This window comes from Mustela nivalis (assembly GCF_964662115.1).
Source record: "Mustela nivalis genome assembly, chromosome: 4".
Lineage (NCBI taxonomy): Eukaryota > Metazoa > Chordata > Mammalia > Carnivora > Mustelidae > Mustela > Mustela nivalis.
The window spans coordinates 27,224,689-27,368,867 of NC_139023.1; the positions used below are offsets into that span (position 1 = coordinate 27,224,689).

The window sequence follows — 144,179 nt, forward strand, 5'->3', positions numbered from 1 at the left end:
GGGGGGTTATGGACATTGGGGAGGGTATGTGCTTTGGTGAGTGCTGTGAAGTGTGTAAACCTGGTGATTCACAGACCTGTACCCCTGGGGATAAAAATATATGTTTATAAAAAATTAAAAATTATAAAAAAAATACTGTTAAAGCCTTCTCTCACTGCAGATGTTACCTCTAAGAACATATGACCACTGACACGAAACAGTCATTTCACAGGATAGGTACGAAGACATTGGTGGTGCAAGCACCATGTTCAGGGAAAATGGTCTTTCCTCATTCCATCCACGTTTTCATAGGGGCTGCGTGGCTTTTAATTAACCCCGATCATCTGACCACAGTCAACTTAGTCCAGAAATGAGCACCTGACTGTGTAGAGGAATCCTACTCCTAGAAGTTTTGTTCTCAGAATCAGAGCTCTATTTTTGAACAGGCATGCTTGGGGTGGGGTGCAGAAATCTGTTTTAACAGCCAATCAAGTGATCCTGACGATTGATAACTCTAATCTAGACCATCTCAATTCTTTATTTGGTTGTGCCTATTATTTCTTAAGAGGTATTTTGTTTTAAAACGGGAACTGTATTCAACCCATACTGTCAGTTCAGTCTGCTAGACTGTTGTGGCGGGGGAGGGGGCGGTGTGTGTGGCAAGTGTCAATAACATATATATGAATAACTGTGATAATACTGGTTTGGTGAAGTTTTGGAATTGTTATCTGTAGACTCCTTCTCAAACTCCTCCCCCAGCAAAATCCATCTAAATGATGGCAGTGACCTTGGAGTCAAGATAAAGTTATGGTGTCAACCATGAATATGATCCCAATTTCATAAGAAGAAAAAACAAATTGACAACCTCCTTAAATTTAAGTGGTTGATTACCTATGGAATTAAGTGCTTTGTCTTCTTTTATAATGTCATTGTATTTCTCTAGTTTTATACAGTAAACATAATCTTTCACAAGAAAACCAACCATTATAAAGATATAAACAATACATATGACAGATTTTTTAAAATAACATTTAGGAATATCTGCACTCAGGAATAGAGATATGTGGGTCAAGCTTTCAACATCAGTTAATGTACACCTCTGTTCAAAAGCAAACTCATGTGAAATATTTTTCTCATCCTGAACAGAAGACTTTCTGCCCTTTCACTTAGCATTATGTTACACCAGCACTTAAATACTTATTTCTGGATGGTGGGATTGCAGGATCCCAAGGTGAAATGTGGGGTCATTTATATTAATATTTTCAGTTTTTGAATCAATGAGTCTCTACTAGTTTCAAAATCAAAGGCTTTTTTTTTTTTTCAAAGAGAAAACATTATGTTTAGCCCAGTTTAAAGAATTGGCTTGAAATTGGCATGCAGTTAACATGGTTTTAATAAGGTCCATGACTGAAATGTTCCATTTTCAGACTAGGAACCAGAGGACCACTTAGTCCACTCAGACTTATATTAAGGATCATTAAAAATATATTAGGGATTCCTAACTTTGGCTTCATGCTCATGTGAACACTCTGTTCACTACCTGTCTCGAAGTTGGTTTCTCTACTATTTATTCTGCTTTTGTAACTCAAAGCTAAACTTTGATATAGCAAATATCTCACAAGAACCTCCATATATGGGTTTTCCAATGTACTGGGTATATAAGAAATTTAAGAAAACTTTTCATTCACTGATTTACAAATACTCAGATAATTTTAAATAGCTCTTAGAAGTTTTTGGGTTGGTTTGAGGGAAAATTCAAACATGGTATCCTTTCTCTATGCTGCATTAAATGAGACTAATTGTAACATAAGAGACAGTAAAAACTTTCAAAAGGAATGTGGGGAACTAATTAAACAGAGTATAATTCTGGATTTTCCCCATTTATCTCTGAGAGAAAAATGCACAATTAACTAAGTAAATGTATTTGGTTTGAAAATGTATTAATTTTCCCTTCTGGAAACTCATAAATAATGGCTTTTTGCTTGTTTTACATATGCTGGCTTTTTAGAAGTAGGTATCAATTCATAGCCAGTGACAAAGTTCCAAGAACATACCAGTTTTGAATAAACTATAAGTATACTCCAAATAATTCAAATATGAAATAACTAGGACAAGGAGAATATAACAGGATATATTCCAACTCATGAAGATCAAGTTTGAAAGGGCAATACGACTTGGGTCTGTGTGTTTAAAAAAAAAAAAAAAAAATCAACTGAGAAATTTACTGAAACCAACCGTAGGCAACTTGGGGTGGGGAATCTTACCATATCCAGAAATTCATAAAACACTTGAAAAAACCAATATAAATTTAATAATAAACATTATGGTCAGGCTGTTTTATTAAGGAGGCAACCACACATACAAGTTCAGCTATAGAAATGTTTGCAAATCAAACTTCATGTGATCTGAAAAAGGACCATGCGTAATGTCAAAAATGGATGTCTGTACATTCAATAAAAATTTAAACATACATAGTCTAGACCATTCTAGAGTCATACAAATATCTGGGGACACATGTTTCTAATTTCCTTTCAAAAAAACTCTTATAAAAGTGATGTACTGAGATAATTTTAAAAAGTATCTGACAATTATGAATGGTCCCCAGTTTTACAAAATGTGATTTCCAGGGCATGAAAACTGAAAAAAGTTAACTCTTCAGAGAGTGTTTCATATTATACAAACAAGTTCTGTAGAAAAATGATCCAGCAAATGCTCGAGTTAAGAATATTTATATTTTTTTTCCAATTTTTTACACTTTTATTAACACACTTACAAAAAAATAACATTCAAACACTGAAAAAATTAAATAACTTTGGAAGCAGAGCTCAGAGCTCTCTGCTTACATATAAGTGACAATTCTGGGCTGTTGGCACAGAAAAATAATCAACATTCATAAAACCCTTACTACTATATATCAAACATAAGTTAAAATCATAGGCACTAGTTTATCAAATCCACATTTCTTCTGTAAGACTAACCACAGCGAATCCTTAGATATTCCCAAACAGAAAAATTGGCAATACACAAAGTCCTTCTAGTAAAAAGGCAATTTTTCTCTTTAGGAACCTAAAAGCCAATAGTCTGTGGTAGTACAACAGCAGGTAAAATAATGTTTTACCCAACTCAGATCCAAATACGTTTTTAATAAGTGATGAAGTATTTTAATAAAAAAAAAATAGACATTTTTTTTTTTCTGATGCAGCCATTTAAAAACAAAGTTAAATAACCTGAATACTCCTTTTGAAACAGATAATCTAACTTAATGTAATGGGTGTTTCAAATAGAGTTAAAATTCCTTGTAATTATTAGATTGCAGCATATTTTTCTTTTGCAATGTTGCACTGAAACTGAGACCTATTTTGTGTACATATGGTTTTAAAAAGAGACAGTGGCAAGTTCTTTCTTTTACTTAGATTTTTACATGAGATACCCCCCACCCAAAGCAGATGCTTTCTTTATCTTCCTCTGAAAAGCAACATTTTTTAGTTCATCATCATGTGGAATTCTGGCGCCACCCTTCCCTGACCCACACCCATCACCCTCCAATTCAAGGATAAAACTTCTTCCTTGCATCATACACCAAATACATTAGCACTGGCAGTTTAAATCTCCAGCTGCGTGTGCTAACTGAATGACTCCCTAACGGTCAAGCTAATAAAAAATCCCATGGTGTCATGGCAGAATGGGGGTCTTGGTTTTAAAAATTTTATCATTCTCTCAACCTATCAACCTTAATGCTATCCCGAATATCAAGTCTCTCTTTTGTCTCTCAATTTCTGCCAACTTACAGAATGTCTTTTACTAACAAGAAATGAACTTATGTTCACATCTCTAAAATCCCTTCGGTAACCTGATTGCCAGTATTTCAGAGCCATTCAAATTAAGTATTTTAAAACAGACCTCACCATGAAAAAGGAGAAGCCTGCTGAAGAAAGTTTGTCTCGTAATTGTCTAATAAAACCGAAATAAGTGATTTCCAGAATACACAAGGGGCCACTAGAGAGCAAGTATTTAACAGGTTAGAGTCATACGGAGTGGGTTTCATTGGTTACCAAAAATGTAAAAATTAACGTAAGGCAGAATCCAAGTCAAAAGGGACAGTATTCTCCAAGGAGGTTGTATACAGTTACCTAGTTTGAAGTGGATCAAGTGAAGTAGGATCCAGCCGGCTGTATCTTCCTACCACGTAACAGACCGTTGTGTCAGTGAACAGTAACAATACAACGGTCATTACCAGAGATTTTGTAAGTGAAGTGCATAGATTTCCCCCTTCTCTCTCTCATGGTATGGTTTTGTTCGAGGCTGTGAGCACGGAGGCGGTGTTAGTTAGATCAAGGATGAAGACACACACTACTTGCTCTTTCGTATCATGGAGACCTGCTAATGAAAACACGATCTCTTAGTTCTATAACAGATATGACAGCATGTGAAGACGTTGGCTTCAACAGCAAAGGCTATCTTTCCTGAGCCAGGAGCTATAAAGTTTAGAAAGATTGTACAACTGTTATTAAGCCCTTTTGGCAATCAAAACAAACAGGCAGAAGTCCGATGTGTCAATGCAACATGGCGGATGCACGGTGGAACGTTCTCTGGTGCTGGTGGTACGGGAGCTACATCCAAAACTTAAGACCAAACAAAATGACAATTTTTTCTGGTGAATCTGCAAAAATAATTTATAGAATTCTCACAAATTTAGGTATCATGTTTGAAATCTCTAGCCTAGATTTCTTCCCACCCCCATCTTCCCTTCCATCTCAATTTAGTTTCTTGGAGTACTAGTGAAACACTAGTGAAACATTTTAGATAATTAGTCAGAATATTAGTTCTCATTAACACAAATATTTATTGATGCTATTTATACAGTAAATTAGGTTGAATGCGAAGTTTTGGAGAGCTTGAATTCACCATTTTCTTGTGCACAAAGGTATTCTCTCATTTACAAATGGGCATTTCTCTTTGGCATCCGTTAGTTTTTTGCCCAGATATTGGCCTCTGTCAAATATTAAAAAATCAACTTAGTTTCTATTAAACAAAACTAAATGTGATTCCATGGAGAGTGATTGTATGATTACCAAACACATCTGATGTTAAATGTCATTAAAGTGCTGCTTGATCATCTCCGTCAGTTTGTGCTAATTAAGACAGAGAGGGCTGGGATTTATAAACCCCATGAGTCTTATCTGAACAGTCTGCATATAAAAGTTGTCTTTTAGCCTGGTGAAGGGGTATCCATGAAGCTGTGGACCTCTGCATTCTCATCTTTGCTGGTCAGTAACAGCCATCTTTCCAACTGTCATCTTTCATGCTACCATAGGTTTTAGGAGCTGGCAAGGATCTGAAATAAAGCAATTTAATAAAGTGATTTGTAAGGCTTTATGAAACGTTACCATACTATCTCCCACAGATATTTTTTTGCAGGTGGCATCCCGATCCAATGAAGGCTGCTTCAGGGGACTACTGAGATCAAAGCTCTAAACAGCCTATCAACACAACGGTCCCACACTTGGCATTTCCAACTTCCCAGATGACGTCTCTAACTGGGCCTCTGGTGACTTCACTAACATCTTTTTGTTAACACAGCCATTATAGTTAACATAGCCACTAACAGAAAGGAAAAGCCTGTCTCATCTCTTCCAACAGCATGGATCACCAACATTTTAATTAACTACTTAGTTGGAGGGGGGCAGAGTGATGAATGTGACAACAGACTCAGTGTCACCATCCCTAGAGAGGTAAAATGATTTAAGTGCTTAAATGGACTTTTAAGTCAGACATATTTAGAACTGAAAGCCTTTAGTTGTATAACCTTGGTCAAATTACTTAATGTCATTAAATTTCAATATTCTTCTCTGAAACAGGGAAGTAATAACAGGGGTAATAACAGTTTAATATTTATGTTATTGTCATGCCTAATGTTACTGTAAAAATTCAGTAAGGTACAAGTTATTTAGCACAGTGCACAGCAAAAAGCTGTTGTACTCTACTGCTGAATTCGGAAATGTAATAAATCTATCTTAGAATAAAAGATATAGGTGATTCAGTTTAAATTCTTACAAGATGAAAGCCATTTTTTCCCATGAAAATAAGTATTTCAAGTTTAATTATAGTTGGACTCCTAAGTGTACTGATGGTGGTAATCACATTCCTGAAAGGCACATACTACGATTACACAGATGCATGGTTCCCAGCCTGGCTGGCCTCAGAATCACCTGAAGATGCAACAGACAAAAAAAAAATTACCCACAGATTTCGGCCCTCATACCAGATCTACTCTCTGGGCATAAAACTTGGGTCTCTGCATTTATAACTCCACAGAAGATTCTGATTTGCAACAAAGTTGGAAAACCACCCTCTTGGGTTATACTCAGATTTGCTAGCTAGAAGTTTTATCTTAAATCTCATGCTAGGTTCTAACAAGTCTTTATCTTTACTGAATAACATACTCAAAATGAATAAATATCACAACCAAACTGAGTGATTCTAATAGTTTTTTCTAGGAGTTCTCGTAGATGCCTAATCACATTAGGCATCAGGGTGAATTTTAGCTGACCAAAGTGGAGTGATTCTCTAGTATCTTAAGTGACAATTTCTTTAAAACAGCAAAGTAACATTTTATTCCAAGTCTACTAGGACTCTCTAGGTTTGCTATCACATGCACTGATGAGCATAATTCTAAACTACCCACTCTGCTGTCTGTCACTTACCTGCGAACAGGCTGTGCAAGTTTGCTGCGAGGCACTGGTATACCCCCAGCAGAAGGGGCACTGGGTCTGGGTAAGCCACTTCTCATCGCGGTTGTCCCTGCAGGTCTGGTTAGAGTAGTGCTGTTGATATTGTTGGGAGGATTTGCTGGGACTGTGTTCGGAACCATGGGAGGTCCAGGTGAGGAGGTGGTCTGTGTGAGCTGTGTTGTTTCTTGGCTCCCAGGAGAACCAGAGCCAGGGTTACTAAATGCTTTTACTGGTTGCCGGAGAGCCAAAGGAGATGGTGCTGCAGGGGAGCGGAATTTGCCTGGAGAAGGTACTGCAGAATGGCAAAGAAAAATCAATGTTTTTAGTAGAAACTAAGTGTAAGTGAACCAGTGCTTTACATTATACTTGATGACTAGGCCACAGTACATCTGTATTCACAAAAACTCGCTCTACAGAAATGCAAGAAGTAAAGAATATTTCTGGGCTGACAAAACAAAACAAGAGAACTGGTAAATCCTAATTAACCGAATCCTTATTCAGAGGACTGCAACTATACTTCATGACAGTATTTTAACTCTGCCCCGCTAGGAATCCACAATACCAGAAGAGAAAAGGCACTGCAGGGTTCTATTTCACTGCAGCAGCTAACCTGGGCCATATTCTAGAAATGAAAAAATGGCTATGACATGTTGACTAGAATTTGAAACATACTCTCCCTTCAAAAAGATCATTCATGTAAACATGTTATCAAATATCTGGTGGCTATATTTCAAAGTCCTATGTCACCTTTAGTGTAACTTAAAACTTAGAAATAAAACATTAAAAACAAAACAGAAAAGCTTCTACTATTGTGTTTCACCAAGCAGAGAAGTTATAATTCTAAGGGCATATCAAGATGTGTTTGAAGACACAGGATAAAGATGGTACATTCTTCAAGAATGTCAATTCTAGAAGTTAACACAATTTTAAGTTAAAACAAATACTGATACATGAAAGAATAAAACATAAAATTTGCATTAATTTTTAAGCCAAAATAGGACTATAAATAAGTTTTATTATCATGGTTGTATCTTAACGTTTTAAGTTCAGATCTCCTAGGGGACACATTCATCGTTCCCTGTTTATTTGGTTTAGCTAAGTCACCTCTAAAAGGACATCAATTTTAGTTTCTTCAAATGTCCACGAATGGCTACACACCATATAAATAAAATTTTACCTTGACTTGCTTATCTAACAAAGAATTTGGGAGGTGAAAAGGATGGAGATGGGGAAGGGGAGAGTTGGATAAAAGGCAGAATCAGGTCACCCTATTCTCACTCAACACCCATTAGTTTGGGGATGTTATGACTGAAGGGAAAACCTTAGTCTTAAGACTCCAGAAGTAGGATTATACCACACAACTCCATCTTCCTCACTTCTACTCATCTGTCTAAATGGTATAGGTAACAGTAAGGTCTACCACAGTAGCAGGTAGGAAAGGAAAAAATGGATGAGTCTGGTCACTATTTTCTACTGCTGAGAGAAAGTAGAGAGGATACACTTTAGCTTCAAAAGTCCCAAATGGGAAATTCCTCTCTTACCTTCCTTACAGTAAGATTTTTTTTTATACATAGCCTCCTTCCTTCCCAACTGATCTTTCCTGCCAAATTTCAGCATCTCTGTACTTAAAATATATTAGGCCCCCAGTAGTTGACAGACTCAAATGATCTCTGCTTGGCTCCAAAAACCCTAGAGCCATGATTCCCAAACTTGACTGTGCATCAGAATCCCGAGGCACTTTTAAAAAAAGAACGCAGAAACCCAGGCACCACCTCCAGAAAATCCAGTCTAGAATGAAACTCAGATATTTATTATTAAAACCACCACAAGAGTTTCAAGCCATGATGGCAAAACTGGGAAGAGGGGTTACCTTCCTACTTGTAAACACCTATACAACTGGACAGAATATACAGAACAGTTTTCAAATATTGGACAACAGGCAGCACAGAACTGTAATTCCCGAGAAAAGGAAAGTAAATGTGATGAGCTCTGTGAGCACACCGGCTTTTCTGAGGGGAAGGACATGCTTTTTGGAATGTAGAGCAAGAAGGATCCTGAGCAGATGAAAGTTATCTTGCTGAGCTGAGAAGACAAAAGTTGGAATTTGAGGAGCAGAATACCTCTGCTGCGGGAGCTGCTCCAGAAGACCTCCAAAACTCAGCTGAGGAGTCTGCTTGAATCTTTGGATAAATACTGTGCTGCACATATACCAAGTGAAGTTCCAGGAGACTGAGCAAAGGAAGACTGAAACACTGTAAACTAAACAAAGCCTATTACTTGAAAATAAACATATAGTAAGTTAAATTGGCAAAAAAAAAAAAAAAAAAAGTAGATGAAAAATAAGCCAACAATAAAAATAAAATGTAATGTTAAAAGGTACTTAGTTATTCCAGAATAAAAGAGGAGGGAGAAAAAACAACAACAAAAAACAAAGATCTGAAGGGACAGAGAGAAAACAAACTGAACTTGCAAACCAACCATATTGATAACAGCATTGAGTATGAACAGCAATCACTCCAATGAAAAGGTAATGACTGTTGGTACCCACAAGAGAAAGAGCAACATGCTATCTAAAAGAAACACATTCTAGAGAATACTTTCCAAGATGGCAGAGGAGTAGGAGACCTTAGTTTTGTCTGGTCCCAGTAATTCAGCTAGATAAGTTACCAAAGCATTCCGAACCCCTGAGAACTCAACCGGAGATGTAAGAAAAGAATTGCTGCAATTCTACAAATAGAAAAGTGGCCACTTTCTGCAAGAATGACAAGATGGAAAAACTCCCTGAAAAATGAGAAGAAGAGGCAGTACTAACTGCCAGGGGCCTAATCAGTATGGGCATAAATAAGATGTCAGAACTAGAGTTCAGAATAATAATTATAAAGATACTAGCTGGGCTTGAAAAAAGCATAGAAGACACTAAAGAATCCCTTTTTGGAGAAATAAAAGAACTAAAATCTAATCAAGTCAAAATAAAAAAGGCTATTAATGAGATATGATTAAAAATGGAGGCCCTAACTGCTAGGATAAATAGGCAGAAGAAAAAATTAGTGATAGAGAAGAAAATATGATGGAAAAAAGAAGCTGAGAAAAAGAGAGATAAACAACTACTGGATCATGAGGGGAGAATTCAAGAGATAAGCGATATCATAAAGCAAAACATTATTAGAATAATTGGGATCCCAGAAAAAGAGGAAAGAGAGAGAGGGGAGCAGAAGGTATACTGAAGCAAATTATACAGAGAACTTTCCTAATCTGGGGAAGGAAATGGGCATCCAAATCCAGGAGGGACAGACAACCCCTCAAAATCAGTTAAAACAGGACAACAAAACAACATTTAATAGTGAAACTTGCAAATCTCAGAGACAAAGAGAAATACTCAAAGCAGCCTTGGACAAGAGGTCCATAACCACCTACAAAGATAGAAACATGAGACTGACAGCAGACCTATCCACAGAGACCTGGAGGCCAGAGGGACTGGCATGATATATTTAGTGGCTAAAAAATAAAAATATGCAGCCAAGAATACTTTATCCAGCAAGGATGTTGTTCGAAATAGGAGTGATAAGCTTCCAGGACAAACAGAAAATAAAAGAATTTGTGATCACCAAACCAGCCCTACAAGAAATATTAAGAGGGGTCCTTTAAGCAAAGAGAGAGCCCAAAAGTAACACAGACCAGAAAGGAATGGAGACAATATAAAGAAACAGTCACTTTACAGGTAATACAATGGCACTAAATTCACATCTTTTAATAGTTACTCTGAAGGTAAATGGGCTAAATGCCCCAATCAAAAGACACAGGGTATCAGACTGGATAAAAATGCTCATCAATATGCTGTCTGTAAGGGCGCCTGGGTGGCTCAGTGGGTTAAGCTGCTGCCTTCGGCTCAGGTCATGATCTCAGGGTCCTGGGATTGAGTCCCGCATCGGGCTCTCTGCTCAGCGGGGAACCTGCTTCTTCCTCTCTCTCTCTGCCTGCCTCTCTGCCTACTTGTAATCTCTCTCTGTCAAATAAATAAATAAATCTTAAAAAAAAAAATATGCTGTCTGTAAGAGACTTATTTTAGACCAAAAGACACCTCCAGATTGAAAGTAAGGGTGTGGTAAGACATTATTATGCTAATAATCATCAAAAGAAAGCGTGGGTAGCAATCTTTATTTCTGACAAATTAGATTTTAAACCAAAGACTGTAGGTAAGAGATGAGGAAGGACACTATATTATACTTAAAGGGTCTATCCAACAAGAAGATCTAACAATTATAAATATTTATTCCTCTACCATGCGTCAGCCAATTATATAAACCAATTAATAGCAAAATTTAAGAAACACATCAATAATAATATAGTAATAGTAGGGGACTTTAACACCCCACTCACTGCAATGGATAGATCATGTAAGCAGATCAGCAAGGAAACAAGGGCTTTGAATAACAACACTGACCAGATGGGCTTCACAAATACATTCAGACCATTCCATCTTAAAGAACAGAATACACATTCTTCTAGAGTGCACGTGGAATATTCTCCAGAACTGATCACGCATTTGGTCACAAATCAGGTCTCAACTGGCAACAGAAAAGTGGGATCATTCCCTGCCTATTTTCCGAAAACAATGCTTTGAAAATGTAACTCAATCACAAGAAGATATTTGGAAAGAACTCAAATACATGGAGGCTAAAAGCATCCCACTAAAGAATAAGTGGGTCAACCAGAAAACTGATGAATTAAAAAATTTGTTGGAAACAAATGAAAATAAAACTGTTTAAAACTTTTGGGATGCAGCAAAGGCGGTCCAAAGAGGGAAGTATATATAGCATTACAAGCCTTTCTCAAGAAACAAGAAAGGTCTCAGATACACAACCTAACCATACATCTTAAGGAGCTAGAGAAAGAACAGCAAATAAAGCATAAACCTGACAGAAGAAGAGAATTAATAAAGATCAGAGCAGAAATCAATGAAACAGAAACCAAAAGAACAGTAGAACAGATGAATGAAACTAGGAGCTGGTTCTCTGAAAGAATGAGATTGGTAAGCCTCTGGCCAGACTTATCAAAAAGAAAAATGACCCAAATAAATAAAATCATGAATGAGGAACGATCACAATCAACACCAAAGAAATACAATTTTAAGAACATGTTATGAACAACTATATGCCAACAAATTAGCGAATCTGGAAAAATGGATTCATTCTTAGAGATGTACAAACTACCAAAACTGAAAAAGGAAGAAACAGAAAGCCTGAACAGACCCATAACCAGCAAGGAATCTGAAGCCAACAAACAGGAGTCTGGGGCCAGATGGCTTCCCAGGAGAATTCTACCAAACATTTAATAAAGAATTAATACCCATTTTTCTGAAGCTACTTCAAAAAGCAAAATGGAAGGAAAACTTCCAAATTCTTTCCATGAGTTGGTCCCAACATTATGTTAGTCCCCAAACCAGACAAAGACCCCACCAAAAGGAAGAATTACAGACCAATATCCCTGATGGACATGGATGCAAAAATTGTCACCAAGACCCTGGCCAATAGGGGGATGCTTGTGGGGCTAAGTCCGTTAAGTGGCTGCTTTCTGTTTGGGTCATGGTCCTGAGATTGAGTCCTACACTGGGCTCCCTGCTCAGTGGGGAGTCTGCTTCTCCCACCCCCCCCACCCCACCCCTGCCCCCTTGTCCACTCATGTGCATGAGTGCACACTTTCTCAGGTAAATAAGTAAAATCTTTAAAAAAAAGTACTAGCCAGGGCACCTGAGTGGCTCAGTGGGTTAAAGCCTCTGCCTTCACTCAGGTCATGATCCCGGGGTCCTGGGACGGAGCTCCGCGTTGGACTCTCTGCTCGGCGGGGAGCCTGTTTCCCCCTCTCTGTCTCTGCCTGCCTCTCTGCCTACTTATGATCTCTGTCAAATAAATAAATAAAATCTTAAAAAATTAAAAAAAAATACTAGCCAACAGGATCCAACAGTACATTAAAAAGATTATTCACCATGGCTAAGTGAGATTTATTCCTGGGCTGCAGGGGTGGTTCAACATCGGCAAATCAATGTGATATACTACATTAATACTACACTACATTAATAAAAGAAAGGGCAGGATGCCTGGGTGGCTCAGTTGGTTAAGCATCTGCTTTCGGCTCAGGTCATGATCCTGGGATGCTGGGATTAAGCCCAGAGTTGGGTCCCCTACTCAGTGCTTCTCCCTCTCCCTCTGCCCCTCCCCTGTTTGTGCTTGCTCCCTTGCTCTGTCTCTAATAAATAAAGCTTTAAAAAAATAAAAATAAAAATAAAATATAAGAGAAAGAACCATATGATCCTCTCAAGAGATGCAGAAAACATCTGACAAAGCACAGCATCCTTTCTTGATTAAAAGTCTTCATAGTGTAGGAACAGAAGGAACATACCTCAGCATCATAAAAGCCATATACAAAAAGCCCACAGTGAATATCATTCCCAATTGGGAAAACCGAGAGCTTTTCCTCTAAGGTCAGGAACATGGCAAGGATATCCACTATCACCACTGCTGTTCAACATAATACTAGAAGTCCTAGCCTCAGCAATCAGACCAATCAATCAATAGATAGATAGATAGATAGATAGATAGATAGATAAATAAATAAATAAATGACATCCGAATCCACACTCTTTGCAGACGACATGATACTCTGTGTGGAAAACCCGAAAGGCTCCATCTCAAAATTGCCAGACCTCATACAGCAATTCAGCAAAGTACAGGATATAAAATCAAGCACAAGTATCAGTTGCATTTCTATACACTAACAATGAGACAGAAGAGAAATTAAGGAGTGGACCCCATTTACAACTGCACCAAAACCATAAGATATCTAAGAATAAAACTAACCACAGAGTCAAAGTATCTATATTTAGAAAACTACAGAACACTCATGAAAGAAATGGAAGGAGACAGAAAGAAATGGAAAAACATTCCATGCTCATGGATTGGAAGAACAAGTCTTATTAAAATGTTTGCTACTTAGAGCAATCTATACATTCAATGCAATCCCTATCAAAATACCATCAACTTTTTTCTCAGAGTTGGATATGGATGGAATTAGAGGGTATGATGCGAAGTGAAATAAATCAATCAGAGAAAGACAATTATCACCATATCTCACTGATATGTGGAATTTAAGAAACAAAACAGAGTATTATAGGGGAAGGAAGGAAAAAAGGAAACAAGATGAAACAGGAGAAGGAAACAAACCATAAGCCACTTCTTCTTTTTTCTTTTTTAAAGATTTTATTTATTTATTTGACAGAGATCACAAGTAGGCAGAGAGGCAGACAGAGAGAGAAGAAAGGAAGTAGGCTGCCTGATGAGCAGAAAGCCCGATGCGGGGCTGGGATCATGACCTGAGCCAAAGGCAGAGGCTTTAACCCACTGAGCCACCCAGGCGCCCCTCATAAGCCACTCTTAACAACAGGAAACAATCTGAAGATTGCTGGAGGGGAAGGTGGTGGGGGGATGGGGTAACTGGGTGATGGACACTAAGGAGGGCGCGTGATGTAATAGAGCACTGGATATATGACTGATGAATCACTGACCTCTACCTTTGAAATTGATAATACACTATATGTTAATAAATTGAATTTAAATAAAAATACGGAAGGAAGGAATAGGTTTTAGACATAAAAACATAGGTTTTAGACATTTTAGACATAAAAACATAGGATAAAAGTAAAAGAACAGAAAAAGCTACACAAGACCGAACATGAAAAAGCTGGAATGTCTAAAATAACAAGAGAAAAAAAAGATTACCATGAGAAATAGAGTTCAATGTTAAAGGGGTTGAGTCAGAAGAGAACATAACATATACCCGAAAACAGATGTATGAAACACGTGAAACAAACTGACATAACTGAAAGCTGGGGGAAAGTCTATAATTAGATATTTCAATACTACTCCACTCTCAGTAACTGATAAAACAAGTAGGTAGAAAATCAGAAAGGACATAGAAGACAAATACCACCACCAATCAAATTAGCCTGACATTTAAAGAACACTCTACTCAACCGATCACAATTCAAACTTTCATTAGTGGGTGAATGACTAAAACTGTGATATATCCATACAATAAAATATTACTCTGCAATAAAAAGGGAGTAAACTGCTGATATAATAAGAATGACTCTAAAAATAATGCTGAGTTAATTAAGTGCCAGAAACAAAACAGCACATATTGAAGGACTCCATTTATATAAAGTTCCAGAAAAGGCAAATCTAATTTATGGAAACAAAGCAGATCAGATATTTGCTTGAAGTTGGAAGAACTGACAGGGAAGAAATACGAGAAAACTTTTGGGGATGATGGAAATGTTCTATGACTTTACTATATTGGTGGTTATATGAACGTGTGTGTGTGTTTAAAGATTTATTTATTTATCTGAGAGAGAGAGAGAGAGTGCGCGCACATGGGTGCACAGTGGGGAAGGAGAGGTAGAGAGAAACTCCAAGCCAGCTCCGGAGCATGGAGCCTGAGGGAATGCGGGATCTCAAGACTGAGATCACAACCTGAGCTGAAACCAAGAGTTAGTTGCCCAACTGACTGTGCCACCCAGGCATCCCACGAATGTGAAGTTTTGCTGAAATTCAAAATGTGTTTTTAAAATTCCACCTGAATACAGCTGACTTTAAGAAAACTTCATAAGGGATTCTACAGGAGAGCCAAGGCTGAGAATAATGACTCGTGAATAATTCATGTCCTGGTTCCCCAACAACTGTTGCAGTCTCCTCTGTAGAAAACTGAAGATGTCCACAGGGTCTGAGTACTCCTGAATTGCAAATTCCATGATTTTCATGAAGATTTTTTAACTCTTACATAATCCATATTGCCCTTTCTACAGGTGACTATAAATATATTTTCTCAACTCCATTCTCCAAACTTAGCCTTATCTCCCTTGCCAGATCAGTCTCTACCCAAGCTGTTCCAGCGGTTTCCTGGAGGCTTACTGGGTAACTAAGGCTCCCAGGCTCTAATTTATCTAGCCACTACTTGAGGGTGTGGCCTGGACCTCATCCTTCTAGTACCAACTCCAAAAAGGCCATCGTCAGTCCTAGCTTTTCCCATGGTTGGTAGTCTTTCAGCTAGGATTTGGTTTTTGCAGGAATGCAGGTTTCTGATAGGAGCAAGAACAGTACAGTTCAGAGGATCATAAGCTTCAAAGAGTATTCTGGAAAAGTCTGGGGAGTTGAGGAAAGATGGCAATGAGGTGAGATTAAGAGATGCACTAAAACACTGTGACTGACAATCTGCTAGATGAGGGATGACCAGAGTCCTAGGCCTCCTTCTTATGGTGACTGATGTAAAGCCCATGGTGAAATTAGGCACTTACACTAATGAGACTAAGAGTGCTTCATTTCTACATGACAACCTTACACATATGGGAATATGTCTATAATGCTCTGAATGTCTTACACAAACCTTACCTTGAAAACAAGCTTTGTGCAAAGCATCTTTTCCTCTGGAATAACTTTGAACAGTTTTTTGAACTGATACTACTAATACCAGGGAAATGATTGTCTCTCAAAATTTTTATTTTTATTTTATTTTTTAAAAAAGATTTTCCTATTTATTCATTTGATAGAGACACAGCAAGAAAGGGAATACAAGCAGAGGGAGTGGGAGAGGGAGAAGCAGGCTCCCCACCAAGCAGGGAGCCGCATCCGGGGCTCGATCCCAGGACCCTGGGATCACGACCTCAGCTGAAGGCAGATGCTTAACAACTGAGCCACCCAGGCGCCCTCTCTCAAAATTTTTAAAAAATGTGAATCTCAGACTTTCACTTGGGAAAATGGGATAGATGCATTTTTCTCTATTTCTTTCACTTAAGTATAATTTAAAACCCTAGGCATGATATTTAAAATAGACATAAAATTCTGATGTGGAGTGGAAAAAGAAGACTGCCTAGGGACCTTGAGACCTAAGGGATGACGTAATCATGAATTACTAGGGTTTTCTTCTTTCTACATACACCCCAAATTGGAGCAGAAGAAACTGGCAACCTGGAAAAGCCATTAGGTGTGACAGAGGAAAAAGTCTGCTCTCTCTAGCCAAAGGGCTAGGAAAGAGAGCTTTTAGATATCACTATTCTACTCCAGCCAAACACTACAGAGAAACTGTAGCCTTACTCTCACCCATCAGCAAGGGCTGGTGGGGTGTCCAGACTACTATTCTTGTGAGGTTTAACAAGGTGCCCCATATATTCTCCAGGAAGGGGTCAGAGAACAAGGTAATCAGATGTTCTTTCCGCTCCTCATGGGTTAGTGTCAGAGGAGGTCCAGTATAGAGTCAGGACCTTGAGGATTGCTCAGTGGTAACACGCCCACCTCCACCACAGTGTGAATGGAGACCAAGTGCGGAGCCAGAACGACTACCTCCACCCACCTGTCCCCTCCGCCTTGGGTGCCAGCAAAGACTGAGTAGAAAACCCAGGTTTCTATTTCCACCTAGTAGTAATAAAATACCACCAAGCCTCGGCCATCAAATGTCTGAGTGGTGTCAGAGAAAGACAATAAGCCAGAAAAAACAAAACCAGAAACAAAGTATCAAAAAAGAAAATCACAGACTGATCTCTCTCAGGAATGTAGATGTATAATTCCTTAATAAATTATTAGCATACAGAACTCAGTTTTATATATATATATAAAATCTCATATACCATGATCAAGTGGGGTTTATTCCAGGATGCAAAGTTGGTTCAAAATTTGAAAATCAGGGGCGCCTGGGTAGCTCAGTGGGTTAAGCCTCTGCCTTTGGCTTAGGTCATGATCTCAGGGTCCTGGGATCGAGCCCCACATCAGGCTCTCTGCTCAGCAGGGAGCCTGCTCCCCGCCTGCCTCTCTGTCTACTTGTGATCTCTGTCTGTGAAATAAATAAATAAATAAAATCTTTTAAAAAAACCCTGAAAATCAATCAATGTCATCCACCATAAAACAGGCTAAAGGAAAGTCACATGATCACATCTACTGCAGCAAAAAGCATCTAACAAAATTTAACACATATTCATGATAAAAATTCTGAGAAAAACAGGAATGGGAGAACCTGAACTTGTTAAAGAACATTCATAAAAAATATACATATAACATTATACTTAATGGTGAAAGACTACTTCCCCTCTAAGGAACAAAACAAAAATATATGCTCTTACCACTCTTATTCATAGTGCTGGAAGTTCTAGCTAGTGCAATAAGCAAGAAATTAAAAGGCATATAAACTCAAAAGAAACGGTCTTCAGATTGTTACCTCAAAAATCCCAAGGAATCCACACAAAAAATAACTTCTAGAAATACTGAGTTCAGTAAAGTCACAGGATAGAAGATTAACATATAACAATCTACTGTATTTCTATATAGCAGTAATGAATGTACAGAAATCAAAATAAAAAACATAACACTACTTACATTGCTCCCCAAAAAGAGAAATAGAAATATTTAGATGTAAATCTCATATAAACAAAACTCAGCAAGTTTCAGCAAATAGCACAGGTTAGCTGTGAAAATCAAATGAGTATTATTTGTATAAACAGTTGGCAAATGTGTAATATTACACAAACTGTAAGGCATACTACATCTGCGCCTTCCTTATCTAGGAATATTGGAGCCTTTCAGCCTGTTGCAGCTGAGTTCTCTGGAAAGATATTCAACAATGCCACTCAAGACAATCATCTCCCAGGCCATCCTTATAAATTAACTAAAACACAGGGATTAGTTAGGCTTTACTGTCCAAATTAATTATGACAGTAGGTTATAATTTCTCTTTACTCACTTTGGATACTGAGAATTGCACTTAAATCGAGGCATAAAATGAAGCTGTTATCTACTCTGAACAAGAATTAGAACTCTATTTATAAAACTGACATATGACTAAAAATACTGACCTCAGTGTCTCAGTTAAGCCACCTCTGAAATGAAATGGTGGGTAGTATGAGGATTCCTATTTTCAAATATTCATTGTTTTTGTCTTTTAGTAAGCATTTAATAAAAATGGTAAGTTTTCTAATTGAGGCTTAGAAAACACAATAGGCACTTTAGAATGGGAAAAACTGAGTAAATTATATATTATTTTTTAGCTTGATAAATATTCAGAGTGTTTTATAAATAATGTATCTCAAATGTAAATAGCAACATGAAAAAAACATAGATACTCCAAATGGTTCTCTTTACAGTGATGTGTCCAAACTAAAAATTCCATTTATATGCCTTTTAATTTCTTGCTAAAAATATGTAAATATCAAATATATAGTTTACAATAAAAATATACACATTCTGAAACACTGGCCACTATGACTGATGGGGGGAGAGAAACATTTATTAAAATAGATATGCCATTCAATTAATTAACCAAAATTAAAAACAAAAATACTTGTTAACTCTCCCTTACTATAGTAAGTTACATCATCCCAGTTACACACCATCAAGGATTGTAAGAGGTTACTGACATAATAAAGACTTAAAAAAAAATAAGTTCTGGTTATTAAAGACTTCAGAGATGATGTAAATATGATTATTTCGTTATAGTCAAAAAATCCTTGCTACAAGAGTCACTAGTGATTATCTGTTCCTACCTTTTCACTGTGTAGAAAAGAAAACTTGCCACAACCACAGAGATCAACTGAGCAAATAAAAAAGAAAGAAGCTGAACCCACAACTCCTCAAATCCCAGATTGGTATTCTTTACTGGGAATTAAGAGAGAAACACCTCCGGAAGTAGAAATTAAAATGTTATTTTCACCATTTTTATTTTTAACTAGACTCAGGACATATTTGTGGGGCTACTATCCTAGACAGGTTTCATAAGACATGATACCAAGGCCTATTAAATTTGTGAAGGCTGACAAATAATCACACACACACAAAATTAACAACGCATAGAAGCCTTTGATTTCTTCTTCCATTACTATACATGAGTCACCATTATTTTTGTAAGCACACAGTTATCATGAGAAGATTTATTAGATGTAAGAGGCAGGAGACACCCCTGGGAATGGGCTTCACTATAGGTTTTCTTCCTTACATACAAAAAGATTAATAGATATGAATAAATAAGCTACTGACAAATACTTGCAGCATTAGGATTTTCAAAAGAGGCAAAAAGTGTAAATAACTCAGAAGTTCACAACTGAAAAATGGATAAATGAAATTTGGTATATTCATACCAAATTGGATATACATCACAATAAAAAGGAACAAAATACTAACATATGCTGTACTATGATGAACTTCGGAAACCTCATGCTAAGCCAGTCACAAAGATCACATATTGTATTTACAAGAAATAGCAGAGGAATAGGTAAAAGCAGAGACAGAAAGATTAGTGGTTGCCAGGGGCTGGAAGCAGTGGGAAATGGGTATGATATTTCTTATGTGGGTGATGAAGATCTCTAAGGTCAAAATAATTGCTCAGCTCTATAAATATAGTAAGAAACACTGACTTAAACACTTTAAAAGGATGAATTTTATTTATTTAAAAGATTTTATTTATTCATTTGAAAGAGACAGTGAGCAAGTGAGCAAGTGAGGGAGCACAAGCAGTGGAGGGAGAGGGAGAGGGAGAAGCAGGTTCCTCGTTGAGCAGAGAGCCCAATGTGGGGCTCAATCCCAGGATCCTGAGATCATGACCTGAGCTGCTTAACTGACTGAGCCACCCAGGTGCCCCAAAAGGATGAATTTTATAACTAGGGAAGAAGAGCAAGGGTAAGAAATCTCAGAAAATAAGTAGCAGTATTTTTTTTAACAGTTTTGCAATCTCCATAGACATAAAATTAGAAAATCTTAAATCAAAGTCCCTCTCTAAATGTTTAGAAAAAAAAGTTCCAAAGAAAAATGGGCAAGAGACAAGCACTGAGGTCAAATCCCATGTGAAGTTACTATTAAAAAAAGAAAAGAGCAGAATAACATTTTTTACAAAAGATTTTATTTATTTATTTGACAGACAGAGATTACAAGTAGGAAGAGAGGTAGGCAGAGAGAGAGAGGAGGAAGCAGGCTCCCTGCTCAGCAGAGAGCCCGATGCGGGGCTCGATCCCAGGACCCTGAGATCATGACCCGAGCCGAAGGAAGAGGCTTTAACCCACTGAGCCACCCAGGCGCCCCCAGAATAACATTTCTACTAACAGTACAACCTTGCCAGAAATCATGTCCACCATGCACACATACACAAAAGATGAAAATTATAACCTAATATTTCAAATTCTAAAAACATTTAAGAAAATGATAAAAGATATGAAAGAACATCATAAAACAGAATGGGAAACATTAAAAAATGGGTGATAGAGAACACAGAAAAGAACTGGACATAAATCATCTTAAAATGAAGTCTATGGAAGAAAGAACACAAGAGTTACCACACATGACAGATAATGCTTTAAGAGAAATAGACAATGAAGAGAAACTTTTATAGAAAAAAAATGAAGATGGAAATGGATTCAAGGGAAGGCAACAGACACACAGAAGATAAGCAAAGAATATCAACACACGTACAACAGGCGCCCCCACGAAAAGAAGAAAGCCAAAGCAAGAGAAAAGAATACTAAAAACCATAATTCAAAAGACTGTCTGAAATTTTAAAATATGTGCAATTCCATACTGAAAGAACACACCACCTATCTGGGGAAATAAAATCAAAATGACCAACACTAAGATATATTCTCATAAATTATTGAACTTGAGCGCCTCAATGGCTCAGTTGGTTAAGTGGCTGATCCTTGATTCTTGGCTCAGGCCACGATATTGGGGTCCTGGGATCATGCCCCATGTCAGGCTGCACACTTAGTGGGAAGTCTGCTTCAGGATTCTCTCTCCCTTTGCCCTCCCTTCACTTGCTCACTCTCTTTCTAAAATAAAAAAGTAAATCTTAAAAAAAAAATGATTAAACTTTAAAGGAAAAGAAAACATCCTTTGGACATCCAGATAAAGAACCAAAGCAATGTAAGAGAAATAACTTTTTATTCCTGAGAAAAATGGAGTAATATATATTTAAGAAAATATGAACCAAAGATTTCATATCTAGTTAATGAATTTCAAATATAAAAAGGATGGACGAACTGTCATCAACACACAAATCTGGAGGGAATGGATACTGCTTCTTTAACTCCCTTTTAAGGAACCTACTAGAGAATGAAACAAGAAAGTTCAAATAAGAAAAATGATTGGTGAGACAACAATGTAAAGACAACAATGTACAGACTGGTGGTAAGCGCTAAAATATTATTTAAGTGTAGAACTAAGACTAAATAAAAGTACAAATGACTCTTCAATCTGATAATGGATATGCAGTGTAACTGCTAAAAAAAAAAAAAGCATATGTGAAAGGTTATATTAAGTATTTTCAGTAATCACATTGTATGATATTATGTTAATGGTTTCCCCAGATTTTGTGTATAATATGGGATAAAACAAATTGTTAAATGATATTTTAATTCTATCTGCTGGTGAGAGACAGAATTCTTAGAGCAAGATAAGGGAGATACAGGTGTAAGTTAAGAGATTAACTATCGTTAAGCCTTGAATTTGAATAGAAGTATCAGCATGAACTCATTAAGGCATTCAATCTTAAAATATACACAGTCAGGAATCTATGCATATATTTACTAGCTCCGGTAACTAAAAAAAAACCTAGAAATAATGACCAACCCAGTAACAATTAATATAACTAAGAACTCAGATTTTGGTTTTGAAATTCCATTTCCTATCAAAGGAAATTATAACTTTTTGGAGAAATGATTAAACTGTGGCAGGAAATGTACAAGATGTGCCTATCCTATCCATACCAGTTAGCAATAATTTATCAGACTACTAGGGTTATATCAAAAAGATTTGAGGGCCGGGGCGCCTGGGTGGCTCAGTGGGTTAAGGCCTCTGCCTTCAGCTCGGGTCGTGATCCCAGGGTCCTGGGATGGAGCCCCACATCAGGTTCTCTGCTCAGCAGGGAGCCTGCTTCCTCCTCTCTCTCTCTGCCTACTTCTCTGCCTACTTGTGATCTCTGTCTGTTAAATAAATTAAAAAAAAAAAAAAAAGACTTGAGGGCCAACTTGAAGAAACTTCCACCAAAGCTGGGAAAATGTCCAGAATGAATCAAAACACATAAAAAAAATGTTTGAATCTATAAGAGCATAATAATACATATCTAAGAAAAATATGGGTCACCTTTGGAGGACGGTAGAGTGCCAATTTATTTTGTAACTGGTAAATAATGAGAAAGAATTAATTTATTCAGAATTTCCTAATGTAAGTATATTGCTGGGTGAGCAAAGAATAAAGGAAAGTTTCTCTCTATATAAATATTTTGACCAAAAAGAAAAAAAGGGAGTATCAGAATGGAAATAAACCAATTCTGCAATACCCAATAAAGTAAGGATATAGGTATTAGGCATCAGTGACTGATAATATCACACCAAAAAAGAGGTAGTCTTGCTTTGTGCACTTGTGGCTAAAGCAGCACACCCTCTATGAAGTAGTCTTCCCCCAAACAGCAAAACTGAATCCAGTTAAGCATCTAGATCCGATTACCACTTCATGGAAATACAGAGAAATGTACTAAACGACACCATGGAAAAGACATCAGCAAGATCTGGCCTGTGGATCTACATCCACAGCTATGGGGCCAATGATCTGGTGGTTTCTTTAAACAAACTTAACAACGGTGAGTACAGAGTTAGAAGAAAACTATAAATTAAGAGAAACGTAAAAAAACATAAAGAGGCAGAACTACAGTTTCATTTCTTGGATGATCAAAATGTCCAAAGAAGTAAGGAAGTGACTGCTATAAACATTCAGAAGAAAGGCTACTCTGGGGAAGTGGGTCAAAGGAGGATTGTGTCTGGAAGCAGACAGGTAGTTTCTGAAGTAGCAAGTTACAGTCTCCTGATATGAATGGTGGTCACTAAAGGTTGTAATTCATTAAACTATGTATTATACGGTTTTCTGAATTCGTGTTATATTTTAAAATAACAAAATTTAACAAACAGATTTATAAATTCGAGAAGTTCTACAATCTCAGAATGTGGAGAGAAGTATTTTAACAAGGTTAACGTATAGCCTAAGGGAAAACTAGAAAGTAAAGAAGTGCACTAAGCTACAGTTTCACTATTATAAAAAGTGTTTCCTATAATGGTAGCAGCATTTTTGTCTTATCTATAAACTTGGGGGCTAGGAAGGAAAAAGAATAAACTGAGGTTAATTGAAATTAGGTGATTTTTGAAGGCTTCCTAGCTCTAACTTTAATTTCCTAAAAGTCAGTCAGCTTTTAATCAGAAAAATAAAGGCACCAATTTCAGAGAGGAGAAAGTTTTGATTTAGGACTTCCTCTACAAAAGAAATTGACAGATGTAATGAAGATATAACTAAAGAAGAAAAAAAAGATCTTGGAAAATCAAAAAAGACTTACCAACTCTAAATGTAAGCAGAATCTATTTAACTATCATTCCAAAAATAGTGTGAAATGGCTAACAAGGATTTGTATGTTTGTAGAGAGCCCTATGCCCACTCCTTTCCCATTCTCTCAATTTTCTATAATAAAATCATGGGAAAGGGAACAACTCTTATGATTTTAACTGGATCTAAAAACTCCGTATGACAGAGCTGGCTTTGACCACAACTATAATAGAAGTAAAGAGGGACTAGACATGGGGGGGGGGGGTAGGGAAGGGAAGGATATAATGAGTATATCTTGTTTATGATACAGAGTCAATAAATACTTGTTAGTGAAAAGCGAATATAAGAAATTTTAAATTTTGGATCCAAGGTAACAGCAAAATTCCTAGCTTCTCCATTTTCAGATAGTCTGATATCAAACAGCATTTTAAACTCCTATCAATATGGCTTCTTATAAACATTTATCTCACCTTCTATAAATATTCAAAATACAGTGAATTCAAGCAGTATGGGACAAAAACCATCGCTAACTCATACTACATTTCCGCCTCTTTCTACTTAAAGAAACATACTTAAGGTATGTTTCTACATTTTAATTTGTCCTGATCTATGCATCAGTTTTTCTAAGTAGTCATATTTTTCCCTCTGATTTGGTGAGGACTTTACTTTGTTTACCTCCACTTCACTGAGTTCCCAATAAATAGGAATGAAGATCTTTGTCAGAGCAGTTTAAGCAGTCATGCCCAGGAAGCCTTAACTATACACAATGGATTTTTTTTTCCTTAAAGAGATGGATGGGCTGAAGAAACAAAAAAACCCTTGCAAGAAGAAAATGCAAAGAGGAATTAGTCCAGCCTTGAGTTAGTGGCATGACTGTGTTCATTCAACAGATGTTTATGGTGTGGCCCTTTGTGCCAGGCAACACAGTTCTTACTTCTCTTCCCATCTTCAAACTCCAAATACCACTAAATGCAATTAAAATCAAAGTGACCAGGGTTCCTGAGTGGTTCTTAATTTTGGCTTAGGTCACAATCTCAGGGTCATGAGATCAAGCCCTACTTTGGGCTCTGTGCTGAGCATGGAGACTGTGTAAGATTCTCTCTCTCCCTGTTCCCCCTCATGCGTGTGTGTTCTCTAAAAAAATAATTAAATTCATAGTGATATTTCCAATTGTTAAGGGAACTACCTTCTCCCTCTTTCCATGATCCTTTGAGTCCTGAAAATAAGTACGCCAAATTTCTAGAAGATGTGACAGCTTCATCCCCAGGATGGGACAACTGATTTATGTGACAATTTACTGACCAGTCCCATGTTTCTCTAGTCCAGGTTTAAAGTGCCAAAGGTACCTATGAACACATGGTGTCTGAATCTTATCTGCCTCAATTCTCTAACAAGAATAGAGAATCCCCCAGTCCAGTGCAGACCCTCTTTTTCAAAGTTGAGATATGAGGGAAAATTAGAAAATCCATTTGGTCTTGGACCCAAGAGATCCCAGTCTCTGATTCAGCTTTACCGGTAATTAACCTAAGTTTATTTTTTAAAGTAGGCTTGATGCCAAACATAGGGCTAGAACTCAAGACCCCATGATTAGGGCACCTGGGTGGCTCAGTTGGTTGAGCGACTGCCTTCAGCTCAGGTCGTGATCTTGGGAGTCCTGGGATCAGAGTCCTGCATTGGGCTCCCTGCTTAGCAGGGGGGTCTGCTCCTGTCTCTGACCTTCCCTCTCTCATGCTTGCTCACTCTCATTCTCTCTCTCTCTCTCAAATAAAATAAATAAATGAATAAATAAATAAATAGACTCCAAGATTAAGAATCAAGTGCTCTACTGACTGAGCTAGTCAGGCACACCTAACCTGAATTATTTTAAATCCTATTGTATATCTGTGTCCATTTTTCAATTGGTTCAGATTTTTTTTTTTTTTTTTTTTGGTTCAGAACTTCTAGTAGTATAAAATGATTACCCCAAACCACAATACCAATAAAAAAATTATGAGTCTGGATTAAATTAAGAGATTAAACAAAAAGAAACAAAATAACAATAAAACCCAACACACAAACATGCAATCTTCTTTCCCTTTACTAAGACAACTAGAGGTACCAGGAATTATAAAATTGGGTTTTCCTGCCATCGTATTATGGAGGGTGGGAGTTTGGTGGCTTAGTCACAAAAATATGCAACTTTCATAGGTCGAAAAAACCCAGTAGTAACCCCAAAACATAAAACCAACCACCCAAAAGTTATGATCTTCTTAATCTAATAAATAGCAAAAAATCCTTGAGTAAAAATTTAAAATTATTTAAACCTACCTGATTCCCCTAAAAATTATGAAGCAGTTTAGAGAGGCATACAACAAAATTTATATAAACATAAAATCCTACGTTTTATTATGATACAGTAATCTCCTGTCCTGTTTTAGACACCACAATCTTTTCGTTTCATGTTCCAGGAACATTTCATGTTCCTGTTTTCACTACCTCTCACCAAGTACTCAAAAATATCTAGAAGTCTCAAAAGAAAAAAAAAAAAGCCTTTGGTCCTCAAATAATTTCTGTAAGGACCCTTTTCTATTATAATTCCTAATAAGTCACCTTCTTCTCTATCTAAAGAACATATACTATCCAGCCTTTTTTTTTTTTTAAGATTTTTTGGATTTATTTGTGTCAGTGGGGGAGAGGGACAGAGGGAGAGGAAGAAGTGGACTCCCCACTGAGTGGGGAGCCGGACACAGGGCTTGATCCCAGGACCCTGAGAAAATGACCAGAGCCAAAGGCAGACACTTAACCAGCTGAGCCACCCAGGCTCATTCTTATTTCTGACAGTAGCACTGAAAGACACTTGTATTGGAGGGCTATGATCGACTTTCGGTATTCAAAACACAAATATTTACACATGCAAAATTTCCATTTGATTATTCTCTTCCCTTCAGATTCTATTATCTAAAACTATTTCCTTAAATCATACTTAATTTACCAAATCATTGCTAAAACATTTACATATAAATGAACTTGCCAAAATATGTATTTCAGTGTTTTTGTACCCGTATTAACCAAATCTTTTTCTTCAACTAACAAATCTCAAATCTCCTCTTTCCACATAATGTCCTTTAATACTTTATCCTCCTCATATATCTTTGTTATTTACTGAGATCTGAAACTGTCGAGAAATCTACATGTCCTGGATAGGGTTAATATTTTTCCTCACTGCTTATATTTGTTATGTCCCATTCCCTCTGAGGCTTCTATTCATTCTTACTACTGCTGGTCCTACCCCATTCCATGGTATTTTCCGCAATTCTACTTCTCTCTAGCTGCTCATACATCCAATCTGTTCAAACCAAAATGATAGCTTTGGTGTCCAACCTTCACATACTTCAACTTTCAGTTCTTAAAAAAGCTACCACTCCTGTAAATAAGCCCAAATATTACCAATTAACCACAACATCTTGTGTTTTAATGTTTATCAACTTCTAAAAGGAAAGCATTCCCATTTCATCCTACAGATAAGTAAATCCAAAATTCAAAAGTCAGAAGAAAAAAATTTACGTACAAAATGTCTGGCATTTGGTTCATTTTAAAGCACTTATTAGTTCATCTACATTAAGCTAAAACAATGACCTTCAGTTTTAGGTTGGTAAGAAAAATGATAAATTCTCTAATAGAAAATGCTACATATCATTTATTCCTTTCAGAAGAGCAATCCAATACGTACCTCTGCAGAAAATAAGTTTCTTCTGGACTTATCCAAGAGAGAATGAATCCACATTACTTTATTAAAAAAAAAAAAAAAAGAAAAAAGAAAACGTGCCCTACAGACATCAATGACTCAGTATACCAAAAGGTATAAGATTTAACTACTAGATCATTTGCTGAAATTTAAAACTTAGTAAGAGGCTGTAGTTACCTCTTTTTGTAGATGAAGTTTGAAGCAACTGTTTGGCTTTGAGGGAAGTACGAGGCAAATTTTTCAGCCTTTGCGAAGCTGTTGAAAAATAAGGAACTGTAATATTTGCCTGGAAGGACAAGATAAAGGCTATAGCTTCTGTAAACTTGAATATTTTAATACATACTTGAAAATTTATCAAGGAACAGAAACCATAAGTTGAAAATATGTTAGAAACCTAGAAGCAGAAGAATCTGAAAGTGATGCTTAGTGCATTAAGTCAGAAAGGAAAAGGGATGGAAATCTTAGTGCAAAGTGCATACTTAAAGAAATAGTTTCTTATGGATGAGAAAATCTACAATATGTAAACCAATCAAAATATCAAAGAGAAAGCAAACCACCGGCAAACATGCTACAGGATGCAAAGAATATAAAGCTAATTAAGTAAAAGTGATGAACACAAGCACACAGTATAGAATAAAATAAAAGTAGTACTTGTTCAATGCAAAAAAGCAGACTTTGGCAAAGCAGTTATTGTTAGATGAACTGCCCTAACATAAAACAGTAATCCCCATACTCAAAAAGGAGAAGAAAACTCAGAACGAGGCAGGTCCTCAAGGGAGCAAAAATCCAGGGGCTTTAATATATTCAACATCATCTTGCTGTAGAATGAAACTAATTTGTACTTTAGACTTTGTGTAGCAACATATCTGGGCTATGCTCATATTAAATGGCATGGATAGAGGTGTGGGGGGGGGCATGGTGCACAGTGTGTGCTGGGGTTGACGGGTTTGGAGGAGTCAGAGCATCTGCTTCTTAAAGTGATCAATGAGGAGTTCTAAGCTTTCTCTAAAACTCCTAATCTATTAACTGCAACAAACCTCTAAAACCTGGCATGTAAATGGCAGCTCAGAGCCATCTAGAGTTAAAGCTCACTATAGTTTCATTGAACTGAAAAGACCCACATCTACCAGTACAGTTACCTATTTAAGTGGTTCTAAAATGTTACTCTACTGATTTTTAAGTTGGACTTTTAGGATTTATATGCAGGGAGAAAGAGATCCCACAACCATAAATCTGGCCAGCACTTAAACAATCATCAGGTTGGCAAAGGAATACTTGATAATATCCTCAAAGAGAATTAAGGATTCTTAATTTTGCTCTATTGCTTGACTCTATTAATGCTTTTAAAAAACTTTAAATGCTTAGTGCATTAAGTCGGAAAGGAAAAGGGATGGAAATCTTAGTGCAAAGTGCAAACTTAAAGAAATAGTTTCTTATGGATGAGAAAATCTACAATATGTAAACCAATCAAAATATCAAATTTGTTCGTCACTAATAGTAAATATTTTAAATAAACATACTTGATTTCAAATTTTACAGTATTCCACATATTACTTAGCTAAATAATATACCAATTCAGCCTAAATATTGCCAGGAAGACTACTAAAAACTTCAAACCTTAAAAAAAATCAATTTTAAAATTACCTCATATCTATCCCACAGAAATACAGGATTCTATCATCATTGAATATTCTCCACTTGCATAATTATTCATACTTCCAACCATTCATAGTATCATTCATTTACTCATTCACTGCTGCTGCTGCTTTTTTTCATTCTTTCAAATAGTTAATTATCTACTTTATTTCAGGTACTGTTTTAGGTACACTGGATTTCTTCAATAGCCAACTAGATAGATAAAATTCTTACTTTCATGGAACTAACATTCTGAAAAGAAAGGGGAAAGAAAAGAGTCAGACAGTGAGAGCTAAGGAGAAAACCAAGTAGGGAAGGGAGACACGAAATGGGAGATTTAAATTGCAATTATAAATGGGGTGATCAAGAAAGATTTCCCTGAGATGACATTTGTGCAAAGATCTGAAGGAAGAGAGGAAGTAGGCCATACAGCTATCTGTGAAGAACACTGTAGGCAGATGGAAAGCAATGGTAGAGGACCTGAGGTAAGTGTGTGCCCAGTGGATCTGAAGGACAGGAAGTACGCCGCTATCACTGGAATAGAGAAAATGAGGGCAAAAGGTAACTACTGGTATGTATACTGGCAATCCACAATACCTATTACCATTAAAATTTTTTTTAGTGAGGGCTTAATATCAAATATCATCTGTAATCTGTTTTGGAAAAGTCCTACTGAAATTAATAGCTATGATAACTCCAATGGACTTTATCTCTCAAGTTTCATGGGTAACAACAGCATCCAAAACAAGTAAAAACGATGCAATGGTTACCTGAAGAATCAGACTGCAAACAGAATCAAGCAGTATACTCTAAACTTGTCTAATACAACAAATCTAATAAATCTGACAAAGAAATGAGTGATTTTCATAAGATACTGCATAGTGGTGTATTACTCAAATAAGAACACTAAGTTATTATTTGAATTATCACTCTTAATTTGATCAGCCTTCTAAAGACAAAATCATTTTTTAAATGATAAAGTATAGTAAACAGAAAGTCTCCAAATCTTTCCATAATAACAGAATTCAGCATGTTAGCTGTTTAAAAATACTTGTTTCCCTGGTTTCTCTCTTAATATTTATTTAATTCCAAATTAGCAAGACCCACCATGGAAAGCAAAGATGGTACAATAAAAATATTATTCTCTCATTCAACGTTAGTTAGGTTTGGGGCGCCTGGGTGGCTCAGGTTAATGTCTTCCTCCACATACCAATTCCGAAAGTCTCTGTATTTTTATTAAACATACACCACCATTTTCCAAATCATTCTAGCTCAAAGTTTTCTTTAATTCCATTTAGTCATCCCTATAGTTCTGTTTACATCCCCCTATTGTCTCCTAAATACCTAACTCAGACCTTCATCATCCTATATTTGGATTAGGACAATATCTTTTTTTGGTTTCCCTACATCCAATCCTTCCACTTTATTCATGTGCATCAAGGCAGCAGTAGTGGAACTGCTGAACCAGCCCCCCCCCCCCCCCCCCGCCACACACACTCCAGTGCAGTCTGGGCAGTGAGTGAATGGTCTATAAGGAATTCAGAGCAAAAATAAAACCAGCTTGGTCTTTTTTTTTTTTTAAATCATCATGTCCTGGATTAATAATCAATGTTGGTGATAAAATGCTCCTCCCTAAAGAAAACAATTTGTCAGCCTAAGTTAGAAATAATTGCTGCAGGTACCATTACCTTTTAACAGCAAATATTAAAGATTTAAATGAACATACTTATCTTTTAATGTACATTGCATTTCACATGAAAAATAACCAGAACTCCCAGTTATATGGTCTCCCCTATCACAGGTAGATTCAACTACACGTTTCTTTCCAGAGTTAAGGTCACAGAGATGTGAAATCAAGCTCAGTTAGCACACTACTAAGTGCTTCTAACCCCTTTCATACAATATTTTTTTCCTACATTTACACGGCTTAGAAATAAGCCATGGTGGTACAGTGATAATTAAGTCAATGAAACAGAATCTGAGTTACTTCAATTGTAATTATATGTGACTGAGTATTACTTGAATTTTTTCAGCTGTGAAGACATTTAAAAAATCATTAGATTGGGGGGCACCTGGGTGGCTCAGTGGATTGAGCCTCGGCCTTCGGCTCAGGTTGTGATCTCAGGGTCCTGAGATTGAGCCCCGCATCGGGCTTTCTGCTCAGCAGGGAGCCTGCTTCCCACCCCCCACCTTTCTGCCTGCCTCTCTGCCTGCTTCTGATCTCTCTCTCTGTCAAATAAATAAATAAAAATCTTAAAAAAAAAATCTTTAGATTTGATCCCCAAAGGAACTAAGATATGGACAAGATGGCAATTTCTGAAATGTATTGTAAAATGGAAATTTATGAATTTCTGTCAAACTTATCATTATGTTGACTATTTCCTTACTTGTGCAACAGGTGCATTGTGGGGAAGAAGAAAAACTTTTCAGATTTAAAAACTGAAGACTATTCTTCAGTCAGTATGACTGAAGAGAAACTGATAAATCTGGCTATACTGTACCTTGAGCTTCAGTATACAAAGATCAATTCTGAAGAAGTTATTGGCAAATTTCCAGAAACTTAAACTATAGTATTCACTACTGTGACAGACCAATATGTAAAAACATTTTCCTTTTTTATAAAAAATGATTTAAAAATACCTTTTTTGTAATGTTGATATAATTTTTTTACTGATAGTTATAAAATAACACTCAATAAAAAAGTATTTCTCATTGTCTGCATTTTCTCCAGCCATTATTATTATAACCCATTCTATTTCATTATTATTGAACATAATTTTGTCATATGGAGAGATGTTAAAAATAATTCCAGGTCCCAAATACTAAGTAAGCATAAGCCACTACAAAAGAATGTTAATCACTGCCAGGTAAAATGTTCAGTGTTCCCCCTAACTCGGCAATGACATTTTGTTTTGAAACTTTCATTGCTTATAAATTCTCATTCAGAGTCACCTTTCAATCCTCTCTCCCTCTCCACCTCCCATCTTCTCAGTGTTACCAAGTCACATATCCGCTTTCATTTTTAAAAATTCATCCAGATCTCATCACCTCCCGTACCAATGCCTTTGTTCAGATATTCATTTCTTGCCATGATTGTACAATAGCCTTCCAAATGGTTTCTAGTCTCTCAACTTTAATCCATTCTTCCTATTACTACTAGAATGGATTTTCTAAGAAGCAACATTGATCAAAAGTCTACCATGGCTCTTCCTCTCTCTCTGCCTGCCTCTCTCCTTACTTGTGATCTCTGTCAAAAAAAAAAAAAAAAGTCTACCATGGCTTTCCACACTTACAGGATGAAATCCAAATTCCTTAATATATTAAAAAAACTCCCAGTCTGTGCCTTACATATTTCTCTCATCCTTCATCAATGGAAGCACTAACCATCCTGCTGCACCCTACACTCTAGTCATACAAAACCACTATAAACAGGGTGCTACTTTAAAGACTTCAATACCAATCACACTATTAGGTAAATCTGTCTTTCCTTTCTTCATGTGGTCTCATGAGCTCCTCCTGAGTTAGCAGAAAGATAACTTCAATAACATTCCTGAAAGCCTCTTCACACACAAAAGAGTTTAATGCCTTTCTTCTGTTCCCACAGAAGTTCCTGCTAATCACTCCGTGCTACTGAAGGGCACATGCTCTCATTTATATCTATAATCCCACTGCCTATAACATAACATATACCCAATACCTGTTGAATAATTAAGGACACATGAGTGATTGATCACTAGATAAAATCTGAACAGAGATCTGAACTAAGCATTCAAGATCCTCTGTAGCAGAGATCTATTCAAGTGGTTCTCAAACCTGAATATACTGCAGGATCAGTGAAACACTTAAAAATATACATGTTGGGTTACCATCCCAGATGTATTCAATCAAAATATATAGGAGTGTCAGAAAAACATTTATAAAATCTTTTTGTAATTAGATAATTGACCATCATTGTGCTGCTTACTCTTAAAAAGAAATTCTAGAAGTATCCCATTCATTCTTACATCAGCCCATTACACAGATTTATCATAACTTATTTGATTTTATAATTCACAATTATGTAAAATTCAAGTGTAATCTTTTAAGGTTTGGTTCCAAGCGAAATCTGGATGAAAATTCCTTCCCCATGGGCCTCAGGGCAGTCTGGTTACATGTAAGCTGACCACTGTCTTGGACACTCCCTCTTCAGTGAGAAGTCTGGAGTAGAATACTGACCATGTAACTTTTCGCTGGGATAACACTCTGTATCTTATGCAAAAATATTCTTCCATTTGATTAAATGTAAGTAAGTGGATAAATATTACACTGGATTATTTTACTCATTTGTGGTAATTCACTGAGAAAATGACATATATCCACAAAGTATGGTTCAATAATGCTCCAATAGTCACTCAGGAATATTTTCCAAGATGCCTACTCATTTGCAGTTACGTCAGCATGATGTAATCAAAAAATTATTGGGAGGATATCAGGGGACTCAAAGAGTGGTTGGGAGGAGGGAGTAATTTGGTTTGGTTTTGCACTTTTCTAGTTATGTGCTACTGCCTGTGTAATACGTATGGACATCTGCTTTCTCTCTATGAAAAGAAACAGGTGGTTGTGAGATTCAAATGAGATAATTCATGTGAAAATAAATATTTAAAACTACTAACCAGAGTTTTAAGTATTAAATTTTTTTAAACCAGCAGATCTTCTAGGGTTTTTCTCCCTTTTCTTATTTCTGAACCGATAATTCCTGTATCTTTCTGAAAACTAAATTTCCTACTGAACCTCTACTCTAGTAGTCTTAGCAAGGCACTAGTCTTTTGAAAAAACTCTGTTCCTGACAAACATTCCTTCCTTTAACTGGAGAAACTGAGAAAATGACATATATCCATGACCTCTGCAATGCTCTGGTTTTCTTTAACTTTTTAAGTTACTCACATTTCAAATACAGAAGCTGGAAATTGGTAATAGCTATAAAAATGAAAATATATTAGAACTCTCATAATATTCGTATTTGAATGCCAGCATCCACAATAATGCAGCCATAGCAAATAAGCATATAAAACAGTGATCGGCATAGTACAAGGCAAAAGAAGTGGTCCCATAAGTGGAAATAACAGCAACCTCGCAAAGTTAGGTTCATGCAGACCAGCAAGTAAGAACCAAAGCTTTACCACTTAAAGGCTGGAAAAATAAAGACTTAAAGGAAAAGAAAATGCAACATCTATTATACTAACCAACTGACACAAAAAATAAAAAATACTAATTCATGTATAAAACATATAAGACTTGCTATTACATTTATAAATAATTCTATATCAAAATAAAAAGGCTATTATGAAAGCAGTATACACACACACTAATTAAAAGAACACATACATACATTTCTATCAAAGATATATGTAAAATTTTAAGAAAAATAAGTACATTACAAAATATAACGTTAATTTTAAACAAAAGGCTTTACAATATTTTTATAAAATAAACTTAAGTTTTAAACTTGGTAAAATTCTGGATTTACCTTTTTCCAAAAATATTTTTGGACTGTGATTTTACATTAAAATAAGTATTTGTGGCATTTTAATTGTAAATAAGCTTCACTACAGTTTCAAATATAAAAATAAACAAGCATATGAAATTGACAAAAAAAAAAGGATGGTACCTTGTTTTCTCTTTTGCTTATATACTGTTCAAATGTTGAAATACACCACTATGAAACTGCATACATATTTTTTACTTAAAAGTAAACTGGTGATTAGAATCTCATTATTTTTCCCTACATATTTTCTTTAATTATCAATTTCTGGGGAAAAAGAAAAAAATAATTCACCTATAGAAAAAAGTTCTAAGAAATCAGTAGGTAAAGAAGGCAAGTAATTATCACAAAGTTTAAGATATGGTCAATATATTTTTTCTATTAACATTTTTATCCTAGGTTCTCAACCTTTTATATTTTCTTCTATTTCTGCGAGGATTTTTATTTCCATACAGCTTTGAGGGGCTAGAGTAGTTCAAATAAAGAACATACATGAGGGCATGAGAGAACAACCCTGGGTAAAAGAACTGGTACTGAGAATTTACTGAATATAGTAAAGAGAATATAGATATAGCTAGTTTTTTTTTTTTTTTTTTTTTTTTTTTTAAGAGCCATGAAGCTGTCTCTGGAGATATAAAGTTTTGAGAAATTGAGAACTTAACATTCAAAGTAAGCACAAAAGGACAAATATAAATAATGTTTTGGATTATCTGTGCATAGGCTATAGAAGTGCAGCTTGTAATATGCATGATTTTTATTGCTTAATCTTAATGATACAAAATTTTCTTTCCTGTTGTATTAACATTGTGCACTGTTTTTTGTTTCAGGCAAATATACCAAGGAGGAAAAAACCAGACACACAATGTCCTCAAGGGTCAAAATGACTTAATTTGTAGACTTAAAGGCACAAAAGTTATCATTCACCATTTTGATAGAATTTAGAGTTCGAATTGCTACTTTATTTTTAATGTTTTGTGATTCCCCATTTTTCATACTAATTATGAGTATACCATTTGAGTATCATAATGGCACTCTTGCATAGTCTGTAAGACTTGGAATACTAAGTTTAAATTTCAACTTGGCTCAAAAACATGTTGCACACATCCAGCTGAGTAAATGAAGTATATAAATCTCTGTGTAATAATTTTCTACAGTGCCTTAAATTTTAGGGCTCATCTTACAAAAAAACAGACAATAATTCTGGACTATTTTTAAATCTTAGTTGTAAACCATAAATGTGACAAATCTCGCTAGGTGGACTTGGATTCTTGAGCACGTGGGTGTGAATCCTAACATGCCGCCTATAAGCCATATGATCAAAGATAAGTTATTCAACCATTCAAAGGTCCTATTTCCTAATCTGCAAAATGTTAATAACTGTACCTACTTCACAGAATTGTTGTGAGGATTAAACAGGAATATATACGTATGGTACAGCACAACATGAGTTTCTGTAATGTAAGTAATATATACAACTAGAAAGTAAGGAAAATGTATCGATGTTATCACATAAATCATTTGTGATAAAAATACATAAATGTATTTTATTATTTTAATGTATTTATTAATTTATTGTCATTATTATTTATGTATTTTAAAACATAAATGTATTTTTTCCTGGCCTGTTTTTTTTTTTGAGTCACCAAGTAACAGCAGCTTAACACAAAATACACAAAGTCAGCTAAACACAACAGAGCCAAGAAAGAGTGTAAAGGAATTAAAAAAATAATCAAATGCTTTCAAAGTAGTATTATTCAATAAACAAGTTACATAAATGAACAATCAATAACCTCATGTTTGTGCTACTTCTTCACAGCTCTGAGGAAATGAAGGAGCACATCACAGCTACCACTTCAACCGGTGACATAATGTGCCACAAAGGAACGGGGTCTATCAGACTACAAGACTGATGTGAGCTGTGGGATACAGAGGGTGCACATTGAGCATTTCTAAAATTATAGAACTGTGATAGTTTGTTTAAACCTGATTGGATTACATGCTCTTATCTACTGTAGTTAACAAGTAACACTCTTTGGAAAGTGTTCAATTCATTTTTCATCACCTTGTACACCAAAGTACACAGTATCCATCTATTCCCTTATCACTTCTTGGCTCAGTCTGGCTCCTTTGTCTTAGGAGTTCTTTCTGCATGATTCTTTCTGATCTTTGTTTATGTTGCGTATGTCTTCTTCATTCAACGCTCTCAGCTCTTCCTTTTCATCAAGTTACCTTCAATTTTTTGTTTTTATGAAGTTCTATATTTGCTGGAGTATTTATTTTAGTCACTGAAAATTTAACATGCTTCTGATTATGCTAGTATTTTTTGCAGGATTACTGCTTTTTATTAATGTTCTAGTAAGAAAGCTACTTGGGTTTTAAGTTGTCTGTTCCAGGACTATTTCTCACAAAAACTTGTCATTTTCTAATGTGTAGGTTTCTAAGAAATACACACACACACACGCTTATTTTAAAATTCTGGAAAGACCAAAGTTTCATTCAGATACAAGTACTGATACAAGTGGGTACTGTACTTTACTGCAGATATGGTTTAATACAGCTATTCAGTACAAAATTACTACCTATTATTTTCACTTTCCTTTAAATAACTGGTACAATAAAGGTACTTACTGGCTGAAGCCTGAGGTTGCATGCGAGGTATTCCTCCATTTGGCACTTGAAAATTTGAGTCACTTCTGCTGCTTTTCACTGAGTCAACTTGTGTACTAGATGGTCGGGACAGGTTTGGAAGACTGCGTCTTAGTTTTTCTGTAACAAGAGAATTTAATGAAAAAAAAAATCAAACCATTCTTTAAGATGAAGAAAGAGTTAAAATATTAATTGGCAATCAAAAACTGAATTCTTTATTTAAGCATTCAGCATATTTTAGAAGAGTTAATAGGAAGTACATGTCTTATAACAATTCAACCCAGGTTCTATAAATTGGTAGAACAAAACCTTTAAAAAGAGCCAGAAATCAATTAAATAAAAATCTACATACAGACCACTTCATGAGTAGGACAAAGCAATACTAACATAATCAAGTAAAATTCACTTTCTTCTTTATTTGTGATTCACTAGTGATAAAACAGTAAACTGAATGAACTTTTGATCTACTTGTCTGAAATACAAAACCCTGGTAAAAATCTGTTACATACCGAAATATGAAGGAAAATTGTTTCTCCAGAAACATTCTAATTACCTTCATTTTTAACACTGCTTGTCTGCAGATCTGTGGGATGACCCTGAAGTGAAAGGCGAGGTTGCTGTAAGCGGCTAATCATAGGCTGTGGGGACACTCTACTATATTCTATTCCCCGAGCAGGAGATCGTGAACGAGGTGAATTTCTGGGTGACTGCTTAGGTGATGGTCGAGGTGAATTGCGTGGTGATGGTGAAAACCTGTTAACAGCAGGGTATACTGCATGATGCATATTGTCATCTTCATCATCTAAACTTTGCGCATCAAGTTCCTGATCACTAAAAGTACCCCGCCTTGTAGAATTGCAAGATGAACCAGAACTGCGCCGAGATGTGGTGGCTGCATACTCTTGACGGAGACCTGACAATAATGAATGTGTTATTTCATTTCTTTAGGTATATTTTTAAACATTTAAATATTTTTGAAGTTTAAAAACAAAAGAATACCATTGAGAAATTCAAACAGGCTATAAAGTGTAAAGAAAAACTCCCTTTCCACTTGAATCATCTTACACATTCTCCCATATGCCTAAAACATTCAAAAAAGATTATTTTTAAATTGAATGGAATTCTATAAACTTTTGCCCAATCCAAAATTTTCTTCTTAAATCTGAAATCTATAGTAGAGACAGAATGATAAACTTGAAAATATTCCTACTCCTAAAGACAATAATCGAAATTTGAGATCAACATTTAAGAAATATTAAGGGAAAATAATTACTGTGCCACCAATGAAAAGAATACACCAGTGGATAAATAAACTCCCTGGATACTAAATTCTTTGAATTGATGTTATTGATGAAGCAAACTTCTATCCCACCCTCAGGAATTCAATATTTGGGCATAAATGAATTTCAATTGCTTCACAACCCAAGACTTCAGTAAAACAAGCTTAAATCCTAAGCCATCAAGTACAAATTTTCAAAGGGCTCCCCTATGTATCCTGACATCTCCAGAAACAGCCAAGGAACATTAGGCCCTTCAAATAGTATAAAAACTTCTGGAACAAAAACAAATGTTGATATATATTCAATGAAGAAAAAAATTACTATTCAAGAAAGTACAGAATTTAGCTAATATTTTGAGCAAGTCCTGCTATAACCATGGACAACCTAATTTAACAATCTCTACTATTATACAGAAGTATTCAAACTTTTAAGATGGGTACTCATACACAGATAGTTCTATCGATATGGTACCCAAAGAAGTGGGTGAGAATCACACCAGGGTATCTGTAAAACTACAAATTCCTGGGGCCTATCTGGTCCTTCAGTCAAGCCACAAGTTTCACTAGTAACCAACAAGTTACTCAGTGTCTCATAACAGCAAACACAGCATTAAAGACACCTAACAAAAGACAGCAGACCAGCGAAGAACACTGTTTTACAAAGAAAAACACAGATCCCAAAGCAGGCCCTCCAGTACTAGGGGATCCTAAGGAAGCAACAATCTCTATGGGATTGTGTTTTTCTCATATTAAAAATAAGGAGGTTTAATCAGCCAACAGCCAAAATCTGTAATTCTACATTTCTGTTCATACCACTTCATGAGTAGGACAAAGCAATATTAACATAATCAAGTAAAATTCACTTTCTTCTTTGTGTACTGATTCACTAGTAATAAAACAGTAAACTGACTGAACTTTTGATCTACCTGTCTGAAATACAAAACCCTGGTAAAAATCTGTTACATACTGAAATATGAAGGAAAATTGTTTCTCCAGAAACATTCTAATTACCTTCATTTTTAACACTGCTTGTCTGCAGATCTGTGGGATGACCCTGAAGTGAAAGGGTCACACACAAAACACACACAAAAAAACAGGGCGCCTGGGTGGCTCAGTTTGGTTAAGCCACTGCCTTCAGTTTGGGTCATTTTCCCAGAGTCCTGGGATTGAGTCCTGCATCAGGCTCCCAACTCCCTGGGAAGTCTGCTTTTCTCTCTGACCTCCTCCCCTCTCATGCTCTCTCCTTCTCTCTCTCAAATAAATAAAATCTTAAAAAAAACCAAAAACCCACATACACACACACACACACACACACACCCCAAAACAAAACAAATAAACCCTGAAGAAATGATACTTTAAAACATTTGCTTAAAAAAAAAAAATCATTTGCTTAAAAAACAAAACAAAACAGGCATTTGAAGGCAGTATAGGGCACATTTTTAGCATCTTTTTTTTATTCACCAGAAAAAGAAATATTTGTGCATGGGGATGCCTTACAAAGAATGATTAAAGTAAGGCTAAAATTTCTTTTACTTGTTACCAAAACACAGTAAGAAAGTGACAGCAAATAGCTGATTGAGTAGCTAACAAAATCCTAAAGTCTAAAAAGTCAGAGTTCAGAGAGGAAATGAGACAATTAACTCTAAGTTATAGTGAGGAAGCATTCTTTATTCTTTCACATCCCTGACAAAAACTAGCCTCTCACTAGCTGACAATACCAGTCTCAGTGAGGAGTTATATATAATTACAGAAGAAAAAAGAGTACCATATTATTAGTTTCTAGAGCTTAAGATAAATAAAGCAAGCACCAAATCTTTCTGGTTTTCTATGAGAAGTAGCATAAAAATGGGAAATGAATCAGTAGGATAACATTCTGCAGCTTCTTAATAAATGTTATAGTTTAATAAAACTACCTATTTATATAAAGGGGCCTAATGTAGAAAGCATTTCATTAAATTATAGCAATGCTCCATATTACCCTTAGTCAGCTGTCAAGACTCTGAAATGTGTACTTCAAGAATCTTTTCATTGTAAAGAGGAAAGGGGTCACTTGAGAGAGACTGCTTGCTTTAGAGTTAAGCCTGTGGTATTTTATTATAAAATGTATAGTCAAACCATAATACTTTACTAAAAACATAAAACAATCCCATCCTCCCTAAAAGCCTTTTAAAAATGTGTACCATTATCAGTACAATTAAGTGAGGATATTTCACATGTTCAAGTTTTCCTGTTTCTTCAGGTTGAGAATCCTTTTATGATCTCCTGAGAATGACACTGTGATTTTCTTAGTCTCATTATTTTCACTTACTCTTTTCATTCCTCTTCTTTATTTACTCACGTTTTGTGTACTGAAATATTTTTTTAAATCTCTTATACACAAATATGAAAAGTGCAGCTATATAAATAAGAATGAATTGCCATTTCTATTAAAAAGAAATGTAGAGGCAATACTCTCACCACCATCTTAAAATGAAAGCCAGGGCATCCATAAACCCTTAATATAGTATGAAAAATTCTGTGCACATGTGCATTTTGGGATGGCAAGGGATATAATTTTTATTCGATTCTCAAAGGTATCTGTGACCTGAGAAATTGCAAGGACCACTCTGCAGCAAAGCAAGATCATATGCTTCATTTAATGTCATAACTCCAATTTTCTCATAAAGGTCTCTTTTTTTGTAGTCTCTATCATATATTCTGAGATTATGTCCCCAAGGGGGAATAATTGATTCTTGGGGTATGAAAAAAATCTTAGTTGCCATAATAATTTATGGTCCTCATAGTACATAAAGATATGCAGGGTGGATCTGTGGTATTAAATATCATGATGGGAGGTGGTAGGCAAAAAGGAAAAAAAAAATGTCTGAAAAGGCACTCTTGAGGGGCTAATAACGGAAAACGGTTGAGAAACACTGATCTAGAATAAGAAAATATGAAGTCATAGAGTAGTAACTACTCTAGAGTTCCTGCACAAAGTAACATGCAGGGTATGGTTACCAGTCATTGAAGCAGAGTATAACCTGCCTTTCTTTGCTCCTCATACACGATGTTCTATGTAAAATGAACTCTGAAAACACGTTAATGAACAAGCAAGTCTATATGTTGAATAAGCCACTGAAATTTCGACATTTGTTACTATTCTTCCACATCTTAAGACCTATTTAATAACCCCCACAAAATTATACCTCAACTAGACTTCAACTTTAACAATTAAAATACTTACTTTCTTCCTGCATCCGAGCTAGAATCTGTACATCGGTTACATCATTTAGCTTATAATTGGATCCAATTGAATCTTCATCTAATTCTGAAGCACTTAACTCACTGTCTATAGAGGATTGAGGGCTGAGTGGAGGATTTCTGTCTGATGAACTTTTCAAATTACCTTAAAAAAAAAAAAAGATTTGAGATTTGGTTAAACAAAAACTGAATAAACATCTGTTCTAATTAATTTTATATTAAATCTTTGATCCAGTTCACCATTATTCTGTTTTGTTTAAAAAATTCCCAAATACTGAAATTAAAAATTGACCTCAATAAGAATAAAGAAGATGGAGCACCTGGCTGGCTCAGCAGTGGAGTGTGTGACTTTTATCTCCGAGTTGTAAATTTGAACTCCAAGTTGGGTGAAGAGATTACTTAAAAAAACAAAAGATAAAATCTTAAAAAAAAAAAAAAAAAAAAAAAGAATAAAGAGGACTATAGGGTCTCCTTCATACATTATGGCATAAAAACAAAACATTTTAACTATAAATTATCTGTCCTCTTATGAAACAATTAAGCTTTTACCACAGTGCTTGGCAAGTAGGTAGTGTCCAATACATGTTAGAGGATTCCAACTTTTTTAAGACAGCCAGTGGAACTGCTTATAAACAGATGCATTTATGATGTGTCTTCTCCTCTCAAAGTTACTCGTTAGCAAATACCATTATTTTTTTCCCTGAATAAAAGCATCTACTTTTCCTAAGCAAGAAAACTGTAATTTGAGGAAAATCAAGATTCCTTAGAGACTTAGGAGCAAACCAAAAAAGAACACTATGCTCATTTTTCCTGCATTATGCCATGTTTACAAAATTCCTTTGTCCAACTAGTAATGGGGATACATAGAGCCCTCTGAAGTGCAGCAGTGAAGCCCAAAGATGGAATAAAGAAAATAAATAGATTTTAAAAAGCATTCTGGAGTGCCTGGGTGGCTCAGTGGGTTAAGCCTCTGCCTTCAGCTCAGGTCATGATCCCAGGGTCCTGGGATCGAGCCCCGCATTGGGCTCTCTGCTCAGCAGGGAGCCTGCCTCCACTTCTCTCTCTGCCTGCCTCTCTGCCTACTTGTGATCTCTGTCTGTCAAATAAATAAATAAAATCTTAAAAAAAAAAAAGCATTTAATCACTCAAAACAAAAAGGGATAGAAGACAGGTCAGAGGAATAAAGGATACACTTATTAACTTATAAAATAATAATAATTTAGTTAAATGGTTTAAATACTTTTTTAGTTATTTTAAATATTTATTTAGTTATAAATAATAACTTATTTCTAAGGAAATGCTTTCATCAGATCATCAACTTCTGGTGAAGTATAAAGTCCCAACACTGTTACTAATATTTCTAATACAGGTTGATTTGAAATCAATCAATCAATCAATTCCCAGAACTCTTTACCATAAAAGTCAGCTTTCACAGAGTGTTGTATGTAATTGATGAATCCCTAAATTCTACACCCAAAACCAACTTTACCATATATGTTAACTAGAATTTAAATAAAAACTTGAAAAGAAAGAAAAAAGTCAGCTCCAACATGAAAAGACTATAAGTAAGAGTTAATGTGTACATTATGAAGAAGAACACAGTACATATGACAGGAAAAGTACTACAAGGTCAAGCTCAAATAGTGCCCAAATAAAATTATATTAAACAAATATTTTTAGGATGCAGTCATGGGTGACATGAATAGCAGCAAGTAACAACTTACGTACAAAATAAACAGCAGGATCAAAAGAGTCAACAGACTAGGGAATACACAGGTCAAAAATTTGGGGTGGTTAACAATAACCTTCATTTTTAAGGAAGGTGCAATAATTAGCCATAACAGCAGCAGCAATAAGAGTTAACCAGGGCCTGAATTCCGAAGAACAGTAAGTTAGAGAGAACATGTCTGTCACAGAACCACAATAAACATTCTTTCCCTGAGTTACAGCAGTCTATCCCTCCCCTATCATTTAGGGCTCCACTCTGTCGGCACATTTCACATATGGCTTTCTACTTCTCGTTAAGTGCAATATCTAAGCTTATTAAATAAAGCTTGAGGGACGCCTGGGTGGCTCAGTTGGTTGAGCAGCTGCCTTCGGCTCAGGTCATGATCCCAGCGTCCTGGGATCGAGTTCCACATCGGGCTCCTTGCTTGGCGGGGAGCCTGCTTCTCCCTCTGCCTCCCACTCTGTCTGCCTGTGCTTGCTCTCGCTTCTCTCTCTATGACAAATAAATAAATAAATAAATAAATAAAAATAAAAAATAAATAAAGCTTGAATTGTTTAACAAAATAAGTGAAAATAAGAGCTCTTATTTTTAGTGATGCTGGGTGACTCAGTTGATTAAGTGGCTGCCTTTTGCTCAGGTCATGATCCCAAGTCCTGCATCCAGCTCCATGTTCACTGGAGTCTGCCTCTCCCTCTGCCTGCCACTCCCCCTGCTTGTGTGCTCTATCTCTCTGACAAAGAAATCTTAAAAAAGAAAAAAAACAAACAAACCGGAAAATGCTATTTAAACAAAAAGAGCTCTTATTTATAGCTTTTACAGCTCAATCAAGCTATTTGGCAAGCATCTATTGGTTAAGAGAATCAAAAGCTTGTTAATCTAATCAAGCAAGATCTACAAACTTAGTACATGGTAAAAAAAACTTCATGAATGTAACCTGGTTTATCTGTATCCCTGGGACCTAGAATAGTACCTGGTGCTCCTCAGTGATATTTTCTCTAAGCTCTTAAAAGTTTCATAAATAAAAGAATTTTAACAACTGATGATTATGTTATTTTTGAGGTAGCGCAATAAAATCCTTAATTATTCATTTCATTTTCTCCTTACCTGAATTTCCAGGAAGTATTAGCTGTTTGACTATAGGAGGTCGCACTGGGGTTGAGGATGGAGAATTGAAACCACTGCTGTATGGGCTACTTGCATTCGGACTGTAAGGACTTGTGTAACTCATGGAGTTGAAAGGATTATTATATAAATTCTGCCTCTTGAGAGCTGTGTTAATGAGAAGGGGAGAAATCAAATTTAATAACTGAGAAAAGTTAACATTTTACTTAAAAATTTTTTTTATTAGAAAATTCATTTAAGTCATTATCTCAATTTAAATACAGAAACATTCTTATAGTAGAGGAGGAAATACATCAAATTAGGAATTCCAACAACATATTTCCATTACCTTCAATTGTGCTATGCAAATAAAACAGCAGCTACACCAAACAACAAAAATAGTATCACAGGAAGAATATCTTTTCAACAAATTATTAGCCATTAAATTAATTTACTCCTATCTTGTCAGAAAGTTTGTTCCAACTGTATCAACCTGAATAGCCTTAAAAAATAAGATGAATGAAAAAGTATATTTGTGTCTTCTCATTTTTCTATAACAAGCATGTACTGCGAAGAAAAAGAAAAAAAAATCCTATGAAATGAGATTTAAAAACAGTCTTTCCAGAGGTGCCTGGGTGGTTAAGGAAGTTAAATGTCTGCCTTCAGCTCAGGTCATGATCCTAGGGTCCTGGAATCATCAGGCTCTTTGCTCAGCGGGAAGCCTGCTTCTCCCTCTCCCTCTGCCTGCTGCACCCCGGCTTGTGCTCTTCGCCCTGACAAATCAATAAACAAAACTTAAAAAAAAAAAAAAAAAAAAAGGGACTCCTGGGTGTCTCAATCAGTTAAGCCTCTGCCTTCAGCTCAGGTCATGATCCCAGGGTCCTGAGATAGAGTCTAGCATTGGGCTCCTTGCTCAGTGGGGAGCCTGCTTCCCCCTCTGCCTGTCACTCCCCCTGCTTGTGTGCTCTCTCTTTCTCACTCTAACAAACAAATAAATAAATAATCTTAAAAAAAAAAACAAAAAACTCTTTCCAAGGTTTGGATTTTTGAAAAATTAATAAAGGAATATTGACTACTTAGACCAGGTTAAGGTCAAACGTGAAATTTTTTTTTTCTTTTAAGATTTTATTTAATATTTGACACAGAAAGAGATATCACAAGTAGGCAGAGAGGCAGCAGAGAGAAGGCGGGGGAAGGAGGCTCCCTGCTGAGCAGAGAGCTGACTTGGGGCTTGATCCCAGGACCTTGAGATCATGACCTGAGCCAAAGGCAGAGGCTTAACCCACTGAGCCACCCAGGTGCCCTGAGAATGAATTCTCTTTTTAAAAGGAAAAAAGCCTCCCCCAGCCCCAGTTTTCTGACCCAAGAATATTTCTGCCAAAAGAGGGAAAAAAATTTATGCTGTGCATATAAAATTGTAGAAACAGTACCAAAGTAGAAATAAGATACTGAGTGCAATTATATACAAGAAATACACTTAAAATAATACTATTTCCTCTATTCTAGAATCTATAGCTTATTCAATACTTCTAACCACGGCAAAACAGTATGTAGAACATACAGACAAATGTGACATGGCACTACTTTTTAAGAGGTTTACAACCAAGTAGTGCAGGCAGAAAAAATCCAATGATTTCAGGGCAAAATGAAACAAGTACTATCATGAAGGTGAAAGGGGCTGTGGAACTTTTGAAATAAGAGTAATTCATTACAACCGAGAGAAACCAGGTAAGCCTTTTTGGAATGAAGCCCTGGGGTAGTCTTGAAGAGGATGAGCAGCAATGTGATAGACACTGAAAATGAGCAAAGGTTGTGCTTTCATCTGTGTTTATAATAGGAACAAAAGCAGTGCCTTGAAAACACATAACATGGTCAGGGAGAAAGAGTGAGTAATATAGCAAGGTAAAGCACATAGCTAAGGGACAAAACAGGAAAATCTGGCTGGGCCAGGTCACAAAGTCCTGGAAACTATGCTTAGGAGAATGATGTTTATATTCGTATCAGTGACTTTTGAGCAAGAGTAATATGATCCAATCACTTTAGGAAGAAAACTGATGGACATTTTTATGTTGAATAGATTGGACTGAACCAGGCAGTAGAAGTGACAAATATAAAAAAGAAAAAAAAAAAAGAATAAGTATTAAAAACTAGAAGGATCACTAAAGGAAACAAAGTAAGTCTTTAAAGTGTCTTTAAAGTTTCTGATTTATCTACTGGGAAGAGTGGTGCTTTGGAGAGAAGGAATATGTTTTCTGTTTAGATTTTGTTTAGTTTGATGACATAGAAGAAGCTGGATAATGCGATTTTGTCCATATTCACCATGAGATAACATGCCACACTTTAAACATACTTAGGATGTAGTATGTGCCATGATCTCAGAAACACACATCTGAGCAGAAACTGAGGTGCGAATTTCTCCCCTTTTACTCTTTGATCTCCTTTTAAGCTTATTCTCTTCTATTTGGTTATTTGTTTAATCATCAGCATGTCAAGTCCTCAGCCATTTTGTCTTCTCACTCTATATTCCTTCTCCTAAGAAATCTCATTCATACCCATGACATCAGTTATTATCTGTATTCCCCAAACTCGCCATTATTTGTATCTCCAGTCCTAAGTTTTCCTGGTCTTCAGTCCTGTATGTGCTGCCCATTTAATGTCTCCTCTATGGGTCTGGCGAATGCACTTCAGAGCCAACATTTCCAAATTCAAATTCATGATTTTCCCACTAACACTGAATTCTCTTTCTGGGTGGATTATCTCAGAATGATTAATAACATTCATGCTGTCACACAAGCTGGAAACCTAGATCATTGTTGATACTTCTCCCAAATGTCCTCAAATCTGGTTCATTCATTTTTCCTACCACATCTTTTCATCTCCACTACCATCAACACACATTGCCCAGCTGTCACTATCAACTCCCCTTAAAAGCACCCTATATTCATTCACTTTTGGCCCTTTCCAATGTACTCTCCATACTACAGCTAGCAACCTTAGCCAAACTGCAAATCTGATCATGTCTTCCTGCCCATACACACCATACCCTTGAATGAAACTCTCCAATATCTTTCTATTGCTTTTAGAAAACATAATCTATAAGGCCTTAAAAAGTCTGGCTCCTACGTATCTTTCTGGCCATCCCTCAGATCTCTCCCTTCCTTAGTCTTCTCCAGCCACACGCTGCCTTGCTCCAGGTCATTAAATGTTGGCCATACTCCCCACAACATGCTCCCAGACCTCCCACAGAGCTTTTTTTTTTGCAGATGCTGTTTTCTCTACTTGGAATGTTTCTCCCTCTTTCGCCTTCCCCCTTAAATCATTCATGTCTTTCTGAATCTTTAGGATTCAGGTCAAACATTGCTCCCTGAGGAAAAATTCCTATTTCTCAAAGCTCAAAGCACTAGGCACCATTCTTTCATTACAAATCACCAGTTATAAAAATTATTTGTATTAGTACGTTTCCCCTAGTAGAAGACAAACTCCATGAGTTTAGGTACAGTGTTAGTTTTTCCTCATTATGTATCCTCTATCCTTTCCTCAAAGTCTGATACACACCAGACTCTCAGTAAATATTAACTGGATATATACATGATAAATAAGATTAGTCTTTTTTTAAATAAGATTAATCTTAACAGAGGATCTGGACACCTTATGAATGGATGAAATAATAAAACAGAGGGAATCCAGGCAAAAGAGACACGGGTCACCATAAACTTAAAAGGCAGGCAGACAGGGGACAGGGAACTAGGAAACTGAATGGATACAGAATTTTCATGTGGGATGGTGAGAAAGTTCTGGAGATGCACAGCGCGGATGGATGCACAGCAACGTGCATATACTTAATGCCACTGAACTATATATTTAAAAAAAGACTGAAGTGGGAAATTTTATGTTATATAAATGTTACCATAATGAAGAAAGTTGGACAAAGAAGGAAGACCCTCTCCAAAGAAGACTTCAAAGAAAACAGCAGGGAGGATACGAAAGGGCAAAAAACACAATGCACTATCATAAAAGAATAAAAGAAGAACATCTTAGGGACATGAAGCAGCACAGTGCAGAGAAGCTGAGAGTCACAGAGCAGAATCCATTCTCTTAGAATACAGTAGTTATATTTCTAGGGAGCTCTGCTTTATCAAAGAAACACACCTGAAAAATAATCTCCTACTAACTTGGAAAAAGGGGGAGAATTTAGGACAAAGGTTCAAATGTGCAATAACCAAGTTATTCTTCTTTTCAATATATATTACAGGGGTGCCTGGGTGGCTCAGTGGGTTGAGCCTCTGCTTTCGGCTCAGGTCATGGTCTCAGGGTCCTGGGATCGAGCCTCGAATCAGCCTCTCTGCTCAGCGGGGAGCCTGCTTCCCGGCCCCCTTTCCACCTGCCTCCCTGCCTACTTGTAATCTCTGTCAAATAAATTTAAAATAAATAAATAATAAATAAATAAGTAGACATTATATTTGTAGCTGCAGCTGCTGCTCTGTTTGTAACCATAAACTCTAACCACTGTTAAATCCAGGACATGATTACACTTAGTTCAAGAGTTAACAGTTTCTCTTACATACTCCTACTATTTTTAATACCTTGTGATATAATAAAGCAACAAACTACTCCCTCAAATTGCTATTTTTGAGGTGCTATTTTGTTTTTCTCCTTCTAAGTGCAACTTAACTATTTTCCAATTCTTAATAGTTCCTACTTTTTAGGATGTTTTAAGCCAAGGTTTAGTAAACTATAGCCTGTGAGCCAAATCTAACCCATCACCTCTTTTGGTAAATAAAGTTTTACTGGAACACACCCACCCCAATTCACAGTCCACAAAGCCTAAGATGCTTCCTATCTGGCTGTTTACAAAAAAAGCCTGCCAACTCTTGTTCATAGGTTTATTTAACTATTATCTGCCACACCCATTAGAGTACAAGCTCTGGTCTGTTTTATTCATTGCAATACCCTAAGAGCTGAGAACAATACATAGCACATAATAGGTTACGAACATATAGTACTGAATGAAGAAAATTCCTAACTATAAAATATACTCACATTATTTCTAAGGTGAGACAGAGTATTAGTTGTTAGTAAAGATTTTTTATTAATTATTTTTATTAACAGATAATGTATTATTTGCTGCAGGGGTATAGTTCTGTGAATCGTCAGGCTTACACACTTCACAGCACTCACCATAGCACATACCCTCCCCATGTCCATAAGGCAACCACCCTCTCCACACCCCCGCTTCCCCCAGCAACTCTCAGTTTGTTTTGTGAGATTAAGAGTCTCTTGTGGTTTGTCTACCTCCCCATCCCATCTTGTTTCATTTTTTCTTTCTTTACCCCCCACGGCCCCTTGCCCTGCCTCTCAAATTCCTCATATCAAGGAGATCATATGATAACTTTCTTTCTCTGACATATTTTGCTCAGCATAATACGCTCTAGTTCCATCCATGTCGTTGCAAATGGCAAGATTTCATATCGTTTGATGACTGCATAGTAGTCCATTGTAGTCCTCAATTTCTTTCATATATATATATATATATACCACATCTTCTTTATCCATTCATCTGTTGATGGATGTCTAGGTTCTTTCCATAGTTTGGCTATTGCGGACATAGCTGCTATAAACATTCGGTACAAGTGCCCCTTTGGCTCACTACATTTGTATCTTTAGGGTAAATACCCAGTAGTGCAATTGCTGGGTTACAGAGTAGCTCTATTTTCAACTTTTTGAGGAACCTCCATACTGCTTTCTAGAGTGGTTGCACCAGCTTGCATCCCCACCAACAGCGTAGGAGGGTTCTCCTTTCTCCACATCCTCGCCAGCATCTGTCATTTCCTGACTTGCTAATTTTAGCCATTCTGACTGGTGTGAGGTGGATCTCATTGTGGTTTTGATTTGTATTTCCCTGATGCTGAGTGATATGGAACACTTTTTCATGTGTCTGCTGGCCATCTGGATGTCTTCTTTGCAGAAATGTCTGTTCATGTCCTCTGCCCATTTCTTGATTGGATTATTTGTTCTTTGGGTGTTGAGTTTGGTAAGTTCTTTATAGATTTTTGGTATGTCATTTGCAAACATCTTTTCCCATTCTGTCAGTTGTCTTCTGGTTTTGTTGATTGTTTCTTTTGCTGCACAAAAGCTTTTAATCTTGAAGAAGTCCCAATGGCTTATTTTTGCCCTTGATTCCCTTGCCTTTGGCGATGTTTCTAGGAAGAAGTTACTGTGGCTGAGGGCAAAGAGGTCGTTGCCTGTTTTCTCAAGGATTTTGATGGATTCCTTTCTCACCTTGAGGTCTTTCATCCATTTTGTGTCTATTTTTGTGTGTGGTGTAAGGAAATGGTCCAGTTTCATTTTTATGCATGTGGCTGTCCAATTCTCCCAACATCATTTGTTGAAGAGACTGTCTTTTTTCCTTTGGACATTCTTTCCTGCTTTGTCAAAGAATAGAGCTGAGGGTCTATTTCTGGGCTCTTGATTCTGTTCCATTGATCTATGTGTCTGTTTTTCTTCCATTTCTTTGAAAAAGACTGATGGTATTTTGATAGGGATTGCATTATCCATGTAGATTGCTTTAGGTAGCATAGACACTTTCACAATATTTGTTCTTCCAATCCATGAGCATGGAACATTTCTCCATTTCTTTGTGTCTTCCTCAATTTCTTTCATGAGTACTTTATAGTTTTCTGAGTACAGATTCTTTGCCTCTTTGGTTAGGTTTATTCCTAGGTATCTCATGGTTTTGGGTGCAACTGTAAATGGGATTGACTCCTTAATTTTTCTTTCTTCTGTCTTGTTGTTGGTGTATAGAAATGCAACTGATTTCTGTGCATTAATTTTATATCCTACCACTTTACTGAATTCCTGTAGAAGTTCTAGCAGTTTTGGAGTGGAGTCTTTTGGGTTTTCTAGGTTAAGTATCATACATCTGCAAAGAGTGATAGTTTGACTTCTTTGCCGATCTGGATGCTTTTAATTTCTTTTTGTTTTCTGACTGCTGAGGCTAGGACTTCTAGTACTATGTTGAATAGCAGTGGTGATAATGGACATCCCTGCCATGTTCCTGACCTTAGCAGAAAAGCTCTCAGTTCTTCTCCACCGAGAATGATATTCGCTGTGGGGTTTTCATAGATGGCTTTGATGATATTGATATTGAGGTATGTACCCTCTATCCCTACACTTTGAAGAGTTTTGATCAAGAATGGATGCTATACTTTGTCAAATGCTTTCTCAGCATCTAAATAGAGTATTACATGGTTCTTGTTCTTTCTTTTATTAATGTATTATATCACACTAACTGATTTGCAGATGTTGAACCAACCTTGCAGCCCTGGAATAAATCCCACTTGGTCGTGGTGAATAATCCTTTTAATGTACTGTTGGCTCCTACTGGCTAGTATTTTGCTGAGAATTTTCGCATCTGTGTTCATCAAGGATATTGGTCTGTAATTCTCTTTTTTGATGGGGTCTTTGTCTGGTTTGGGGATCAAGGTAATGCTGTCCTCATAAAATGAGTTTGGAAGTTCTCCTTCCATTTCTATTTTTTTTTTTTTTTAACAGTTTCATGAGAATAGGTATTAATTCTTCTTTAAATGTTTGGACGAATTCCCCTGGAAAACCATCTGGCCCTGGGCTCTTGCTTGCTTGGAGATTTTTGAAGACTGCTTCAATCTCCTTACTGGTTATGGGTCTGTGCAGGTTTTCTACTTCTTCCTGGTTCAGTTTTGGTACTTTATACATCTCTAGGAAAGCATCCATTTCTTCCAGATTGTCAAATTTGCTGGTGTATAGTTGCTCATAATATGTTCCTATAATTGTTTGTATTTCTTTAGTGTTGGTTGTGATCTCTCCTCTTTCATTCATGATTTTATTTATTTGGGTCTTTCCTTTTCTTTTTGATAGGGTTTATCAATCTTATTAATTCTTTCAAAGAACCAGTTCTTAGTTTCGTTGATTTGTTCTACCATTTTTTTTTTGTTTTCTATTTCACCGATTTCTGCTCTGATCTTTATGACTGATCTTCTTCTGCTGGGTTTAGGCTTTCTTTGCTGTTCTTTTTCCAGTTCTTTAGGTGTAGGGTTAGGTAGTGTACTTGAGACCTTTCCTGTTTCTTGAGAAAAGGCTTGTATCGCTATATACTTCCCTTGCAGGACTGCCTTTGCTGTGTCTCAGAGTTTTTGAACAGTTATGTTTTCATTTTCATTTGTTTCCATTAATTTGTTCAATTCTTTAATTTCCTGGCTGACCGGTTTATTCTTTAGTAGGAAGCTCTTTAGGCTCCAAGTATTTGAGTTCTTTCCAACTTTCCTCTTGTGATTGAGTTCTAGCTTCAGAGCACGGTGGTCTGAAAATACGCAGGGAATGATTCAGATCTCTTGGTATCAGTTGAGACCTGATTTGTGACCCAGCATATGATCTATTCTGGAGAATATTCCATGTGCAGAAGAATGTGTATTCTGTTGCTTTGGGATGGATGTTCTGAATATATCTGTGATGTCTATCTGGTCCAGTGTGTCATTTAAGGCCTTTATATCCTTGTTGATCTCTGGCTTGATCTGTCCATTTCAGTGGGGGGGGGGGGTCTTAAAGTTCCCTACTATTATTGTATTATTGTCGATATATTTCTTTGATTTTGTTCTTAATTGGTTTTATAGTTGGCTGCTCCCATGTCAGGGGCATAGATATTTACAATTGTTAGATCTTCTTGGTGGACAGACCCTTTGAGTATGATATGGAGTCCTTCCTCATCTCCTATTATAGTCTTTGGCTTAAAATCTAATTTATCTGATATAAAGATTGCTACCCCGGCTTTCTTTTGATATCCATTAGCATGGTAAATTGTTTTCCACCCCCTCACTTTAAATATGGAGGTGTCTTTGGGTCTGAAATGAGTTTCTTGTAGACAGCATATTGATGGGTTTTGGTTTTTATCCATTCTGATACCCTGTGTCTTTTGACTGGAGCATTTAGCCCATTTATATTCAGAGTAACTATTGAAAGATATGAATTTAGTGCCATTGTATTACCTGTAAGGTGACTGTTACTGTATATTGTCTCTGTTTCTTTCCGGTCTACTACTTTAAGGCTCTCTCTTTGCTTAGAGTACCCCTTTCAATATTTCCTGTAGGGCTGGTTTGATGTTTAAAATTCTTTCAGTTTTTGTTTATCCTGGAAGCTTTTTATCTCTCCTTCTATTTTCAGTGATAGCCTAGATGGATACAGTATTTTTGGCTGCATGTTTTTCTCATTTAATACTCTGAATATATCATGCCAGTTCTTTCTTGCCTGCCAGGTCTCTGTGGATAAGTCTGCTGCCAATCTAATATTTTTACCATTGTATGTAACAGACTTCTTGTCCTGAGCTGCCTTGAAGGATTTTCTCTTTGTCACTAAGACTTGTAAGTTTTATTATTAGATGATGGGGTGTGGACCTATTTTTATTGATTTTGAGGGGGGTTCTCTGTGCCTCCTGGATTTTGATGCTTGTTCCCTTTGCCATATTAGGGAAATTCTCTACTGTAATTTGCTCCAATATACCTTTTAGCCCCCTCTCTTTCTTCTTCTTCTAGAATCCCAATTATTCTAATGTTGTTTCATCTTATGGTATCACATATCTCTCAAATTCTTCCCTTGTGGTCCAGTAGTTGTTTGTTTCTCTTTTGCTCAGCTTCTTTCTTGGTCTTCTATATCACTAGTTCTCTCTTCTGCCTCTATTATCTTAGCAGTAAGAGTCTCATTTTTTATTGCACCTCATGAATACTTTTTTGGTTAAAGCTGGGTTAGATTTTAGTTCTTTTATTTCTCCAGAAAGGGCTTTTATTTCTCTAGACAGGGTTTCTCTAATATCTTCCATGCCTTTTTCGAGCCCAGCTAGCACCCTGAGAATCATCATTCTGATCTCTAGATCTGACATATTACCAATGTCGTATTGATTAGGTCCCTAGCCTTCAGTACTGCCCCTTGGTTTTTGTTTTGTTTTTGTGGTGAGTTTTTCCACCTTGTCATTTTATCCAGATAAGAATATATGAATGCAAGAATAAAATACTAAAAGGGTGGCAAAGACCCCAAGAAAATGTACTCTAATCAAATCAGAAGAGACCCCAAATTGGGGGAAGAAAAATGGGTGGGTCAAAAGAAATTTTTAAAAAATTTAAAATTTATATATATATATATATATATGTATATATATATATATATATACATATATATATATATATATATATATTAGGTGAATAGAACAGAGCCACCCACTTGATTTTAGGTGTATTTTGGTCTCTTAGAAGAAACTACCTCTCAAAATTTTAAAGAATGAAAAACTTACATATATACAAAAATAAGGGTAAACACAATAAAGGGATGAAATATGACTGTAAAGATGAAAATTTTTTAAAAATTCTATAAAAAGAATTGATAAGTTGGTTGGAAAAAGAAAGAAAAAAAAGTGGAGAGAATTTGCTCAGACTGGAGACTAGAACACAGCCCTGTGCTAGATCTGGGGTATATTTTGATCTAGTAGAAGAAATTGTATCCCAAATTTTTTTAGGAAAAAAAAAACCTTGTTTGTATACAAAAAATAAAGTTAGATACAATGAAGTTCATGATAAAATATGACTACAATAATGAAGGTTTAAAAAGATTTTTTAAGAAAGGTATTGTTAAGATAAACTAGTTAAAAAAATGTTAAAAGAGGAAAGAGGAAAAGTTTTAAAAAAATTAGAATAAGAAAAAAAATAAAATTAAAAAAATTTAATTAACTTTGTAAGACTAAAGGATCATGGGGAAAAAGCCATGAATTCCATGCATTACTTTTCCCTAGCTCTGAAGTTCCGCTGTTCTGTTTGATTGGTGAGCTTGGTCTTGGCTGGATGTTCTTGCTGATCTTCTGGGGGAGGGGCTGTTGTAGTGATTCTCAAACGAGTTTGCCTGAGGCGGAACTGCACTGACCTTGCCAGGGGCCAAGGCTAAATAATCTGCTTGGGTTCGTTCTTGGGGCTTTTGTTCCCTGAACACTTTCCACAGAGCCTTGGAGGATGGGAATGAAAATGGCAGCCTCCCAATCTCTGGCCTGGAGGAGCTGAGAGCTTGGGGCCCCACTCCTCAGTGCACCCTTGGAGAAAAGGGGTCAATCTCTCCTGTCTCCCTGGTCTCCGGCCGTGCTCCAAGCTCACCCAGTATGTGACTGAGCATTTCTGTTTCTGGTGTATGGCCCCATTTGGAGTCTCCATACCCAGCAGGAATGCTCTTCCGGCAGAGGAAGGTGGGGTCCCTGCTCAAAGAGCAGCAGCCTGACTACTGGATCATGGTTTAAGGTAACCCCAAGCTGAAAGCTCACTCCTTGGCTCAGTGTCTGTAGTCAGCTTCCCTGCTCTGATACCTGTGAGCTCTGCCACACTCAGATACCCCTGATCCTTCTGTGACCCTGTGGGACCTGACACCACACAGTCACCTCGAGGGCTCCACCCTCACTTAGCCTCTGGAGCAATGTCCCTCAGTGGAACAGACTCCTAAAAGTTTGGATTTTGTGCTCTGTTGTTCACTGCTTACCGGGTCCCAGCCCCTCCCCCTGCAGTCTACCTTCCTTTCACTTTGGATTCACTTCTCTGCATGTCCTACCTTTCAGAAAGTGGTTGATTTTCTGTTCCTAGAATTGCTGCTCTTCTCTTCGATCTCCTATTGGGTTTGTAGGTATTCAGAATGGTTTGATAACTATCTAGCTGAACTCCTACAACCTGATGTTATCTCAGTCTGCTATGCCTCCACCATCTTGACTCTTCTCCCCACATTTGACCAATTTTTTAAGATTTTATTTATTTATTTGACAGACAGATCACAAGTAAGCAGAGAGGCAGGCAGAGAGAGAGGGGGAAGTAGGCTCCCTCCTGAGCAGAGAGCCCAATGTGGGGCTCGATCCCACGACCCTCAGATCATGACCTGAGCCAAAGGCAGAGGTTTAACCCACTGTGCCACCCAGGCGCCCCGACCAAGATGTTTTTAATAAACATCTAAAATAGGGGCGTCTGGGTGGCTCAGTTAAGCATCTGCCTTCAGCTCAGGTCATGATCACGGGGTCCTGGGATCAAACCCCACATTGGGCCCCCTGCTGAGTGGGAAGCCTGCTTCTCCCTCTCCCACTCCCCCTGCTTGTGTTCCTTCTCTTGCTGTGTCCCTCTGTCAAATAAATAGATAAATAAATAAATAAATAAAATCTTTAAAAAACAAAAATTAAAAAAAATCTAACATCACCTAGGGGCACCTGGGTGGCTCAGTGGGTTAAATGTCTAACTCTTGATTTCAGCTCAAGTCTTGATCACATGACCATGAGATCAAGCAGTGCACTGGGCTCTGTGCTTAGTGAGGATTCTGAGATTCTCTCCCTCTCCCTTGGCTTACACATGTGTGTAAACACACATGTGCTCTCTCAATAAATAAATCTTTAAATAATATCACCTAACTGGCATGAGTTAGAAATTTTCCAGTTATTACAAATTGTCTACTACCTTGCTTACGTATTTCTAATAATCTTATGAATACAATTTAAATCAAGCCCCAGGATATAATTCTAAAAACACTTAATATTCAGAAAAAACATTTTTGGTCTATGACCACACAACCCTGAACACACCAATCTTGTCTGGTCTTGGAAGCTAAGCAGAGTCAGGCCTGGTTAGTACTTAGGGAGGAGAAACAACATTTTTAAAAATCACATAAAAGCATTTCCTTTTTAAAAAAGGATCCCCTACACGAGGAAAAAGTAACAATTTGGTGTCAAAACAGATTCAGAAGCTCTATAATCACATCTTATGTTATTTCCATATAATAACCACAACTTCTAGCCAACCAAGCTATGCTTTATTGTATGCCAGTTTAACTGTTTGGTCTCCCCTTTGTCTTCCCCGAACATTTTCAGCTTACACTCTAATAAAAGAGCACGATTTTAACAGTTAAGCAAAATAAGCAATTTTAAGTACATGGCTATCAAGTAAACACAAGGCAAAACAAAAAACAAAACAGAAAACCTATTTAGGATGAGTAATCACATATCAGATCCTCATTACATAAGTATTCCAAAAAAACAGTAACATTCTTAAGAGACTGAAATTCCAAGAAAGAGTCAATAATATTTTTCCTACATTTCTACCCACACTGGCTGCTATATTAAATGCCATAAGTAGTGACAGACACATTTTGTCAGCTTTGTGAGTGCTATTAAACAAAAGAGCATAAAAGCAATGTGAACTAAAATGCCAAGTTAGAAACAAAAAACAAGGGAAGGAAAATGAATTCATTTATTAAGTACCTACTATGAGCCAGAGAAACATGTTATGTTCTTGCATAAACATTATCATCTAATCCTTAAAATAACCATACAAAGTTCATCATTCTTATGAGAAAACTGAGTTCACAGAAGTTAAATAATGCTCAGAGTCACTCAGTAACTAAGTGCTAGAGTGAGAATGATGTCTCTTAGGTTCTCAGCCTGTACCTTTCCACCACATCAGAATTTTCCCCAAGGGTAGTGAGATGATTTTAGATGATACTGAATCTTTTTTTTTTTAAGATTTTATTTATTTATTAGAGAGAGAGAGAGCATGAGAGGAGAGAGGTCAGCAGGAGAAGCAGACTCCCCGCCGAGCAGGGAGCCGGATGTGGAACTTGATCCCGGAACTCCAGGATCATGACCTGAAGCCAAAGGCAGGCGCTTAACCAACTGAGACACTCAGGCGCCCCCTATTTTTTTTTTTTTTTAAACTGTTATTTGTTTTAACTTGCATTGGAAGGGAAAAAAAAAAAAAAAAACCCTGCTGTAAAAAACCTATTGTTTCATGGAAATTTTTAAAAGGATTTTTAAAAATTTATTCATTTGAGAGAGAAAGAGAGAGCGAGTGAGTTCATGAGCAGGAGAGAGCGTCAGAGGGAGAAGCAGACTCCCAGGTGAGCAAGGAGCTTGATGCGGGGCTCCATCCCAGAACTCCAGGACCATGACCTGAGCCAAAGACAAACGCTTAACCAACTGAGTCACCCGGGTGCTCCCATGGATATTATTTTTTAGGATGAAATGAAATAAAAATGAAAAGATTGGGGGACAAAAGCTATTAAGTAATAGCACAAGGTTATGTGCTTATGGCAAAAACCCATGACGGCATGCACAACGAGATTCAAAAAACACTATAAAAGAAAGAACAGCCTTCCTAAAAATATACCCACTCAACCTTTATCTGTTTTTTTTTTATTAAAGAAAGAGATGAATTTAAAAGTAAAATTATAGACATACCTGACATAGTTTGATCAAGTTTGTGGATAAGAGATTTTTTAGCACATTCAACATCAGGACTTGGGTAATCCAAAACTTGCCTGCACCAAACTAATGGGCTAACTGATTTCTGCATTGGTGTAAGTTTTTTCTTTGGTGATGAATACAGCCTAGAAGAAAACAAAAACATAAGGGTGGCATTCATTATTAAGCATAAGGTCATAGATAGAGATCCTTTTGGACAGATTTAAATTGGGAGGGGGCACTGTACATGTCACAGATTATCTACAAAATCATCCACATTTTACTTCATGCATAAAAAGAAAATGACACTAAAACAAGCCAAAGTTCAAATTTCAAATAAACCCAAATAAAGCCAACTGTCCAATCCTAAAATGTCTAACTTTTCTTATAGTCTCATTACAAAAACTGTGAGTAAACATCTATCTTTACAACAGTTAATTCTGTTTTCACTAGTATTTAGCCAACTCCTTAATATAACCATATCATTAAGTATTGTCTAGGAGACAGAATAAGGAGATAAATACCTATTTTCCACCTCCCAGTCCCCTTCCTACCACAAACCACACAGAAAATCTCCTATTAGTGATTCATTCCTTTTAGTTCAGCAGTACACACTCTATAGCCCTATAAATCCTTAATAACTTAGTATGAATCCATTTATGAAGTTTACTTCAGTCTCGGGAAAGAAGAATAGGATAGTATTTTATAAGCTCCTGTGGAAAGGATCAAAAAAGAAAAGGTAAGCATAAGACAAGGGAAAGAAACACTTAGTTTTTCTACTTCGTAGTTTTTTCCTCAGATTGGTCTAGATTATGTCAATTGATACTGATTTATTTCAAATATGACACCATATGAAAAATGTGAAGTTACCTGAATTCTAACCAGAGTGGTTCCCAAATTAAGATACTTTAAGTGGAATTAATGAAGTAAAAAAAGCATAATTAGATTTATCCACATAGTTAAATGTTTCAATAAGGCCAGGAGTTAGTAATTTCACATTTTACACTGACCAATTTAGGGCAATAAAATGAAGTGTGTTCTGGCACAAATACTTAAATATATCTCTATCGTACTAGAATTGATGAACTACTTGCTAGTGACACCATATATATTTTCCATCTCTTTTCTCATCTCTTCTACTTATAACGTAGCTGTGTCACATCAACTATTTAACTCTTCTCAAAATAATCAAGGCTAACAGGGTAATTTCTCTAGTCAACAATCCATGTTTATTTGGATAAAAATGAAATGAAATCTCAATTTATTAAATAACTTATTAACAGTTCAAAACAAAAAGAAACCAAGGGGGGGCTCATTCTCTTTCCAAGTTAAACACTACAAATGTCTCATAATCAAGCTCTGTCACAGCATTCCCACTGTAATTGTGATTACTATCATATACAGATATTCTAGGTTAGCAAATACTTAATGAACAAAACCTCTTAGGTGACCAAGCATTAATGAAATAACTTTCTAATAGTATCATCACTCTTTCAACATACAACTTTTCCCTACACTGACTGGTGTCACACAGTTTACCCATATGATTCATGTGTAGTTAGTTTCACAGCTAATAGTAGAGGAATATACTAATTGTAAAAAGTGCAAGGAGAGTGAGCCTCAAAAACATGCTCAAAGAAGCCAGACCAAAAACATACATAGTATGATTCCATTTATATGAAGTGTCTAGAAAAGAACACAGAGCAGAAATTAGATTACAACGCCTAGGACTGGAACAAGGAAGGGGGAAGAGATTTCTTTTAAGGTGACAGAAATGTTCTAATATGTTGGTGGTGATGGTTGTGGTAACAATGTCATGACTGTAAATATACTATATTCTTGAATTATATGATGAGTTTTCTTGTACATGAATTACACAGGTATGGGTAAATTTTATAGTATGTAAATTATATCCCAATAAAGCTTTCATAAAAAATTGTAAGGTGCTTTTAGAATCTTTAAAAAGACAGAATCTACTATAAACTACTTGAATAAAACAATAATTCAACATCAATTACACTAAAGCATCATTATCTCTCCTATATTGCATGCATGGAAGCTTTCCTATTTTTGTTAATGGCACCATAACTCTTTCACAAAGAGTGGCTCACTCTTAAAGCGGCTACCTTCGACTCAGGTCATGATTCCTGGATCCTGGGATCAAGCCCAGCAGGGATCCTGCTTCTCCCTTGCCCTCTGCCTGCTACTTCCCCTACTTGTGCTCTCTCTGTCAAATAAATAAATAAAATCTTAGGAAAGAAAGAGAGAGAAAGACACAAACCAGTCTTTATTTGCAGACAACATGATCCTGTATATAGAAATGACTTTGTAGGAATCCACCAAAACCAAAAATATCCAACTAGAATAAATGTGTTTAGTAAGGTTGTGGGATGTAAGTTCAATAGGCAAAAAATCAATTGTATTTCTAAACATTATCAATGAATAATTAAAATAGGATATGACAAATGAAGTACAATGGTACACTGAAAACAAACAATGTTGAGATAAATTAAAAAGACAAATGTTCATAGACCTGAAGACTCAATATTGTTAAGATATCAATTTTTCTAGACTGATCTACACAACTGACACAATCCCTAAAAAAAATCTCAATAGGCATGCCTATATATATATAGATAGACAGACAGACAGGCTAATTCTAAAAGTTATAGGAAAATGTAAAGAGCAAAGAATGGTCAAAATAATTTTGAAAAAGAAAAAGTCCTTAAAAACCAAACCAAACAAAACAACAAGAAAAACAAACCCTGAAAATCCCTGGTCTTACTTCCTCCTGATCCATTCTATACAATGAAGCCTAATTGTTTTCTAAAATATGTATCTGAGTATGTTAATATTCCTGTGCTAAAAATTCTGTGCCACTTTCCTTTTTGCCCTTATGATAGAACCCTTTCCAAAAAATGGCCCCCACAGCCCTTGAGGCATGAGCAGTGATCTGTTGCAATACTCTTTTTTTTTTTTTAAAGCTACATTTCTCATCCTCCTCCCCCACCCAAATCTTAATAACAGCCATATGGTACTAATTTCTATTCCTGGAAAGCCCAACACTTTCGCTTCTAGGTCACATGTGCATGTTCTTCCCTTTGCCTGAAACAAGGCAATCCTACTCCTTGCTTATCTCACCCTCCCTTGCCCAACCTCAGCCAGCCTATTCCTACTTTTTACTGCATCCTGGCATAAACTGCACTTCACCAGGGAAACCTTTCTTCAACACCTCTCATAAGACTAGTACTATATAGTGAAGCAAGGTGTTTTTAACAAAGCATCTTTGCAGCCACTTAAACATGTCCCATCAAAAAGGAAATTCCTCTAACATTCATTCTAGTTACAAAAGACCTATTTTATAATTTGTTCATTTTTGTCCTTTTGAAGTTTTTAAGTTAGTATTTATAAGCTGAAAAGAGACATTTAAAAAACATACTAGAGACAATAAAAATGCTAAAATATGGGTAAACCTCAAAAATATTATATTAAGTAAAAGAAGCCAGCCACAAAAGAGTGCATCCTATACGTTTATATATTCATTCAGCCACAAAAGAGCGCATCCTATATTGTTTATAACAGAATGTCTAGGATAGGCCAATCTATGAGAAAAAAAAGTTGATTAGTGGCTGCCTAGGGATGGGAGAGGGATAAGGGGAAGAGAAATGGGAAGTGACTGTTAATGGGTACATGGCTTCTTTGGGGATGTTGAAAATACTCTGAAACAAGACTACGGTGATGGTTGTACTATTCTGTAAATAGACTGGAAACCACTGAATACTAAAAACCCTAGTACACTTTAAATAGACAATTTTGTAGTATGTAAATTATCTCAATAAAGCTGTTTTAAAAATTTGTTAGAAATAAACTGGCCCTCTCAGACACATGAAAAAAGGCTCAACATCACTCGGCATCAGGGAAATACAAATCAAAACCACAATGAGATACCACCTCATACCAGTCAGAATGGCTAAAATTCACATTAGGAAATGACAGATGTTGGTAAGGATGCTGAGGAAGGGGAACCCTCCTACACTGTTGGTGGGAATGCAAGCTGCTGTAGCCACTCTGGGAAACAATATGGAAGCTCTTCAAAAACTTGAGAATAGGGGCGCCTGGATGGCTCAGCATCTAAGCGTCTGCCTTCGGCTCAAGTCATGATCCCAGAGTCCTGGGATCAAGCCCTGCGTTTGGGCTCCCTGCTCAGTGGAAGCCTGCTTCTTCCTCTCCCTCTGCCTTCAGGTCCCCCTGCTTGTGCATGCTCACTCTGTCAAATAAATAAAATCTCCAAAAAAAAAAGTTGAAAAAAATTGAAAATAGAGCTACAACCCAGCAACTGCACTATTGTGTATTTACCCCAAAGACACCAATGTAGTGATCTGAAGGGGCACCTGCACCCACGTTTATAGCAGCGATGTCCACAATAGCCAAACTATAAAAAGAGCCCAGATGTCTATCAACAGATGAATGGATAAAGATGTGAGATATATTATATATATATATATATGTACTTGTATGTATTTATATATATTTAATTATATAATAAGATCTATAATGGAGTATTATGCAGCCATCAAAAATGAAACCTTACCATTTGTAACAACATGGCTGGAACTAGAGGGCACTATGCTAAGTGAAATAAGTCAATCAGAGAAAGACAATTATATGATCTCACTCATATGTGGAATTTAAGAAACAAAACAGAGGAGCATAGAGGAAGTGAGGGGAAAATAAAACAAGATCAAACCAGAGGGGGAGACAAACCATGAGACTCTTAATCATAGGAAACAAACTGAGGGCTGCTGGGGGGGAGGAGGATGAAGGGATGGGGTAACTGGGTGATGGACATTAAGGAGGGCACGTGATGGGACGCCTGGGTGGCTCAGTTGGTTAAGCGGCTGCCTTCGGCTCAGGTCATGATCCCAGCGTCCTGGGATCGAGTCCCACATCAGGCTCCTTGCTCATCAGGGAGCCTGCCTCTCCCTCTGCCTGCCATTCTGTCTGCCTGTGCTCGCTCTCTCCCCCCCTCTCTCTCTGATAAATAAATAAAATCTTAAAAAAAAAAAAAAAAAGGAGGGCATGTGATATAATGAGCACTGGATACTATATAAGACTGATGAATCACTGAACTCTACCTCTGAAACTAATAATATATTATATTGCTCTGCGGGAAGCCTGCTTCTCCCTCTCCTCTTCTCTGCTGCTCCTCTTACTTGTGCGCTCTCTCTCCCTCTGTCAAATAGATAGAAAGAATCTAAAATAAAATAAAATAAAGTTATGGGGGGTGGTGCTTGGGTGGCTCAGTCAGCTAAGCATCTGCCTTTGGTTCAGATCATGATCCCAGGGTCCTGGGATTGAGCCCCGTGTTGGGCTCCCTGTTCGCTGGGAGCCTGCTTCTCCCTCTATTCCCAGCTCATGCTCTCTCGCTTTTAAATAAATAAAATCTTAAAAAAAAAAATAACAGATGGCTATTTGCTTAGACCTAGCTTAAATGTTGAAAAACAATAAGAAAATTGTTATTGGAGTGAAATTTAGATTAGTGTATAAACTTTCACAGGTCCAGGAAAACAATCAGTTTTTAATACCTCAAAATCATCCTTCCCTATTGAGTAAGGCATAAGTGAGGCTAAAAAAGAGCTTGTCTTCACCAAATTCAATGCATAATCCCTGGCACAGTGATTGACATTTAGAGATGATCAAATATTTGCATGTGAATGAATAATGAATAAAACAACCATGATTATAATATTTAAAAATGCACATGAAAAAAGGTAAAGGAAACATAGCAAAGTAAATAAGATCAAAGTGACTAGAGACTTGTTTCTATTTTTATAATTTTATGATTTTTAAAACTTTCATTAACAGAAGTATCTTTGGTTTTACCCACAACTAAATATAATTTAATGATTTTAAATTCTTAGGATACATTGCTTTATAACGATTTACCAAGCTTTCTTAGTCAATGTGGCAATAGGAAGTGCTATTATTTCATATTTTATCAAATGCTTATTACATGCCAGGCATGGTTTCAATATTTTAAAAATACTTTCAATTTTTTTCTTTAAAGATTTTTAATTTATTTTTGTGAGAGAGAGAGAGAGAGAGAGAGAGAGAGAGAGATAGCACACCCTCCAGAAAGGTTGGGGAGGGGGCACGACACAGAGGAAGAAAAAGAAGCCAACTCCCCATAAGGAGGGAGCCTGATGCAGGGCTCGATCCCAGGATCCCAGGTTCCCAGGATCATGACATGACCCACTGCAAACACTTAACTGACTGAGCAGTCCAGGCACCTTAACTCTTCCTTTCAATCTTCACAACAAACTCATGAATAGGTGCTAACTAGGTTTACTCCAGAACCTGTGCTCTTAACTATTATATTTTACCGCCTAAGGAGGCTCTTGGCTGGCTCAGTCAGTGGAGCATGGGACTCTTGATCTCAGGATTGTGAATTCAAGCCTGGTGATAGGGGTAGAATTTACTTAAAAACAAAACACTCCAATGTATTCATCATTCTAATGGTTCCTGTGGTTCTCTGTTCTCTTTTCCTAAGCCCTACCAACCATAAGGGTGTAACTGATCCCCCATCACAATAAAAAAATCAAAACTCAATTAAAAAGAATATCTTCAGTTCATATATATATAGCAAGAGTCTTTCTGAAATTTTAGATTGATCATGCCATTAACTATGATCAATCTAAACTATGCTAATTTGGCCCATTAGCAAACTTAAAGCATTATGTACTACATTTATATGAAGAAATATAAAATACCCTTCTAGTTTCTAGAGAACTATCATTGGTATTACTAGTAATAATGGTAATTATTAGCAAAGCAAATTCATTAAGAAATTCTTAAACAGTTTACAAGCACTGGGATGCCCGGGTGGCTCAGTTGGTTAAGCATCTGCCTTTGTCTTTCTGACAAATAATAAAATCTTGGGGGAAAAAAAAACAGTTTACAAGCACTGAAGTGACATTAACTACAGGGTAGGCAGTATACACATATAAACAGAAAGTATGGCAGCAGAATACAACACAGTGAGCCAAAAAAAGGGCAGAGCAAGCAAGCAAGCTGAAAAGACTAAAGAAAAGCTTTAAAACCGTGAATTCCAAAGTTTCAGTCAGTGACATTCTATGCTTCCATTTTCATTTCATGACTCTCTTGATTCTCATTCCAGTAAGAAAAGGGTGTTTTTTTAAAAATCAAAAGTTTTGATATTCTCTGGGATTCCACAAAAGGGAAGTTGGAAATTACTTCTTCAAAAAGACAGTCTTCTAATGTTTGAGGCATAGCCATGTACTGCTGGGAAATAGTTACAGTGAGACCAACCTAAAGTGCAGCAATCAGAAACTGAGGGGCTTTTTTTGTTTGTTTGTTTGTTTTGGTGTTTTGTATTGTTGAGAAAAGACATCAGGAAGGCTAGGAGTCTCAAACTATACCAGACTCTGCAAAATTTTGACAATAGCTACAGAGTATGACAGTCCTTATGTATATGACTAAACACATAATTTCAGCCACAACCACGTACACGGATAACAATTACTGACAGCAGAATTTATTCCACAGAGAACATAATGTGTGTGTATGTGTGTGTGTATACACATATACACATCCAGATACATAGGTTACATGTATATGAAGTGTGTGTGTATAATCCACACTAATTCTTTTAGCGTCCTTTGCTTGTTAATCACTAACTTTTTATTGGTAAAATGCCTTGAACGGGATTTTATCTGTAGAAGCCACAGTACTCAGGGCTAACAAGTCATAACTCAGTAAATGACATGTCCTTCCAATCCCAGGTGATAATGCATACTATAATGACTTTTAACAATTTGTCAACTAAGGTTAGGTTTTAAAAATTAATATATTTTTCTTATTGTTGAGAAAGTTTCTGCACAAATATCTGAGAAAAGATACGAGAGTATAAAGTTAGAAAACACAAAGCACTGCTAACAAAGATTTGTTAATACAATAAAGAGTAAACAACTCTTTTATCAGAGAATTTTCTATTTGCAGTATTCCCATAGGTTCTAATGTTAGTTTCTTGAATTACAAAATTAAATATTTTATCCACTTTGTGAAAATACAAACAAAATAATGGGAGGAATCTAAATACATGTATTTGCTACATATATATGTTTACATATTTGTATTTAAGTATATGTATTTATCCCCAACAACAGGCTGGCCGAAAACATCAAGTAACTGAAGTGGTAAAGAAAATCTGGCAATGTTTTAATGCTACATGCCAGAGTAGAAGCGAGAATGGTACTCTGCACTCCGTTTATAGAATTAAGACTAGCTCAAACATTCTCTTCTCTTTTTCTTTTGAGTTATATAAAAAGATAAGAGTGAGTATGTGAGGAATCCTGATATATACCATAAACTGAAATGGTTAGAATGCATAAAATACTTTTGAGAGGCGAGAGGGACAATATTTTTAGAACTGGCATTGTCCTAGAAAGAACCTGATCTTGTCCTCCATTATTAGAATTTGTAGTTGTGTTTGTATATATACAATTTATATATAATCATATAACTGTCTTTCATAGGGAACTCCAAGCATCTCAAGGGCAAGAATAGTATTTCCCCATCATCTCTTATGCTCTACCTTCAACCCCAAAGAAACCTGTCCTGCATGTAGTAGAAAAGATTGCAGAATGAACAAAAGAAATAACTACAAAGAATCCATAACAGGACACTGCACTTTTTCTTGAAAAATTATACAAAAATTCTACAGTTATTCTCGATTGTACCACTTAGTAACTCTAGTTGCAAGATGAGAACTAAATTTTTTTCTATTTTAATTCGTATTCATTCCACCTAATTTGTTCCTTTCAAAATACTCCTGACAACTAACCAGGATCTCTCTCAAGTGACAGTAATCAAATTATGCCAGGATCTTTAAGAGACTAAATTTAACCTATTCTCCAGTCTATTAAATTTCTTCCTTTCCCATCAGTTTTTGCCCATATCACTTATTAAAGTTTAATTACTAAAACTAGAAGTGATGACATAAGGGTCTGAAAATATGTAAGTGTAAAAACCGAGCTTTTTTACTTCTTCACACATTTTCTGTATCACACTATTTTTGTTATTCTATCAACTGCTGTATCACAAGATATAAATTTGTTCCTACTATTTTATTCTGTATTTATCAGAAACTTTTAATTTGATGAAGTCTTTATTTGTTTTATCATAACCAACTATCATTCTTTGGACATAAATGATTTTCAAATAGTCCCAGTCCCAATTTTTCTCCTGGGTGTCACAGAGCTCCAATGGTTTACTACAGACATTCCCCCAAAATCAAATACCTCCAAACAAACATAAAATGGCACTACTATTTTTTCCAGTCAACAAATGAAAAGTTTTATGTTAACCTTGACTATTTTCTCTTGCTACATATTCAATGTGCTCAATCAACACATCCTATTAATTCATTAATGCCCCTAAAATCCATCCCTTCCTTTTCATTTCCACTAACTTCACTCAAGCCTAGACCCTCATCTCACCCAACATAAGCAATTATAATAATATCTAGTGGTTTCCCTGAACCTACCAGACTTGAACTCCTCTAATCTATCCTCTACCCACTACCATTTAGCTAAAATACAGATCAGTATAACATTGCTTCACTGCTCAAAAACTTCCCCAAATTTAGCCTGCAGCTTAATTTTTAAGGTTCTGTTATCTCATCCACAATTACATCCTTTGATCTTCTCTCCCATGTACTCCAGTAAAAAAACCCCTCTTGTCCAGCCAAATGTATGTTTATCTCATGTACCCTGGATAGTTAAACCATAGATGTCTTTGTTTGTAATCCTTTTTACTATGGGGGAGGGGGCCAAATTTCCTTTCCATTTTCCTGATCTAAACCAAGCCTCATTTCAAGATCAATTCAAGACTTGCTTTTTTCACAAGGCTTTCCAACCGCCATAGTTCTCACACCTACTTTTTTTGTTGTTTTTTATTAACATATAATGTATTAGTAGTCCCAGGGGCACAGATCTGTGAATCGCCAGGTTTACACACTTCACAGCACTCACCATAGCACATACCCTCCCCAATGTCCATAACCCCACCACCCTCTCCCTAGCCTCCTCCTCCTGGCAACCCTCAGTTTGTTTTGTGAGATTAAGAGTCTCTTATGGTTTGTCTCCCTCCCGATCCCATCTTGTTTCATTTATTCTTTTCCTACCCCCCAAACCCCCCACGTTGTATCTCCACTTCCTCATATCAAGAAGATCATATAATAGTTGTCTTTTTCTGATAGACTTACTTCGCTAAGCATAATACCCTCTAGTTCCATCCACGTCACTGCAAATGGCAAGATTTCATTTCTTTTGATGGCTGCATAGTATTCCATCATATATACATACCACATCTTCTTTATCCATTCATCTGTTGATGGATATTTAGGTTCCTTCCACAGTTTGGGTATTGTGGACATTGCTGCTATAAACATTTGGGTGCACGTGCCCCTTCAGATCACTACATTTGTATCTTTAGGGTAAATACTCAGTAGTGCAATTGCTGGGTTATAGGGTAGCTCTATTTTCAACTTTTTGAGGAACCTCCATACTGTTTTACAGAGTGGTTGCACCAGCCTGCATCTCCACCAACAGTGTAGGAGGGCTTCCCTTTCTCAGCATCCTCGCCAGCATCTGTCATTTCCTGACTTGCTAATTTTAGTCATTTTGACTGGTGTGAGGTGGTACCTCACTGTGGTTTTGATTTGTATTTCCCTGGTGCCGAGTGATGTGGAGCACTTTTTCACGTGTCTGTTGGCCATCTGGATGTCTTCTTTGCAGAAATGTCTGTTCATGTCCTCTGCCCATTTCTTGATTGGATTATTTGTTCTTTGGGTGTTGATTTGATAAGTTCTTTATAGAGTTTGGATACTAGCCCTTTATCTGATACGTTGTTTACAAGTATCTTCTCCCATTCTGTCAGTTGTCTTCTGGTTTTGTTGACTGTTTCCTTTGCTGTGCAAAAGCTTTTGCTCTTGATGAAGTCTCAATAGTTTATTTTTGCCCTTGCTTCAGCGATGCTCCTAGGAAGAAGTTGCTGCGGCTGAGGTCGAAGAGTTTGCTGCCTGTGTTCTCCTAAGGATTTTGATGGATTCCTTTCTCACACTGAGGTCCTTATCCATTTTGAGTCTATTTTCATGTGTGGTGTAAGGAAATGGTCCAGTTTCATTTTTCTGCATGTGGTTGTCCAATTTTCCCAATACCATTTGTTAAAGAGACTGTCTTTATTCCACTGGACACTCTTTCCTGCTCTGTCAAAGATTAGTTGACCATAGAGTTGAGGGTCTATTTCTGGCCTCTCTATTCTGTTCCACTGATCTATGTGCCTGTTTTTGTGCCAGTACTATACTGTCTTGATGATGACAGCTTTGTAATAGAGCTTGAAGTCTGGAGCTGTGATGCCACCAACTTTGGCTTTCTTTTTCAATATTCCTCTTGCTATTCGAGGTCTTTTCTGGTTCCATATAAACTTTTGGGATTATTTGTTCCATTTCTTTGAAAAAAAATGGATGGTATTTTAATAGGGATTGCATTAAACATGTAGATTGTTTTAGGTAGCACAGACATTTTCACAATATTTGTTCTTCCAATCCAGGAGCATGGAACATTTCTCTATTTCTTTGTGTCTTCCTCAATTTCTTTCATGAGTACTTTATAGTTTTCTGAGTATAGATTCTTTGCCTCTTTGGTTAGGGTTGTTCCTAGGTATCTTATGGTTTTAGGTGCAATTGTAAATGGGACTGACTCCTTAATTTCTCTTTCTTCTGTCTTGCTGTTGGTGTAAAGAAATGGAACTTATTTCTGTGCATCGATTTTATATCCTGACACTTTATTGAATTCCTGTACAAGTTCTAGCAGATCTGGAGTGGGGTCTCTTGGGTTTCCTAGGTTAAGTATCATATCATCAGCAAAGAGTGAGAGTTTGACTACTACTTTGCCGATTTGGATGCCTTTAATTTCTTTTTGTTTTCTGACTGCTCAGGCTAGGACTTCTAGTACTATGTTGAATAGCAGTGGTGATAATGGACATCCCTGCCATATTCCTGACCTTATCACGCCTACTTCTTATCACCTTAACATATTACTCTACTCATAGTTAAGTACCAAATGTATGTGAGATGATTAACTCCGAGGATGCCCATTATCCCATTTGTCAGAGAAGTCCTAATTTAAGCCTGTTGTTTTCGCACCCCAGCACTCCCTTGACTCTCAAATAGTGCCCACATTTGTACAATAAATTAGTTTTTCTTAATTTTCATAACATTACTATTTTATGACTTAGAAATGTAAAGGGAACAATTACTAGAATGCAATCCTTATTCCTGCAATTTAGCACTAAATATTTCTGGTTGAGGCTGTGTTGTAAGTATGCTGTAAGGCAATACTGAGGTGATTTTGCACCCAGGGGACATCTGACAATGTCTAGAGGCATTTTTGTCTGCTAAACATCCTACAATACACAGGACAGCCTCCACAACAAAGAATTATCTGGCCCAAAATGTCAAGATCCTCATATAAGAAAGCTAGTAAGACCAAACTGCTATTTTTGAAAAATATAAGTATCTTGTAAGAGGAACTATTCTGATCTTTAATCATTTACTTTAGTATGATTTTTATGTAAACAATTATGAATAGTTGGGATGAAATGGAAAGAACATCACTCAATATTCTGGCTTCAATTCCAGTTCTGCCGTGTGCTTCTGGGTACAAGAGGTAGATAAAATTTAGAAGCTCAGTTTTCTAGCCTTTTAAGCATAGCTGTGCCTTCTGTTCCCACCTACATACAATTGCCATACTTATCTTTCCAAAACACCATTTTGCTAAGAATATCCCAACACTCAAAAATCTCTCTCTAGATTTCAGAGGCCATCCACAATATGGTCCCCAAACCACTGTTCCCCAACTTACTTCACTTAAGTATCTTCACAGGCTTTTTCTTTACCCTGCTCAAATATAGCACTCACCCTTCTTGATTCTGACAGAACAACAAGAAATACCCTTCCACCTGTACAAAAATCCTTTGTCACATTCAAGTCCGTATAAGCCTTTCTTCAAATTCCAAGTTCATTCTGTCTCCAAATTAAATTGTAAGTACCTTGAGACCTTAGTATCAAGTTCTACTTGGTCATTTAAAGAAATATTAACATAGCAAGTACCATTAGCCAGGCATAGTGCTAGACAGGAATTTAAAGATGAATTAGGACAAAACTAGATTATATATAATGTTACATGTTAGCCTCTCCCATTCACTTGCTGTACTACCATCGTGACCCTTCTTGTCAAGTTCCAAGCCTCTAGACTCAGGTTTCTAGGATTGATCAGTTTTTAAAATTTCATTTTTTTAATCCTCTCCAGAACAGCCTTAGCTAATAACCAATGGCAAAAATTTTACTATGACAAGTGGACACAAGTCAATTCCCCTTCTCGAAAGGATATTAGTAAGCCTACTCAAAAAATATTCTAAGATTACTAAATTATCCCTTCTGAATCTAATATTAATAAAGATAAACATCTAATCACATTATACCTATAAAATACAATACCAATCGGGACGCCTGGGTGGCTCAGTTGGTTAAGCAGCTGCCTTCGGCTCAGGTCATGATCCCAGAGTCCTGGGATCGAGTCCCACATCGGGCTCCTTGCTCCGCAGGGAGCCTGCTTCTCCCTCTGACTCTGCCTTCCACTCTGTCTGCCTGTGCTCACTTTCGCTCGCGCTCTCTCTCTGACAAATAAAATCTTAAAAAAAAAAAAACTTTAAAAAAAAAATACAATACCAATCAGGCACTAAATACGTACTTCTTTTTTTTTTTTTTTTTTAAGATTTTATTTATTTGAGAGAGAGACAGTGAGAGAGAGCATGAGCGAGGAGAAGGTCAGAGGCGAAGCAGACTCCCCATGGAGCTGGGAGCCTGATGCGGGACTCGATCCCGGGACTCCGGGATCATGACCTGAGCCGAAGGCAGTCGTCCAACCAACTGAGCCACCCAGGCGTCCCTAAATACGTACTTCTAAAACCTCCTAACTCAATAGCATCTATTAAGTTCCAATCCTCAACATTATCAGCTTACAGGCTGCTTACAAACTTAGCCTTGCTCCCCTTATCATTCCTTTCAAACAAAACCCTTCAACAGTCACATGCAATTGGTAGTTTTTTACTCTCTCACAGAGAAATGAGCAAAAGCTCCTGAATGGAGGGCTGTATGTGGGAAGAGTTTCCTTCTAGTAAACTGGAGAAGTGGGAGATGGTTTGATTCATCCTCATGGATTCTAAATCTCTAATTTTCAAACACTATCTCCCTCTTCTTATCATTCCAAATACCTTCACAAATTTCATATCATATATTATTGTACTGCATTATCTGGTTTTCATTTTTCGCTTTTTCTTTTCCTCCCTATAGACCTTTAACACCTTTAAGAAATTTCACTTTTATTCCAGCATTTGAGCCTTTTCAAAGTCAAAGCAAACTGTAGGTTTTTCATTTTTTGGAGCCACACCTAGTTTAAAGACCTAATTTTAAAAAGCCTTCCTCTTAAATAAGCTAGTTTGTTCCTAAAGGTGCCTATTTCCTCCATAATTTGGATTCCCAAGTGAAAGACACCAGGGAATGTGATTTTGAGTAAATGGAACAGGGAAAATAAAAACTTATATTACCTAAAGTCTTAAAACCTACATACTTTTACATGTTCATTTTTACTTCTGAACTAGCACAAGAGACAACATATAGTGTGCTTGGCTAGTATCAGTCCTTACTATAATGAACAGTACCTTACTGTAACTCAAACCATTTACATTAAGATACTTAATTCTGCTACTTGCCACTCAAATTGTTTCCTACTTAAAAATGTCATGGGGTGCCTGGGTGGCTCAGTTGGTTAAGCATCTGCCTTCAGCTCAGGTCATGATCTCAGGGTCCTGGGACTGAGCCTGGTGACCAACAGGCTCCCTGCTCATCAGGGAGTCTGCTTCTCCCTCTCCCTCTGACCATCCTCCCTGCTTGTGCTGTCTCACATAAATAAATAAATAAAATATTTAAAAAGTGAGTAAATAAAAAATAAAAAACATGGGCACCTGGGTGGCTCAGTCAGTTAAGCAGCTGCCTTTAGCTGAGGTCATGATCCCAGGGTTGTGGGATCAAGCCCCGTATTCATCTCCTTGCTCGGGAGGGTGCCTGCTTCTCCCCCTGTCTCTGCCTGCTGCTCCCCCACTTGTGCTGTCAAACAAACAAACAAACAAAAACTTACCTTAAAAAGAAAAGTCAAAATTAAACTAATTTACAAACACAGTTTTAGATATATATTCCTAGCAGACAAGCAAGGAGGCAGGGGGCTCGGTAAGTGGGGGAAGAAGGGAAAAAGCCTTTCTGGTTTACAAGGGCATTCATTAGCACTTTGCCCAGAAGGCTCATGAGATGTGAGCTACACACAGCTTTGGGATTCCTTATATGATATCTCTGGAAAATAAAAAAGTTTCAGGATTTTCCACACCTACAAAAACATACTACATATTTTAGGCAAATCTGATATTAATATTTATACTTGAGGGGGTCCCTGGGTGGCTCAGTTGGTTAAGCATCTGCCTTTAGCTCAGATCATGATCCCAGGGACCTGGGATAAACCCCTGTGTCAGGCTCCCTGCTCAATGGGAAGCCTGCTTCTTCCTCTCCCTCTGCCCCTCCACCCGCCCATTCCCACTTGTTTCTCTTATTCTGCTCTTTCTCAAATAAATAATATCTTAAAAAATTAAAAAGAAAATTTACACTTGGGTATTTCATTTTAAAATTTTTTTCAATTTTTTTTTTTATTTTTTAAGATTTTTAAGATTTATTTGTCAGAGAGGAGAGCGCGTGCATGCACATACACAAACAGAGGCAGTGGCAGGCAGAGGAGAAGCAGGCTCCGCAGGACTAAATCCCAGACCCTGGAATCATGACCTGAGCCGAAGACAGGTGCTTACCCTACTGAGCCACCCAGGTGTCCCTGGGTAATTTCATTTATAAAATGCAAAGTTAAAAACAAGAATAATAGATAAAATCATATATATCAGCTAACTTGGGCTCCAGTTCTATTAAAAATGCATGTCTAAACTTACTGGAACCCAATTTTTTTCAACTGTGATATATAATCTCACTATCACTAAGTAATAAGGAAAACATCAACTGTTTCTTAATGTATAGTATTATGATTCCTACCTATGTGACCACAAAGTAATGAAATTACTTAAATCTTATAAATAGGATTTAAAAAGACTTATTTACTTATTGGGTGGGGGCAGCATGCGCACATGAGTGGGAGGGGCAGAGGGAGAGAGAATCTCAAGCCAATTCCTCACGCAGGAATCAATCTTATAACCAAGGTGAAACCAAGAGTAGGATGCTTAACTGTGCCACCCAGGCATCCTATAGATAGGATTTTTTAAGTTATAAAAGCAATTTGTGTTCATAACAGGAAATTTAGAAATCACAAGAATTACAAACAAGCTTAAAACAGGGTACATCTGCTACCTTACCAAAGATATATCACTGTTTCAATTAACTTTAAAACTATTTTTTTTTTAACATCAGACACTATCTAGATAGTATTTTCTTTAATTCATCACGGGAGAGTATAGATTCAATACTGCTAGTATTCAGAATGTGTGAGAAACTCATCTCAACTAGCATAAGGGTCATCAAGTCAGGTCAGAATCTGATCTCATTATTTTCCAGCTTCACCTCATTTCAACCTAACATCACTGACAATCAGATTGAGTCAATGTAATTTAATGTAACTGAACTCTTACTAAACACAAGATACTGAGAGCCTGTTCAGACACATGAAGATGAATATGATACTCTCCCTCTGCTTAAACTGCTCACAATCTAGACTCCAGAGATCAAAGTACAAGGTTGTCTTGTTACATATACTCTAAAAAGTGTGTAAAATTGATAGGTAACACTGAAAAGGAAGTAAACCAAACAGGATATTTAGAATTTCAAAAAGAAAAAAGGTGCTCTGTTGCAGAGTGAACATCAGAACATGCCACCAGGCAGGAATGTCCCTGAAGTTTGCTGGCAACAGTAAGTAAAGGCAGGAAAAAGGAGAACTGGAATTGGACTGCTCAGGACTTTAAACACCTTGCTAACCCATTTTTATTAGCTAGCATAATAATGATTTTTAATAGTTTTCAAAACTCATACCTAGTCTCATAAGGTAAGGAATCTTCCATTACTGAGGATATTCAGAAAAATGTGCTATAGATTTAGAGGGAAAAAAAAATCTAGGCGCCCCTAGGTAGCACAGTTGGTTGGTTATCTAACTAACTCCTGTGTTCAGCTCAGGTTGTGATCTCAGGATGGTGAGGTAGAGCCCAGCATTGGGCTCTGAGTTGAGTGAGGAGTCTGCTAAAATTTCTCTCCCTCTCCCTCTGCCCTTCCCCTTGCTTGTTCGCTCTCGTTAAATGAATAAATCTTTAAAAAGAAAAAAACAATCTATGTTCCTATTGCTAAAGATCTTTCCCACATTTAACCTTAGCACTTTGTCTTGAAAGTATCTTATGCTCCCAAATACATCACAGTATTTTAATCAGAGTTAAAAGGACACTAAGAAGTAACCGATTTCAACTAATTTTTACCTCTTTGTAACATCCTTTGTCACAGGACTATTCAACAGTCCTCACTGCTGAATATCACTTACTTTTTTTTTTTTTTTTAAGATTTTATTTTTTTAATGTAATCTACTCCAATGTGGGGCTTAAAATCACAACCCCAAAGTCAAGAGTTGTATGCTCTACTAACTGAGCCTGCCAAGTGCCCTAAAATTTACTTAAACTTTTTAAAGACAGTCTATACCAGGAGCATCTGGGTGGCTCAGTGGATTAAGTGTCTGCCTTCAGCTCAGGTCATGATCCCAGGACCCTGGGATCAGGACCCACATCAGGCTCTCTCCTCAGTGGGTAGCCTGCTTCTCTTCCCTCTGCCCCCCCCCCCGCCCCCCGCATTGTGCTCATGCTCTCTCTCAAATAAATGAAATCCTTCTAAAAAAAAAGTTAAAAAAAATAGTCCATACCATCTAGAAACAGCTGTACTAGAAAATTCTATCTTATATTAAATAAAAAATTGCCTGCCTCTAATTTATACCTATTATTCTAGTAATGATCTTCAGTTATACAAAGTTGAATAATCCTTATTATACTCCTTCAAATATTTAAAAAATATTCTTTTCTGAAAGCTAAATATCCATAGATTAAATAAACCAAGACCAAATGTTTTTCATTAGACAGGATTTTCACACTTAGCATGAATCTCAATCCACTATCTTAGCTATGTGACTTTGAGATTAATTTCATTACCTGAAAAAAAGGGATAACATGACACGTTACAACACAGATGAACTCTGAAGACACAATACTTAATGAAATAAGCCAGAGAGAGAAGGTCAACTACTTGGTAATTTCACTTACATGAGGTACACAGAGTAGTCAAATTTATTAACACAGAAAGTAGAATGGTAGTTGCCAAGGGCTTGGGGCAAGAGGACAGGGGAATTGGGGAGTTACTGCTGAGTTTCGATGGGGAAGGATAAAAACTTCTAGAGGCAGATGGTGGTGATGCTTGCATAATAATCAGTGTAAATGCCATTGAATTATACACTTAAAATGGTTAAAATGGTAATATTTTTGTTTTGTATATGTTACTACAGTAAATAATGGAGATAATAATAACTTAAAATTGTGCAGATTAAATGGTCTGCCATGAATAAAATGCCTTACACAGTACTTTGTATAAGGAACATAATTAAACAATAGGGATTGTAATATATTTTACCAATCATGTGGCCCTTCTTGGCCAAATTCTATCTTTTAAGAAAGCAAGAACCTGCATTATCACATCTCTCAGCATCCCCAACATTGTGCTGTTCACACATAGGAGTTCTAAGTATTCTATTAATAAAAAAAATTTAAGTCACATTAGAATCACTGGAAAACTAAGGAAATAAAATGCTCATCTAGATGTGTGACTTCTTAATTCATTTAAAACACAACACACACATGAACCATGTTACTTTAAAGTAACATCTCCTTGGCAGAGAAGAGTCTAGAAAACAAACTTCAAGAAGTTAATCAGCAAATAACTGCCAAATTATTCAGATAAGTAGTGATAAGTATACAAGTCAAAATGCTTTATTTATCTAGACTTAGCAAATAAAATTACAGGTGAGTTCTAGCAATGGTCTCCCATGAGAAGCATACATAAAGCAAAGAGGCCATGTAATATAGATCATTCTTAGATATGAAGGACCATGAGTGAAAAACACAGCAAGTAAAAACCACATACTATCTATCTCTAAGTTAGGGAAGTTTATCAATAAAATTTATTGTTAAGAAGTCAGTCTGAGTTTAATACAGCTTCATAAACTTAAGGGAAAATTGATTTAAAGTAAAATGGGGGCAACTGGGTGGCTCAGTTGGTTAAGAGGCTGCCTTCGGCTCGGTCATGATTCCAGGGTCCTGGGATCGAGCCCTGCATTGGGCTCCCTGCTCAGCAGAGAGCCTGCTTCTCCCTCTCCCCCTCTCCCTGCCGCTCTGCTTACTTGTGCTCTCTCTCTAGCTCTCTGTCAAATAAACAAATAAAATATTTTTTAAAAAATGGATGTAACAGGATATGAAAGACTTACTTGATTTCTAATATCAAATTTTTGAGGGGGGGTGTGGAGGGGCAGACGGAGAGAAAGAATTTTAAGCAGGCTCCCCAGTCCGTGTAGAACCCCACATAAGGCTTGATCTCACAATCCTGAGAACATGACCTGAGCCAAAATCAAGAGTCAAACGCTTAACTGACTGAGCGATCCACGGGCCCCTCAAACCTTTTTAAGATGATGTAACCATTTGTCCTCACCAGTCTGAATATTAAACAGTTTAAAAACAAGAGAAATGACCACCCAATCTCAAAGTCCATTTCTAATTTCATTTTCTATGATTTTATGTTCTTTCTGCCGAAGTTCCTAGGAGCCCTGCAAAGAGCTTTCCTAACATCTCTATTTTCAATCTGTTGTCTCCACTACAGACACAGGGATCTATGTCAACAAGAAAAAGGGGAAAAATGACAAACTTCTAGATACTAACAACTAATGTTAACTAACAAATACTGATTAGGTAATGCAATCACTATGCAATATTAAACTCTCATCTAAAAAAGTGCGGCACAGTAGATGAATAAACAATCTAAAACTCATTTAGAAAGTATTTCATATACACTCCCCTTTTGCCCACATGTAAATTCCTTTTCAATTAGCCACAGTTCACAGTAATGATGGAGAAAACAATCTTAAGAGACTTGAAGAGATGGACAAGTCAGTTCCTAACTCTCCTCCTCAATGATAAATTTTTTAAATAGCAAAGATTTTTATGTGTTATATGTACTTGTTCATTCTTTTATATGAAGCCCTTAAAATTTTCAAATAAAAACCATTTGTAAAATCTCCTTTCTTTGAAACCCAAGACTGCTTCTTTCCTCAGTAAGGTACAAGGTTCTAAGTAAATTTAATGAAGAAAATGTGGATTTATGGAACATTAGACTGAAATTACTGTTTTACAAAATGTGGGAGAGTACAAGGACATGGAATCAAAGCACAAAAACTCTAAAACCCAAATTGACTAGAAATGTTAAGTAACTATACATGTAAAAAGAGGGATGATATTATGGGAGTTGATTACAGATCAACAAGCCAAGGGATATCAATACTACTTAATACAAATTTCAATTCTAGTACAAAGAAAAGATGTAACAGTGATACGGAACTTCCTCAGGTATTTACATAACTGCTGAAAATTTGACCCTGCACAAAGCAGAAAACCTAAGAAATTTGTGATTTGTCTCAACAATTTAATTTCTCAAAAGGCTAGAAAAGAAACGAGAACTGGATCTATTCTGACCATCACCAACAAATTAACTGGGGATATAAAAATGATGAAAATACTTGAAGAAAGAACATTTCATTTTAGAGTTTATTACAGTATAAGCAGGGGGGTATAGCTCAGGGGTAGAGCACTTGACTGTAGAGTTTATCACAGAATAAAAAATTCTAAACATAGATAAGCAAACCAATTTTTAGAAACTTTGATCTAAAAACATTCACAGCACATTTGATGATGCTAAGGAATTATTTTTAATGGGAGGGAGTGAAAGTGATATTGTGCTTATGTTTAAAAAAAAAGTCCTTATTTTCTATTGTAATATTTAGTAAGTAGATGATATCTAGTTGGACTTTGCATCAATATAATCCAGGAAGTTGAGGTTTTGAATGGGACAGATAAAACAAGAATGGCATGAGTTGGTAAGTGCTCAAGAAGGGCAGTAAGTTGAGGTTCATTCTACTTTTCTGTATGTTTGAAATTTTCCAAAATAAAAAGTTTTTTTTTTAAAGTTCAATGCAAAGATAAGCAAATCTGAAATTAATATAACAGGGATGACGATGGCAATGATAAAAGCTAACACATCTTTAACTTGTGCCAAGAACTGTTAACATTTTACATATGTTACATTAAATTCTGTATTACAATAATTCTCTCTGTTTTGGAGATAATGAAGATATCAAGCAAGAGAGTAAGTGGTTTGTCAGGGTCCCACATGTAAGAAGGCTGGGAGCAGCAGCTTCAACCCAGGCTACCTAGCTGAGTCAGAGCTTCCAGCTACTCGTTATCAGACTCCCAAGAGCTTCAAAGGCCAATTTAGCACAAAAATAATGAGTACAAAAAGAGGTCCTCATAGAAAGAAATAAAAATGTACATGGAGGTCAAGCTGTTAAAGACAAATGATCAAAAGACAAAACTGGGGGGACACATAATACCTGAAAGTAAGTAATAGTATAAATCTTAAAAATAACATAAAAAATACAGATAATTCGAATCAGGTAAAGACTGAAATTTTTTAAAATATAGAGTAAGACTAACTGGGTTCCAATCCAATCTCAGCCATATACCTGAATGACTAAGTAAATTACTTAATCTAACCTTTAATTTCCCCATCTTCAAAATGGAGGTTAATAATAACAGTCTGATCATATCTGATTATTTGGAAGATAAAATATGAAGTGGTTAGCATAGTATCTGTCACATGTTAATGCAATAAATAATTGTTAGCTATAATTAAAAATAAAAGAGCAATTAAAATCACATTGAAGGATGTCCACTTTCACCACTTGTACCCAACGTTATAGTGGATGTTCTAGCCAGGGCAATTAAGCAAGAAGATAATAAAAGAGGCACTCAGACTGGAAAGGTAATAATTACCTTTATTAGCAGATGACATGATCTTACATATTTAAAAATCTGAAGAAATACATACACAGAAACAACTAAAGCAGCTAATAAGTGACTTCAGCAAGGCTGCAGAATATAATGACATCAATAAACAAAAAATCAACTATATTTCTACATGGTAGCAATGAACAACCAAAAAATGAAATTAAGAAAAATAATTCTGGGCACCTGGGTGGCTCCACTGGTTAAGCGACTGCCTTCAGCTCAGGTCATGATCCTGGAGTCACAGGATCGAATCCCACATCAGGCTCCCTGCTTGGCAGGGAGTCTGTGTCTCCCTCTGACCTGTCCCCTCTCATGCTCTCTTTCTTTCTCTCTCATTCTCTCTTTCTCAAGTAAATAATCTTCTTTTAAAAAAAGGTAAAAAAAAAAAAAAGAAAAGAAAAAACAATTTCATTTACAATGACATCAAGAAAAATAATTAGGAATAAAATAATAAGATAAATGCAAAACTTATAACCTAAAAATTAATAAACATAGTTGAAAGAAACTAAAGCCTTAAGTGAATGGAAAGACATCCAATGTCCACAGATTCAAAGAATCCTTACTGTTAAGCTCTCAATATAGCCTGATGTAAAATTTTCCTGACTCAATACAATCTGTCAAAATTCCAACTGCTTTTGCTGCAATTTACCAGTTGATCCTGAAGTTCATACAGAAATACAAGAGACCCTGAATACCCAAAACAATCTCAAGAAGGAACAAAACTGGAAGATTCACACTTTCCAACTTCAAAACTTACTAAAAACTTATAGCTATGACTGTTTACTACTGGCATAAGGGCAGTCAAAGATTAGTAAAATAGAACTGAAAGTTCAGGAATAAATCCATACATTCATGGACAACTGGTTTCAACAAGAGTACCAAGACAATTTAACGGGGAAAATCTTCGAAAGGTACAGTTACAAGATATATTCATGCAGAAAGAATGAAGTTGGACCCCTACCTCACACTATACAAAAACTCAAAATGGATCAAAGCAAATGTTGGCAAGGACATGGAAAAACTAGAATCCTTTTCTAATGCTTGTTGGAATGTAAAATGGTGCAGCTGCTAAGGAAAACAATATGGTGGCTCCTCAAAAAGTTAAACACAGAATTACCATTTGATCCAGCAATTCCACTTCTGGGTATACACCCAAAAGAAGAGAAAGCACTTGAGGAGAAAGGACTTGAGGAGGTATTTGTACACTCATGTTCACAGCAACATTATTCATAACAGCCAAGAGGTAGAGATAATCCAAATGTCCACAGACACGTGAATGGATAAAGAAAATGTGAGATATATATTTTATATATATACATATATATGTATATATATACATATATATATGAAATTCAGTCCTAAAAAATGAAACCGCATCATATGCTACAACATCAATGAAACTTGAGGATGTTATGTTAAGTGAAATAAACTAGTAACAGAAAGACAAATACTACATGATTCCACTTATGAAACATCTAATCTCATAGAAACAAAGTAAAACGGTGGCTGCCAGGAGCTGGGAGAAAGGGAGGCCAGGAGTTGCCGTTCTGTGGGTGTAGAGTTTCAGTCATGCAGGATGGAAGAATTCTGGGGTTCTGGGGATCTGTTGCACAACAATGTAAATGTGACTGACTGACAATAATGAACTAGATGCTTGGGAATTATTTGAAGGCTGACTTTTCTGTTTTTGTTTTGTTCTGTTTTGTTTTTTTACCATAAAATACAGAATATACATGTACATTCCATATTTAAATGTGAAAATCATATGCACCACACAGCTCAGGTTTGGGATAGAAAGATTTAAGTGTTGCTTTCTTCTGCCAATTGAGGCTTATAAGATTAAATAAAGCTTTAGAGGGGTATCTAGGTGGTTCAGTCGTAAAGCATCTCCCTTCAGCTCAGGTCATGATCCAGGGTCATGGGATCAAGCCGCACATAGGGCTCCCTGCTCAGCAGGAGCCTGCTTCTCCCTCTCCCACTCCTCCTGCTTGTGCTCCCTCTCTCGCTGTCAAATAAATAAAATCTTTAATAAATAAATAAATAAATAAATAAAGCTTTAGGGACAACCACCCCCCAACCCAAAAGAAGGAAATTCTGAGATATTCTACAACATGAGTGAATCTTGAAGACATTGTGCTAAGTAAAATAAAACCGTTACAAAAGCACAAATATTGAATGAGTCCACATATGAGTTACTTAGAGTAGTCACATTCACTGAGAAAGAATGGCTGTCAGGGGCTAGGGAGAGAAGGAGGGTTATTGTTTATCAGTATGGAATTCCAGTTTGGGAAAATGAAAAAGTTCTGAAGCTGGATGGTGTTGATGGCTGCACAATAATATAAGATGTACTTTAATGCCATTGAACTATACATTTAAAAATGGCTTAATGTGGCAAATTTGATACTATGTATATTTTACCACAATTTAAAAAATGCATCAAAAGGGTGCCTGGGTGGCTCAGTTGGTTAAGCATCTGCCTTTGGCTTGAGTTATGATCCCAAGGTCCTGGGACTGAGCCTGGCAATGGGCTCCCCACTGGACAGAAAGCCTGCTTCTCCCTCTCCCTCTGCCTCTACCTGCCATTCCCTCTGCTTGTGCACACTCACTGTCAAACAAAAATAAATAAATAAAATAAAAAATTAAAAAATTAAATGAAATAAAAATGGCTCAAAGACCTAAATATAAGAGCTAAAATTATAAACCTCTTAGAAGATAGGAATAAATCTTGTGATCTTGGATCAGGCACAGGTTTCTTAGACAGGACATCAAAAGCACAAGCAACAAAAGAATAAATACAACTTCATAATATTAAAAACTCTGTGCTTCAAAGGACTCCAGCAAGAAAAGTGAAAAAACAGGGACACCTGGGAAGCTCAATCGGTTAAGTGTCTGCCTTTGGCTCAGGTCATGATCCCAGGGGCCTGGGATCTACTTCTGGGTCAGACTCCTTCCTCATCAGGGAGCTGAGCTCTGCCTACCATTCCCCCTGCTGTGCACGCACTCGCTCGCTCGTGCGTGCTCTCTGACAAATAAAATCTTTTTTAAAAAGGGGGAAAAGTGGAAAAAAAAAAACTGAATGAGAGAAAATATTCACAAATCATGCATTTCATAAGGGATTTGTATCCAGCATATATAAAGAACTCTTACAACTTATTATAAAGACAAGTAACACATGGAAAATTGGTAAAATGGTTTGAGTAGATATTTCTACAATAGACAGACAAATGGCCAATAAAATAGCTGAAAAGATGCTCAACACCATTAGTCATCAGGGAAATGCAAATCAGAACCACAATGAGATACAAATAGAATGGCTATATAACAAAAAAGAAGACTATAAGAAATGCTGGAGAGAATGTGGCAAAACCGGAACCCCTGTGTATTGCTGATGGGAAACGGAAAACAGTCTGGAAGTTTCTCAAAAAGTTAAACATGGAGTTAACATATGACCTAGGAATTCCACTCCAAGGTACTCAAAAGATGAAAACATGTCCATATAAAAACTTGTAAATAAATGGTCACAACAGCATTTTTCATAAAAACCAAAAGGTGGAATGAACCCAAATTCTCATCAACCAATGAATGGATAAACAAAATATGATAATATTATTTAGACATAAAAAGGAATGAAAAGGGGCACCTGGGACGCTCAGTTAGTTAAGTGTCTGCCTTTGGCTCAGGTCATGATCTTTGGGTCCTGGTATTGAGTCCTGGTCATCAGGAGTCTGTTTCTCCCTCTCCCTCTGTCCCTCCCCCACATTGTGCTATCTCAAATAATCTTTAAAAACCAAAAAACAAATGAAAAAAGGAAATCTTCTGACACATGCTACAACATGAACCTTGAAAACATGCTAATTGAAAGAACCCAGACACACAATGCCACATATTACATAATTTCATTTATATAAAGTGACCAGAATAGGCAGTTCCATACACACAGAAAGTATATAAGTGGAGCAGGGGTGAGGGGGAAATGGGAAGTGACTGATAATGGGTCTGGTATTTTTTGTTTTGTTTTGTTTTAGCAGGGGGGCAGGGAGGCTACTAATCAAAATGTTCTGGAATCAGTGGTGACAGCTGCACCAGTGTGTAAATATACTAAAAAAAGCCACTAAATTACACACTCATAAGGGCAAGTTTTATTGCATGTCAATTACAATCAACAAATATTTATGAATAAAAAAGTATACTGAGGAACATTAGTATCAAAAGAGGGACAGGCCATATTATGGGAGCAAAATATGCAGTAAGACTAAATGACAAAGAGTGGGCAGAAATATTCTTTAGCTTCTGTATTTCTGTCAATACTTTGTTCAAATGGACAGCCCACATAAACATTCTTCAAAGGAAACTGAATTTCAAATAGGGCAAGATGATAGTTAAGTCAGAATGTAAGACAGAATAAAGCTTGAAATATGTTTAGGCCTACCGCCTCAAATAAGTAAAAGATTCAAAATTTTGTCACTGAATTATTGTCGACTCGAAATACGTCAACCTATAATACCATGTCAGGTTGAAGACACACTTTGCCAAAGAAGACATCCAGAAGGCTAACAATGTTTAGGCCTACCGCCTCAAATAAGTAAAAGATTCAAAATTTTGTCACTGAATTATTGTCGACTCGAAATACGTCAACCTATAATACCATGTCAGGTTGAAGACACACTTTGCCAAAGAAGACATCCAGAAGGCTAACAGGTGAAAAGAAGCTCAACATCACTCATCAGGAAAATACAAATCAAAACCACAAGCAGATACCACCTCATACCTGTCAGAACGGCTAGAATTAACGACATAGGAAACAGCAGATGTTGAGTATGTGGAGAAAGGAGAACCCTCTTACACTGTTGGTGGGGATGCAAACTGGTGCTGCCACTCTGGCAAACAATGCGGAGGTTCCTCAAAAAGTTAAAAATAGAACTACTGTACCACCAGCAACTGCATTACCAGGTATTTTCCCAAAGGAAACAAAAATACAGATTTGGGGTAAATGCACCTTGATGTTTATTTAGCAGCAATGTCCACAATAGCTAATTTTGCATGTGTATATATACAATAGCTTATATTGCATATGTGTATATACACACACACACAATGGAATATTACTCAGCCATCAAAAAATGAAATCTTGCCATTTGCAATGATGTGGATGGAGCTAGAGTGCATTATGCTAAGTGAAATAAGTCAGAGAAAGACAAATACCATATAATTTCACTCATGGAATTTAAGAAACAAGACAGATGGATATACTGGGGAGAGGAAAACAAACCATGTAAGTCTCTTAACAGAAAACAGTTGGTGGAGGGAAGAAGGTGAGGGATAGACTAGATGGGTGATGGGTGTTAAGGAGGCCACTTGTTATGATAAGCAGTGGGTATTTTATGTAAGTGATGCATCACTGAATTCTATTACTGAAACCAATATTGCACTGAATATTAACTAAAATTTAAATAAAAATTTAAAAATATAATAAGATAAAATAATACATCAGGGTCAAAAGTGTAGGTAAGAGGAAATATGATAATTTCTAAAGAGAAAAATAAGTAGGTCTAGAATTTCCAGACCAAACTTATTCCTTGCAAAATTCAAAACTGAATTAAACAAAATGTCTGTGAAGTTAAAAAAGGAAAAAGACAGGATTCACCATGAGAAAGTCAAACCAAATAAAATGCAGTTTCAATTTTGACAGTTACTTCATCGCAGGTAAGACCCTGTAAGCAGAGTGTAACTTAATTATAGCAAGCAATTTGGCAAAATCTTTCATAATATCCACGCTCTGTTGTTTAATCGTCTGCCTTCGGCTCAGGTCATGATCCCAGGATTCTGAGATAGAGTCCCACATGGGTTTCTTGCTCAGTGGGGAGCCTGCTTCTCCCTCTGCCTGCTGTTCCTCTTGTCTCTGTGCACGTACATACTCACGCTCTGACAAATAAATCTTTATAAAAAATGGCATATGGACTTGATAATAAGTGGAACTAAGTTACTGAACAACCACAATGTGTGATGATTAATAGATTGATGTTAATCTGGAGGGATTCTAACGGAGCTGCACATTTCAGAGCCCTCTGTCATTTTAACATTTTTATCAACAACTGGAATGAAGACCCAGCAGGTATGCCTACCAAATATGAAAATGACAAAAATATTAAATGCCTAAGTCAAGCCTATGAAATTAAATATAAAACCTAATTTAAATATAAATACACACACACACACACAAAAGCCTAAAGAATTCATTACACAAAAACAGGGTCAGGGAGACTTAGTTTAACTTATCTATAAAAGATACTGAGTGTAACTGACACTACTGGATCATATTAAACATAAGCAACAGAAACCAAAACTGTTAATGAAATATTTGGTTTCAAAATAACAGCATTTAGCTCAAGCAAGGTGTATCCACCACACCTGTCTAGTCAAACCAGCACATGGCTGGCTCAGCCATACCATTCTATTCATTCCGTATAGAACTCTTGATTCATTCATTCATTCATTCATTCATTCCGTATAGAACTCTTGATCTAGGGGTTCTGAATTCAAGCCCCAGGATAGGTGTAGGGATTAAAATCTTAAAAAAAAAAAAAAATGCTGAGTACAGTTCTGAGTACCACGTTTAATGACAATGAGCAACTAGAATTCACTGCAAAAAGTGATCATGGTTAAAGGATCAGAAAATTATATAATCTAGGAATGACGAAATTAACTGGCACTGTTTTAGTCTGCAGAAGAGAACAGAATGCTGTGTGTCTGTGTGTGTGTATGCGCGTGTGTGCAGTGGATAGAAGACGTCAACAGGATCACACAGCAGTCTTGAAATATCTTAAGAGGCCATTCATATGGAAAAGGGATTATACCTGGAAAAAGCAAAATACAGGGAGAACAGTATGGGCTTTGACGTCGTAAGTCCTGGATTCAAATCCTAACGCCATCATTTACCGTGTGTTATTTGAAGCTTAGAAAGATTATGTGTCCTTACCTAAAAAAAGGATACTTAATTCACAAGTAGATGAAAATTAAATGTAAATGTTTATAAGCTACCAGGGACAGCCTAATACACTGTGATGTACAATGATGTTAATTGCTTTCTCTGACTCTTCCGAATTGTTCTAGAACAGTGCTTTCCAAACTGATACACAACCCATTAATGGGTCACAAAATCGGCTTAGTGGGCTGTAACCAGCCTTTTTTTCCTAAATAAACATAACAGAAAATATTAGAGCTTACCACATATACTACAAGCAACTACAGTTTTGTGATACATTTAATTCAATTATTCATATACATGCATAATAGGCTATGATGTAAACTGTATTTGTTTATCATGAAGGTGAGTCCAAAAAAAGCCACAAAAAGGCTATGAAAGCCACTGCTCTGAAGCACTGTTAGCTCTAAGTGTGTTCTATAAGAATTAGTTCCTTGGGAGCTCAAAAAGAGTTTACCACTTAGATATTTACTATATTCACTCAGACATTTACAATTAGCATATCAAACAAGTCCAGGATTAAATTAAATGTTTATTTTTGTTAAACCTTATTTTTCCCCACATACATGTAACCTCAGGCCCACCGTTCTTTTTTCACACAGTATCTATTAACATCTTCAGAACTAGCATTTTATACTACACACTTGGGGAAAAACATTACTCTAGATGAAAAAGAAGGTACAACGGGTGTAAGTCACAGAAAGTAGATTTTTAGTGTGCTAAGAGAAAAATCTTGATTCTTTGAAATCCCCTCTAACACCCACCCATTCCCATTTGTACTCCAAAAACATACTCTAAAGCACTTTAAATGATTTATAAAACTTTCAATTCACACAATTCTTTTCAGAAAAAGGATTGGATCAAGATACATAGCTAGGATCAAAGCAATAAGCAGGGGGCGCCTGGGTGGCTCAGTGGGTTAAGCCTCTGCCTTCGGCTCAGGTCATGATCCCAGGGGCCTGGAATCGAGTCCCGCATTGGGCTCTCTGCTCAGCAGGGAGCCTGCTTCTCCTCATCTCTCTCTGTCTGTCTCTCTGCCTATTTGTGATCTCTCTGTCAAATAAATAAATAAAATCTTAAAAAAAAAAAAAAAAAAGCAATAAGCAGGAACCACCCGGTAAAAAGAAAACTCTGGCATAGGATTCAAGAGTTGCTTTACCTGAATGAACTCTGCTCAAATGCCAAAGCAGCAAAATAGGTATTCAGCTTCCCCAAGTGGAGTCAATGTGTTCTAATAATACATAATCTAAAATGGGCTCATGAGTGCAGCTAATCCTCATTATTAAGAGCATCATTATCATCATCACTTGGAAGAGGCACGTGATGATACTGAAATGATTCTGGCTTATAAAGTGTACACACACCCAGGATTCTTTTGGGAAGACGTGATCTCACACTAATATGAAAAACTGTCACTACCACAGACAGTTCTAATAATATTTCGTATTACTTGGAAATAAAATAACAGCTTGATATACATTCGAGTACCTCTGTAATTCAAACCTTCCTAATTGGGAGTTACAAACATCTGACTCTGCTCTAGCAGTTGTCAGAGCATAAAAGGCCTCCCCACTCTTTCCCCACCTCCAGGCTCTAAAGTTGCCTCTCCTAAAAGTTTGCCTCAGCTACTTTGAACCATTTTCTCTCCAAATTCTGAGAGCTCTCAGTACTTTTGTTCCCTCACTTTTTTTTTTTTTTTTTTTTTTTTGCAATTCACTGTGTATCTCCTAGCATATTTAATTGCAAAGAACTTGGCTCCCAAGACTGTAACTGCCTTAATGAACAGAGATCAACATGTTATGAATCTTCAGACTTTCCCACAAGATCTCGTAAGAGCTTACTGAAAATTTCATGATTTAAGTAACTAGGCTGAAGAGTAATTGCAGTTTGTTTTGGAGAGTTTACTATGTGCCAGACCCAGTGCTAAAAGCATACGTGCATTATCTCACGTAATCTTCATAACTCCACAGAGATAAGAACTTTCTTCCCCCATCAAACAGGGGAAGAAAGTGAAGCTCAGAGTAACTTGCCCAAGGTCATACAGATAGTGTGGCAGAGCCAGGGCCTGAAAGCTCTTAACTATCTCAGTAACTGTAAAGTTGCACCTCTGAAATATTAGAGTCCATGAAGAATTTCCACTTCACTGGCTTAAAAGTTTCAATTTCAACAAAGAGTTGACACATGTTTAGCTACCAATCAAAACTTTAAAAAGGATAAATTAAGACAGTTTCTCCTAGACATCTTTATGGGGTTGCAATAAAATGAGGGAGAATGCCTCCCATGACCTTTCTATTTATGTAAAGTGATATTACGGTATAGGTCAAAGCTCTATCAAGAAGTCTAGCTTATGACAATACAGCTTTGATATGTATTTTTAAATAGGGCTCCTTTTCTCTGCCCCTAGGATGACACGGAAATTAAGGGTGGATGGGGTAACTGTCACTTCACAGCTCCATAAAATGACAGACCCGATTCTTGTTTAAAAAATAAGAGCCAGGCTCTTGTTCCACCCTGACTTTTCACACAAAGCAGTACCATCCTCTGTCCTCTTCACACAAAGCAAGCTTTACCCCACTACCCAAAGGGGAGTGCTGATTCACACAGTCTCCCCACCGCGGCCAGAATGTACCCATCTCCCCCTGGTCCAAACCACGGACCACCGCACCAGACCACTCTGTTCTGCTCCCCGCACCCGGCGATACCTCATCACGCAGACCCCTCCCCAACACCCAAAATGCACAGGGCACCTTCCTCCAGTATTTCACACAAAGCAAGATCCTTCCCTTACAAAGCACTTTCCCATCGCCGACTCCTCCCCCAGCGAGCAGCCCTTGCTTCCCAGGCTGTGCCAAACCACAGACCCCAACGGGGTCTAAAACCCAGAGGGTCCACAACAACCGAGAGGAAAACTAGCGACAAACCCCGTTCGTTGCTCTAGCACGCCTCGAACCCCCAACTCCAGTTGACCTTTCCGCAGCCAAAGCAAAAACAAACAAACAAACAAACCAACCCCACCAGCGCCCGTCAAGAGAGCGGGTCTGGCTACACAAAGCGAGGTGTCTTCCCAGGGGTACCCTCGGAAGACGCTCTCCGCCCCCGGCCCGGTCCCCGCCCAGCCCCGGCCCGGCCCGGCCCGGCGGCCCGCGCTCACCAGCTCTCCTCCTCCTCCTCCCAGCCTGACAGGCGCTCCAGCTCCTCGGGCCGCAGCGGCTCCACCTCGTCCAGCAAGCCGCCCTCGCCCGCGGCCAGCAAGGAGGTGGCGTCCCGCAGCTCCTCGCTACTCGTCCGCCTCGGGCCCGACCCGACCCCGCTCCCGGACTTGGCGTTGAGGCCCAAGGGGAAGCCCCGCGGGGACGCCGCGCCGGACGAGGGAGTGGACGAGCCAGCCCGAACCGGACTGCCGGGCCCCAGGGAGCCGACGCCCTGCACGGCCCCCGAGCGGCTCCTCAGCTGTTCGTTCTGCTTCTCCAGCTTCTTCACCAGCTCCTGCAGCTTCCGCACCTCCTGGTCCGCGTTCACGTTGGAGTTAACGTCCTCCATCCCGGCCCCACCGCCGGTGCCGCCTGCCACCCGCTCGGACTCACAGCGACAGGAGAGGGCCAGGGGAAAGAGGCGCTGCCGCCGCCGCTCACTCTAGCCGAGGCGCCGGCATACAGCAGGGCCAGGCCCCACCGCCAGGGTCCCCCCAGCTCGGGTTCCGAAGCGCCGCTGGCCCCAGCCGAGCCGCCTCATCTGCGCCGGCTCCAGGATTGGGGGAGGCGGCGCCAATATCCGGCCTCGGCCGCCATCTTCCCTCCGTCCCTCCGCCCCCCGCAGCCCGGCCCCGTCGGTGACCTCAGAGCGTCGTGGGTGGACGCGGCCCGCGGCGGGCGCTGAGAGGACCGAGCACTGAGCTCGCGGAGGGGCGGGGCCGCGGGCGAAGGCGGTGGGCGGGTCCTCGGCCGGAAGGGGCGTGTCCGGAGCGCCGCGGAGGTGGGAGCCTACCCCGCCCGCTGGGAAGAGCAATTCCGGCCGCAGGCGGGGCGCGGCGGGGCAGATAGGCTCGCCGGGGCGGGAGAGGAGTTAGGGCTTGGCTGCGGGTGGGACTAAGATCGCAAACTATTGGTCTTGGAGAGTGGGGGCGTGTGCTGTGTTCTCCACCTCCAAACACCAGCGTGTCGGATCAGCGCCCTATCCCGTCCCCTATCCCGGCTGGTTCTCTGGTGGGCGCTTAGCCGGACCCCTTGGAGAGAGAGTTTATTTTGTCCGTTTGTTCAGCAAATATCATTCGACGCCTGCTTGAAATAGGATATTGTCAGGGCTGGCAGGAGCCTAAGGGACTGTCAGTGACCTGTTTCCTCCTTTGGAAATGAGAAAACAGGATCCCAAATGGTTGAGAGGTCTAAGGTCTAAATAATAATCAGAAGTTGTTGAGTGCGTACTATGGGCCAGACACTAGGCTAAGTATTTATTTAAAGTAGGGTCCACACCCAGCGTGGAGCACAAAGCCCAGGGGAACTCACCAGAGATCAAGACCTGAGCCCAGATGTAGCGTTGGCCGCTTAACGGATTGAGCCCCCCAGGAGCCGCTGTGCTAAACATTTTAAAAGCATCTCGTCATTAAAACAGTTTTTTCCGACTTAAAAGTTTACTGCACACTGGCTTGGAGGCGGGGGATAGAAAACCGCTCCTCAACTTTGTTAACTGATGTGTAATCTGCTCTTTGGATCGTTTCCTTGGTAAAAACTTTTTCATGGTGTGTTTTGACTTTTTAAAAAGTGTTATTAAGAGATCTTAATAAATAAACATCAAAAGAAAATAAACTTAATAAACAAAAACACTGATGAATCCTAAGGGATGTATGAATGTAAAAATCTTGAGTTCAGTTGCACCTGTTTATAATGTGTACCACCAACAGCAAAAAAAACCAAAACCACTTAAATTTTTTTTAAAATCACACTATTTTTCAGATGTCAGCTGTGAACTGCTTGCCTTATGTTTACAGCTTTCCTCTAATTGCCTCCTCCACCCTTAGCTAATAATAATCCAGTCCTGTTACACCTGGGTGTGGAAGAATATGCCTGAGCTTACTTCTACCTTTTAGCCTCTCTGTGTTGTATTTTCCTTATCTAGAATATTCTACCTGCCAAATCTGGTTCCTTTTCTTAAAACCCATGCTCACATATCTAGGAAAACTTTTCCTGACAATTCCACAAAATTTAGCTGTTCCGTTTATTCTAGCATTACCTGATCAATAGTTTTAATTTTTTTTTTGCTTCTTTTTTGTTTTTGCCTGTTTACTTGGTGAAAGGAACCATTTATTTATTTATTTATTTATTTATTTATTTCATGTCTAGTGTGTGACACTAGACAGACGTTCAATATCTGATTTGTTGAAAGTTGAGAAGAATGCAAATTCTGACAGGTCAAGATCTAGATGTTTATTCACAGCAAAAAAAAAAAAAAGCATTGAGCATTTTTTTAAAAGATTTTATTTATTTATTTGACAGACTGAGTATTTTCTTTTCTTTTCTTTTTTAAGATTTTATTTATTTATTTGACAGAGACCAGCAGTGGACAGAGAGGCAGGCAGGGAGAGAGAGAGAGTGAAGCAGGCTCCTGGGAGCAGAGAGCCAGATATGGGGCTCGATCCCAGGACCGCGAGATCATGACCTGAGCTGAAGGCAGAGGCCTTAACCCACTGAGCCACCCAGGCGCCCCAAGCATTGAGAATTTTCAAAGTTTGCTGACTACTTATAAATAAGTGCTTCCTTAGGTATGTATACCTAATCAAAAGATGTCTTTGGTAACACAGTAATTGTGAATTAATATGTCTTATCTATATAGTGCACATCTGAATATCACTCTGTCTATGATACATCTGAACTAGTTGCCAAAGGGTTCAATATCATGACTGCTTCAATGTAGCACTTTCCACTTGCATTTAACAGTTTGTGAAATAGTTTCCAACTAGCCAGGTTCTGTAATGAGAACATTTCAAATATATTCCTTGAAAAGAATAGTTCGTATGGCATTATGAAGTTAAACACTAAATTATGAATATTATCAATATTATCGATATGAATATGGCAATATGAAATTAAACGCAAGAAGAGGTTGCTGTGACAAGGAGCAATGAATGGGGAATCAGAAGACCCGGTGGCAGATTCTAGCTATTACACCAATGTGGTGTTTGACCTTGATCTCTGATCCTTAAGCAAGTCACATTGGCTGTATATTCAAAATACATCTGAATACTTCCTGGCACCTCCATGGGTACAGCTGTCATTCCAGTTCCCGTCTTTTCTTGTCTTGCTTACCATGGTACTCTCCTAATGGGCTGTTCTGCTTTGCTGCTTACAATCTGTGAGGCACAGAGCAACCAGATGATCCTGTGTTTGTTCGTATCAGGTCACTCCCCTGCTAGGAACCTGAACTTGCTTCTCAACATACTTAAACTACCAAGTCCTATTCTTGGCTATAAGACTGGAGATTTGGCAGCTTGTGCAAGTGTCTCATGGACTACCGATCCCTCTTCCCTGCCATCACCCCACTCCAGCCATACTGGCCTTTTTGATGTTTTTTAAACATGCCAAACATGTTTTTACTCTAGGAACTCTGTACTTGCTAAACCTTCTATCTAGGATCCATTCTTCCTTCACATTGTCACATTACTGACTCTCCATTCAGGTGTCAGCTCCTGTCTCACCAACTAAGTTCACTATCCCCATTGTTATGACCCTCAGAGCAACGCTGTCGTTCCCCGGAGCTCTTAGCTTGTTTCATTTTTCTTCTGACACCTCGTCTATCTCTTCCTTTGTTTGTTGCCAATCTCTCCCCACTAGAATATGAACTATGGGAAAACAGGGTTCACTGCAGTATTCCTGGTGCCCTTATATATTGCAGATGTTCAAGAAATGTTGAATAAATGATGCCTATAGGTTAGGTGAAGCCTCCTAACAGATAATTTCAGATAAATGTGTTTGTTATGTCTCAAATCATTAAAGTGGAAATTTCTAATAATGTTGAATGGTTAGTTTTTAAAAATTATGTATTTCCCTTCCAAAGAGCAACATGTCACACTCTATATGTTATCCTCAAAACTAGGTCATTCCCCACTTCCTGAATGCCAACAGCCCTTAAGAATTGCTGAGGAGAGAAAGTCTCAGGTTCTCACTTAAAAGTATGAGGACAAGAATATTTCCATTCTGTCCTAAATGTTGCCCGCATCCTTCTCTTTCAGGTTAGCTACAATACTGTCTTCTCTAATGACTTAGAAGTATTAGAGCATGTTTTTAAAAAGTTACTGTAAAAGTGGCTCTTACGGAAATATGAGAAGGTAAGCTGGTAGCTGTCTGCGGTGTGCATCACAGGTGTCTCAACCAGATTTTTCAGGTGTTGTCTTTTACGATAGATAAGCTTGTTTTGTTCCTGGATGAAGGAGTTGCTTCGCTTCTCAGCAGGTGTGGCCCTTTCCATAACTTGCTCCTACTTGCGTATTAGCTCCTGCCAAAGCTCTTGCCCAAGTGGAAAATATTACAAACCACTGAAAGTATTTAGAAGGTAAAATTATTACTCAGTGGCTTAAAGGTATTCAGTGGTTCTAAAATCCTAAATCAAGATGTGTGTGTGTGTAACTGAGCACATGCCCAAAAGTTGTTTAGAAAACATAAGGCGGGGGGGAAAAAAAGGTATTAAAAAAAAGGGCACCTGGGTGGTTCAGTTTGTTGAGCATCTCCCTTCAGCTCACGTTATGATCCTGGGGTCCTAGGATCAAGACCCATATCAGGCTCCCTGCTCAGCGGGGAGTCTGCTTCTCCCTCTCCCTTTGCCCCTCACCCTGCTCATGCTCTCTCTCAAATCAATAAAATCTTTTTGTTTTAAGATTTTATTTATTTATTTGACAGAGAGACACAGAGAGGAAACACAAGCAGGGGGACTGGGAGAAGGAGAAGTAGGCCTCCTGCAGAGCAGGGAGCCCAGTGTGGGGCTCGATCCCAGGACTCTGGGATCATGACCGGAGCCCAAGGCAGATGCTTAACGACTGAGCTACCCAGGAGCCCCTCAAATCAATAAAATCTTAAAAAAAAAAAATAAAAAAAAAAGAGGGTGCCCGGGTGGCTCAGTTGCTTGAGTGACCGCCTTCGGCTCAGGTCCTGGAGTCCCGTAATCGAGTCCCACATTGGGCTCTCAGCTCCATGGGGAGTCTGCTTCTCCCTTTGACCTTCTCCCTTCTCATACTCTCTCTCTTTCTCTTTCAAATAAATGGATAAAACCTTTAAAAAAAAAAGATATTATAAACTGCAAGGTGCTTACAGAAGTATTTGCATTTGTTTACAACATGCTCAATTTTGTTGAAGAAATCTTTATTATCTGACACATCTATTTTCTCATCACACGCACCCACCGGGCTGGTCATTTCCCCTGTGTCCTTGCTCACCTGTTCTTCACCAGCATCCTTCTCCCAGGTGTACCTCCTCAGGTATGTCAAGGGCCCTCTTCTTCATGGTCTTGCCACATGCAATTTTAAGAAGGAATCTCAGGAACTTCAAAGGCTGGGTTTGTATGAGATTCTGAATTGAAACCCTGCAGGCAAAAAGAAGAGGGACCCAAGTTTTGGACCTTAGAATTTTTCTAGTCAGCACTGATCAGATCTTACCATTACGGGATGCCTCAAAGGTGGCCATATGGCAGGCATCACTTCCTTCTGGAAGGTCCTCTAGCCAAAGGGTGGCCCCCTAGCACACTGTTGGGTCATGTATTATATTGATATAGGGGTGAGGATGTTCCTGAGTAGGGCAGATGTGAACATATTCTTAAACTCTTAAGAGGATGCTATCTTAGCCCTGAAGGAAACAATACCCTATCTCGTACTTTTTTTTTTTTTTTTTGTGGTAGCAAGTGAGGCAATAAGATTGCTAAATAACGTAATTTCCTGTTAAGTGGTGTATCAGCAGCAGTGAACAGTTGGAAAAGTGGGATTTGAACTACTTCTGAGTATCCATGATCTAGAAAATCTACCATTTAAGGAAAGGAGAAAATTTATTAAGAATCATCCAAATCCCCAAGTTGACAATACAAGTCCCAGTAATCTGATCTGAGATCTAAAATATATATTCTGAGCATTGACTTGGAGATGGCATAGAGATAGTAGACTATGAATAGAGGTTTGCATTAGACTAAAGTAAATGAGCTGTGACTGAGATATTTATATGCTCTTCTATCTCAGAAGTTGTGCACAATTCCATTCCTGAGTCTTTGATATACTCCTGGACTATTACAGACTGAAAGACATCATCAACTATTCAATTTGTCCAAGCATGTCTGGAAAGGTTACTTTCTTATTTATCATCATCTTTTTTTTTTTTTTAAGATTTTACTTATTTATTTGACAGAGATCACAAGTAGACAGAGAGACAGACACAGAGAGAGAGAGAGGGAAGCAGGCTCCTTGCTGAGCAGAGAGCCCGATGCGGGGCTTGATCCCAGGACCCCCAGATCACGACCTGAGCCGAAGGCAGAGGCTCAACCCACTGAGCCACCCAGGCGCCCCTATCATCATCCTTATGTAAACAAAGTTATATGTACCCTAGAATATTCTGTAAATATCCAGGTGTTTCTGAATTGGCCCAATAATAGTAGCTAACAATTACTGACCACTTTTAAGATATGTAATAATTCATTTGAAGCTCACAATGGTCCTTTGAGGTCCCTGCTAATAACACTGCCATCTCCATTTTATGAATGAGGAAACTGAGACAGAGAGGTAAGATACTTTCACAGGGTCCATGGTCAGGAGGTAGTAGAGCTGAATTTGAACTCAGGTGGTCTGACTTCAGAATCTGCACTCAAAATCCCTAAGAGTCCATGGCCAAATGAGTTCTCCATGTTTCCCTTATAGTCTTATTGATGTCTCAGTCACCTACCACCTGGGATGAAGACTGGGGGCAAGGGGTGTTGCCTTTATGATACCAAATGACTCAATCTTCTTGCTTAAGAGCAGGTTTGCCAGTTTTGAAGTCTCAGCATAACACATTCAAACAATCTGTTCCTTAGAGAGGGAGGCAATTTCTCTACGTCTTGCTCAAAAGACTTCCTAGTAGGCCATTGAGTGGTGGATACAGGAGTCCTCGAGAACCCCGTGTCAGCAGTTTTCTAAGATGAAGCTTCAACATCTGAGCTTCTCATTGGAAAAGCTAGTAGATTAGTCCATCATGGAAGGGTTTTATGGGGAAGAAGTTAGTAGGGAGAATCTCTTACCCAAGGCAATCATATACCTAAATCAACAAAGCATAAAGATTTGAGGGAATTTACTGGCAAGAGTCCTAGGCCTATAAATGAGAGAAGGAAAATTTCAACCATCCTGAAATAAGAAAGACTAGAAGCAGTTATCAAAAGATCACGTATAGACCAGGGAAACAGCAGAGCAAGGGGCAGTGGTCTCAACAGTAGATGAGAAGGTGACCCGTGGCAAATGCTAAAACTAAGTGGTTGTAGGCAGTTGCCTTTCTATGGCCTTTGTAGCAAGATATGTGGGAGAAGCAGTTGCATTTAAAGGGACAGCACTGCTGTTGCCTGGTAGGATTGTGAGCTTCTAGCCTTGGAACCAGTTGGTAACCCGATATGTTGGACTAGGGCCCAACCTGCAAAACTCTCCTCAGCACACGAGTCCATCATTGTGTTGCTCTGTAAACAGATTCCTTCTCCCCAAAGTTCTCGGAAACCAGATAGCCCTCATCTCACATCTGCGCTCTAGTCTAGAAAAATGAGGTTAGGCTCTTGGGGTGGGCAGGGAAGAGACGAATAGTAGGGCATGGCACAGGTGGTTCCCCTGTTATCAGTGGGTATGGTTTACTTCAGATAGGGCTCCTGGACATGATGTGGTAACTCACGGTTCAAACAGAGCTGCTCTCTCTTTTGGCACGTTTGTCTAGTTTTGCGTCATTGGAAGACCTGGTTCTTCTTTTCTACCAACACTATTCTCCCACATTGTTTGAGCTTTCACTTTGGCCTGTTTTTCTAGCGTGGGTCACCTGATTGTGTTTAGGCACCCAAATGCAACTACCAACAGTTCTCCTTAAGCATCATCTGAGTCCTGGACTCAAATTAGGATGTGATATCATATGTAGGCGGTTCTTGAGAAAATCACCAACATTTTGCTGTACACTAGCAGTGGGACAGATCATGGGGTTTCCCAGGACCATCCTGGCAGGGTTTGTAGATAATGGGAGAGCCTGGAAATTGGTCTTGTTCTCAAAGATGGGATTGCAGGCTGCATGGAAGGCCATGAATTTCTCCAACCTCTCCAATATCCAGAATAGAGAGATGCCTTAGGGGCTCCTGGGTGGCTCAGCTGGTTGGGCATCTGCCTTTGGCTCAGATCATGGTCCTGGGGTCCTGGGATTGAGACCTGCATCGGGCTCTCTGTTCAGCGGGGAGTGTGTTTTGCCTTCTCACTCTCCCTCTGTGTTCTCCCTCCCCCGCCCTCTCTCTCTCAAGTAAATAAATAAAATCTTAAAAAAAAAAAAAAGATGCTTTTGTACTTCTTCACCTCAGATGCCTTCACAGCTACATCATAAGTTTGCACAAGGTCCCCTCAAGAGTGGGCACGGCCTGTTAGAATACAGGCAGAAAAAACAACTCCTCCCACACTTAGTCAGCAGACTAACCAAGGCCACCACCTTCACACTGAAGCTTATGTGCTCACTAGACACAATTACACAGTTGTCAGATCTTCTACATGACTGTGGCAATGGGCTTGATTCTGGAGCCTTAGGTTTGGGCAAGAACATTCAATCATCCCTTAAAGGGCCAGCCTCGCAGTGGCACCAGCCAGGATTAGTACCAGGAACAGAGAATATGGGCAGGAGAAAAAAGGGCAGGAAGAAAAAGAAAATGCGTCCAAAAGGATGTGCGAGAGGGCTTCAGGCTTACTTTTATTGGGTCCATCTAGTCGAAATGAGTAAATTTCAGACAGTCCTTTTTCTGACCTGTAAGCAAAGGGTATAAATATCACTTCTTTTTTTCTTATAGTTCCTTACAGTTCGTACATTCAACTCTTTTACTTGATCTGAGATTTATTCTGGTGTGTTCTGTGAAGCATAACTCTGAGAGGACATGTTCATATAAGGGACTACCACGTGCTGTGTTAAAATTTGTTCATTTGGTCATTGTTCCTAGTTCAAGGTACACTGCGGTCAGAGATGATAAAAAATCATAAGGAATGTGCTCCTTGTTCTACAGCAGCTTATTATCCGTTTGAGGAGATGAGATGTACATAGGTAACTGTACATACAAACAGCACGTGAAAAGTCATGTGAGCCATATAGAAGACAGAATACAAGGGCTTTCTCGTGTGGTTTTTTTTCCCTCTGATTTTTTTCTCCTATGATTTAAAAAACAAAAAAGAGTATTAGGGGAATGGAAATTTACTCCTTCTGCCTAGGATAATAAAATTTTCCCCAAAAGGAGTGTGATTTGAGATGGGCCTTCAGGGATAGGTAGTTATCTTAATCTTGATTTGTTGGTCGCGAAGAACAGAAAACTGCTTGAATCATCTCAATAAAAATGATGATAATTGGAAGAAAGGCAGGCAGGGGCAAGCCCACCTCCCCACCAACCCCAAGAGGAAATCACCCTTAAAGGATGGGTGACAGATAATAAACACATAAGTACGATGTATAGTGGGTCATATGATAGCAGTACTATGGAGAAAAACGAATTAGGGAAAGAGGATTAAGGGTGTGGGTGAGGACAGGATTGCAGTTTTAAACAGAGTAGTCAGGGGAAGTGTCACTGAGAAGATGACACTTGAGCAAAGGTCTGAAGGAGGTGAGAGAACAAGACATGCAGGTAACTGGGGGAGAACATGAAATAGAACAGAATGGCAAGTGCAAAGGCCCTGAGGCAATAATGTTCTGGCTTCGAGGAAAAACAAGGTCTGTGTGGCTAACCTGGAATGAATGAGGGGGAGAATCATAGGAGATGAAGGCAGGGGGATGGAGTAAAGATTCCATAGAGCATCGTAAGTCATTGTAAAGACTTTGACTTTTACTCTAAAATGAGAAGAAAAGGGAGGGGCACCTGGGTGGCTCAGTCCTTAAGCTTTAAGTGTCTGCCTTCAGCTCAGGTCCTGATCCCAGGGTCCTGGGAGCCTCTGCTCACTGGGAAGCCTACTTCTCCCTCTCCCACCCCCCCTGCTTGTATTCCCTCTCTCAATGTCTCTCTCTCTGTGTCAAATAAATAAAATCTTTATTTTTAAAAAGAAAAAAAGAAGAAAAGGGAAGATTTTGAGCCAAAAAGTGATACGACCTGATTTATATTTTAGTAAGATCCCTCTCTTTTCTGCTTCTTGCACCTTTGCCAGTTTCTCATTCCCCTTATTCCCTTCACAGAATTTCTGCTTACTCATGGCTTCTGTTTCCTTCATAACATCAGCTAACATGTGGTTTGGTGTTGTAACAACTGTTGACATGTCAGCTCATACACCCAACTGTGACCTAATCACTCAGTCTCTCAGTGTTCCAATTCCAGATTCTTGGGTGACATAATGTTAGGCTCACATATTATTTAGGCTAACTAATATCAGTCCCCTGTGGTAGAAGAAGCTGAGGCTAGCTCTCAGAAGTGACCAGGATCTTAGAACATTTCCAAGAAGGGACTATAGACCGAGGGGTAATGGCTAGCATGTCAACTTCATATGAGAATCCAATATTTTGTGTTCTCAGTATACACCTAACAGTCAATACATGTAGATTATTTAGTAAGGAGATCTATAATCACATCATATGATGTAGAGCTCAGGGACCACTTATGGGTAGTAGTAATAATAGATGGCTTCATAGTGCTCTATACTGAAATAGCTTCTGAATCGATTTGCATAAGGACCAGTTTTCTTATTTTTACTTCCAAATTGTAAGAGAATGGTACTTTTGTAAAATGAAGGAAAAATGAATTCTTAGAACAACTAAATGTAAGAAGACATACAAAATTGAAACCTAATTTTTTTTATTAGATTGGACACACAATTACTCTGCCAACTGCTAAAAAAAAAAGTCTCTCCATGCTTGGTCTCCATTTCTGTACTTAACCATGCTCTAGTCACAAGCAGTCCCACGCTTTAAATAGCATACTCCTTTATCCAAATAGTAGCTACGTTTTGCCATCCTGGCAGTAGGTGAATGGCATTTAATGTTCTGAATGAGTACATTAAAGAAAGGAGGTTCTGTTGTTGTTGTCTGTACTTTCCTCACTCTTCTCAGTAAATAAGCTTAGTGTCCTGCATGTAGTTTCTAACAAACCCTTAGTTGACTGAGATATTTCCCCAGTGTAAGGACACATTTTGTCACACGAACAATGTGTAATCTGTCCCAATTAGATTTGCTACTACAGATTAGCTCTCCTGCTAAGTACACCTGGAGTAGGTTTGATTTTTCTCTTGGGTTAGAAATGGGAGAAATCAGGGGAGCAAAGGAATTATCTTTCTGAAATTTCAGAGACAAACAAAGAAAAAGTGTTCACACTGAGTTAGAGGGAAGGCTGTTTCTAAATGCTCTTTCACAAAGATTTAAAATCCTGATTTAAGGACCATTTTCGGTCTTTCTTCTTTCCTTTATTTTAAGGACCATCTTCTAAATTTAACAAGTATGTATGTTTGTATTTTTTTTAAAGATTTTATTTATTTTTTTTGACAGAGAGAGACAGAGAGTGAGAGAGGAAACACAAGCAGGGAGAGTGGGAGAGGGAGAAGCAGGCTTCCCGCTGAGCAGGGAGCCCAATGTGGGGCTCGATCCCAGGACCTTGGGATCATGACCTGAGCCAAAGGCAGATGCTTAACGACTGAGCCACCCAGGCGCCCCTTAACAAGTATTTAAGTTCAGTTGCTATGTTAAGTTCTCTATGCAGAGAATTAAAGTGATTTAAGCCCAATATTTTATGGTTTCATGATCTAAGACAAATGTAACAACCAGTATAAGAGAAGAAATAATAAATCATAATTATTTACAAACTACCACTTACATTCATGGATCTGAGAGAAATCATAAAATAAGATCACTCTAGTAGCAGCAAGCCTTGACTACTGGTTTATTTACCAAGACTACATAATTTTCTTTATCCACTGAATTCTGGGTAGCCAGAATTTTAAATTCATACGCAAATGTAATTTAAAAATATCTGAAATGGTTATAGGGAATTAGAGGAGAGCATTGAATTCCCTTAGTACTGCCTTGGATTTCTTTTAAAGATAGTTTATAAATGTTTCAAGTTTTGATTTTATTCACCCAGTATCAAAATAGTTCACATTCCCTTAAGCAGGAAAAACAAAACAATACCCACCTTGACCTAATCTGCTCTTTAAATAACAGAAACAGAAAATTAAAAAAATAAAGAGAGAGAGAGAGAGAGAGAAACTATTTTTAAAGAACTATTTCAAATGCGTCATTGCCAGGAATTTAAATTGTCCTCCATACCAATTGTTATGAAACTACAATATTGTTTTCAAAATATTCTTTACCTTTTAGAAAGAGATACCAATCTATTTCTTGCTTTTTTTGTTGTTGTTGTTTTTCTTTTGATTTCAATGTTTCCCTTAAGAAAAACAAGTCTAATGTAGAGGTTTTATTATTATTTTATTATTATGTACTAATTATGCAGATTTGTAAATTTCCCTAAAATCACTCATAAAAAGTTCTGTGCTTATTCCATGAACCATCCTGAAAGTTACCATTATTTTCCCAAAACGTCTATATGGAGGATGTCCATTGTTTTTTCTGCTTAGCACATCCTTTTCCTGCTCCCCCCCCCCCCCCCCCCCCCCCCGCCAACCTGATTGGTGGGAGACATTTCTCCCTGGATCTCTTGCATTTCTGCCTATTTTGTGAGTGAGGCCCTGGCAGCCCTTGTTCTGGATTATCTTTCCAAGAATGTTTACACAGTAAACAGCCTTGGAATATAGAGATGATGTGTCTCTCTGGAACAAAGAGCTGATTTGTTTACTATCCGGTATGATAAAGATAATGTGTCTTCCCAAAACCAAGGTCAGGTATGCTTATTACCCATTACCAAAAAATGTGGCTCCCCTAACTCAGGCTTTCTTGCTTGTACCACAACCCACTGGCATGTAAGCATCACTTGGCTTTCTTCACGTCCCTCCCTGTGGGAATCAGAGCTTGGAACCAGCACAGATGCTGGTACTCTGGCTACTACTCTTGGTATGAATGACATATTGTTCTTTCTCTCTAATGCAGGAATCCTGTGTCTCCTGCCACAATCTGTGAAACAGTGGCAGGCTAACTTGTTAACTTGCTAGTAGAGCAAAATCTAGAGGTTTCTGACATCACCCCAGTTTCTGCTTTGAGTTCTTTCCTAAGACACGTCTGTACCTTTGCCCTTCAGCTTCCTGAGAGAACCCTGTGTGTGCATAATAAATCTCCCTTTTATTTCATCTTCAATGGGCTCCCATTCCTTATAATCCAAATAGTCTGAGCCAGCCAAGAAAATCTGTTTCTTTCTGAAAATTGAACAAAAGGAGGAAATATTCAAATGGTTTTCCAAGTGGTTCCATGCAACAAATCTTTGTTGAGCCACTACAACATTCCATGTATTATGCTGGATGCCAGGGCTACAATAGTAAATAGCATATGGTTCACAGAGTTTCAACTCTCATAAGAGGAGAAACCCACAATATAAGTAAACCAACACATAATAATTGCAAATAGTGAAAAGTGCTATGAAGAAAACAGAACCAGGACAAAAGCAGAGCAGAAAGGGAGGTTACCTTACAGAGAGTGATTAGAGAAGGTGACTTTGAGAGAGGCAGATTTAAGTTGAAAAGCGGCAGAGATTGTAAGGACCTATTTTATATTTTTATTTTAGCCAGAGGCTTCCATTGAGGTTAAGCAATAACTTTGTTGTTTAACCCTTAAACTGTCCCTGCTCCCCTTCCCCCAGGGGACTTACTTAAAAACAAGTCCTGGAAACCAGCTCCAGGTAACAAAGCTCAGATACAAGGGTGGGTCAGGCCAGGTGGAGACATGGATCAGTGGGGGGTTGCATACTGTCTCCCCAACTGCCAAGGAATATGGGCCCCAGCCCTTGGGGAGCCTTTTTGGCGCCAATTCTAATCAAGGTGTAAGAGGCTGGTTCTAATGTCTACTAGGGTAAATTGTAACTCAAATGGTCACCTAGCATCACTGTGGAGTTTCCTGTGTGTGTTACAATCTCATTGGCCACCTGTGCATGGCCAGGCCCGACCCAATGGCCTTTGCCCTTAAAAGCTAGTCTGTGAAACAGAGAAGGGTCGCCCTCTCTTGTAAGAGGTACGTCGCCGAATGTTTAGTTAGATTCTTGATGCTTGGTGCAAAATAAAGCTTTGCTTGACCTTCGCTTTATATCAGTCTCGCTCCTTTAATCACGGACCCATTATTGGGGCATAACAGAGATGAAGGCAGATCAGTACAAACTGAAGGAACAGTAAGTGCCTCGAAACGGGAAAAGCTTAGGAAACGTGAAAATTGAGAAAAGAACAAAAGTAAGTAAGTGTAGTGAGTAAGGGGAAGGAGTCCAGAGGGGATTTAGGCAAGGACCAGATTATTCAGGGTCTTACCAAATCCAGCAAAAGGGGCCTGGATTTATTCTGTGTACAATGAGAAGCTATTGAAGAGTTTTAAGCCCTTGAGTGACAGGACCCAAGTTAACAAAAAAAAAAAAAAAGAAAGAAAGAAAGAAAAAGAAAAGATTTTTGTGGGTTTCCTGGCTGGCTCAGACAGGACTGATGATTCTTGATCTTCAGGTCGTGGGTTTGAGCCCCATGGTAGGTATAGAGATTACTAAAAAAATAAATAAATACACTTAAAAAAAAAAGATTTTTGCTGTTGTGTGCAGGATAGTTGGAGAAAAGCAGAAGTGGAAATGGAATGAGGTAGTTGCTTTGTTCAGGAGAGAAATGATGATGGTGGAGAACAGAGATAAAGAAAGTGGATTCCGTGTCCTGACGAGATGTCAGCAGTGGATGCGGGTGGAGTGGCAACCCAGGAGAGTGGGGGTTGAGGAGGTGTGGGTCTATAGAAATCAAAATTGCCATTTGGGGCTATGTTTAGTTTGATATTTCTGTACAGTGCCCGAGGATAGCTATCAAGTCGGCCCCTGAAGATGGGAGCCTTGAGTTAGACACAAGATCCAAGTTAGGCATATATATTTGGGGAACCTCAATAGGTACATGGTATTTGCTCCCAAGATCCTGATCTTTAAATCTTCTTTCAGTTTATTCTTTCTCAGGCCTTGGTGCCCATCTGCTCCAATTCAGAATATGCAGGAACTTCTGAATCCCTGGCGAACGACCCATAGAACATGGAGAAACAGGAATAGCACCTCTAGATTTCTCTCTACCTAATGGTGCCACCATTACTATGGTTTCTACTATAGGTGTTCCACGTTGGTAAAGGCCCTCCTAAAATGTGGCCTCTTTCCAGAGTCCCTGATGGAGGCTTTCAGCCTCCACCTCAACCTACCTGGAAGGTTTCAACTGACATCGTTTAATGGGCTAGGATTCTGGGTCCTTTTTCAGACTTATATTCTACCAATTCATGTCCATAAACTGAAATAACATCCCCTTCTTCCTCCTTCAAGCCTAATGACTTCTATAATGACTGCTGTTGTCTCCATTGTTGTTTTGTTTTTGTTTTTAAGAGAGAGATAGAAGGGGCAGAGGGAGGAGACAGAGAGATCAATGCTGGGCTTGATCTCACAACCCTGAGATGATGACCTAAGCTGAAATCAAGAGTCAGACTCTTAACTGACTGAGCCACCCAGGAGTCCCTAAATGACTGTTTTTTTTTTTGTTTTTAAATATCTTATTTATTTATTTTACAGACAAAGATCACAAGTAGGCAGAGAGGCAGGCAGAGAGAGAGAGAAAGGAGGAAGCAGGCTCCCCTCTGAGCAGGGAGCCCGATGTGGGGCTCGATCCCAGGACTCTGAGATCATGACCTGAGCTGAAGACAGAGGCTTAACCCATTGAGCCACCCACGCACTCCTAAATGACTGTTTTGTTTTGTTTTTTTAAGATTTTATTTATTTCTTTGACAGAGAGAAATCACAAGCAGATGGAGAGGCAGGCAGAGAGAGAGAGAGAGAGAGAGAGGGAAGCAGGCTCCCTGCTGAGCAGAGAGCTCGATGCGGGGCTCGATGATCCCAGGACCCTGAGATCATGACCTGTGCCGAAGGCAGCGGCTTAACCCACTGAGCCACCCAGGTGCCCCTAAATGACTGTTTTTTAAAACAGCTTTTGTTTGTTTGTTTATTTTTAGTGATATTTATTTATTAATTTTTTGACAGAGAGAGAGAAAGGCAGGCAGAGGGAGAGGGGGAAACATGCTTCCCACTGAGCAAAGAGCCCTGACAATGATGACAACAAGGGGCTCAATCCCTGGGATCACATCCTAAGCCAAAGGCAGATGCTTAACTGACTAAGCCACCCAGGTGCCCCTAAAACAGCTTTTTTTTTTTTTTAAAGATTTTATTTATTTATTTGACAGAGAGAGATCACAAGTAGACAGAGAGGCAGGCAGAGAGAGAGAGAGAGAGGGAAGCAGGCTCCCAGCTGAGCAGAGAGCCCGATACGGGACTCGATCCCAAGACCCCAAGACCATGACCCGAGCTGAAGGCAGCGGCCTAACCCACTGAGCCACCCAGGCGCCCCCTAAAACAGCTTTTTGACATGTAAGTTGCATACCATAACATTCATCCACTGGGACGCACAATTCATGAGTTTTAGTAAATGCCCAAAGTTGTGCAACCATCACCACAACTGAATTGTAGAACGTTTCATCATCCCTTAAACAACCTTTATGTGCTCATTTGAAGTCATTCCTTGTTCCTCCCCTAAGGGCCTAGGTAACTATTAATCTATTTGGGGCACTTTTTTGGCCTTTCCTAGACATTTCCTATGAATGAAATCATACAATATGTGGTTTTTGGGGTCTGGCTCCTTTTGTTGAACATAATGTTTTTGAATTTCATCCAAGTAGTACCATATGTTAGCATTTCATTCCTTTTTTTTAGCGCTGAATTTCCTTCCATTATATGGATATATGACGTTTTGTTTATCTGTTCACCCAATGATGGTCATCTGGGTTGATTTTGGCTATTATGAACAGCTGCAGAAATAACACTTGTAATTCACCAAACTCACCCAGAGGTTGAAGGGATTACTTAATTTTTTAAGTTGAGGGTCAAGATGGTGTAATTTGGGGGTGATTCTCCCTCTACTTTCCAAATTTTCAGAAATTTGGTTACATTGGGTGCAGTTTTAAAAGTAGATTTCACTCATTTGACTTAAGATATATCATGAGGGCGCCTGGGTAGCTCGGTGGGTTGAAGCCTCTGCCTTCGGCTCAGGTCATGATCCCAGGGTCCTGGGATTGAGCCCCGCATCAGACTCTATGATCGGTGGGAGCCTGCCTCCTCTCTCTCTCTCTGCCAAATAAATAAATAAAATCTTAAAAAAAAAAGATGTATCATGAAATAGTTCAACCATACACACAGGCATAAGCAGTATAAAAAGCACTCATGTACCTATCAGAGCTCAAGAAATATCTCTCTGTCCAAGAGTTATCTGCCATCATGAATTTGTATTTACATTTTCATTCATGTATATTTACTTTACTAACATATATACATTCTTACAGAATATACAGTATTTTTGCACGATTTTAGACTCAATATACACCTCATGAAAAATAGTGGTAACATATTTTTCTTAGTACTTTAGTACTAACCATTTTCATTTTCCAATAACAATATATTCTTATACAGTTCTCCCTGTACACATATGCAAGAGTTTCTCTAGGGGTACATACCTACAGGAGGAATTTTTGGGTCATATGGTATATGTATCTTCAAATTAGATATTCCCAACTATTATCTAGAATGGTTGTATCAGGGTACCTGGGTGGTTCAGTGGGTTAAGCCTCTGCCTTCGGCTCAGGTCATGATCTCAGGGTCTTGGGATCAAGTCCCACATCGGGCTCTCTGCTCAGCAGGGAGCCTGCTTCCTCCTCTCTCTCTGCCTGCCTCCCTGCCCACTTGTGATCTCTCTCTCTCTGTTAAATAAACAAATAAATAAAATCTTTTTAAAAAGTTAAAAATAAAAATAAAAAGTAAAATAAAATATAAATAAATAAAATTAAAAATAATAAAAAATGGTTGCATCATTTTACTTTCAAGAAGTCAGTCTGTAAAAAATTCTGGTGTCCATGTTTACAATATATGAAATAACCAAATACTACAAGAGAATAAAGTGACAAGAAACGGAAGCTAAAACCGAGTAGAAAAGTAATCCAAACCTGTCATTTATAACTTCTCTCTTTCAAGTGCCTGCAGCAGAGATGAAACAGTATTTCTCTACGCACAGCTTAGCTCTCCCCCTTTCCTTCTAAGCTAAACTGAATGCTCAGCTCTCCCATGAAGAGCATGAGTGTGATATATTATTTACAAATATTAAAATCCCTGAATTCTTTCTACAAAGGTGAATCATGTTAAGGTAAAGTTCATCTTTTTTTTTTCTTCTTTTTTTAAGATTTCATTTATTTATTTGAGAGAGTGAGGGCTCACTCAGGCTGAGGAGGGGCAGAGGGAGAGGGAGAAGCAGACTCTCCACTGAGCTTGGAGCCTGTTGTGAGGTTGGGGGGTGCTCGATCAGGATTATTTTTTTTTTAAGATTTTATTTATTTATTTGACAGAGAGAGAGAGAGAGACAGATCACACATGAGCAGGGGCAGAGGGAGAAGCAGGCTCCCCGCTGAGCAAGGAGCCGGGTGCTGGGTTGGATCCCAGGACCCTGGGATCGTGACCTGAGCTGAAGGCAGCCACTTAACCGACTGAGTTACCCAGGCATCCCCGACACCAGGATTCTGGATCACACCCTGAGCTGAAGGCAGATGCTTAACCGACTGAGCACTAAGGTGAAGTTCCTTAGTATTTCATTGACCTTCTCTTCCTTAAGTATTGCCATAGGTTTCTTCTCTACCAGCCTGAACTTTATTATTTTATTTTCACTCACAGCCATGGAGTATTAAAGAGCTGAAACTCTGTTTCATATACAAATACAGTTATGATAAAGAGATACAGATATCAAGTAAGTTCTCTCAGTGAAGAACTATGACGAAGTTGTAAGAAAACAATAAATCTGGTATAAGAAATTTTACTCCCTGTTGTTTGATAGTTTAGATGTCTCTGAGTTCAAACAAATCTAGTGCTGCAGATGCAAATTATAATTAAAAGAAATATGAGCAAACTTTGGAAAATAAGTCTTCCTTTTGAAACATTTTTTCATTTTGTCTTCTGATTCCTTTCAAAAAACTTTCCCCTGTATACGCTTAACATGGAATCAAATGTAGTTTGCTACTAAGTTGTAGGCCGTATATATTTTCCTCTGGAGCTTGGAGGAACATCAAGGGTGATGCCTTTTAGGTATAGAGAAGGAGGGGTTGGTGAGAGTGGAGAGTGGGAAGAGAGAGAGAGAACCTTCAAAACACAAGCTCATGAAAGGAAAAAAAGGAGAGAGAGTGAGAAAAAGAGACAAACCAAGAAACAGACTCTTGTTCTAGAGAACAAAGTGATGGTCACCAGAGGGGTGGTGGGCAAGGGGAATGGGAGAAGTAAGTGATGGCGATTAAGATTAAGATGGGGATGGGGTGCCTGAGTGGCTCAGTGGGTTAAGCCGCTGCCTTCGGCTCAGGTCATGATCCCAGGGTTCTGGGATCGAGCCCCGAGGGAGCCTGCTTCCTTCTCTCTCTCTCTGCCTGTCTCTCTACCTACTTGTGATCTCTGTATGTCAAACAAATAAATAAAATCTTTAAAAAAAAAAAAAAGATTAAGATGGGGATGAAGCTTACCATAATGATCACTGAGCAGTATACAGAAGTGTTGAATCACTATATCGTACACCTGGAACTATGATAACACTGTATGGTAAGTATATTAGAACTAAAATTAAAAACTTAATAAAAAAATAAAAACAAAACATAAGCTCGTGAAAGTTTGTAAACATTGTACATCTTTTGGTTCTTGCCAACAAGCCACCTGAATGCTTTTGTCTTGCCTCCTGGCTCCTAGTTCTTTCTGAAGCTGCTTTACTTTCTCCTGTGCATTTCTTTTCCCACCAGTCCTATTGTAAGTGGACTGGATTTACAATATGCAAAGTATTCCTTTTCTTTTCTTTTTTTTTTTTTTTTTTGGTGTTTCTTTCACTCTATGCCCCCATCCCTAAAGAAAATATACTGTTTCATCTCACAGATGCTTCCTGCCCTTCCCTGTGGACCATTCTAGAACAGGGACTGCAAATTCCAATGCCTGTTGGAGCCAGAAGGATGTGTTGAGTGCGGAAGACAGAGATCATGGAGCACTGGAGAGAGACCCCGTTGGAGGGGGAAGCTGCTACCAATCTTCAGTTGACTCTTACCGTGGAAAATGGGATGCCAGCGTTGCATCTTTTGATTTTTCAGAACACCTGGAAACCCAGGTTTTATGTTGAAGTTCTCCCACCGGTACATGTTGGCAACTAACTGACTAAAGACAACAGCAACAGACTTTTGCAGAATTGAGAAAATGAGTACAGAGGTACAAGGTCTGGATGCTGAGATAAAATACATAAGGACGTAAGCAGGCGAGGGGAGATGATCTGGGTAACAAAGAGCTGGGACAGAGAGAGAGAGTAAGAGGAAAAGAGGTGACGGAGTTGGACAAAGAGGTGAGTTTGGGGCTCTGGAGACACTCTAAGAGTGAGAACCCTTCTCAGGCGGGGAGTGGGTGAGGAAATGAATAAGTGTGGGTGAATATGGGTCACAAATGGGATTCCTTTTAATGTTCTTCAGAGAAATTAGATAAATATTGGAATTCTTTTTAAAGTTCCTTTTGGGGCACCTGGGTGGCTCAGTCAGTTAAGCATCTGACTGCGGCTCAGATCATGATCTCAGGGTCCTGGTATTGAGTCCTAAGTCAGGCTCTCTGCTCAGCGGGGAGCCTCCTTCTCCCTCTCCTCTCCACTCTGTCACTATCTCTCTCTCAAATAAATAAAAAAATAAAATTAAAAAAAGCAAAGTTCTTTTTGGATGCAGCATTTGCCTTTTAAAACGCGGCTCCACATGGAGACTAGATCACTTCCAGCCCTGGAGAGGAGTAGGAATAAGATTCTTGCAGACGATAGAAAACAAGTCTGAATAAGCAAACAGAATGATTGGAAAGACACTGGGTACATTAAAGAATTGGTAGGAAAACTGGCATAGTGGGCTCAGAAAGTGAGCAGAAACCAAAGGGACGAGATAGTCTGGAAAACAGCTGGATCACACCACCGGAATGGTCTGCTTATCTTGTCACTACCAGACATTCACTGTTTTACCCCTTAACTCTGCTTTCACTGTTGTCACTCCACCAGCTGCTGCCACCAGCAGCAGAATTAATGCTGTAATATGCCATTCTTGCTTCTTTGTATCAAGACCCCAAGTCCTGTGTAGGGAGTTCCCCGATGGTTGACGTTAGGTCATAAGTCTATTCCCTAGCTGTGAGGAATCTGGGAGAACAGGCCTTGGTTCTTTTTGTTCTCCTTGGTGGGAGGCAAAAACTGCCTCCTGCCCAAACTCATGTGATGATGGTTCCCAAATAGGCAGTCTATTTGCATCACCAAACATGGCAGCCATACATGTACCATAGAACCTCATTAGAGGTAGTACTTGGGTGAAGGACGATGAGGAGACAGCCACTGTATCAGTCAGAGTAGGATTCGTTAGGCTGCAGCGACGAATGACTACAAAATCTCAGTGGCTTCCAGCAACAAAAGTTCATCCCTCATTCATGTCCATCGCAGATTGTCTCTATTGTCTTCACTTTTGGACCCAGCCTGATAAAGCATCTCTACCTGGCACAGGGCTGATCTCAGAGCGGCAGGGGTGCGGCGTGAGGAGAGCAGAGCGAGCCACACTCTGACTCTTAAAACTTATACTTGGAAATGACAAACATAACTTCTGCTCATGTTTCATGGGCCACAACAAATCATATGTCCAAACCTGATATGTGATATGATCCCAAGGAGGGCCAATTACTGTTTTTGGAAAAGAATAAGGTGCAACTCTGCCATTATCAGGGAGGAGAGAAAGGTGTGTTAGGTAGTGGGAATGAGCGAATTAGAGGCAAGAAATAGAATGCTGTTTGGGCAGTAAATAGCATGCTATTAATGATGTATAAGGCTCAGGGCAGGAGAAGTAAGGAGTAGTGACAGAGGGGAATAGACAACACCCTTGTCTTCAGAGCTTGATCCTTATTCTTTTTTTTTTTAATTTATTTTTATTTTTTTTAAAGATTTTATTTATTTATTTGACAGAGAGAAATCACAAGTAGATGGAGAGGCAGGCAGAGAGAGAGAGAGAGAGAGAGGGAAGCAGGCTCCCTGCCGAGCAGAGAGCCCGATGCGGGACTCGATCCTAGGACCCTGAGATCATGACCTGAGCCGAAGGCAGCGGCTTAACCCACTGAGCCACCCAGGTGCCCCTTGATCCTTATTCTGTAGGCCATTAAGCATCCTTGTGGGTATTTAAACCAGAGGATGACATGGTTAGATTTATCCTTTAGACTGGATGCTCTATGTGAAGGATGATATTTGAGAGCGATCTGTTAGGAGGCTATTGTATTTGTTCAGGTGAAGGGTGAGGACAGCCTGAACCAGAGAAGCTAATGGGGTGAGGACAGGAGACAGAGAAGAGGCAGAGTGGCTGGCTGTGTTGATTGATCAGATGGGAAGGGTAAGAGAAAGGAGGGAGAGAGGATGCTCTAAAGTGTCCAGCCCGGGTAATCCAGTGTCTTTTACCTTCCTACCAAATAATAAAGCCAAGTGTCCAGCACCCCCAAAGCATCTTGCAATTTAGAATCTTCTCTTTCCCTGGATGTATACATAGGACAAGGCTAAAAGCTCCCAAGAAAATCAGAAAGGCTACAGATCACCATCACATCGTAGTATAAAAAGACGGAAGCCAGATATGAATGTTCTTTCTCAAGTGACTACTTGATCTCCTTTTCCCATTGATCTTCCTTTTTCTCTTCCTATCTTCCTTCTTATCCTGTCCTTTATGGTGCAGTGTTGCTGGAATGAGACGGGTACTCACTTTCACACATGACTGATGAAAGGGTAAATTCCAGCAAGCTCCCCCCCCCCCCCGCGCAAGCTTTTTGGAAAACAATTCAATAATACATTCCAGGAACTTAACTATGTTCAGACTTTGGCCAGATAATTCTACATTTAGTAATCGAACATAAGAAAATAATTATCAATGGACAAAGATTTATGTACACGAATGTTTATTCCAGTGATATTTATGATTGTCAAAGAACTAGAAACAACCTCAATGTAAAAATTGGGATATTGTTAGGACACATTTGTGTTTTCATTAATAATATTTTCAAAGGATTTTAAATGAAATGGAAGGATACTGATATTATTATGTTAAGAAAAAAAGCTATAAAAGGAAATACTTGTAATATCAAGCTGTTTTACGCGATCGAAGAAATTACATCAGAGAGTTGTGGTTTGGTGGATGAATTTTGTTTTCTTTATTTTCTTTTCATTGTCCCCAAATTTGCGAAGTAATGATTTCTTTTATAATCAGAAGAAAGGGCACTTTCCCAACCCTACCCTACCTGCACTTCTTAGATCAGCTCTGCGCTGATAAGGCAAGGTCAGTGACAACGTGAAATAGTTAAAAGACAGGTAAATTGACTCAACTCCAGGAACAAATTCCTAGAAAAGAGGGCACAGCATCAAGCTGAGCGGTGCTCACCTACCCAGAGAAGCTTAGCGATTAGTTAGTAGCTGGTAAATGCTGCATTAGAGATACCTGCCAGGATTACAGAGAAGAACTGAGCTTTCGAATTCTCCCCCTGAGAGGTTAGGATTGGAAGCTAGAAGTTACCAACCCACCGACCCCACCAGTGGGGCTCAACTAGAGATGGGGCTAATAGAGACGGTCTCCCGCCTTCTGCCGCTTCCTCCATCCTTCAACCAGAACAGGTCTGCCATCTGACGGTCTCCCCACCTTGCAGGCCAGGACCAAGGCTTATCTCCTCGCATGCAGTTCCTGGCTCTGAATTATCACTGGGGAGAGAGCAAGTGTGGCCTGGGAAACACGTCGCTCTTTAACTATGGCGAATAAGGCCCTTAAAAATTGGTCACCAGCCAAAACACTTTAGAGGAAGAGGGAGAAAGAATCTACCAGCTCCCTCAATTACATCAATGATTTGCTAAGCAGTTGGTACAGTTTTCCTGATTATGCCACCCATGGAAAGAGTAGAGAGAAGGAGACAGATTCAGGAAATACTTGGGACGAAGAACAATCAGGTCTTTGTGGTTGATCATATGGGCATGGTGAAGGGAGGGAGGAGTCACGACTGACTGGGAATCGTTTGGGGGTCAGAGGGACTAAATGGTGTCACTGTGGGGCTGGCAAGACCAGGACTGATTTGGTTTGGTGGTTTCAACCAAGGAGATGGAGGAGATGGCTCCCTTGATCTGGATATTGATTACTTGCAGGGAAAATAAATGTATTAATGATGATGGAAGACAATTTTCTTATTATCAGAGAAGCAATACAAATATGGAAAGGGGGAACACTAGAACAAACTGTGGAAATGGATTGGCTGTATAAGAATGCTGTGCACTTGTAGTTCTTTTAATGTGAAGATAGATAAAGATGTTGGATAGGCATAGAACTTTTCCTGGCTCTTTTGGTCAGGAGGCCTGAAGCCAATGGTGCTCGTATAACAGAGAGCAACTTAGCACCCAGATCTTGATTTCTAAACACGTTACGTAAGAGAACCAGGGTTAATTGGATAAGCTGCCAATTCCACAGCTGTTCCAAAGAAAACAGAGGATGAGTCTGAAACATCTGCTTGCTCCAGAAAATAAGGAAATTCTAAAAAAAAATTGGAACATGTTAGGGTGCCTGGGTGGCTCAGTCCGTTAAGTGTCTGCTTTTGGTTCAGGTCATGATCCCAGGGTCCTGGGATCGAGTCCTATATCTGGCTCCTTGCTCACTGGGGAGCTTGTTTCTCCCTCTGCCTGCTGCTCCCCTTGCTTGTGCGTTTGTGGGCTCTCTCTCTCCCTCTCGTCAAATAAATAAATAAAATCTTAAAAAAAAATATTGGGAGCATGTTAAATGACACAAGATCCAACCGGAAAAGGCTCCTGCTGGCCAAATATGAAACAAATTGAGCACCAAATGGTAATGGATTATAAACTATTATAAGGGATTATAAACTAATTGATTATAAACTATATGAATATAAACTATTGAATATAACTAATGGATTATAAACTATTGAATAAAACTATTGAATAAAATAGGAATCCATAAATCTACATGGTACAAAGAAATGAATAAATAAGCAGACAGCTCTACTTTATGGTAGAATGCCAACTAATTAATGTTGAAGAAATAATGTAATTAGAAAATCACCATGTGGTAATAACCCTAATAGTTATTGATTCAAGCAAAAGAGTGGGTGAAAGTTTGATGAGAAAAAGGGTATTTAAATAGTCCCAAAATATCTCCTTATAAAATACTTAGAAATTATTTTTAGATTAGTAGCTAATTAATTAGCTTTGCAATGAAAAAACAAAATGAGGAGCACTAACATTACCTATAACAGAAAAAAAATGACATTGTAGATTTCCTGATAAGATGCACATTTGTGATATTCTTGCCCTTCAAATCATAACCTGAATCTAATCATGAAGAAACAATAGACAAACCCAAATTGAAAGCCTTCAAAATGTCTGACCTTAAAAAATGTCAAGATCTTAAAAAGAAGAAAAGCCTGAGGAGAAACTGTCCAGATTGAAGAAAATTCATGACAACTAAATGCCGTGCATCCTTCTGGGTTGGGTCCCAGAACACAAAGGAAAGGGGAAAATTGAAAGTCTTTAAAAAAATTATTTGTTGACCTGAAAAAATGCTCAACATCACTAGCCGTCAGGGAAATACAAATCAAAACCACAATGAAACATCACCTTATACCTGTTAGAAGGGCAAAAATTAACTAAACAGGAGACAAGAAATGTTGGCGAGGATGTGGAGAGAGGGGGAAACCTCTTACACTTTTGGTAGGAATGCAAGTTGGTGCAGCCACTTTGGAAAACAGTGTGGAGGTTCCTCAAGATGTTAAGAATGGAGCTACCCTATGACCCTGCAATTGTACTACTGGGTATTTACCCCAAAGATACAGATGTAGTGAAAAGAAGGGCCATATGTACCTCCCTGTTCATAGCAGCAATGGCCACAATTGCCAAACTGTGGAAGGAGCCGAGATGCCCTTCAACTGATGAATGGATAAAGAAGATGTAGTCCATACGCACAATAGAATATTACTCAGCCATCAGAAATGATGAAGACCCCCCCATTTGCATCAACATGGATGAGACTGGAGGGGATTATGTTAAGTGAGCTGGGTCAAACAGAAAAAAACCAATTATCATTTCATTCATATGTAGAACATGAGCAATAGCACAGAGGACCATAGGGAAAGGGAGGGAAATCCAAAGAGGGAGAAATCAGAGAGGGAGATGAACCATGAGAGACTATGGACCCTGAGAAACAATCCTGGGGTTTCAGCAGGGAGGGAGGTGGGGGCAGGGGGTAACAGGGTGATGGGTATTGAGGAGGGCACATGCTGTGTTGAGTACTGGGTGTTATAAGTAAGTAATGAATCGTTGAACTCTAACTACATCAAGGACTAATTATGTACTATACAGTGGCTAACTGAACATAATAAAAAAATTATTTGTTGGGGCACCTGGGTGGCTCAGTCGGTTAATTGTCTGCCTTTGGCTCAGGTCATGATCTCAGGGTCCTGGGATGGAGCCCTGCCTTGGGCTTCTTGCTCAGTGGGGAGCCTGCTTCTCTCTCTCCCTATGCCACTCCCCTTACTTGTGCTCTTTGGCTCTCTATATCTCTCTGTCAAATAAATAAATAAATAAAACATTTAAAAATTATTTGTTTTGTTTTTTGCTTATTTTGTTTTGCTTTATGCTTGCTTTCAGGGACAGTATTGGAATAATTGATGAGATATGGAGGAAGTCTGTGGATTAGATATTCCTGTATCAGTGTTAATTTCTTGACTCTGATAGGTATGGTGTAGTTGTGTAGAACAGTGCCCTTGTTTTTAAAGCCAAGGGGACATCATGTCCGCAACTTGTTCTTACATGGTTTAGAAAATTACATATGATTTTATCTTGTATGTTTATGTATGAGAGATAATGAGAAGGTAGGGATGGGAGGAAGAAAGAGAGAAAGGGAGAGGGAGAGAATGGTAAATATTTAATAGGAGAACCTGGGGAAAAGAGGATACAGGATTTCTTGGTATTCTTTCCTGTAACTTTGAAATGATCTCAAACTGAAAAAACAAAAAAACCACACAGAGAGTGTAGCTATTCTTATTATGATCTAATTGAAAATAAAAAAGAACACATTGAAAAACAAATTCTTTAGAAAAATACGCTTGACACAGTATTAAAGATAGATATTGCTAAGGAACTGAATAGAGTAAGTGCCTTAGGGAGAGAGCAGCGTCAGCGATGTGTCCCCAGGGCCAACAGTGTGCAAAGTCAGAAAGCAGATATGGCTTAGATGGCTGCCTAGAAGTAGATTACAACGTCTTGGTGAGACTCTAGTCCTTTCCTCCAGAGAGCCACTGCAAGTAATAGAAATGAAGCAAGGTAATACAACTCAATGCAATAAACCAATAAGCCAATAAGCACCATCTAGTGGCAAGAGGTTGATTTTTCCCTTGGGTTGAAGATTTGTCAAAATCCAAGGGCATAATAATTGACTCTCTCTGCTTGACTTACTTCACTCAGCATAAATTCATATGGTTTCACTTATTTGTGGAGCATAACAAATAACATGGATGACATGGGGAGATGGAGAGGAGAAGGGAGTTGAGGGAAATTGGAAGGGGAGGTAAACCATGAGAGACTATGGACTCTGAAAAACAACCTCAGGGTTTTGAAGGGGCGGGGGGTGGGAGGTTGGGGGAGCCAGGTGGTGGGTATTAAGGAGGGCACGGATTGCATGGAGCACTGGGTGTGGTGCAAAAACAATGAATACTATTACGCTGAAAAGAAATTAAAAAAAAAAAACCAACCAAACAAACAAACAAACAAAAATCCAAGGGTATAAGAAATAGCACGGAGGACATGGGGAGATGGAGAGAAGGGAACTGGGGGAAATTGGAGGTGGAGACAAACCATGAGAGACTGTGGACTCTGAAAAACAATCTGAGGGTTTTGAAGGGGTGGGGGGTGGGAGGTTGGGGGAGCCAGGTGGTGGGTATTAAGGAGGGCACAGATTGCATGGCGCACTGGGTGTGGTGTGTAAACAATGAATTCTAGTACACTGGAAAGGAATTAAAAAAATAAAAAATAAATCAAAGGGCAATTTGGCCAAATTGCTCTCTTTCTACCAGTAGGATGGGACAGTTTCCAATGTTGCACGTCTTCATCAAGCTTACTAAGATCAGACTTACTAAGTTTTATCATTTTAATGAGTATAGAATGGTATGTCCTATAAACTAAGTTAGATAAAGAGGCTTGGTTTCTTTCTTTCTTTCTCTTTTAAATATTTTATTTTTTAAGTATTCTCCACATCCAACTTGGGGCTCCATCTTATAACCTGAGATCAAGAGTCACATGCTCTACCGACTGAGCCATGCACGTGCCCCAAGAGGCTTGCTTTATTTTATTTCATTTTATTTTTTTAAAGATTTATTTATTTCTTTTCTTTTAAAAAAAAATTAAATTCAATTTAATTAACATCTAGTGTATTATTAGTTTCAGGGGTAAAATTGAGTGAACTTTCCCCTCATGGTTTTAGGAACTGTTGGGAATCATTACTTAGATCCATTATTTCATGAAAGATTCAAAAATCATAATCTAATTTTATCATTCCTTCTGCATTTATTAACTGCAATGCTTCTAAAAAGAATTTTCCCTCATCAGTGAGTAGGTTCCTTGAAGTCCAGCCCCTATAGGAAAAGGAGTATATGTTTGATAATTTCCACACATTAATTTTTAGAATAATGAGCAGGTAACATAACAATTTGGTAACCAAAAAGTTTTTTTTTTTTTTCTTAAAGAATTATTGGGATGCCTGTGTGGCTCAGTCAGTTAGGCATCTGCCTTTGGCTCAGGTCATGATCCCAGAGTCCAGGGATCGAATCCCACGTCAGGCTCCCAGCTCAGTGAGGAGACTGCTTCTCCCTCTGCCTGGCACTCCCCCTGTTCATGTACTCTTGCTCTCTCACTGACAAATAAATAAAATCTTAAAAAAAAAAGAATTATTAAAGGGTGTCTGGGTGGCACAGTTGGTTAAGCATAGGACTGTTACTTTCCGCTCAGGTCCTGATCTCAGGGTCCTGATCTGAGGGTCATGAAACTGAGCCCCAGATGCAGCTCTGCGCTCGGCATGGAGTCTGCTTATGTCTCTCTTTCCCTCTTTCTCTCACCCTCCCCCCTCACAAAATAAATGAATACATCTTTTTAAAAAAATAAAGAATTATTAAGAATTCTGGCAGGAGGGCCCCTGGGTGGCTCAGTGGGTTAAGCCGCTGCCTTCGATTCAGGTCATGATCTCAGGGTCCTGGGATCAAGGCCCGCATCGGGCTCTCTGCTCAGCGGGGAGCTTGCTTCCCTCCCTCCCTCTCTGCCTGTCTCTCTGTCTAATAAATAAATAAAATCTTAAAAAAAAAAGAATTCTGGCAGGATTTTTACATTTTTTAAAAATTTTTAGCCATTGCAATGGTTATTTCTTTAAACATACATTATCTTTAAGTATAATTTACATGCAATAAAATGCACCCATGTAAAGAGTTCCATTGAATGAATTTTGAAAAATGCATGTACCTATGTAACTACCATCACAATCAGGATATAAAACATTTCCATTATCAAAAAAGTTCCTTTGCAGGACACCTGGGTGGCTCAGTCGGTTAAGCTGCTGCCTTTGGCTCAGGTTATGATCCCAGGGTCCTGGGATCCAGCCTGGCATCAGGCTCCTTGCTGAGCGGGGAATCTGCTTCTTTCCTGCCTGCCATTTCCCTAGCTTGTGCTTGCTGTCTGTCTGTCTGTCTCTCTCTGTCAAATAAATAAATAAAAGCCTTAAAAAAAAAAAAGCGTTCCTTTGCGTCCCTTTGCAGTCAGTCAGTCCTACCCCATCCCTGGCCTTAAACCACTGGTGATCTGCTTCCCGTCACTATAGATTTAACTTAATTTTTAAAGAAATTCTTAAGAATGAGATCATTTCTCTGGATCCTTTTACATGATTAGATCATACGATAAAGGCCTTACTATTCTTTCTGATGTTCATATGGTTGCCAATTTCAGCCAGCAGAGCCTCCAGATCATTTTGACATAAACCCTGTAGTGTTTAGTAGCTTCTTGGTTTTCAGGCCTCAGATTCACCAGGCATATTTCCTAGTCCAGATCTGAAATTAGCTATTTCAACATAGAATTTCCTTCCTGAGCATTTGGAGCCTACATTCTGGGCACTAGGATTGCTTTTTTGCATCCCTATTAAGTTATTACTAACTTATTAGTAAGTAATTAGTTATTATTATTCCAGACCTTTCCAGTTGGCAGAATGAGGAAAATCACAATTTTTTTGAAAGAGAAAAGTAAATAATGAGTTCATACTGATATTTTCTAATTAAACTGAAGATTAGAAATTTCACCAAATTTTTTATTTTATAATTTATCTCTGTTCTCTTAAGCTAAAAATTTTGTATTTATAACACTAACATAATTATTTACTTTCATGAAGGATCAAAATACATGATTAAATATATAAGAAAAAGCAAACATATAATTGTTAGTTGCTAATGATTAATATTTATTTATATTAGAATATATGTGCAAAGGTATTTTTTAAAGTAACATTTTCAAAAGAGCAATCACAGTATTTTAATTAACACTAGAACAACTACAGGTTAAGATTTCTTTGTCATTCCTATAGTCTTTAGAATATATCCCACAAAAAATATAGTCAAAATATTGCTCTCATGGTCACCCGAAATGCTCTTTTCTGGTCGTGCCATCAACCTGATGTAGAATTAAACTTACTTGTTTCAATTGGGTTTACATTTTTAGGGATTGCATTGTTTTATTTGTTTTTTTTTTTTTTTTTTGAGCTCATCTTATGTTTTTAAGTCATTTAATAACCACATTTGTAAGGCTTCAGGTCAAAACCACTGACAAATTTCATTCAGAAAGATTCATTTCCATCTTTCATGTCATAGATTTTATCTTTTGAAAGCAATTTTAACTTTACAGAAAAATGGACAGAAAGAACAGAGTTCCAATACACTGCTTTACCCTCTCCCCATCCTCCACCCTTTCCCCTTTATTAACATCTCACATTAGCATGGTACATTTGTCTATAATTGTTATAGACCCAATGTTGATACCTTTTATTATTATTACTAATTAATTGACTTATTTTCAAAGATTTTATTTATTTATTTGACAGACAGAGATCACAAGTAGGCAGAGAGGCAGGCAGAGAGGGGGGGGGAAGCAGGCTCCCCGCGGAGCAGAGAGCCCGATGCGGGGCTTGATCCCAGGACTCTGAGACCATGACCTGAGCCAAAGGCAGAGGCTGAGCCACCCAGGCATCCCCCAATGTTGATACCTTATTATTAACTAAAGACCATGTTTTATACTAAGGTTCAGTCTTTGTGTTGTACATTCTATGGGGTTTGACACATATGTGATAACACGTATCCACTATTAGGATACAGAACAGTTTCATAGCCATAAAAATCCCTTATGCTCCCCTTCTTTATCCTTCTCTTTTCCCTCCCTCCTCCCCAACACCCACCGACAACCACTCATCTTTTTACTGTCTCCATAGTTTCGCCTTTCCCAGATGCCATATAATTGCAATCATGGAGTATACAGCTTTTTCATACTTGCTTCTTTTACTTAGCAATATACGTCTTTAAAAAAGATTTATTTATTTATTTGAGAGAGAGAGTGAGGGAGCAAGTGCGGTAGGGAGGAGCAGAAGGAGAGGGACAGACATTCTTGAGCTGACTCTGTCCTCAGCCAGAAGCCCGAGGTGAGTTCCACCTCAGGACACTGAGATCGAGATCTGAGCCCAACCTGAGCTGAAACCAAGAATCAGAGGCTTAACCGACTGAGCCACCCAGACACCCCGGCAATATGCATTTTGGATTCCTCCAACTCTTTTTGTCCCCTGATAGCTCATTTCTTTTTACTAAACTGAGTAATATTCCATTGTCTGTATGGATCACAGTTGTTTATCCATTCACCTATTGAAGGACACCTTGTTGCTTCTAAGTTTTAACCATTCTGAATAAAGCTGCTGTAAACATCCATGTGCAGGGTTTGGGGTGGACATGTTTTTAACTTATTTGGGCAAATACTGAGGGGTGCGATTTCTAGATCACATAGTAAGAGTATGTGTAGTTTTGTAAGAAACTGCCAAACTATTTTCCAAAGTGGCTATACCATTTTGCATTTCTATCAGAAATGAATGACAGTTCTTATTATACCATATCCTTGCCGACATTAGGTGCTGTCAGTTTTGGATTTTAGCCATTCTAATATGTAGGTAGTGGTATACCACTGTTGCATTAATTTGCAATTCCCTAATGACATACAATGTTGAGTACCTTTTTAGATGCTTATTTGACATCTCCTGCTTCCTGTTTTTTTTTTCTCCCACTATAGGTAATCATTTTATATTGGCTTTTGGCTTATCCGTCTATTGCTACTTTAAAAAAATAACACACACACAACCATTTATAGTCCCTCTTTCTTACACAGCAGGTAGCATACTGTACATATTCCATAGCATTTCATAGAGAATTTTTTTTATAGAGGCATAGTGTTTCATCACATGGATATATCATTATTTCTTAAATCATCCTCTTATTGGTGGACGTTGGGTGGTTTACACCCTTTTGCTATGATAAAAAGAATACAATGAATAACCCTGTGCACACATCATTTCCTATTTCTGCCTGTATATCTTTGAGTAGGGTTATAGTTACATGCTATCCAAGGTGAAATACATAATGCAATTTTGCTAGATATTGTCAAATTCTCCTTGTAAAAGCAGTTATATAAATATATACCATTTCTGCACTCCCACCAACAATGTATGAAAATGCAGACTTGCCAAAAAGATTTTTTTGGGTCAAACTTAAGGATTTTGTTAACATGACAGATGAAAAACTGTAATGTTCTATATTTTAGCTGGGTGGTGGGTACATGGAATTTTGTTCTATTCTTAATTATACATTTCATGCATCTAACATATTTCATAAAATAGGCTACCATAAGGAATTTCTTTTAAAGAAAATAAGTTTTCTATTTTGGTCTAGAAGAACTATACCACTTTTACTGATAGCCTATTGATTAAAGAATTGGAATAATCCACAACTAGAACTGGAAAGAATCTCAGAGGCAGAAATTTCTGATCCTATCATTTAGAAAATGAAAGTGCTTTGACTCAAAAAGTCAAGTAGTTGACTTTGAGTCACATGATTAATGAAAAACAAGCTTACTTTTTAAAAAAATTGTATTTAAGTAAGCTACATGCCCAGTGTGGACCTCGAATTCATGACCCTGGAATTAAGAACTTCATGCTCTATAAACTGAACCAGCAAGGTGTCCCTAATGTCACTTTTAACTAAAGCTAAAAACTCACTTTATATATTATAGTCAATACATAAAATTACAAAGAACACTATTCAAGAAGTTGGGATGCACAGTACATATCTTCATAACAATTGCACTAAGTTGCAAAAAATATACAGGAAGTAGAATTCATTGCATCAAAGCCAAAGCTGGACTGACTGCTACTGTTTCTTTTCTCTCGCTCTCTCTCTCTCTCTCTTTTTTTTTTTTTTTAAGATTTTTTAATGTATTCCTTCTTGAGACAGATGGAGAGAGAAGAGCAAGTGAGAAAGCAGGAGCAGGGGGAGAAGCAGAGAGAGAAAAACAAACAGCCTTCTTGGTGAACACTGAGCCCCATTTGGGGCTTGATTCCAGGACCCTGAGATCATAACCTGAACCCAAACCAAGAGCCTGAGGCTTAACTTCCTGAGCCAGCCAAGTGCCCCTAGTGGGTTTCTAAGTGCAGCTGTGAAACCCAATGTCATTTGGTTCTGACAGCCTTATTAATTCTCTTTCTTTTTTCAGCTTTACAGTAAAACAGATCAGCTAATAGGCTTCCTGCCAATAGTCCCCAAATCTATGGTATGGAATCTGTAGACAAGGCCTATAAATATTAGAAATTCTCTGTCAATCTTGCTATGACAGACTTGTATGTAATTCTCACAATATGGTGCAGATACTTAAAGTATTTTATATTACATTTGCATTCTGAGGCTTCTTAACAAAAGCAACAAGGTGCAACCAATTATCCAACGATATTATTCAAAACAGAAGAAAAATAACTTTTTGGTCCAGGATCCAATGCAATCAGGGATTTCATAACTGCATTTAGTTGCCACGTTGCTTGATTTTTCTATCCCAAATAATTCCTCAGGCTTTCTTTGTGACTTTGATATTTTTGAAGCATGAGGCTTCTTTGTAGAATGTCCCTCAATCTGAATTTGTCTGATCGTCCCTAGTGTTTAGACTCAGGTCATGCATTTGGAGTAGGAGTAATACAGAAGTGGGGCCCCTGGGTGAATCAGTTGGTTAAGATCAGTAACTATCAGGTGAAAGAAAACTTGAGAAACTCTTTAAATTTTATTTGTCACACATGCCTTGGGAGAGAAACAAAAGGGTCTGCCACCCAATGTAAACTTGAAAAAAGTTTATGGGCTTAACTGGAGCTTACTCTCACTTTAAGAACTAATCATAGGGATGAAATTAACTCTACTAATGAATTCAAGCCTTTCAAGACTGCTTCCATATGCCTTGCTTTCATATTTCTCCAAAGAAATTTAAGTGTTTTCCTTATTAATAACTTGAGCAAAATTATTTAATTATTAAATATTTAAAACATACAGGAAACAATATTACAGACAACCATTTACGCACCACTCTGAATTTAAATATTTACATTTTATCATCTTTGCTTAAGAATGTTATTCCTTTAGGGGTGCCTTGATGGCTCAGTTGGTGAAGTATCTGTCTTTGGCTCAGGTCATGATCCCAGGGTCCTGAGATGGAGTCCCACATTAGTCTCTCTGCTCAGTGGGGAGTCTGCTTCTCCTTCTCCCTCTGCCACTCCTCTCACTCATGCTCTCTTGCTCTCTCTCAAATAAATAAATAAAACCTTTAAAAAAAAAGAATTTTTTTCTAAACAAAAAATATATTATAATATATATACTTTTCTAATATTGCTTTATGCATGTAAAATTATATATAAATTGTATCATGTCAAATGTATCCTATTAATATTTAATTTCATTTCTACTTAATATAATTTTTTTGAGATTTATCCACCTTGAGACATGTAGTTATGCTCTACTCATTTTAACTACTTATAGAAATCCATTGTCTGACAAACCATAAGTGACTCTTAATCTCACAAAACAAACTAAGGGTGGCTGGAGGGAAGGGGGTTGGGAGAAGGGGGGTGGGGTTATGGACACTGGGGAGGGTATGTGCTATGGTGAGTGCTGTGAAGTGTGTAAACCTGGCGATTCACAGACCTTTATCCCTGGGGATAAAAATATATTATATGTTTATAAAAAAATAAAAGAAATAAATAAAAGAAATCCATTGTCTGAATAATCACATATTGTTTACTCATTTTCCAGCTGATAGAGAACAAGACTGCTTTTATTCCTTATTTATCACCATCTCAAAAGGTGTAATAAGTATCCATGTACGTTCTTTTTGTATATGCTGGGCAAGTTTCTCTGTAGTAAAAATAAATAGCCCTGCTTCACCTGGGTGGCTCAGTGGGTTAAGCCTCTGCCTTTGGCTCAGGTCATGATCTCAGGGTCCTGGGATCGAGCCCCGCATTGAGCTCTCTGCTCAGCAGAGAACCTGCTTCCCCCTCCCTCTCTGCCTGCCTCTCTGCCTACTTGTGATCTCTGTCAAATAAATAAATAAAATCAAAAAAATAAATTAAAAAAAATAGCCCTGAGTCATGGTGTAACCACATCTTCAGTTTTACTAGATCTTGCCAGATTGGTTTCCAAATGATTGTACCAATTTAAACTCCTATCAACAGCTAACATCCTCTCCTATACTTGGTGCTGTAAGACTTTGTACTTCGTTTCCAACTGGAAGGATATGAATGGTCTTTTTATTACTTAAATTTGCATTCTCTTTTTTTTAATGAAGTATTGAAGTATAGTTGACATACAGAGTTGTATTAGTTTCAGGTCTACAACATAGTGATTTGACAATTCTATACATTACAAGATGTTCACTGTAAGTATAGTTACCATCTGTCATCATACAATGTTATTACAATATTGTTGATTTCTCTCTGTTGTGCTTTTCATCCCTGTGACTTATTAACTTTATAATTGGAAGTTTGTGCCTCTTTAATCTCCTTTACCTATTCCATCCTTCCCCTAACCCGCTCCTCTCTGGCAACCACCAATTCATTCTCTCTCTCTCTCTCTATATATATATTTTTTGTAAAGATTTTATTTATTTACTTGAGAGAGAGACAGTGAGAGAGAGCATCAATGAGGAGAAGGTCAGAGAGAGAAGCCGACTCCCCATGGAGCTGGGAACCCGATGCGGGACTCGATCCCGGGACTCCAGGATCATGACCCGAGCCGAAGGCAGTCGTCCAACCAACTGAGCCACCCAGGCGTCCCATCATTCTCTATATTTTTGATTCTCTGTTTTTTTTTTATTGTTTATTTATTTCGTTTTTTAGATTTCACATATAAGTGAAATCTTATGGTATTCGTCTTTCTTCGTCTGACTTATTTCACTTAGTGTTATATCTCTGGCTCTATCCATGTTGTTGCAAATGTCAAGATCCCATTCTTTTTTTTATGGCTGAGTAATATTCCATCTTCTTTAGCCATCCATCAGTCAGTAGACACTTGGGTTGCTTCCATATCTTGACTACTGTAAATACTGCTACAAAAACATAGGGGTGCATATATATTTTCAAACTAGCGTTTTCATTTTCCTTGGGTGAATACCTACTATTAGAATTACTGAATCATATGGTATTTCTATTTTAATTTAATTAATTTTTAAAATATTTTATTTATGACAGAGAGAGATAGCAAGAGAGGAAACACAAGCAAGAGGGAGCTGGAGAAGGAGAAGCAGGCTCCCCGCTGAGCAGGGAGCCCAACTTGGGGCTCCATCCCAGGACCCCGGGGTCCATGACCTGAACTGAAGGCTGACGCTTAACTGACTGAGCCAACCAGGCACCCCTATTTTTAATTTTTTGAGGAAACTCTGTACTGTTTTCCACAGCGGTCACGCCAACTGTATTTTTAAACTAGTAGTAGCAGAGCTTCTTGTCATGTTTTTGCTACTGGGTTTTCTTTCTCTGTGATATCCCTGTTGACATCTCTGCTCATGGAAGGGAGGGGTTGGAGATGTTAGGGCTCCAGGAACTGAGTTATGGGTCTCTGGAAATTAGGCTATTGATAAGAAAGCTTCTTCCTTGTAAATCACTAGGACACTTGTAAACCGAAGGAGACTCGGGTCCTGCAGGTTTGTGATCTCTACAAGTTAACTATTTGCTTTTCCTTTAGGACAGCCTGAGGAATGTCATATATATCCCGTGGTGGTGGGGAGGGGGTTATGGGGTGTCAGTTTCTGCTTTGTCCTCAGTTTGCCTTCTGTTCCCTCCTCAGCTGCACTTTGGGTAAATGTTTCTCCTGGGCTACACGAAGGAGGTTCTCACCAACTCACAGGTTTAGTACACATCGTAACTGAACTGAGAATTTGCTCCTTGGTGAGTCACAGGTAGAGACTAAACCAGGTGCAGTGATCACACAAAGGAAACTTTATTTGCAGCAAATAAGTACGTCATGCAGAATAACTTCCAAAGCCGGGACTCCCCAAGCAAGGGTGAATGGGTGACTTTTATTTAGGGTTAAGATGAATATGTAGAAAGGAGAGCCTTGTCATTGTATGTAGAGGCAGGCATAAGGTCAAGTTTGCACCTTAAGGAAATACGCCTATAAATACATCATATGTTCCATGTAAATGAGGTTTGTGCTCCTCTTGGGGCAGGGATTTTAGTATTACGATGAGGTAAGGGTAGTGGCAGTCACTCCGTGGGTCACTCCATGTTCCATCTGCGCAGGTGAGTCAGGAGTTAAGCTCAAACTGGTCTGGGTGGTCTGGGCTGCTGGAACTCTTCATCTGGGCCGCTGTTACTGCTCCAGGGCTAAGCTCCGTATCCTTTATGAGAAGTTTGTCAGGTCTTTCTTTTTTATTTTAATATTTTTTTTAATTTTATTTTTTTTAAATTAACATATAATGTTTTATTTGTTTCAGGGGTACAGGTCTATGATTCATCAGTCATACACAATACACAACACTCAGCACATCACATACCCTCCCCAGTGTCCGTCTGCCAGCCACCGCATCTCTCTCGCCCCCCTCCACTCTAGCAACCCCCAGTCTGTTTCCTGAGATTAAGAGTCTCTTATGGTTTGTCTCCGTCTCTGGTTTTGTCTTTTTTCATTTTTGCCTCTCTTCCCCTATGATCCTCTGTCTTGTTTCTCAAATTCCTCATATCAGTGAGATCATATGATAATTGTCTTTCTCTGACTGACTTATTTTGCTTAGCATAATACTCTCTAGTTCCATCCACGTCGTTGCAAATGGCAATCTTTCTTTCTTTTTTCTTTTTCTTTCTTTCTTTCTTTCTTTTTTTTTTTTTTTTTTTTTTTTTTTTTTGATGGCTCCTTGGGTCTTTTGCCAGAGTAAGAAATAAGGTGGAAAAAAAAAGAGCTTAACGAAAAATGTGAGACAAAGGTCAGTGGGTACAAGGAGGTGAGCAGTAAAGGTCAGGTCTTGGAGGCTGGCTGGTGACAGTAGCAGTTTTTGTTTTGTTTCGGGGAGGGTAGGAGTTGAACCAGATAGATGGGCTTTTGTTGTTTAACAATTATTATCATTCACATTTTTTTCAAGATTTTATTTATTTGAGAGATAGAAAGAGAGAGAGAGAGAGAGAGCACACAGAAGCAGGGGCAGAGGGAGAGGGAGAAGCAGGCTCCCTTGCTGAGCAGGGAGATCCCTCAAAGCAGGGGATCATGAGCAGAGCTGAAGGCAGATGCTTAACCGACTGAGTCACCCAAACACCCTGGAATATGCTACTCTTTAAAAAAAGAAAAAGTTAACCAAGAAGTATTAGGTCTTTAGTCACATTATTGCATAGGAGTTGTCAAATATCTCTCATAACATTCTGCTTATGTAGGAAAGATGTTCGGGTTCGAAGCTGATGGCCAAGAAAGAATGTGATTTATTCATACGTGGGGACAGGACCCATGGGCAGAAAGAGCTGCAGTGGGTCACGAGGAGTGGCCCATTACATACTTTCAAGTTGGGGGGGGGGGTCAGGGATAGTGAAAGTCTCTAAGGAATTATGGAAGCAAGGTTTCCATGACCTTGAGGGGGCTAGCTATTGTTGGGAAAAGGTCATTGATTACTATCTAATAAAACATTGGTCATGAGACCCTTCAGATGCATATCAGTGGGTCATACATTTGGGGGATCATTGGAGGTAGAAACAAGGGAAGTTTCCAGAGAAATTTTTATATGTTAAAGTAGACTTACGGGATCCTGGGGATTGGGCTAAGATTGCCTTTTGCCCTATTGACATTGAAGTAGCTGAGTTCCTAGAGGAATGTCACGCTGCCTGTTTCAAGGACTTGTCAGTGGGCTATAGGTAGTAAGGAAGTTTACTTTTTCTTTTGTCTTTGTTTCCCACATCACTATTAGTTCTGTGGGTGACAGCTGGGATTTGTAACACCTGATGCCTAGTGCTATGTCATTTGTTAAGAAATTGCTTTCCTGGAAGGATTAGATGAGTCACTACATTGCATATCCATAATGAAACAGCTCATACCCTACTCTGTGTTGCTGAATGCTTGAATAGTAGGATGTATATATAAAGATGACACACTACCTATCTTACTTCCACGAGGGAGAAAAAAGGTAGCACAGCTTCCTTTTTAATGACTGTCAGAAGTAGAAAAGTTACTTTCTCCCTAAGATGAGTTGGGTGAATCAAGCTAAGCTTTAAAATCCTTGGTGATTTTTCCTCATTATGCAAACTCTCTTAAAGCAAAATTAAAGAGCAATCTAATTTATCATTACTAATACCTAAAAATTATACCCTTACTTTTCTGATTCTCCATAGATAGATATTTAACTTCCAGAGAAATAGGGCAGAGAGAATCACTGTCTTTTAATGCTCTCGTGCATGTTTATAAGTGATGCTTACCTCATTTTTTAGGATAATCTCTCTTGTACTAAGTACTAAGGACGATTTTGTTCTTAAGCTATCGTGGTTTTATTTTTACATAAAATCATTACTTTTAATTCAGTAAAACAGCTAACAAGGAGAATTTTTTTTTGTCCTTAAAATTTTTCTATTTATTTATTTTTTTTCTTCATTTTTTAAAAAAATTTATTTTCGGAGTAACAGTATTCATTGTTTTTGCACCACACCCAGTGCTCCATGCAATCCGTGCCCTCTCTAATACCCACTACCTGGTTCCCCCAACCTCCCCCCCTTCAAACCCCTCAGATTGCTTTTCAGAGTCCATAGTCTCTCATGGTTCACCTCCCCTTCCAATTTCCCTCAACTCCCTTCTCCTCTCTAACTCCCCTTGTCCTCCATGCTATTTAACAAGGAGAATTTTTTAAAAATAAATTTGAGGGATGCCTTGGAAGGGCGCAGAGCATGACTTTCCTCAAGGAACTGTGACTGCCTTAGTGCCTTAATGTTTAAAAATAACCCTATCTTGGCAGAAGCTGCCCCCTCAAGATTCTGAAAACCTTGCTTCCAGATTCCTTGGAGACTTGCGCTATCTCCAACTCCCATCATTAAAAGTAACCATCAGTCATTTCTCCCAATCCCAGTTTGGCTCTTTCTGCCCACAGGTCCTGTCCCATGAGTAGGGAAGGGGATAAGGTATAGGCAGGAGAGACAGGAGTCTCCTGACACCCCTGACCGGGCTCTGAAACTATTTCTGGCAGCTGGAGAGGCTGAGACAGAGCTGAGTTAGAGGTAAGGGAACAAACCTAGACCGCACAAGAATCTCAAGGCTTCCCAGTCAGTTCTCAAGAAAAGACTGCCCCTAAAAGCCCTCAGTGGCAACATTTTTGGGCTCCTTCTCACTCTAGAGAGCTTTTTCTTTCCTTTCTGCTCTCACCTTCACTTCTAAACTTTCATTTCACTTTACTCTTTTGTGTCCACGATTTCAGTCTTTGACTCTGCGAGACAAGAACCCTGCAATCCTGCAACATCAGGACAGAATTACTCGATCAAATGGTGCATAACTTTTTAGGGCTTTTCATATTTACTCTAAAATTTCCCTTGTTGAAACTTAGGTAATTTATGCACTTCCAAGTATTTTAATCCTCATTTTTTTGCTTTCTTATACATAAGATTTTAAGTTTGTTTGCCCTGCTCTATAGATAATACATGTCATGCTTAATAATGTCTTCCAAAAGCCAATGGACTAGTGATCCAGTAGCATTCAGTTAGCATGGTGCTATCCAATAGAAGTCTTCTCAATATAGTAGATGATCATTTAATTTGAGAGCCATTTCCAGGATTACAAGAAGATGAAAAGTAAATTAAAAAACTTGTCCATGAATTGCTTCAAAATATATCCAGGAAAATATTCCCCCCCCACACACATAAACTACCATACCATTAGAGTATAAGTAAGAGATATAAAAATAATGGTTTTTGAACAGAAGTATACCTTTACAGTATAATATAAACACTTGCAAATTTTTCCTAAAAATCGTATTAAAAATATTTTTAATTTTTATTTTTAATCGTATTAAAAATATCTAGGGGCATCTTGGTTAAGCATCTGCCTTTAGCTTGGGTCATGATCCCAAGGTCCTGCTCAGTGGGGTGTCTGCTTCTCTCTCTGCCTCCCCTCCACCACTCATGCTCTCTCTCTCTCTCAAATGAATAAGTAAAATCTTTAAAAAAGAAATTAAAAATATCTTTAAATCCATGGATGACTCAACAACGACTGACTCTTAAATTTGAGATTAAGAATATATTATTATTTCATAGAGCAACACTTTTCCATGAACTACATTCATCATAAATATTAGATCGCGAAGTAATCTGATCCCAAATGAAATTTAGAATATAATAAATTTATTATATTCTAAAATATATAATATAATATAATTCTATTATATATTATGTTCTAAAATATTCTATTTTATTCTATAAAATAATATACTTATTATATTCTCTTGTCCTTATAGTCACTTAATCAGCAAATATTGAGTGCCTACATGTGCCAGATATTTAAAGATTTTTAGTCTTTTTTTCCTATAAACAATCTTCCATTAGCAATTCCATATTCTACATAGCAAGAGTTTGGAATTTCATGATGCTTAAATTACAAAAGAATATCAAGAATACTAAATCTTTGATATCTGTGGAGACATTTATGACTGGTGAGTGATGCTGGAGTCCTAGAAACGACAGAAATGAGCTGGAGCTTTTCTCTCTCTCCAGTGGGGATATCACCTCCAAACTCACTGTTGGGGTCTGTTATCAAAGGAACGAGACTGAGACAAAGTGAAAGTTATGCAAAGCCTTATTCTATGCCAAGCATTAGAAGTCAGACTGACTGGCCAGGGCTGCCTCCAAAGAGAGCGACCCCCTCCCGATCTCACAGGCTGGTTTTATAGGGCATAACCGCAGACCCAAGGTACGTGGCTTCTATTGTTAAGGCGATTGCTCCTGGAATCGATACCCAGAACCATACCAGGAACGACTGGGGCGTTTATTCCCAGAATGAAGTCCGTGGATGTAAACAACAATATGGCTACCTAGGCAATGTGGGGTTGCTCTGTCTAAGCAGGCCCTAATAGTTAAACAGGTTTTAACATTAGATTGGCCCTAACACTCACCTTCCCACAAAGCTTCCAGATACTGAGCTGCTAGTGTTGTCAGCCTTCTGCGGGTCATTAAGTTCCAGCTGCACAAGCAGTCTCTTTGTCCCCACACCACTTTCAGGCTGACCTGCCTAACGAGAGAGCGATAGAGGGGCGGGATGCTGGGCAGGAGGATAGCCCCACTTAGCCCCCACCTGTGTCCTGGCTTAGGCACATCTCTTTTTAGAATGTGTTAAGAAGGTGGACCCATTCACCTGCTGACCCTTCTACCTGGAACTCCTCCTGGCCCCACTGATGCTTACTGAAGCCCTTTGCAGGGCAATATTTAAGTAAACCTTCTTAAGGTCTGTGAAAATCTTGGCTCCAACAGGGTGCCCCCATCCCTTCTCTTAAACTCTTAAACTCCTTCTCTTAAGCTTATTATAAACTCCTCCATGTCTGGGTGGAACCACCAGCATTCCAGGCAAGACCATTAAGGCATATTCTACTCTACTCTAGGTCTCAAACATCCCTGGTAGGGGGCTCCATTGCTAATACTTGTTCCCTCGGTCAGCAGGCACAGGAGCTAGAATGTGAGGAGAGAGGGAGGTTGGCCAACTTCTAAGCCCCATGGGCTCTCCTTTAATTCTCCCCAGGTTTGAGAAGTGTTTCTATCTTGGATTTTGGTGATGGGGAAGGAACTGGTTTCTCTGAATACATTTGCTTTCTAATGTGTGTGTGTGTGTGTGTGTGTGTGTACACGCACATGCCAGGGTTGGGGTGGGAAGCTTACATTCAGACATTCCTTTTAAACTTAGAAAGCTATCACTCAGTGTCTTTATTTTCACATCCATCCCCAACCACTGCTCTGACCCTATCTAGAAGGTGGCCTCTTGTCTTGCAGCCCAAGGAAGAGCGGGGCTGTAGGTAACGGTGTGGGGAATAAAATACATGGACTAACCATGGGACTCACAGAAGAGTCCCACCACTGAGCTTGTGAATATTATGCTTTGCAAGATGAAATGGTTATATTGTAGTAACTGAAAATAAGAGGAAAAATGTATTTACACAATGACTTCAGCTATATGAAATGGAAATGTCTGGATAGGAAATAAGACAGAAATGAGGAATACTAAATTGCTAACCTTGGTACCTTTAGAGCTGTGGGATTATGTATGAGATGTTATCTCTATATTGTCCCAAATGCTCATAATTACTTTCATAAATTGGAAAATATAAATTTACCAGAACAAATAGGGAAAAGTCTTTCATTGCTTGCAGGTACACTTCCTTGAATATTCCTTGAAGGAGGAAGAAATAATCTGTATTTGTACATAAAGATCTCATCTCCTGTGGTAAGCCATTGTAGCGTTTAATAACCTTCTTGGTTACAAGTCTTCCTTCCATGTGTCATTGAATGTCTTCTGCTATAGTATTATATAGTGTCTCTGGCTAAATTTATAGTTTCTTGTTTAGTTATGTTACTACTCTGGTTAACCACAAAATAAAAGAATCTTTCTATATTGTACATATCAATAGGGGTTCCTGGGTGGCTCAGTGGGTTAAAGCCTCTGCCTTCCACGGCTCAGGTCATGATCCCGGGGTCCTGGGATTGAGCCCCGCATCAGGCTCTCTGCTCAGCAGGGAGCCTGCTTCCTCCTCTCTCTCTGCCTGCTTCTCTGCCTATTTGTGATCTCCATCTGTCAAATAAGTAAATAAAATCTTTAAAACAAAAACCAATAATATGTTGATTAATCCATTAGTTGTTTATTGAAAGCATTATAAATTGTGTAAACTATCATAATATATCATAATACATTGGAATAAACATGAACAAGAATGAAATCATATTTCTGTATGTTCTCAGCATCTATCGGACTTGTAGCACATAAGAGACTCCCGATAAATGATTGTTAAATCAATGAATTAAATTTAAAAAATTTTAAATTATGATCATTTACTAAGAATAAAAATGATTTGAAATATCTTGGTTTTTCAAAAATCTCTGGATTAAAATACAGATCAAGACTTTCATATATATATTTATATATATGCAGACCCAAGGTAAGTGGCTTCTATTGTTTACTCCCAGAATCAATACGTGGAACCATACCAGGAACTACTGGAGCATTTATTCCTGGAATGAAGTCCGTGGATGTATTTATTATGTATTTATTTTATTACATAAAATAACATATATTTATATTTATTTTTTCGTTCATTCATTCATTCATTTTAAGTAGGCTTCATGCCCAGTGTGGAGCCCAACGCAGAGCTTGAATTCACGACCCTGAAATCAAGACCTGACCTGAGATCGAGAGTTGGATCCTTAACTGACTGAACCACCAGGCACCCCAGACTTTAAAATGTTTTACGGAAAATCTTCCGCATCTACAATGTAAGGGCTTTGTCTGAATGGCTTCTCTTTCACCATCTAGGAAAGTATGCAATTCTACCATTTTATGATTCATTGGACTACAAATGCCCAAATCTTCAAAACTAGTTATTTTTCACATTTAAATATTGTTTCCTTTATCTCAAGAAAAACATTAAAAAAAAAAAAAAACCACAACACCTGGCATAGTTAGGCCAGACCTATATTTTCAATGGAAACAGAACAGAGTAGATTCAAAGAGCAGAGCTGTGTGACTAGTCTAAACAGTCCTCACTTGAGATGACAGAATGCAGGCTATTTTTACATGTTGTAAGGATAATTAAAAAAAAAAAATGGTTTTCTGCTTTAAACAGTTTTTCGCACTCCATATTGACTGTGCATATGGCTCGAAATAAAACAGAATTAGGGTATGGTAGAAATACTACCGGGGAAGCTCGTTGACAATCAACAACTTTGAAAGCTTGGATTGTAAAATCACAGAATTTGCCTGGAGAAAGAAGAAAAAAAAATAAAATCCAGCATCCTACAAAATGTTCTTCAGCCTCTCGCCCAGAATTTTGTGTAGTTTCAGCAGTGCCCCACAGGACAGCAATTCAGACCAAAGTGAATCCCATCAGGGCTGTTCTAGTTTGAAGTATCTGCTCTAACATGGGGTAATCAGTTCCCAGTCTGGAGTTCCTGAAACATCGCCGAGGAGGTGGCGGGCAGTTTTAGGGTCAACCACAGAATCTCAGTCTAGAGAGATCCCTTGATATTCTGAACTCGGGTCATGGAAAATCCAGTGGCATGTTTCCCAAAGTGTGATTGTATTGTATTGGCTATTGTATTGAAGGTTACACCATTTTCCCTTCCCTCTCCTCTGTGCATGTGCGACCACTGTATGCTCCGGGCCCATGCTTTCCAATATGGGGCCGGGAGATACATATGGCTACTGAATCCCTGAAAGTGGCTAATCCAAGTAGAGATGTACTGTAAGTGGAAGATATATATCAAATTCTGAAAGCTTAGTATAAAAAAAGAAATGTAAAATATCTCACTAATAATTTTTGTATTATAGGTATAAAAGATATTTTTGGATAATTTGAATTAAATAAGATACACATACACACTCATAGGAATATTACTTAGCCATAAAAAATTAATGAGATTTTTGTCCTTTGTGACAGCAGGGATGGCCTTAGAGGATATTATGCTAGATGAAATAAGTCAGACAGAGAAAGATAAATAGCATATGGTTTCACTTACACGTGGAATCTAAAAAAACAAACAAACAAAAACCCCCCACAAAAACCAAATGAACAAACAAACAAAAAAACCAGACTCTCTTGGGTGCCTGGGTGGCTCAGTGGGTTAAAGCCTCTGCCTTCAGCTCAGATCATGATCTCAGGGTCCTGGGATGGAGCCCCACATCGGGCTCTCAGCTCAGTGGGGAGACTGCTTCCTCTTCTCTATCTGCCTGCCTCTGTGCCTGCTTGTGATCTCTTTCTACCAAATAAATAAATAAATAAAATATTAAAAAAAAAAAAAAAAGCCAGACTCTTAAAGACAGAAAACAGACTGGTGGTTGTCAGAGGGGAGGTGGAAGGGTTGGGCAAAATAATAAAAGAGAATTAAGAGGTACAAACTTCCAGTTATAAACTAAACAAATCACAGAGATGAAAAGTACAGCATAGGAAATATAATCAGTAACACAGCAACAATGTCACAGGGTTAACAGATGGTGTCTACACTTATCACGGTAAACACTGAATGAGATACAGAAATGTCAAATCAATATGTCGTACATCTGAAATAGACCTTTATTATATATTAATTACACTTCAGTAAAGAAGTAAGATATATTAACATTAATTTTGCCTATTTCTTTTTACTTTTTTTCAAAGTGGCCATCAGAACACTTTCCATTATGTGTGGCCTGTGTTTGTGGTGCAGACTGTATTACTCAACAGTGCTGCTCTGGACAGATGGGACCTGGAAAAGCTCCTGCCCATTCCAACACTCCACTCTCACAGCATGCTGGGAGTTGTGCATGGGACCACCAGGGAAGGCTCTGGCTCAGGCAGAATGAAGAGGATCTGATGGCTGACAGCACAGGGCTGTGTGGGGAGCTCAGTGCTGGGTGCTGGGGTTGAGTCTGGGGCTGAAAGCAGGAGAAATAGAGGGAGGAAATAACAGATCTTTGCATTTTGTTCTTTTTAGTAGATTTATCTGAGTGACCAAATTAAAAAATGAATTAGTGGAGTTAGGTCTATAGATGTGTGTATATGGCAAATGATGTTTGGTTTTTTTACATCAAAGTGATGGTCTACTTCAGATTCTTTGAGTAAAACCATTGATATTTGCTGGTTTTTATTGTGAATTCTTTTCTATTTCATATAGCACAGGGTTCATCTTTTCTATCACATCAGGAGATAGGTAGCTTTGGGCCACTCAGGGAAGGAGAGAAACTAACCAGGCTGCCCTGCACTGTTTCTTCCTTAACATTATCTACACAGAAGTCACACTCTCACATTGCTTTGCCACCGACACTCAAAGTGCCTACACTTAGGACCTGTGAGAGAACTTGGTAATACGCTAAGTTGTCCTTTTGAATGTTTCTATCAGCCTCTGAGGACTCCAGCTGCATTATTATGGAAAGATGTTCAAGAACTTTCTGTTTAAATGGGGTACAAGAATTCTATTGAAGACATTGTTTTTTTTCTGTTCAAGTTCACAATGCAGAAAATTATAAAGGGCAGAAAAACAGCCTTGGGATGAAGGCAATTTTGAAAACAGAGTTGAGTTCATTGACCATCTTCTTCCACAAAGACAAATTTATTTATTTACTTACTCGATTAGCATTTTGATGAAAGTCCCCCAGCTAGGTGTAAGGTGAAGGCATACAGTAGGTGCTAATTTCATGAACTCTTGCAGGCAATTAAGAAAAAACCTTGGTATAATGTTATATGTTAATTATAACTCCATAAAGAAAAAAAAAGAAGAGGAAATCTCATAGAGGGCAATTTCTAGTATATATCTGAAAATTTCAAAATGGAGAAATTCAAAATTAGCAAACAGGGGAACACATTTCTTTTAAAAGAGAGAGATGTTTGTTTTTACCTCTTAAGATCAAGAGGTCTGCTATCAGTTCTAGCAGACTCCCTAATAAGTAACAACAATGTGTCTGCCTGGCCAAATTTTCCTACGGGCTTTGTTCCCACTATTGTTCAGAAGCCAAGAATTAAGTTGAACTGAAAAGCCTTGCTTGTTTTTGGTCATCATATTGTGTTATCAATGTTATGAAATAACATATGATGTTAGAAAAACAAAGTACAGAAAGAGGGAGTTCTTCATAACTGCTTTATTTCTTCTGTATTTCAATTTGTACTTGGAGAAAAGGGAACAAAAGAGGCAAATGTGTTTCTTCTTTTTAAAAAATATGTATAGTACGAAATTCCCATAATTTAGAACTAATTTGGCCGAGTACCTCTGGGAGATGATGGAGAACATGACTTGATCTAAGTTTCTTATATAACCAGTTGCAGCTATTTTTTTAAAAAAGATTTTATTTATTTATATATATACATATTTATTTAAGAGAGAGAGAGAGTAAGCATGCATATGTGGGTGGCGGGGGGAGGGCAGAAGAAGAGAGAGAAGCAGATTCCCTGTCAGCAGGGAGTCTAACTCAGGGGTGGATCTTAGGACCCTGAGATCATGATGTGAGCCCAAGGCAGACACTTAGCTGACTGAGCCACCCAGTCCCTGCATCAGTTGCAGTATTAATGAGTCTATGACACCATGGCATAAGATGCCATAGTCTTTTTTTTTTTAATTAAAAAAAATTAAATTCAATTAAAAATTAAATTCAATTAATTAACATATAGTATATTGTTAGTTTCAGAGGTAGAGTTCAGTGATTCATCAGTCTTTCCCTGCTGACTTATTTCACTTAGCATAATACCCTCTAGTTCCATCCACATCATTGCAAATGACAAGATTTCATTTTTTCTGATGGCTGAGTAATATTCCATTGTATAGATATACTCCATCTTCTATATCCATTCATCTGTCGATGGACATCTGGGTTCTTTGCAGTTTGGCTCTTGTGGACATTGCTGCTATAAACATTTGGGTGCACATGCCCCTTCAGATCACTACATTTGTATCCTTGGGGTGAATCCCCAGTAGTGCAATTGCTGGGTCATAGCGCAGCCCTATTTTCAACTTTTTGGGGAGCTTCCATTCTGTTTTCCAGAGTGGCTGCACCAGCTTGCAGTCTTACCAATAGGGTAAGAGGGTTCCACCCTTTCTCCACATCCTCACCAACATCTGTCATTTCCTGACTTGTTAATTTTAGCCATTCTGACTGGTGTGGATGTGGTATCTCATTGTGGTTTTGGGTTTGTATTTCCCTGATGCCAAGTGATGTTGAACATTTTTTCACGTGTCTGTTGGCCATTTGGATGTCTTCTTTGCAGAAATGTCTTTTCATGTCTTTGGCCCATTTCTTGGTTGGGTTATTTGTCCTTTGGGTGTTGAGTTTGTTAAGTTCTGTATATATTTTGGATACTAGTCCTTTATCTGATAAGTCATTTGCAAATATATTCTCCCATTCTGTTGGTTGTCTTTTGGTTTTATTGACTCATAGTCCTTTTCTAAACCAAAATCATCAGCTTTGAGTTCTCATCCATTTACCTGGCAGAAGATAAAATCTCAGTCCTTATTTAAGCCCTTGTCCTCCCTTTCATAGAATCATACAAGAATCACAGGCTTACATTGTCCCAAGCACTTTGAGAGGGTGCCTTAAACTTAGTCTTTGGACATTGACTTCATTCCCATTGTCGGTTCAAAGGACTGGAGGTAGAAAAACTCATAAACACACCGAATATTGTCCATCATCTGTTGAGGGTTGCTGTATTAGTCTACTTGGGCTGACATAAAAATACCACAGACTGGGTATTTTAACAATACAATAAAATTACATTTTCTCACAGCTCTGGAAGCTGGATATCTAACATCAAGGTGGTAGCTGGCTTGGTCTCTCCTGAGGCCTCTGTCTTTGGCTTATACATGGTCACCCTCTTGCTGCATCTTCACCTGGTCTATTCTCCATGCACACATACTCCTGATGTTTCCTCCTCCTATAAGGACAACAGTCCTGGAATGCCTGGGTGGCTCAGTTGTTTAATTGTCTGCCTTCGGATCAGGCAATGATCCTGGGGTCCTGGGATTGAACCCCTCATTGGACTCCTTGCTCAGTGAGGAGCCTGCTTCTTTCTCTCCCTTTGCCTGCCACTCTACCTGCTTGTGCTCTCTCATTATCCCTGTCCCCGACAAATAAATAAATAAAATCTTAAAAAAAAAAAAAAGACACTAGTCCTATTGGATTAAAACCGTACTTTTCTGATTCATTACTTATTACTATTTTCTTTATTCATTTGACAGAGAGAGATCACAAGTAGGCAGAGAGGCAGGCAGAGAGAGGAGGAAGCAGGCTCCCTGCTGAGCAGAGACCCTGATGCAGGGCTCAATCCCAGGACTCGGGGATCATGACCTGAGCTGAAGGCAGAGGCTTTAACCCACTGAGCCACCCAGGTGCCCCAATTCTGTGTTTTTAAAGACATCTTTCCTTTCTTTCCTCTCTTCCCTTTCCTTCCCTTTCTTTCTGTCTCTTTCTCTTTCCTGGGAGGGTATTTTAGGCTAGGGTGGGCATTCATCAGACCTAAGACAAAGATTTTAATGCAAATGGTTTGTCTGTGAAGGGATTCCAGACAGCGCTCGTAGGGAAAGAAACAAGGAAGGAAAGAAGCGACTAAAAGAGTGTTAGTGAACTGGAGGGTGACCGGACCTCAATCCTATTGGGATCCACTGGGAACATGACTCAGAGTTGTCCCATCCAAGGGCAGGAAAACTGCTATGTACCCTTCAGTTCTCATCCATCAGTTTCGGGTTGTAGCTCCCTGGGGATGTGAACTGTCCTGGCATTTCTGGCCTGCTCCCTATAAAGGAGCCAAGAGCAAACTTTCAGGCAGAAGGTTCCTGAGAGGAGTATCTGGGTGGCTCAGTGTGTTAAGCATTTGCCTTTGGCTCAGGTCATGATCTCAGGGTCCTAGGATCAAGCCCTGCATCAAGTTTCCATTCAGCGGTAAGTCAGCTTCACCCTCTGCCTCTGTGATCCCAATCTCTCTCTGTGTTTGCTTTCACTCTCTTTAAGATAAATAAAATCTTAAAAAAAAAAAGAAGGTGCCTTTCCTCCTTCTGGGGGAAAGGTGAATGAGCAGGGAATATATGAGGGACACTGACTGCTACTAGAGTGGGGTGAAGTAGGGAAGGGAAACTAACAGCCCTTAGTTAGGAAGAGGGATGAACTAAGTAGTTTATAGCATGAGGAGAACTGGCCTAGAGGAAGATTTTGTTTTGTTTTAAATTTAATTTGTTTTTAAGATTGGAAGGAGGGGGAGGGGCAGAGAGAGAGGGAGAGAGGATCTCAAGCAGGCTCCATGCCCAGCCTATTGTCCAGGGCAAGGTTCAATCTCATGACCCTGAGATCATGACGTGAGCAGAAACCAAGAGTTGGAAGCTTAACCAACGGAGCCACCTAGGCGCCCCTTATTTTTTTTAAAAATCAACAACTTATGCTGCAATATAGTTATTTTAAAAATATTCTATAATTCAAACTTCATATTATTCTAATGGTTCTTCCTTGTTAGGTTTAAATCAATGTAATTTAATATATATTTTTCCCCTCCCCATGGCTTTTTCATTTTGCAGGCACACAGTAAAACATGCCAGGGTCTAAAACTTAAAGGTCTGCAGGACTTGGTAACATACATCCATGGATGGCGTGAACTGGGAGTAATAAAATGGGCTCTGTTGAATAGAGTAGCGGGCATTGTGATAACTGTGCGACAATGCTCTGCCTCAAGGGGGCAGCAGCTACCGATCCTTAGGCAGAATAGGACTGAGGATGTAATTTCAAGGCAAGTTAAACCTCAGTATGCCAAGTTGCCTGATTATTAACATGGTACTTAATTTAAGATCATAGAGTCTGCAGCCGGGGGTCTGTAGTTAAATCATATTCCTACCAATTATTAACTATGTAACCTTGGGTGAGTTACTTCACTTCACCTCAGTTTTCTCATCTCTTGAATGAGACTAACGATTGTCGTTGTCAACACCCAACACTT

General features: G+C 38.2%; 1 protein-coding gene and 1 long non-coding RNA gene across 3 annotated transcripts; both read right to left on the reverse strand.

Annotated features, from left to right (window-relative positions):
* Positions 1–2,286: 2,286 nt before the first annotated feature.
* Positions 2,287–93,382, reverse strand: SLAIN2 (SLAIN motif family member 2). 2 transcript variants are annotated; one of them, XM_082728378.1, is made up of 9 exons: positions 91,686–93,382; positions 59,233–59,381; positions 44,973–45,137; positions 42,123–42,284; positions 38,174–38,533; positions 37,603–37,740; positions 27,996–28,073; positions 6,684–7,002; positions 2,287–5,314 (listed from the first exon to the last, which is right to left on the reverse strand). In XM_082728378.1, exons 1-9 carry the CDS (start codon positions 92,072–92,074, stop codon positions 5,248–5,250), a joined length of 1,827 nt encoding a protein of 608 aa, XP_082584504.1. In that variant the 5' UTR covers positions 92,075–93,382; the 3' UTR covers positions 2,287–5,247. The 2 variants fall into 2 exon arrangements, with proteins under 2 accessions (XP_082584504.1, XP_082584505.1); XM_082728379.1 differs by lacking the exon at positions 27,996–28,073.
* A 3,576-nt stretch (positions 93,383–96,958) lies between these two features.
* Positions 96,959–101,967, reverse strand: LOC309863793. Its single transcript, XR_014311263.1, has 3 exons — positions 101,921–101,967; positions 100,448–100,503; positions 96,959–97,099 (listed from the first exon to the last, which is right to left on the reverse strand). It is a non-coding gene; the product is annotated as an uncharacterized lncRNA (long non-coding RNA).
* Positions 101,968–144,179: the final 42,212 nt, after the last annotated feature.

Bases quoted from the DNA above. Each gene is read 5' to 3' on its own strand.
- SLAIN2 (XM_082728378.1), bottom strand. From the start codon at position 92,074: ATGGAGGACGTTAACTCCAACGTGAACGCGGACCAGGAGGTGCGGAAG. The intron at 37,741-38,173 runs GTAATTAGAATG...CTCTTGTTACAG, and splicing joins AAGCAGTGTTAAAAATGAAG to AAAAACTAAGACGCAGTCTT. The intron at 5,315-6,683 runs GTAAGTGACAGA...GCTTTATTTCAG, and splicing joins CTTGCACAGCCTGTTCGCAG to ATCCTTGCCAGCTCCTAAAA.